The sequence below is a fragment of the Panthera leo genome, chromosome C1, assembly GCF_018350215.1.
Source record: "Panthera leo isolate Ple1 chromosome C1, P.leo_Ple1_pat1.1, whole genome shotgun sequence".
Lineage (NCBI taxonomy): Eukaryota > Metazoa > Chordata > Mammalia > Carnivora > Felidae > Panthera > Panthera leo.
Window position 1 is genome coordinate 37,121,099 of NC_056686.1, and position 144,179 is coordinate 37,265,277.

General features: G+C 40.1%; 2 protein-coding genes across 8 annotated transcripts; one reads left to right on the forward strand and one right to left on the reverse strand.

The window, feature by feature from the left end:
* Positions 1 to 5,734: 5,734 nt before the first annotated feature.
* On the reverse strand, positions 5,735 to 82,816 carry STIL (STIL centriolar assembly protein). Of its 7 annotated transcripts, none has more exons than XM_042951062.1 (20): positions 69,026 to 69,181; positions 68,708 to 68,832; positions 68,488 to 68,617; positions 67,482 to 67,694; positions 66,560 to 66,646; positions 62,156 to 62,263; positions 59,693 to 59,805; positions 59,188 to 59,375; positions 57,582 to 57,829; positions 54,705 to 54,788; positions 53,316 to 53,402; positions 49,614 to 49,764; positions 46,407 to 46,516; positions 42,075 to 42,177; positions 38,875 to 39,813; positions 33,401 to 33,566; positions 30,045 to 30,276; positions 17,458 to 17,671; positions 15,723 to 15,973; positions 5,735 to 7,235 (listed from the first exon to the last, which is right to left on the reverse strand). In XM_042951062.1, the coding sequence occupies exons 5-20, from the start codon at positions 66,601 to 66,603 to the stop codon at positions 6,449 to 6,451; spliced, it is 3,825 nt and encodes a 1,274-aa protein (XP_042806996.1). In that variant the 5' UTR covers positions 66,604 to 66,646; positions 67,482 to 67,694; positions 68,488 to 68,617; positions 68,708 to 68,832; positions 69,026 to 69,181; the 3' UTR covers positions 5,735 to 6,448. The 7 variants fall into 7 exon arrangements, with proteins under 7 accessions (XP_042806996.1, XP_042806995.1, XP_042806989.1 ...); XM_042951061.1 differs by having other exon boundaries at positions 17,458 to 17,668; positions 42,063 to 42,177; positions 69,026 to 69,180; XM_042951055.1 differs by having other exon boundaries at positions 42,063 to 42,177; positions 69,026 to 69,180.
* CMPK1 (cytidine/uridine monophosphate kinase 1) lies at positions 82,596 to 116,709 on the forward strand. The gene is made up of 6 exons (XM_042951063.1): positions 82,596 to 82,856; positions 108,770 to 108,916; positions 113,955 to 114,107; positions 115,343 to 115,419; positions 115,664 to 115,760; positions 116,512 to 116,709. Exons 1-6 carry the CDS (start codon positions 82,686 to 82,688, stop codon positions 116,551 to 116,553), a joined length of 687 nt encoding a protein of 228 aa, XP_042806997.1. The 5' UTR covers positions 82,596 to 82,685; the 3' UTR covers positions 116,554 to 116,709.
* Positions 116,710 to 144,179: the final 27,470 nt, after the last annotated feature.

Genomic DNA, 144,179 nt, shown 5'->3' on the forward strand with positions numbered 1-144,179 from the left:
ACCAGCATCTTATCAAGGTAGGAACTGAGCTTTATGAAACTGACACACATGCTTACTTCAAGCCCCTGCTGCTGCCGAGGGGAAAGGAGGAGGAGAAAAAGAAGAAGGAAAGGATAACATGGGCTCCGAAGCCAGACAGGCCTGAGTTCAAATCCTGACTTCACCTGTGTGACCTTGGGCACATCACTTTACCATGGAGTCTCCATTTCCTCTCAGGGGGAATCCTGACATAATGCTCAGGTTAAGAGCAATGGCTCTGGAGCCAGACTGTCCAGATTTGAATCCTTGTTCTTCCTAGTGGCTGTGTGACCTCAGGGAAAGTTACTTAACCTCTCTGTTCCTACTTTCTAGCCCATAATGGGGGTAATAAAAGTATCCACCTCTTAACATTTGTTGTGAAGAATAAATTAACAAATGTTAGAATAGGCTTAGAACAGAGCAGGTGTGCTCACTGAACTATTGTTATTACTTCACTGAGAACTTCTATGAGTGTTTGCAGGTGAACCCGCATGTTTGCTTCTGTCACTTCACAGGGCTATTGTGAAGTCTAAAGGAGGTCCGAGTAGGACTTGGATAAATATGGGCGAATATGATTTTGCACATGTGTGTCTGTGCACACGCAAGTGCATTTCTACAACAGCAGGGCCTAACGGTGCCTTTTCTTCCTCTGTTATGCTCCCCAGGGTCTAGCACAAGATATAGCAGGGACGTTCGGCAAACCTTGTGCTTGTGACTCTTCACTGGACGAGGGGATCGTACATGGTCCCTGACTTCAAGGAGTTCCCAGCCATGGGTACACATAACCAACACACAAGTTGGCTGTAATAAATCTGGAAGAGGACAAAAAGAGAACCGGAGGGAGGATTATGTAAAGTCAAAGGAGAAAAATGTCGCTTCCACAACAGGATTCTGGGAAGGTTTTCTGCAGGATGGGGAGGGGATGTGGGACAGAGTAGACTTTAAGCTGGGTTTTGAAGGATACACACAGGGTTTGAACTCATGGCGGGTTTAGAGGCAAATGAGCTGGGAAGTATGTGTGTACGCACAGACACTGCCTTTTTTTTTTCTTCTTCATAGTATAAGGAGAAAAGGAAGGGCCTAGGTTATTGCTTGATACCTAACTTACTCAGATACCATGGCCTATGATAGAACAGTCTAGAGTCCTGAATTCCAGTCCCAGCTCTGTGCTTACTGAGCTGTGTGGACTTGAACAATCCCCTTCTCTTCTTGGGGTCCCAATGTCCTCATTTGTACATTGAGGACCCAGTGATTTCTGAGGACCCTGAAGCTCTGACACCCTCGAATACCTTATGTCATCTTTTCCATTGTGTTTCTAATTAGTCCCTCTCATCCTTCTGGTCCCAGACCACCCACAAAGAGGCAGGACACAGGGCTCTCCCTAAATCCATCCTTTTCCTGGAGTTCAGCCTCTGACCAGGAAGTGGAAAACAGGATTTCCTCTGAGGATGTTCTCTGTGACCGACAGTTCCGGTTTGGGGAATGGAGAGGAGATAGGGAACATCACCTATGCTTCCAAACTCTAAAAACCCCTTTTCATGGGTTTGAGGTTTCTTTCCACACTGGACTTTGAGCTCCTTCAAAACAGGGAATGTATAACTCAGAGCTGGAGAAAGACGTGTTGCTTTGGGTTCGAACAGATATTCCTCAACATTTTGGTGGGGGAAAACTGAATTCTCTTTTTCTTTTTAATTCTTTTTACTTTTATTTTTTATTTTTTTTAATGTTTATCTTTGACAGAGAGAGAAAGAGATAGAGAGAGAGAGAGAGAGAGAGAGCATGAGCAGGGGAGGGGCAGAGAGAGAAGGAGACACAGAACCGGAAGCAGGCTCCAGGCTCTGAGCTATCAGCACAGAGCCCGACGTGGGGCTCGAACCCACAGACCGCGAGATCGTGACCTGAGCTGAAGTCAGACGTTCAACCGACTGAGCCACCCAGGCGCCCCTTTTTAATTCTTTTTAATGTTTATTTATTTTTAGAAAGAGACAGAGACGGAATGTGAGCGGGGGAGGGGCAGAGAGAGACACACAGAATCCGAAGCAGGCTCCAGGCTTGCTCTGAGCTGTCAGCACAGAGCCGGACGTGGAGCTTGAACCCACAAACTGTGAGATCATGACCTGAGCTGAAGTCTGATGCTTAACCAAGTGAGCCATCCAGGTGCCCCCCTTTTTTTTAAGTTGTGAAATACATTAAGCATTATAAAAAGTGGGGAAATTTCTTTTTTCTCACCTGTGACTGTGGCAATCCTTCAAAACCCTTCACGGCCCAACTCCAGTGTTCTCTCTTGCAGAAGCCTCTCCTTCCTCCGGATTTACAAACCACTCCTCACACCCCGTATTTCTGCATCACTGCTTCATAATCACAGCATGCCGGAGATCAACAGGCTAGCCCTTCACTTCAAAAATGGGGAAACTAAAGCCTAGTGACAAGAGGTGACTTGCCCAAAGGGAGAGAATTCGGGGCAGAGCAATAAGAGGAACCCAACAGTTGCTCCCTCAGGGTTCTTTCTAGCATATTTTCTCCCTATCTTTGGTTTCCTGCCTCCAACTCCATCCTCCAATGCTGCGCCTCTTCATTTCTCCTTGCTTTCCAACAAGCCGTTCCCACTGCTGGAAATGGCACTTCTTCCCCTTCCCTATTCTATATAGTTCTACTACGAGGGCTGGCCTCACTGTCCTGCTAATGTTTGCATGTCTCTCCCCCGTTAGATTGAGATCCGACAGGGCATTTGTCCCATGAATCACCTTATGCTCAGCATCTAGAATGCCCAGCAGAATCAACAAGGGATACCTGTTGAATGATCAGGAGGAAAACAGGTGCTGGCGAGGAGAGGAAGAAAGGGGAAGAGGCCTCTGCTGGGGCTAGATGCTATGGAAAAACACAAGGTTGATGTCCTGGTTGTTAACTATAGATGTGTGGCCTTGGCCCAGTTGTACCTTATCTGTCTTTCTCATTATGTGTTAAGAGGGGGTTACTGATGCCTGCCACACATACTTCAGTCTGGTCCGGGATGGGAGGATTACATGAGGAAGTAGTTGGAAAGCACTTGGACAAGTGTGAAGCAGTCTGCTAACCTAAAACACTGCCAATAAGTTTATTTTGCAAGCTTAAAGCCCTCTCGGTTAATCTAGGAGGCTAGGAAAGTTTCTGCCCACCCCCCCACCCCCCCCTTAGTAACATCTAGAAAACAAAGGCACAGAAACTTTTGTTCTTCTAATTGCCTGGAGCTCTTCCAGTAGACTCAGTTGAAGATTCCCAGGATGTAAAATCATTGAAGTGAGCTCTTTAACATTAACAGAGCTGGGGCTGCCTACTTTAGGACACGAGTGAAAAGGGTAACTTCTGGTGTTGGCTAAAGGGCGAGCGGACTCCTTCTTTGGCACAAATAAGGCACGGCCCCTTGGAGGACAGCACCTACTCGAAACCGCACTGACTACAGTATTCGGAATCATTCATTCAGCTCAAGATGTTTGTTGTAGGAAGCTCTTCCAGGATTCCTCAGGCCTCAAGAGGAGTTGTATTTCTCGGTGGGCTTAATAAGAGCTTGGGCTCTGGAATTCTACTTGAGCTTGCACCTCTGCTAGCAATTTGCTTGGGTACATTATTCCCCTCAGGCTGTCCCCTCATCTAAGAGAATGACAATCACCAACCAGCTCGGGTCAGCAAGGAGGCTTAAATGAACCGCTGCATGTGAAGTGAGCACCGGCACGTGCTAAAATGATGGAAGCAATCAGGATTATGCTTCTGTGGCTCCTTGCAGTCTGGATCACTCCTTTTGACTTTTCAACTGTCTCATACTGTGGTTTCCAGGGTGTATCTGTTTTCCTTAGAGTCTCTGCAGCTGGCAAAGGCAAGGTTTAGGTCTAACTTGCCCACATCCACTTCCGTGCCCCTTAGCACAGTAAGGTAAGGCAGAGGACAAGTGAGCACAGACTAGCCAGCAAGGGGTTCAGAGGCTGAAAGAGGGGACATTTGGTGAAGGCAGGGGTGCCAACTGGCCAGGACCTAGACGAATGGGTTTGTTTCCCAGAAGCTGGGTAATGGAAGCTCCATCGTTTCCTTATTCCATTTGAAGAAGCACCCGTGTATCTATAAATGGTATGCCGTGGGACTGGATGAAAGGGAAAACTTCAGGCAAATGTCACTTGAGAGGCAATCATATCCAGAGTCTTTTAACCCAATTTTCCCAGTACTCATGCTTTCCCCAAAGATGCCTGAAAGCTACCTTAGCAACTAATTTACCAAATAACTTCCCACAGTAAAACGTTCTTAGACAACTTCCCAGAGGAGGCTTCAGTGATGGCCCCTCTTCTCTAGACATGCGTTTAGTAGAAAGAGACATGTTTGGTTGAATTAGTCTGCAGTCTAAATTCAGTTTCCAAAACTGCTTAAGTGTCTTATCAGAGGCCTTAAATTAGATGTGGTAACAGAGGGGACGGAATTAGATTTTGCCTAAAAAGCCTCAGGTTCAGTTTTTATTGTTCAGACAGAGAGCTTCTTGTTTGGTGTGAAAATTACAGGGTTCCCAGTGATAATGGTATAGTTAATGAGGCTGTCAGTTAATTCACTAGCATTCTCAGTTTTTTCAGTAATGTGCAATCTAAATTATACCCACACTCGCTTCTTGGGTGAGACATTGCAGGCTAATGTTAAACGGAGCACACTTGAAGTAGCACTGACAATTCCGTTCCTTAAAAGTTGACTCTAGTGAAGACTTTAAGTGGGTTTTTAGGCTATTTATTAAAATAACTAAAGTCCCAAATATAGCCTATGGAAACAAAGGGAAACACAGAATCATTATGGCCATTTCTACATCTTGATTTTAACCCCAAATAGCAGCACTGCAGGGAAACAGACACCAACCGGTCCTGGCTCCAGTGGGGAAGAGCACAGAGCAACCAGGCTGCTAACTAACTAAAAACTGTTTTTATCAGATTATTACCTCAGAAGGCCCCAAACGAGCTGGAAAGTATTTAGAGATACAAAGTCCCCTTCTTTCCAGCTTCCATATCAAACTTTGATAGAAGAAAGTGACATCTAAGTTAACCTCAGCAGAAGAGCTTGATCTCTCAAGTGAATGAGGGCTTTTTCCTTTTAGATTTAGAAATACGAATTTTAAACTTAATTTTTAAGAAGGTGGGAGAAAAAAAGAAGCAACCCTAACAACTTGGATGGATCTCAAGGACATTAAGCTGAGTGAAGACTTATTTCATCAAGTTACACACCGTGATGCCACATTTATATTAACATCCTCAAAATGACAACACTGGAGTGATGGAGAATAGACCACTGGTTGTCAAGGATTTGGGCTGGAGGCGGGTATATTTTAAAAGCATAGCACTATGGAGTTTCTTTGCTGTGATGAATCAGTTTTGTATGCTGATTGTGGTGGTGCTGAATCAAATCTATAACAAGTGACACAATTTCATAGAGTTATACACCAAAAAGTAAATAAATGAGTGCGTGTAGAAACCTGTGCAACCCAAAAGGTCTGTGGTTTAGTTACTAATATTGTACCCAATGTCAATTTCTTGGTTTTGATCATTTGCTATGGTTATGTAAGATACTATCATTGGGGGGGGGGGGGTGGTCACTGGCTAAAGGGTACACCAGAACTCTCTGCTATTATTTTTATAATTTTGGGGGAGTCTAAAAAGTTTTTTTTTTTTTTAACAAGTGTAGAAAGAAGGATACGTTATAGCAGAGTACAAAGGAAAACAGTAAATCTGAACATTTTTATTAAGTTCTACTAAAAAATATTAAAACACGTGAAATACTCAAAGTCTGTAAAACACACTCATACTCAGTAATTTTCTTATTTTGTGATAGCTAGTGCTATAATGTTGAAAATGTTACATAACATCAACCTACCAGACTGCAAGAGTTTTACTTCCACAGAATTCGACAAATATGCATCCTAATTAAGAGAACATATATACTTGTTGTGTAAAAGATCTTCAGGTTATTTTTAAAAATAAAACTTTCCCTTAAATTCAATAAGGGTGGGTTTAGTTAATTTAGTGAGGGTCATGATAAGTCTATCTCATGTTCTTTTAGGTGATAGTGGGTAGATGCAGAGATGCAACATGCTAGGAAAATAGACTTACTTTTCACAAAGAACAGTTCAGATTTAGAGCTGGATACTAACTGTGTACGTAAATTTGTTTAAATGACTGGTCTCGGGATTTTTTTTAAAAAGTCGCAGTGATGCTGAACGGCTCTATTTGAACAGAGAACCTCACCTCCCACCAGTCAGCCATCTCCCAGACCATCAGGTTGCTTGTTCGGCTTTTGGCCATCAGCTGCTGCCAAGAAACAGAGCGGCCCTGAGAATGCTTAGGGATCCCCAAACCACCAAGTGGCTCTGGCTTCCCTAAGTCTCTTTGGGAGACACCCCATCCTCACATCAGGAGGGTGGTGAGTTTAAGGTTCAAAATAGTTTTGGCAACTGTCTGAGCCGCTTTACATCTAAGAAGGTGCCTACTGAATTCATACTGTTCATCTGCTTTAAAGTTTCAGGTTTTAAACTTTCGGGAAGAATTGGAGAGTCCCTTTCATTTTCTTTCTCAGGATGTTGGGTAAACTCTGCTTTTCCAGTTCGGAAGTTCACTGCAGGACTTGGTTTAAAGTTTTTTAATAAGAAAGCTGGGTTTTCATTCAATTGCTGCATTGCTTTTGGCCGCACAACTTCATTTGTAATATTTCTCAGTACTGGCATATCTGTGTGGGTGCTCACGGGTTCACAGTTGTGACAATTAATTATTTCACAGGTGTTCCTAGAGGGCTCTTTCTGACAGTCTAGTTGCTCAGGTGTGGATGTAAGGTTTTGATTCAGTAAATGTTCACTCTTGCCCTCTGTATTGTTTGGAGGCTCCTCTTCATCTTCACTGTTGTCACTGCTTTGAATGAGTCCGTATCTCTTCATATATTTTTTGGTTGCAAATGACATGTTGTTTGGTGAAATTAAACTAAGCCCCACTGTGCTTCTGTCTGTATTAATATGTAGAAGACTAAAAGATGAGTCACAGTTATTTTGGTTTGATCGACTGAGGGATAGTTGTGACAGCTGATTTTCATTTAAATATTTCAGAGCTATAGCATTCGCCTCCATGCTCAAATCCACGCCGTTGGGGCTTAAGCCACTCATACCAGCATTAGCAAATGACATGTAGTTTAATCCAGAAATCACTGCTTCGGGGCTGATGCATGCCAACACACTGAAAGACACAATGGAGCAGGCCATCATTTATCTCATTTTGAGTACTAAATGCTGTTATTCTAAATGTGTTCCATTCTAAGAAAGCAACAAAAGGTTTCCAGCTTCAGGATTCACGGTGCTTTTTGATCTGAGTGTGCAAACATCTAAGTCTTAATGATCCAGGTACATTCAAGAGATAAATATGGTACACTAGAAGGTAATCCATGATTCAAAGACTAAAAGTGGAACACAAACTAGTTCTCCTAAATTTATACATCAGTCATGATTTTAAGAACAAATACAATGCCCCCAAATGTAAAAGCCATTCAATTTTGGTAAAAATAAATAAATAAATAAATAATAAATAAATAAAATCAAACAGAGCAAATATCTGATAATGTAACATTTACAAGCTTTGGTGAGTAGCTCAGAATATGAAATTGTCTGTAGTTGAAGAGACTCCATTTGTAATGAGTGAAAAACATCAACCAGTCTCTGGATATGGGCTACTGTATGTATCTCTGTATACACTAATTTTCTTTCATTAGATATAATCCTCAACTTACTTTTGGTTGGTGTCATCTCATTAATATTAACTAACTGACTTTCCTTTTTCCTTTATATCATAAATACAATAATAATAGCTGCTAATTTTTACTGATGCCTGATTATGTGCCAGGCACACTCAGTATCTCATTTAATCCTCACAGAAACCTTTCTCAGAGGTATCTTGCGTTTCAAATATTCCAACCTCATTCTACACTCTATACAACAGTTCACATTTACATCATTTATTGGCAGTCCATATATTTAACTCACATTTCTTTTTTTTCTCTTAACTTTTTAATGTTTATTTGAGAGCGCACAAGCATGAGCGGGTGAGAGGCAGAGAGAGGCAGAGAATCGGAAGCAGTCTGTGCTATCAGTGCAAAGCCTGACGCGGGGCTTGAACTCATGAACTGAGATCATGACCTGAGCTGAAGTTGGTCACTCGACCAACTGAGCCACCCAGGTGCCCCTCTTTTTTTTTTTTTTTTTAAATGTTTATTTTTGGGAGAGAAAGAGATAACACGAGAGGGAGAGGTGCAGAGGTGGGTGGGGCACAGAGGATCTGAAGTGGGCTCTGCACTGACAGCAGAGAGCCCAATGAGGGGCTTGAACTCACGAACTGTGAGATCATGTCCTGAGCTGACCTGGACGTTCAATGGACTGAGCCACCCAGGCGCCCCTAATTCACATTTCTTATTTATCATCTAGCTCCTTCATGAAAACCCATGAGGGCAGGTATGTTTAAATCCACCACCTCATGTCAATATCCTTGGTGCCTAAACAGTGTCTGGCACATAGTAGGCACTTACTGAATATTTACTGTATGAATTAAAGAAATAAGTACTATTACCTTTATTTTATAGCTGAAAACACTAAGGAATAGGGATTTTTTTTTTTTTTTTACTAATTTGCCTAAGCTGAACAGCTAAGAATTGAAAAGCTGAGCCCAGGTCGCCTTATTCTCTAGGGCTCTACCACCCCTGTGTTTCACTATTATTTTGGTATCAGTTTTTCTGTTCCCTAAAAATTAGAGTCTTTTGTGTACTGTTTGTTGTGGTAAACATTATATTCTACTCAAATACACTGTAATTTTGCATATCACCCGATGAAGAAATTCAGTTGTTTTATATGTGCCAGCCACTGTCTTCATCCCTACCCCCATAAAACCCAAATAATGAGCAGGTATTTTCATTCTGAGAAGTATCTGAAATTTTGAAGAAGCTATTTTCAACCATTAATATTACTGAAACCAATGATATCATCATCAAACAATGAAACAGTGTGCTCAATAATGTTGGTCTTTAAAACCACCTTATAATTTTCCCTTAATCTTCTTGGTACTTAGGTACTTAATATGATGGAAGAGACACCAATATATCTAGACATTATTCTTTTATGAAATGTTCACAGTGATAATATTTTCTAAATATAAAATCTTTTCTACTTTCTTTGCCTATTTCTTCAAAATTATAAGCAATTTGCATATTAAATCAGAAGACCTGTACATGTTAAAAAATATATATCTCTAGAGATAATATTAATGTAAATAAATTAAAACTTCTAATTCAAAATGCTAAATATTTACAAAAAGTAGGTCTAATTTGAATTACATCTTCTTTTATTATAGAATAGCTAAAGAATCTATATACATCCATAAACCAGTCACTATCAGTTTAGAAGGTTCTTCAAGTTTCGTTGTGTAACACAGCTAGCTAATTTCAATTAGGGGTTAGGGGAAACAACACTACTTTGAAAACAAAACAGATCAATAAGGCTCAAAACGAATGCATATAAACACTAGGGTAATTAAAGATGAGAAACAACAGGAGGCCACTCACTAATCAAATCCTAACAGCCTTGAGCACAAATATACTATGTTAGCATCTCATTAGATGGACAGTCTCAAAAGGATGATGAGAGTCCATTTATGCTCCTATAGGAGAGTCCCAGGCCAACAACTATTCCAAAATTACAAAAATTACTCCAACTTAAAGATGAAAACTAACTTTGACTTTATTGTTCTGTTTGAATACCAATTAGTAAACTCCTACTTATCCTACACTGGGTTTTCAACTAATAAGTAGAAAGGAAGGAAGCGACTAAAGAGACTGCTTAAGATCTGTTTTGAATTTGAAAGGAATTGGAAATATGCCTGTAGAGGCTGCTGCCAGACCTCAAACCACAATCTCCATCTTCCCTACAATTTCTAGGGGTTGTTTAGCACCTTCTTTCATTGCTCTCCTGCCTTTGGACCCTCCTAATCTCTGCAGTTCTGAACCTGGAAAGCAGAAAGGAAATCTTCCTTCCCTTGTCTCAGTTACTCATCTGGTGGGAGGATCTGCTTCCGAAGTCTGTACATGAAATGAGTTCTCACATAGGTACAATGACAAAGAATAGGTGGTTTATAAACTAGGGGAACAGTGTAGATTGTAAGAATTATAAAGAGTACTTTCCTGGATTACTAAACTACAATTTGTAACACTATTTCCATAGGAAAATGTACCTTAAATTCTAAACGCCTGCCTTATGAACTTTTAAGCATACCAGTGATATTATACTCATAGATGTTAAAAGGTAACAAGGCCACAAATACGGACATTAAGTACCACAGAGGTGCTAAAAATAAAGCATTCACTGTATGCTTCAATGATGACCCAAACAGATGGGATTTCACAAATTCAGCAAATGACTCATGGAAGGCCCACCAAGTGTGATAGAAGCAATGAAGATTCAGAGATATATACTACTCATGATCTTGCTGGAAAACCTATCACAAGAATAGGCTATAGAATAGGCTATATTAGGAACAAGTAGTCTGAGTAAAAACATCAATATTCTGGTGAGGGGCCCAGGAAAGCTTGACAAAGGAGCTGCCATCTGAGTTCAGCCTTGAAGGATAAGAGGATTCTGGCAGGCAGAAAGGTGAAAAAGAATATCCCAGGTGAAAGTAACAGTGAGGAACCTTGCAAATCCCAATGGTGGGTAAGCTGGAAGGCTGGCAGACAGTGGTAGGAGATTATACTAAAAAAAATAAGTTTGGGGCACCTGGGTGGCTCAGTCGGTTAAGCGTCCTTCGGTTTAGGTCATGATCTCATGGTTCAGGAGTTCGAGCCCCAAGTCAGGCTCTATACTGACAGCTGGGAACCTGCAGCCTGCTTCAGATTCTGTGTCTCCCTCTCTCTCTGCCCCTCCCCTACTTGTGCTCTCTGTCTCTCAAAAATAAACATTAAACAACAACAAAGTTGTTAAAAAACAGAACAGCTTAAGACAAAAAACAATATGAATTAATTAATTAGGCTTTAGATTCTTTCAGCCTAAGATTAATGACAAACAAAATCTCACTTCTTTGTGTTGGAGAAACAGTTTCAGTGTGGTTTCATGTTTAATCATAATAATATGCAGAAGCCATTAATAATCAATAAAACATAAATTAAATAGTTTAGGGGCGCCTGGGTGGCTCAGTTGGTTAAGCGTCCGACTTCGACTCAGGTCACGATCTCACGGTTCGTGAGTTCGAGCCCCGCGTTGGGCTCTGGGCTGATGGCTCGGAGCCTGGAGCCTGCTTCCAATTCTGTGTCTCCCTCTCTCTCTGCCCCTCCCCCGTTCATGGTCTGTCTCTCTCTGTCTCAAAAATAAATAAACGTTAAAAAAAAAAAAAAAGAATAGTTTAATATATTTTTGGTCTAAATTAGCACACATGTTCAAAAGGACAATTTTAATATAGTGTAATTATAATACAGTATGAAAATACTGCTAATGTTAGGTACCTCTCCTATGTGTTTCTACAACATACTATATATATCCTTCCTTTTCATAGGCGGTAACAGAATATATCATAGTTGACTATGTGTCTTTTCCACTGCACAATGGGCTCTGTGAGGGCAAAGATGTCTTCAACAGGTTATCTTGTATACCATGATGTCTCTCAGAGCTGGCTCAAAATAGAAGCTCAATACGTATTTATTGAAGTAAAATGAATGAAAGTATTGGCGAAATAATACATATAGCTGGTAAGACTATAAAACCTTCTCTTTCAGAAAGCAATGTCACAACAGCTTTAAAATTTTCCTACCCTTTTGACTTAGTCTTTCCATTTCTGAGACTGTAAGGCAATAATCCTAAACTAAAAAAAAAAAAATGCAATCTTTGCAACAAGATGTTCATTACAGCAACATTTCAAAAGGGGCACCTGGGTGGCTCAGTCGGTTAAGCGCCTGACTTTGACTCAGGTCATGATCTCACCGTTTGTGAGTTTGAGCCCTGCACTGGGCTCTCAGGCTCTCTGCTGAGCAGGAGCTCACTTAGGATCCTCTGTCTTCCTTTCTCTGCCCCTCCCTGAGCTCTCTCTCCCTCTCTCTCTCAAAAAATAAATAAACATTAAAAAATTAAGTAGTAAGAAATTGGGGCGCCTGACTGGCTAGCTGGAAGAGCTTGTGACTTTTCATCTCAGGGTTGTAAATTCAAGCCTCACGTCAGGTGTCAAGGTTACTTAAAAATCTTTTTTTCGCCTAATGTCTGATTATTTTTCAGAGAGACAGCGCAAGCAGGGGAGAGGTATAGACAGGGGAAGATAGAAGATCCGAAGTGGGCTCTGCGCTGACAGCGAAGAGCCCGATGTGGGGCTCAAACCCATGAACCACGAGATCATGACCTGAGCCAAAGTTGGACACTCAACCGACTCAGCCACCCAGGCACCCCCCAAATAAAAATCTTTTTTTTTTTTAATTAAAATTAAAAAAAATAAATAAATTGAAGCCAACTTGACAAGTTCTTTTCTGTTCTGACAAAAGGGAAGGGTTAGGTAAACAAATGCTATATATCCCACTTAATAGATTAGGATATATCCCCATTACAGATGATGGTTGGTAAGAGTTACAACAATTTGGAAAACATGCTTATTTCCCAGTGTAAAGCCAAAAAGAATTTGGTTTTTTTTTTGGTAGACACAACACGGTCAAAACACAAAGTAGCAAACTATACACCACCATCAGACCTCACCAAAAAATTAAATAAGCAAGAGAGCAAAACAGTAATAAAACAAAACAAAAAACAAACTATGGACTTTGGAATTAGAGAGAGTAGGTCTAAAATCACAGGTATGGGGGCCTTGATCAAATTGGTACTTAATTTCCTTATCTATAAAACAGGAATAATAATAGTGTCTACTATATAGATTACTAAGGGTTAAATGAAAAATACTGCATAAAAATTCAGCACAATTCCTCACACACTATGAACGCTCAATAAATGGTTGCTGTTGAAAATTATTTTAGAGGGGGGAAAAATTAGAGTGGTACCTCAGTCAGTTGAGCGTCCAACTTCGGCTCAGGTCATGATGTCACAGTTCATGAGTTCAAGCCCTGCATCGGGCTCTGTCCTGACAGCATGGAGCCCACTTCAGATTCTATCTCCCTCTCTCTCTGCCCCTCCCCAGCTTACACTCTCTCTCTCTCTCTCAAAAATAAGTAACATTTTTAAAAAATTAAAAAAAAAAGAAATTCTCCAGAATTAAAAAATTATTTTAGAAAAAGAAAAGGAAATACAAAAGCAAAGTTTTAATAATAAATGAGTTTGATTGGGATGAATATGGTTTTTCTACATTTTACAAAATAAGTTTATATTACTTTGACAATGAAAACAAATATCAAGTTCTATTTCCAAAGTTCTACAATATTTTATACAACTTATACCATATAATAAAATCTAAAAGATTTTTTTCATATAAAGATATAACTATGTTACTTACCCCTCTATGGAAATACCTAATTTAACATATTGCTTTGAACCGAAAAACAATTTTTTTCATATTGGCTTTCACTTCCTTGGAAAATTATCTTATATGAAATTAAAATCCTATCTATGAACATATATCTATGAGTTTTTCAACTGCTAATCAAATTTTTTAAATGGGCATAGCCCACAATATTAAAATTCATAAAGAAAAATGTTAAAATTGTATATATAGTAAAATTGCAACTGTTCCTTTTTTTAATTTAATTTTTATTTATTTTTGTTAACGTTGGAATCATACTGAAAATGCTTTATTTATTTATTTATTTATTTATTTATTTTTCAATACATGAAATTTATTGTCAAATTGGTTTCCATACAACACCCAGTGCTCATCCCGAAAGGTGCCCTCCTCAATACCCATCACCCACCTTCCCCTCCCTCCCAGCCCCCTAATTTTTATTTTTTGAGAAAGAGAGTAAGTGAGTGCAAGTAGGGGAGGAACAGAAGGAGAGGGAGGGAGAGAATCTAAAGCAGGCTCCATGCTCAGCATGGAGCCCAATACGGGGCTTGACCTTCCGAACCCTGGGATCATGACCTGAGCTGAAATCAAGAGTCAGACACTCAACCAGCTGGGCCACCCAGGTGCCCCTGCAACTGTTTCTTAAAAAACTGATTTTCTTTGGATGTTATTAGTTCAAATGACATTCTCTTCATTTCCTAAAATGCCAACCCTGAGCACATATAATTTTCATAGTAGAGATTTACAATGTAAATTGTTATGTAAATAAAGAACAGAACAATCTTGATAAAACAATGACTACCCCACAATGGTAAATCAAAAGGCTCTACTTTCCATTTCATTCTAAGCATCTAAAAAACAAATCAAGTTTCATTATATGCTGAAAATTTATTAATTCCACTGTTTTACTGTAAAGACATTAAAACTGGGTAACTACTACGAAGAAATAATTACCTAAAAACTACTCCCCAAAGGCACCACACCAAAACACAGTGTTCCACAGATGGCAGGATAATTTGTATATTCCAACAGACGTTATACAGCCTCTGTCTTACAGTATTGAGATAAAACCTTCAAAAATGCTAGCCTTACTCTCTTATACTGTTGGTAGGAACATAAACTGGTACACTCATTTGGTGGGCAATGGCAACAACTACCAAAACTTTAAATGCATATATCCTCTGATCCTGCCTACTTCTAAGAGTTGATCCTACAAAGATATTTGTATCAGCTCCTGTAGAAAGATGTTTACTTAGCATTGTTTGAGATAAGAAATAAGAGATTCAGTCTAAGTCCATTAACAGAGGTCAGGTTCACTATATTCTGTGTACAACAGAGTATTATGCAGCTGTTTAAATGCATGAGAAAGAACTACATATACCTATAAAGAAAAGTATCTAAGACATAATGTTAAGCAAACAAAACAAAAACAGATTGCAACACTCTTCACACACATATACACCTGAATATGCACAACATTTTTACAGAACACAAAAGAAACAGTTAAGAGGAGTCAAACTGAGGAATTTGGGGAGTGGGAGCTTTTGCATTTTATCTGATATTCTTTGTATTATTTAATCTTTTCTCTTTTTTATTTAATATTTTCTTAAAACATGAGACCATGCTACTTTTGCAACTATGAAACAAAAATAATTAACAGAAAACAGGCTAACCTTAATAATATAATTTTCAGATTTTATCCTTTTAAAAATAAGTATGTGATAAAGATCATCTTTGATGAAGAAGAATCTGAACAGAAAAACATGGCCAATTGTAATAGGTAAGCAATAAGTAAAGTTTGTATGACTAGACTGTTGAAAACCCATTTCTAGGGAAAGGAATGTTTTTGCCTTTTAGTCGACACAACTGCATAACCGAACGTCCAATAGGTGGTGCAGACCGTAGCACCTCCAGGAAGGCCTTCTAGACACCAACAATGAGTAAAGTCCATTTCTTTCTCCAAGCCTTCCAGAGCATTTTGTTGGCATCTTCCCCCAGGAGGGATTTATGTATATAAAACCTACTCTCCTACTAAAATGAAGACCCTAAAGGGTAGAGATGATCTCTTAGTCATCACACACATAGTAGGCCCTGAATTCATGATGCATCAATTGAATGGAGTGGCGAGCTTATACTTTTTCTCATGAGACCGCTGCAATACATCTACAATTTTTTTTGATCTTTTAAAACAAATTTTAAAGTTACCTGGCATGATCCACTTTATGTGCATTTTTATTCACTTTAGTGGGAGAATCAATTTTTACTCCAAGGTTTCTTAGTTGTTTAAGGGTTGCATTAAGAACACAATCTTTGTCTGCTGGCCCTGAATCACGTTTTTTTTTCTTTGTATGGTAAACATTTTGTGTTCTGGTACATTCATGGCTGATAATTACTGCTTTGGTGGACGGCTGCTCAGCTTCTTTGGAGGAGCTATTCAGTAGGTGGTTCACTTGACTCTGATGAAAAAAAATGTATTTGAAAAATCACTATTAACAATCTTAGGAAACAAAAGTGTAAATAGCAGCATAAGCAAGGCCAGGGAAAAGCGAAATAATATCTTGCCAAATTCTATAAAGAAGCAAATATATTTGGAAATTTTTTATACTATAGGGTTTTTATAAAGGCAGCCCATCTTAACAAATGATTTCATCAGGCTCTGAGGAAATTTAGAACGTCTGTTCAGAACTTGTTCATTTTAAAACCAAATTTAGAATCATTTCAGTAATATTTCAAGTGTTTTCAAGGGTTTATAGTAGCTATAAATTAAAGTTCTAAATCATGCTTTCGTTTGAAAAATGGTAATGTTTCGGGCACCTGGATGGTTCAGCTGGTTAAACATCTGATTTTGGCTCAGGTCATGATCTCACGGTTTGTGAGTTCAAGTCCTGCATTGGGTGAGCTCAAGCCCCACTTCGGGTGAACACGAGCCCCACTTCGGGTGAGCCCTGCTTCTCTCTCCCCCCCACTCTCTATGCCCCTCGCTCACTTGTGCACACACAGTCTCTCTCTCTCAAGAAAGGAAAATGGTAATGTTTCAGAGTTATAAATTAGATCTTTATGTTCAGAATCTGACTCTTCTCCTTTCTCCCTTTGAATGAGAATGACCTGTGATACTATCTCTGCCTTCCTGGCATTAGAGTACATTTCATTCACTGAGCCACAGCTGCTAGCACCAGTATAGGACCCCACAAGCAAATAACAATTATGTGTTCATTGATGGGTACTTAGGGCCCTATGAAGCATGGAGACATCCAGTGTTCCAAAGTCTACAGTTTGGATGGAAGTGACAGCCAGGGTCATTCAACCTTCAAGTCTCAGTTTATATTCCAACTTTTCCAAGACGACTAGGTGACTATTTCCTCCAACCAGAATTATCCCTTTTTAGTCCATGCTGCCTTTGTTTATAGCACTTCTCGGCCTGTCCTATAATTGCTTGCTACTATTATCCATGTGCTATTTCCCCTAGATTCTCACGAGCAGAGACTACCATATTCATCTTTATATTATTCCCTTTACTTAGTTTATTTCTTAGACTAAGCTAAATAGTCTATAAAAATCTGCTTACCTGAACTCAGTAAATATTATCATAAATATTCTCCTACTTTTCAACTTTCAAACTTCCTGCAAATTGTTGCTTGTTTTTTCTGGTACTAGCTTAGTTTGAATTTGGCATAATATCAACACTTCTGTTTTAAAATCAGGTTCCACTCCCCCCCCCCCCCACCTATCTAAGTATCTGATGACTGGCATGCTTATACTAAATTACTGAATTTAGGTTATCATAATCATGAAAAGCTAAAGGAAATAAATTATGTATCATTAATTTGGGGAAATCTTTTATATCAAAGTCCCAATCAGTTTAAAGACAGGAGAGGCTTAACTAGTCTACTTTAAACTAAATAATCATCTCAGAAAAAATGAAATGCATTACATTTCTTACCAATAAATCCTGGTATATTTTCTGCCTATCTGATGGTTGAGGAGGCAAGGGTTGTATCGCTTGCTCAGTTTTGGGTTCGCCTGATGTTACAGGGTTGTTACTAGCACCCTCTGTTGGTCCACTCTGTAAGCACATGCTTATACTCTCTGCTGGCACAGAATTTGCAAGGAACACGGGCACATCAGGTTCTTTTCTCACACCTGGAGAAGAGCTGCTTGGAAGGATATATAAATAATGTAAGTGTTAGTTATCAAGACACCTTTAACATATATTTGAAGTGCAGTAACTTTGAAAGAAAGGGATAAGACTCAAGCAGCATTCTGGCTTGTATTTTCAGATCTCATCTTGATAAGGCTGTATATAAGCCAGACCATGACACCTTTTTAAGTCATGTTATTTATATTTAGACAATTTTTTTTTAAAAGGCAAACAACCTGCTGATTTCTCCTGAACTTGATACAAAGGAAATTTTCAGAGTATCTAAAAATTATAAATGTATCATTTCTTCACTTCAAGTTTTAAAATATAGTTAAGGGGTGCCTGGGTGACTCAATAGGTCAAGAGTCTGACTTTGGCTCAGGTCATGATCTCATGGTTTGTGAGTCTGAGCCCTGCGTCAGGCTCTGTGCTGACAGCTAGAAGCCTGGAGCCTGCTTCAGATCCTGTGTCTCCCTCTCTCTGCCCATCCCCTGTTCGTGCTGTCTCTCAAAAATAAAACAAACGTTAAAAAAAGAATTAAAATATAGTTAAGTTCCTGGCAAATGGAGAGTTCATAAGCTGCCATTTATAATCACATTATATATTTGGTAGTACTTCTTTTCTTCTTTATGCTGTTCTATATTTTTCAAATTTTCTACAATAAGCATTTATTACTTTCAAACTTAGCATATAAACACATATCTTTACATTTATTATGGAACACAATATTAAAAAAACATTTCTTGTAAGAACAATAATCTGTGGCTAAAGTAGAGAAATAATAAAATATCAGCTAGCAGAAAGCTTACTGTAGGCCAGGCACTGTTTCAAGTGCATTATCTTGTAAAATACTTACCATATACCAAAAACACATATAAGATAGTTACTACATATTATGCCCATTTGAAAGATGAGGAAATTAAGGCAGAGAGGTTAGATACTGCCCAAAGTTATACCAAATATGAAGAAAATAAAACTCATACATAGTTTAATGCCTAGAGATAACCACATTTTAGAGTACTTCCATTTATATATATATATATATTTTTACAAGTAGTATTTTCTCTGAAAAACTGTACCATACCAAAGGTAGTTTGGAGGCAGCTTGTTAAAACCTAACATTAGGGGCGCCTGGGTGGCTCAGTCAGCTAAGTGTCCAACTTTGGCTTGGGTCATGATCTCGCAGTCTATGAGGTGGAGCCCCTCATCGGGCTCTGTGCTGACAGCTCAGAGCCTGGATCCCACTTTGGATTCTGTGTTTCCCTCTCTCTCTGCCCCTCCCCTGATATTGCTCACACGCTCCCAATCTCTCTCTCTCACAAAAATAAACATTAAAAAAAAAATTAAAACTTAACAAAATATCACAAGTATCTTTTCATTTCACTAAATATTCTTGAAAACAAGCTTTGTTACACAGTATTTTATTTTAGAGGTATAGTATAATTCTTCTAACCATAAGTCTTCTTTAAAACTCAGCTTATTTCCAATTTTCCCCATATTACTTAATTTTAACTTGATATGAAGTGCCTAGTACTCGTTTGGTACTTGATAAGCTCAGTAAATATTAGCTGAAATGAATATTTGTAAAATACCAGTTAAGTCATAATTCTAAGGAAAAAAATCCATAAATTTGACTACATGAAATAAAAATTTTTACATGGCAAAAAACATCAAACAAAATCAAAAGACAACTGACAAACTGGAAGAAAACATGCACAACATATACTACAAAGAGCACAACATATACTACAAAGAGCTAACATCACTAATGTAGAAGAACACTTAAAAAGTAAAGGGTGAAGGACCTGAGATTCTAGCAGAAATATGTGAGAGACGTAAACTTACAATTCACAAAGTTATCAAAATAAATCTTGACATGAAGAAGTGATCCAACTCATTCATAATTTTTAAAATGAAAATTAAAACTCCACCAATATACCATTTATCACCTATCAGACTGGCAAAAAGTTTGTTTTAAATATGCCAACATTTTGTTGGCACAGCTCTGGGAAAATAGGTAGTCTCATACACTGCTGTTGAGACCACAAACTGGTACAATTTTCTGCAGGGAAACATGGTAATATTTAACAAAATTACATATGCACTTAACTGTGGATGCAGAAATCCCACTTCTAAAACAATTCAAAAATGCACATACCACGAGGTAATCACTATAGCAATACTTATAACTAAAAATTACTGGAAACAGTCAAAATGTTCATAAGTAGATGTTTATTAAACTATGGTACATCCACATAGTGGAGTACTATATAGTTATATAAAAAAAGAAGATCACTAGGACTGATTTGTAGTAATTTCCAGTATATACTGTTAAGAGGAAAAAAAGCTCAAAAAATACCTATGGTATGCTACTTTTCTACACTTCACATAAAAAAGAAGTATAATAAGAAAATAAAGACACAGGGAAGCCTTGGGTGGCTTAGCTGGTTAAGCATCTGACTCTTGGTTTTGGCTCAGGTCATGAGATCAAGTCCCATATTGGGCTCTGCACTGAGCATGGAGCCTGCCTGCATAAGATTCTCTCTCTCCCTCTCCCTCTGTCCCTCCCCTGCTCACACACACGCTCTCTCTCTTTGAAAAAAGTAAAAAGAGAAAAAGAAAACATAGATATATATGCTCGTTTGTGCAAAAGAAATACAGGAAACCTGGGTGGCTCAGACGGTTGGTTAAGTGTCTGACTTAGGCTCAGGTCATGACCTCACAATTTGTGAGTTCGAGGCCCACGTCGGGCTCTGTGCTGACAGCTCAGAGCCTAGAGCCTGCTTCAGATTCTGTGTCTCCCCCACTCTCTCTCTGCCCCTCCCCTGCTTGCTCTCTGTCTCTTTATGTCTCTCAAAAATAAATAAACGTTTAAAAACCACAAATAAAATCAACCAGAATACGGAGGGACCCCCAAGTGGAACAAACAGTAACGAATCAACCTAATGATATTACAAACAAATAACCACATAAGGAAGTGTGGAAGAAAATAACCTACCTAAATAGCTATGGAAAGAGGTATTTCATTGGATACTGTACGGTTAAAGGTAAAAAGAATTATAAAGAAATATACTCTAGTAAATCCATTTCAGAATTCTTAAGCAATTCCAAAACTACTTTATGTGTACACTAGAACTAAACAAATAAGTATAGTGTACATGAAAGCCAGGTTTCTCACTGTTAGGAAAAGAAGGTATAAATAAGAAAAAGGGATGTGTTGGACTGGAATCAGAGGATTGGTATGAAGTCAAGGATTTTCAAATATAGATAGATACATATAGAAATAAATATGGGGGGGGGGGGTGTATCCTAGATAGGAGGGCCTAGAAGCACAGATACAAAGTAGCAATGAGTACACCTAGTGCCCAGATCTTGACTTCTAAATATGTTCTCTGGTACTACTGCTCCTGGTTTCTGTGTTTGAATCCAGGGTTGGGGCAGGGAAAATACAAGGTGGGCCTGGAACATCCTGTGGTGCCAAAAAATAAGAACACACGTGAAAGAGGATGGGGGCTTTTCCAGAGGTAACAGAAGCCAATCTAAAAGAATTTCCAAAGACCAGGGCGCCTGGGTGTCTCAGTCGGTTGAGCATCTGACTCTTGATTTCAGTTCAGGTCATGATTTCCCACGGTTTGTTGAGATCAAGCCCCATATCAGGCTCTGTGCTATAGCACAGAGCCTGCTTGGGATTCCCTCTCCCTCTCTCTCTGCCCCTTCCCTGCTTGTGCCATGCATGCTCACTCTCCCTCTCAAAATTAATAAAATAAACACTTTAAAAAAACATCTAAAAGAGTTTCCAAAAACCTAAACTGGAACAATTTGAGCAAATAAAAATAAATAATAATACTTTGAATTATAACTCTTAGAATAAAAGTAATGCCCAGGAGTACACACTGACACAAACAAATGAATAAACACATAAGAAGAAAAGGAAAACAGCTTTTCCTTACAGAAGAAATCCAATTTACAAATGTAGAAGGAATGGGGCGCCTGGGTGGCTCGTTTGGTTGGGCTTCCAGCTTTGGCTCAGGTCATGATCTCAAGGTCCTTGAGTTCAAGCCCCGCCTCGGGCTCTGTGCTGACAGCCCGGAGCCCGGAGCCCGGAGCCCGGAGCCCGCTTTGGATTCTGTGTCTCCCTCTCTCTCTGCCCCTCCCCCGCTCGCACTCTGCCTCTCTGTCAAAAATGAATAAACGTTAAAAAACATTTTTTTTTTTAAATTTTTTTTTTCAACGTTTTTTATTTTTTTATTTTTGGGACAGAGAGAGACAGAGCATGAAGGGGGAGGGGCAGAGAGAGAGGGAGACACAGAATCGGAAACAGGCTCCAGGCTCCGAGCCATCAGCCCAGAGCCTGACGCGGGGCTCGAACTCACGGACCGCGAGATCGTGACCTGGCTGAAGTCGGACGCTTAACCGACTGCGCCACCCAGGCGCCCCAACGTTAAAAAACATTAAAAAAAAATGTAGATGGAATGAGGAAAATACAAAATCATCAGTAATTAATATTGGGTATTAATTACACCTCTGTCTCTGTCTCAAAAATAAATAAATGTTAAAAAAAAATTAAAAAAAAAAAGATACAATTCTACATTTGGTTTGTTTTTCTCAAATATAATTTGATTAAGAAGTCTGAGATCCTAAAGAAGGAATAATACAATAAAAATACAAGGCACAAATTTTTTTTTTTTTAATATTAGAGATTATTTTTTTATAGGTTTTTTTTTTTTTTTTTTAACGTTTATTTACTTTTGAGACAGAGAGACAGAGCATGAACAGGGGAGGGTCAGAGAGAGGGAGACACAGAATCTGAAACAGGCTCCAGGCTCTGAGCTGTCAGTACAGAGCCCGACGCGGGGCTCGAACTCACAGACCGCGAGATCATGACCTGAGCCGAAGTCAGCCGCTTAACCAACTGAGCCACCCAGGCGCCCCACAAGGCACAAATATTTTAACAAATAATAAAATTTACAAATAGAGATTATTATAATCACCATTTGGCTTCTCAGACACAAAGACACACTGTTCTTAAAACCAGAAAGGAGCTCTCCAAGTCACCCACTCCATCCCTTCCTCAAGATAAAAGTACATTTAAACCAGTAAAGACACCAGTGAATTTATCCTAAACTTAAAAGAACTTCGGTGTAATTATGTTGTATAATTTCCTTTAGTATTCAAATCTGGTGTAATTAATTAATTAAATACCGAGAATTAAATCTTAAAAAAAAAATTTTTTTTTAGTATAGTTGACACACAATGTTATATTAGTCTCATGTATTATTAGTTTCAGTATATTAGTTTCAGGTAAATCTTATACACAGAAAAAAAGCACATGTTTAAAAACCTTAAGTGGGAGAACTATTTGCAAATTATGCATCTGATGAGGGGTTCATATCTAAAATACATAAAGAACTCTAACTCAACAACAAAAAATCAACCGAATTAAAATGGGCAAAGGGCATTTCTCCTCAAAGATGATATAAAATGGCCTACAGGTATATGAAGAGATGCTCAACATCAGTAATCATGAGAGAAAAGTGCAAGTCAAAAACAATAAGATATTACCTCACACCCATTAAGACTACCACTATCAAAAAAAACTCCAGAAAATAACAAGTGCAAGTGTTGGCCAACAAAACCCTTCGCACTGTTGACAGTTCTGTAAAATGGTTGCATCCACAATGAAAAACAGTATGGAGGTTCCTCAAAAAATTAAAAGTACAACTACCTTGTGATCCTACAATCTCACTTTTGGGAATATATCCAGGTGGATCGAAAACAGGGTCTCAAAGAGATATTTGTATACCTATGTTCACAACAGCATTATTCACAATAGCCAAAAGGTAGAAGTAACCCAAATGTTCATCGATGTGTGAATGGATAAACACAATGTGGTATATACATACAATAGAATATCACTCAGTTTTAGAAAGAAGGAAATCCTGTCACATGCTACAACATAAGTGAAACTTGAGGACATTATGCGAAGTCAAATAAGGCACTCATAAAAAGACAGATGCTGTATGATTCCACCTATACAAGGAATCTAAAGTAGTCAAATTCAGAGAAATAGAAAGTAGAATGATGATGACTACCAGGGGCTGAGGCGGGAGGAGAAAGGGGAGTTGTTCTTTAACGGATATAGAGTTTTGGCTTTACAAGACGAAAAAGGTCTGGAGATCTGTCTTACAACAATGTAAACATACGTAATACTACCCAAGTGTACCTTTAAACATTAAGATGGTAAATTTTATGTAAACGTATTTTTTAGCAAAACAACAAATACCTTAAATGATTTCTTAAAACAAATACAATTTCTTATTCTGCCAATCAAAGCTCTCCAAAATTTGGTAGCCAATTTGGCTTTTCAGCCAATTTCTCACAATGTCCCGTTTTACTTCTAAACAAAATGGATAACTAATAATACTCTAAATTCAGCCCATATATTTTAAGTCCCCAGCGCAGTAGTTCTCAATCTTGGCAACACAACAATATTACTTGTATTAAGTAATAAATAAGTAAGTTTTTAAAAAACACAACTGTTTGGCCCGCACCCTTCAGAGACGCTGAACTGGTGAAGGGCCCAGATATCTATCTGCACTTTCAAATGCCACGGCCTCAAGAATTATTGCTTGAATGCATCTATGTTGGCACACTCTTGTCAAACCCTTATCTGCTCTTGAAGGGTCATCTTAAAAGTCTGCTTCCTCTAAAACCCTAACTGGATATGTTCTCTTGCTTCTTTTAGCCACCATTAGCACTTCCTTTTATCTTTTATGTCACATATATTCTCATTTATGATACAGTCATCTGTGTGTTCATCATACTTTGGGCAAATTTTTTAATCCGGGCCTCGGTTTCCTCATCCATGAAAAGGGAAAAATGATATCCACTTCCCTGGGTTGAAAAAAATGACACAGGATTAAAGGAGATACAAAGTGCCTAGCACAGTACCAGACAATCATAGTGGGCGAATCATAAGTGTTAGTTCTCTTTATCTCTTGTTGCTTTCCCCTTATTCCCCAAACATCAGATTGAACCTTTTTCTTCAACCATGTTAACTAATTTCACTTTAGTGAAAACACCAAACCTCTTAAATGTAGAAGCAGAAATCTAGTCTTTATAGAGATTTTATGGCTTTTTGGGAAATTACTTGTTCTGAGCAGGATTTTTATCATCCAAACAGTTGCAAAGCACTTTATTTTTATGGAGAGTCCATGTCAGTTACTGAGTTTGCCTTACTCCATCTTTAGCTAGATGATAAAAGTAATTAGGCACTAAGGCACTGTTCTAAGTGCTTTACATATATTAACTTATTTAATCCTTACAACAACCCTATGAGATAGGTGTTTTTATTCTCTCCATTTACAGATGAGAAAACTGAGTCATCCATAAATTATGAAACCTGCCTACAGTCACACTGCTGTGATTCAAATCCAGGCAGTCTGACACCTGACCCCATGATCTTAATCATAATCACTCTTCCAAACTGCATTTTCAAGAATCTTAAAATATCTGTTTAGGGGCACCTGGGTGGCTCAGTCGGTTGAACATCGGACTCTTGATTTCAGCTCAGGTCATGATCCCAGGGTCATGGGATCAAGCCCTGTGTTGGGCTCCACACTGAGCCTGCTTGAGATTCATATTCTCTCTCTCTCTCTCTCTCTCTCTCTCCCCCCCTCTGCCCTTCTCCTTCATTCATCCTCTCCCTAAAATTAAAAAAAAAAAAAAAAAAGACCTACATATGCGTATCTGTCTTAGTGTTTAACATAGCAAGCAAAAACAAAAGAAAAAGAAAAGAACCAAAACATTAAAGATTTTAACCTCAAAAGATTTAAGATTAAAACAAAATTTTATTTTATCTTTTTTTTTTTTTAAGGTTTTATTTTTGGGGCACCTGGGTGGCTCAGTCAGTTAAGCAGCCGACTTGATTTGAACTCAAGTCATGATCACATGGTTCATGAGTTCAAGCCCCACCTTGGGTTCTGTGCTGACAGTGTAGAGCCTGCTTGGGATTCTCTCTCCCTCTCTCTCTGTTTTTCCTCCACTTGTGCCCTTTCTCTCTCTCAAAGTAAAGAAACTAAAAAATTAAAAATAAAGATTAAAAAAATTTTTTTTTAATTTTAAGAGAGAGAGAGAGCACTCATGCACAAGTTGGGGAGAGGGGCAAAGGCAGAGGGAGAGAGAAAGCAGGAGAGAGGAGCAAAGAGAGAGGGTGAGAGAGTCTTAAGCAGGCTCCATGCTCAGTATGGTGCCCAACTCCAGGCTTGATCCCATAACCCTGGGCTCAATCCCTCAACCCTCCCTCAACCCTGGGATCATGACCTGAGCTGAAATCAAGAGTTGGAGGCTCAACTGACTGAGCCCTCCAGGCACCCCTAAAAGATTTTATTTTTAAGTAATCTCTATACCCAAAGTGGGGCTTCAACTTACAACCCCGAGATCAAGATCACATGCTCTACCGACTGAGATAGCGAGGCACCTCAAATCAAAATTTTACAAGATGACTCTAGGGCACCTGAGTGGCTCAGGCATTAAGCATCTGACTTCAGCTCAGGTCACGATCTCACAGTTCATGAGCTTGAGCCCCACATCGGGTGACCTCAAGCCCTGCTTCAGGTGAGCACAAGCCCCACTTCTGGTAAAAACACAAGCCCCAGGTTTAGGGAAAAAAAAAAGGAGCACCTGGGTGGCTCAGTCGGTTAAGCATCTGACTTCAGCTTAGGTCATGACCTCATGGTTTATGGGTTTGAAACCTGCATCAGGCTCTGTGCTGACAGCTCAGAGCCTGGAGCCTGCTTCAGATTCTGTGTCTCCTCCTCTCTCTGCCCCTCCCATGCTCATGCTCTGTCTCTCTCTGCCTCTAATAAATAAACGTTAAAAAACAAAAAACAAAAAACAACACAAGCTCCAGGTGAGCCCCGTTTCTCTCCCTCTCTCTCTCTCTCTCTCTGCCCCTTGCTCACTTTTGTCCTCTCTCCAAAACACAAAAATAAAAATAAAAATAAAAATAAAAGATGAGTCTAATAATACAGCAAGTGGTATACCCAAAGAATTTTTAAAAATGTTCTATTTATTTTTGAGAGGGTACGAGTGGGGCAGGGGCAGAGAGAGGGGGACAGAACATCCGAGGTGGGCTCTGCACTGACAGCACAGAGCCTGATGTGAGGGTCAAACTCACAAACCGCGAGATTACAACCTGAGCTGCAGATGGACGCGCCACTGACTGAGTCACTCAGGTGCCCCCAAAGTATAACTTCTAAAAGAAAAATAAGGATTGTTTCACATGAAAGTCTATAAATACCACTACTCTTCAGCGGCAAAAAGCTTTTAATTACCAACTTTCCTTCAAGGCAAATAAATTTATCCCTCATAGACTGCTTTAACATCAGAAAGAGAGATCCAGGAAGACATCCAAGGGGGACAGGGAACCCGGATGGCTAGGTGCCATGTATGAACATTTAGCAGTGGGAAGCACATCATGAATCAGACCACATGTTTGGGAAGAATCCTACAGAAGCACCAAAGCCACTATGGACAACAATGGAGACAGTATTTAATCCAAATCAATACATTATGCTGAACAAAGATCAGATTTATATCTAGCTATGTGTTGGAATCAATAGAGCTGATTAACTGCTCTGAAAAAGCAATTAACTAACATTCTACTAATTAACTGAGATATGTTTCAAAAGTTAAAAACCACATTGGATTGGAGATGTTTAAAGTTTTGACTTAGAAACTATTTCAGGGGGAAGACACCCATAATGCTAGAAAGAAGTCTGCAGTTTACAGAAGTCCAGAAGGAGAAATAAGGATAACCATAGTTCATTCCTTTGTTCTGTTTCTATAATTAGTCCAAATAAAATGTGGATTTATCTCGGGGCTCACCTTAAATTGCTCTTTCTATCACAGAACTCATATAAGTAGGTAACATGGGGAACCATACACTAGGTCGAGTTCTAAAGACACAGAATATGGTAATCAGAATAATTAAAAATGTCAAATATTATCACAAGGCTTATAATTTAAAAAAATAACCAACTGTCCGCCCCACGCCATCCCACCACCAAATTCACCTCTTTTAACTGCTGTTGCATGTGGTGTGTTACACCTACATCATTCCTCTACTGTCAAGATGCACTCTATGTATTCTACACCTGATCCCTTCCGGCACTTCCACAAGTCCAAGTGCCTTCACCTCCTCTGGCCTTGACTATACTAATTGGTTTCCCTACTTCCATTCTAAACCCCTTTAGTTCATTTGACACAAAACAGCTATTTAAAAAACGAAAAATCAGGGGTGCCTGGGTGGCTCAGTCGGTTAAGCGTCTGACTTTGGCTCAGGTCATGATCTTGCAGTTTGTGGGTTCAAGTCCTGCATGGGGCTCTGTGCTGACAGCTCAGAGCCTGGAGCCTGCTTCAGATTCTGTGTCCCTCTCTCTCTCTGCCCCTCTCCTGCTCAAGTTCTGTCCCTCTGTTTCTCAAAAATAAATAAACAGTAAAAAAAAAAAAAAAAAAAAAAATCAGATCACACTACTCTATTGTCTAAAATACACCCAGGCTTTAATAAGCATGGAGTAAATTCAAAGCTCCTTTCTACATAATGCAAAGCCCCCACATAATTTGGTTCCTGCCTGTATCTCTGACCACAGTTCCTAAGCTCTCTCTCCCTCGGTCACCATATCTGCTGATGAGAGAAACAAAGGCAAGAGAAATGTAACATAAGTTAAATCTCTTTACAGCTTGCAGCCCCCTGATAGACACCTGAAACCTGCAGAGTGTGACCTTCCTCAAGCAACTCATGGCTGCCTTACTTCCTTAATGTTTTTGTGTTATTAAAGACTAAAAATAAGAGTAGCCTTGTCTTAACAGTAGCTAGCCCCTCAAGGTCCTGAAAGCCTTGGTTTCAAATTCCTTAGAAACTACGCTATCCCTAACCCCACTAACTTAAAAGTATATAATCAGTCACTCCTCACAACCCCAGTGCAGCTCTTTCTGCCCACAGGTTCTGTCCTGCTGCTGTAATTAAATCACCCCTTTGCACCAAAGAGGCCTCAAGAATTCTTTCTTAGCCGTTTGCTCAAGAACCCCATCATAGCCACAACGGCTTTCCTAATTGTTTCTTGAACAGTCAAGCTCATGCATACCTCAAGGTCTACACTTGCTATTTCCTCCACCTGGAACACTCTTCAGATGTTCTCATGGCTGGCTCCTTCTCATCATATTAGGCACTGTTCAGATGTTATCCCTCAGCAAAGGCTTCCTTCACCATGCCCTACTTAATATATCCCTCGCTCCCATGCCACCATCCCAGTCACACTCCACTTAATAACCCTGGTTCTTTTTTTCTTTTTAATGTTTATTTATTTATTTTGAGAGAGAGAGAGAGAGCATGTGCATGAGCAGGGGGAGGGGCAGAGAGAGAGGGGAGAGAGAATCCTAAGTAAGCTCTGCTCTGTCAGCACAAAGGCTGATGCAGGGCTTGATCTCATGAACTGTGAGATCATGAGTTGAGCAGAAAACAGGAGTCAGACGCTCAACCAACTGAGCCACCCAGGCGCCTCCCTGGTTTATTCTCTTCAGAGCAGTAATCATTATATGACATTAAATTATGTGTTACTTATATGGTTATTGTTTGTCTCTTTTAAGTCATGAAAATTCCATTAAGTTAGCAGCTTTTCCTGACCTACTGCTCATCTCTAGGGCTTCATTCTATGGCAGCACATATCAGAAGCTCAAAGATATTTGAATTTGTTTCCTAATTTCCTGAGGATCTTAAGTTACTTTGAAATCCTTGTTTAATAAAAAAAAAAAAAATTCATAATGAAAAATTTCAAACACAAGAGAATAGTATAACAAACTATTATACACAGTTTTGTATCTTGCAACTTGCAACTTTTGTATATTTGCTACTTGCAACCAATCTTATTCCAATTATCCCCTTAGCCATTTCATCTCCCACCAGATTATTTTGAAGTAAATCTCAGATAACATTTCATATATAAACACCCAGTCTGTATCTTACAAAAATAAATTCATAGATATATAAATTTTTGCAATATGCAGAATCTTTAAAAATTCACAAAATTCAGGGCCCATCTCCATCTGGGATCTAGCTATCAGAATCTACAGTGAGGCCTAGGCATATGTATTCCTGAAATTTTCTTCAGATGTTCTGATTCAGCTAGATTGTAACACAACCAAAGATTGACATCTGGGAATGGTTCTAGAAGAGTCAGAATTGTCGATTACATAAGAACCATCTAAGGAGAGCCACTACAGCTGAAAATACCATTTACAAAACAAAGTTTCTGAGTTAGAACACCAAAAGAATATTAGAATTTAAAAAGAAAAACAGGAGGATGAATACTGAATCGAAGACACCTTACCTGGATACAGAAAGTGGCTGATTAAATTCTTCTTCCGCAGCAATGTTGCTCTCTTCAAAGCTGGGAATATCAACTGCTTTTAATGAAGATGCACTACCTGGAGGACTTGTGACTCCATTATTAATATCAACAGAAAAATTCATGTCCTCACTGGAAATCTTTGTATCATCTTGCCTCAGCTGAGATTCAGGCTCTTGACCATCGCCTGCTGCATTCCAAAACAAGCTGGCACCTAGAGGTTAAATGATGAGCCAGATACTGAAACAAATATTCTACTATAAAAATAAACCTCTGACAAACCTCTAAGACTAACTCTATTATTTTAACACTATTACCTAGAAATGTCTTCAGATTATATTTTTTTCAGAAATGCCATAAAGAGGTTAGGTGAAAAGACAGAAAACTGGTGCACAAAGGTAAAGGGGACATTCTGGGCCCTCTCTTCAAGATGTGTGGCTCTCAAATGATGTGTTTTACATATTAAGGTTCTGAATATGATTTGGGGTGTACGTATGTGTACTGAAAACTGCTGTTATGAAAAACAAGGGAAAATAATATAAATACAAATTCCTAGGCTCTGTGATTTTTATCCTTAAACACGGTTATTTATGAGACTACTCAGGGGCATATCAGGCAAGTATTAAGAATCAAATGTTTCCCAAACTTTATGGAGCATTTGCACAATTATTTGCAGAACTATTTACATTTACTCTTATTGGCTTACTGTTTTTCTTTAAATCAACTCACTTTATTTTTACCTAGCTTCACCATTTCTGTGAAACCACAGATTTGATGTGCTGTATTTTTCCACTACTCTTAAGAATAAATGTATTTACAAAATATAAAACATTCATCTTTAAACCATCCCAAATTATCTTTTGAATCTGAGTGGTATGCATTCCACAACTTGGGAAATACTGCTATGCATAATGACTTAAAGAAATAGTTAAAATCAAAAAGTACATCCAAGTCAAAATGGTTTCTACTTTGAGGGTCAACCTGGGCGATTAAAAAAAAAAAATTAATAAATGAATGATTTAATTTTGTATTCATAAAACATTAAAACCTGTCTTAAGAAAGGACAATTATAAAAAAGTTACATGAGTGCTGCTACTCTTCTGGAATATTTATCAATATATACCTTCAGGAAACTAAGTATCATTGTAGAAGAAACATGTTTCTAAAAGTCACTTATTCTAATGATTATTAATAACGCATTTTTCTGCATATAAGTAATAACCACCCTAGATCATCCAAGCTGAATTACTGAATATGAATCTATGCAGTTTGAAAATAATTTCAGAATGTAAGTTTAAACATGTAAATTACTTCATTCAATGATCTCTTATTCAGCACACATGATTCAGGCATCATGTTAACTAATGAGATACAATAGTGAATAAGGTAGTGTTTCAGATCCCCAAAGCTTATGGATGAGAAGCAACTGTAATATAGTAAGTAGAGAGTTTTATAGGAGCAAACATAGATGTTTGCTATCTATGTACGTTTGGTTAGCTCACGATACCCGCAGCTCCTTGTCCACCACCCCTCTACATTACACACACACACACACTTTCTCTGGGGACTACCACCCCTGCAATTAACAAAGGTAGGACTCCAAAAGACATGTTCCTATTATGTGCTTCTCACCCCCCTTACCGCTGAACCAGGGATTAAACCCTAATCCAAACTAGGCCATTCAGGTTCTCTGCAATTTGAAACAAGACTGAAGACAGTAACCTGGTTTGTGTAACACATACCCTTTGGAGCTTTGGGTGAGCTGTATTTTAAGATGCAAAGCAGTGAAGAAAGAATGAGTAAATCAGCCACACACAATAGTTGAACAGTCCTAATGGTATTCCAGTTTCCAGTTCTAGTTTTTTCCTGAAGTCCAGCCCCATTCTTGGCCTTGGTTTTCATGAAACATCCTCATATCCTTCCAGTAAATTCCCCTTCCTTGCTTAAATTATTTCAAAGTGGTTTATATTACTTGCAGCCAAAGAATCTTGACTAATATTCAGTAATAACTGACTTACTGTACATGAGGTTCTTGCTCCCCTCCCTCCGTGCTCCCCTCCACGTGGATAGTTAACAAATGAGTTCAGAAATAGAATACAGAAATCTGCCTTCTTTCTTTTTTCTCCCTCTCAAATCTTTACTTTCCAGCTCAAATCTCCACCTGCTACTTTTCCAAGTCTTAGGTCATCAGCCCACCTCCACTCTTCTGATGTTTGAGTATCACCATCTTCATTTCCAAAAGCAGCTCAAATGCAACAGATATTTACACTGAACTCATCCTCTCTTCCCTGCTTCCCTAGGTCATCTAGGCTGAAAATCCTAGGATAACTTTTATTTTCATCTTTAATAAACTTTCAATATTAGAATAGGTCTAGATTGATAGAGATGATAATACAGAGTTCCTGTACACTCTCCTCACCCAGTTTCCCCTGTGCCATCTTATGGCACATTTTTCAAAATCAAGAAACCAACGTTGGTGCATGACAAAAATCTCCAGATTTTATTTGAATTTCACCAATTTTTCCACTAATGTCCTTTTTCTGTTCCAGGATCCAAACCAGGGTATTACACTGCAATTAGCAGGAGTACTTTTGAATCCTACACCTCCTCCACTGCCACATCCAATTAGTTACCAAATCTTATTAACACCCTGCACAACTCTTTCTCTTCATTATTGTCACCATCACTCTATGTACTAATAGGCATCTTGCTAGATCTTGGGGACACTCTTGAAGACATTCTTAAAGATCTCAAAGGGTCTGGTGATGAGCAAACATGCAAGCAAAGAAATATACATCATTTACATTATTAATTGATTTTTTAAAAAGACCTTCAATGATGCATACCAAATAAAGGAGACTTTCCTTTTTAAAAGATGTAATAAAGGCTCTCCATAAAATATTACAGTACTAGACAATTCAGAGCCTGTGTTTTCTCACTGTGCCCATACTATTTTCTCTACCCACCCTATTCCGCCATCTCTCAATTCCACCTACTAAAATCCTACATACCCTTCAAGGCCCAGAGTCAGTAACACCGCATAGATGAAAAAAACTTTCCCTGATCCCTCAAACCACAGATGATTTTTCTTACAAGAATTGGGTCCAGCCTAGGAATGTATCAAATACTATGTATGATGTCATGTGGTTTCACATTTGTTTTCAAATACAGTTCTCTTTCATGAAGAGTAAAATTACACAAAGACTTAAATAAGTGATAACTCTCATCACCCTGGTTTTGGTTCTATTTGTACCATGCACCAATTTCAACATCAAAATTTTAAAAGTAGATATGAAAAGCATTTTTTAAAATTCCTTCCAAATAAAAAAAACAATTACCTGTGCTCACAGCAATGCTCACACTTTTCCTCATGTGCAAGCCAGGAGAAGACTGTGCTTCCATGGAAACCAGCTCCATCTGTCTTGCTGCTTGTGCCGTGTTTTCAACAGAGGTTGTCTTAGGGGAACAGGGCTGCAGAGACTGTGCCTCCAATAAACGCTGAATCTGTATCAATTAACAACACATTTTAAACTGGCCATGGAAGTAATCACCAAATTGCAGTGGAGTTTAAAAATGAATTACAAAGTGTCCCAATTACAAATAAGTGGCTTTTAACTAGATTTTTTTCACATTTCAGTTAGATCATACCATAAAACTTATTCAATGCAGAAATCACTATCCTTCATTATTAAGACCCACTTAAGTGGGCTAAATGTAAATTTTATTTTATTTTACTATTTATTTATTTATTTTAGTTTTTGAGAGTGAGCGTGAGCAAGCAGGGCAGGGGCAGAAGGAACAGGAGAGAATCTTAAGCAGGCTCCACTCCTAGCGAGGAGCCCAACATGGGGCTCGATCTCATGACCGTGAGGATCATGCCTTGACCCAAAATCAAGGGTTGGACACTCAACCCACTGAGCCACTCAGGCACACTTTTATTATTTCTTTTAAAGTAAACTCCAGGCCCAACGTGGGGCTTAAACTTATAACCCCAAGATCAAGAGTTGCATGCTCTACTGACTGAGCCAGCCAGGTGTCCCATGGCTAAGCATAAATTTAAAAGTGAAACACAGGGGCACCTGGCTGGCTCAGTCGGAAGAGCATGTGTCTCTTGATCTCGGGGTTGTGAGTTCAAGCCCCATGCTGGGTGCAGAGATTACTTAAAAAAAAAAAAAAAAAAAAAATTAATAAACCAAAAAAAGTAAAAACATGAAGGTATTTAGATTGACATTCATAACTTTAAACTTGTGTAAAAAAGCCTAAATGTTAGGACTTCAAATAAATATTTCAAGAGTGCCTGGTTCGCTTAGTCAATTGAGGGTCCAGCTTCGGCTCAGGTCGTGATCTCATGGTTCATGAGTTCAAGTCCTGCATCAGGCTCTGTGCTGACAGCTTGGAGCCTGGAGCCTGCTTCGGATTCTGGGTCTCCCTCTCTCTCTGCCCCTTCCCACTCTTTCACTGTCTCAAAAATAAACATTTAAATAAATAAATAATAAAAATTTCATTCCTATTCCACCTACAAATCAAAAGTAAGATAAGAGCTACACTTAACCAAATATTCAACATTTTTACACAAGGTTCTTCTTATAAAGGTTAACCAGAATAGCCCATGTTTGGCTGTGCTAAACTGGAATTATTAGTTTTTTTTAATGTTTATTTATTTTTGAGAGAGTGCAAGGGGGAAGAGGCAGAAAGAGAGGGGACAGAGGATCCAAAGCAGGCTGTGCAGTGCCAACAGCAAGCCCAACGCGGGGCTCGAAGCCACGAACTGCGAGACCACGACCTGAGCCAAAGTTGGATGCTTAACAGACAGCCACTCAGGCACCTCACAACTGAAATTATTAATAACAGTAGTGAATACTTACTGTTTCCTGTTTACAAGATACTGTATTAAGAGTGTTTATGTAAGATTAATACAACCATCCCATGAAGAATGTACTACTATTTTTTAAATGACATTTTTTTTTTAAGTTTATTTATTTTGAGAGAGAGAGTGCTCACATGAGAAGGGGAAGGGCAGAGAGAAAAGGAGAAAGAGAATCCCAAGCAGGCTCCACACTGTCAGCACAGAACCCAACACAGGGCTCGAATTCATGAACCATGAGATCATGACTTGAGCTGAAACCAAGAGTTGGACACTTAACTGACTGAGCCACCCAGGTGCCCCAAGAACGTACTACTATTTTAAGTTTACTTATTTTGAGAGAGACAAAGCAGCACAAGTGGGGGAGAGGCAGAGAGACAAGCCTGACACAGGGCTCAAACCCACAAAACTGTGAGATCACAACCTGGGCCGAAACCAAGAGTCGGATGCTTAACTGAGCCACCCATGCATCTCAAGAATGTGCTACTATTAAACACACTTTACAGATAAAAAACTTGAGAAATTAAAAATAAAGTCACTTGCTCAGAACATGTAACTAATAAGTAGCAATGCTAAGGTTCAAACACCAAGTTTTCTTTACTCCTTTTAAAACTGAAATAGAATTCACATACCATTTAAAACTCATCCCTTTAAAGTATACAATTCAGTATTTTTTAGTAAAGCCACCACAAGTTTGCAACCATCACCACCATCTAATTCTAGAACATTTTCATCAATCCCCTGAAAAAACTCTGTAACCATTAGCAGTCACTCTCTATTGCCCATCCCTAGCCTCTGGCAACCACTAATTTACTTTCTGTCTCCACATATTTGCCTATTCTAAACATCTGATATAAATGAAACCACATAATATGTGGCCTTGTATTTTGCTTCTTTTACTTAGTATAACATTTTCAAAGTTCATCCATGTTGTTGTATCTACCAATACCTTGTGGCTGAATAATATTCTGTGTGTGGATATGTCACAGTGTGTTTATCCATTCATCAGTTGATGGGCATTGAGCTGCTTTCACTTTTAGCTATTATAATGTTACTACGAACATTTGTCTGTAAGATTTTATGTGCTCATATTTTTTCATTTCTCTTGGGTATATACTTAGGAGTGGAAGAGCCTCACTTTTTAAACACTGTGATTTTCTACTTCCCTGTAAATTACACTAATGTGTTTAATTCGTCTCACTTATTTCAGCAAATTAACTTTACTAATATAAGAAAATATAACTTATCCACAAATTATCAAGATAGGTAGAAATACAGCCTGCATTAATAATACAAAATAGCCTATGTACTTATAGTGGTTTGTAGCATAGACTTTGGTGTCATGATGTAAGTTTAAATCCTACTCTGCTACCTTTTGGATAAGCTTTTTAACCACTATGAGCTTCAATATCACCTAAAGCTAAAGTAGTCGTAAGGATTAAGAGACAAATAAAATAGTTTTAACTTTTTGACTGCTGACTGCAGTTAGGTCCTACACTAACCACTTGATACACGTACATACACACACACACATAAACTCATTTAACCATCAAATCTACATGTAATAGCAATCACTGCTCCCAATTCACAGATGAGAAGAGTGAGGTTTAGAGAAATCACACAAGAATCACAAGAATCACACAAGCTTGATAATAAAGCTATAGTAATTAACTAAATAGTACTCATGCTGGAATAGACAGGCAAATCAATGGAGAATATGGTACAGAAATAGATACAAATACATGGTACTTCTATTATAAAAAAATACATCTCCAATCATTAACAAAAGATCCATTATTCAATAAATATATGAGGCCAGTTATCTGATTATTAAAAAGGGAAAAATCTCTTATCTCACATATCAAAATAAAGCAAAAAATATAATTCTGAAGGGGGAGAGAAGATGAAGAATGTATTTTTTACAATCTGGAAGAGAAAAGGGCTTTCTAAACATAATTAACACCCAAAAAGAAAATGATAAATCTAATTATATCTAAACTGGAATATTCTGTACAAACAAATGGTTAAAACACAAAACATTTAACACAAACTGTAAGAAATGCTTACCACATACATATGATAAAAAAATCAATTTCCTCAATATACAATGAGCTCTTAAAAATTTAATTAGAAAAAAACCTAAAATGGGTAAATGACAGACTTTATACAAAGAAAAAATAGCCAATAAATAATAAAATGATCAATCTTGATTATAATAATATAGTGCAAATTAAAACAATTTCTACTTATGACTGATACTCATTTTTTATTTAAGAGAGAGCGTGCGAGCAGGGGAAAGGGGTGAAAAGAGAGAAAGAAAGAGAGAAAGGGAGAATCTCAAGCTGAAACATTTAGCTACATTAAAATTTCTGCCAAATATCTGTAAGGATTTATAAAAATCAAGCTTATATTTTACAATTTCAGAGAATTTACCTAGGTTTAAAAACCAGCAAAACTACATTTTTCTCAAGTGTCTCATCTATACCATTTTTAAGCAGCATTTTTATTTATTTGTATTTTATTTATTTTAAAAAGTTTACTTTGAGAGAGAGAGAGCACATGCACAAGCATGCAAGGGGGGGAAAGGACAGAGAGAGAGAGAGAGAGAGAGAGAGAGAGAGAGGAAACCCCAAGCAGGCCCCACACTGCCAGAATGGAACCCAACACAGGGTTTGGCCTCAGAAATGAAAGATCATGAACTGAGCCAAAATCAAGAGTCTTTTAACCAGCTCAGCCACCCAGACACCCCTATTTATATATTTATTTTTAAGTTTACTTATCTAAGTAATCTCTACACCCAATGTGGGGCATGAACTCATGACCCTGAAATCAAGAGTCCCATGCTCTTCTGACTGAGCTAGCCAGGTATCTTTAAGCAGAATTTTTTATATATCATTACCTTTTTTTGTTTTTGCAAAATGCAAAACAACTTTACAAAACAAAGATGTTAAAAAATCATACATGCATATAATGCCGATTATACATATATTTGCATAGTTATAGGATGATGGAAGAAGTATAGAAGAATATATTTCAGGTTGTTTTCATTCATACTCATGGGAACGGGAAGGAAGATGGTAGGGGATTTGGGGTACATACGTGGAGGAAAGGTGCCAGTAAGGAAAGGGAAAAAAAAAAAACAACGGCACAAAACTGAATGGTGTAATATAATTAAAAGACTAAAAACTGCCATAAATGCCTGAAGAAAGGAAGCATTTCATAATATAATGAATGAAATCCATCTAGTATAGATACACAGAAGATGTTCCAGAACTACTCTTGAAAGGTACACTGGCTGAAACTTATTAAACATACTACAGGGTTGACAAGTTAGAGACGCATCAGAATCCATTGTGCAGGCTTTATATCTAGTGGTATACCAAGGTCTAGTAAATTACATAGACTTTCTGTTAGAGGCAACAAATGAAAAGAAAAATGCAGTTATATTGTAGGTTAGGATACACACCAGGCAGAGAAGAAAAGGCCTGCTTTCTACTCCTGGTTCTACTCCTAACTAGCAATGTGTCATTGTCTAAAGTATACTCTCTCTAATCCCTTTTGCATTTATCTGTAAAACAACAGGAACTAGAATCCACTTTCCAAGTTTCCTTCTAGTTCTGATATTCTACAATTTTTTTTAATGTTTATTTATTTTGAAAGACAGAGAGAGCAAGCAGGGGAGGGGCAAAGAGAGAGAAGAAAGAGAATTTCAAGCAGGCTCTGAGCCATCAGCACAGACCCCAATGGGGGGGCTCTAAGTTACTTACGAATCAGGAGACTGACCTGAGCAGAAATCAAGAGTCAGACACTCAACCAATGGAGCCACCTGGGCACCCCTGATATTCTACAGTTTTACTCCATAAAATGTAATTACTGAAGAATTGCCAGTTATTTTTAAGTAATCATATTAATACCAAGAACTTAGAAGAAGTAAGAAAGCTTGCAAACCTGTGCCTGAAGCAGTCTCAGCTGTCTGTCCTGTTCTGTGAGGAACCTATATGCATCCGGAGACAGTCCCATCATTCCATTATCTGGCCCGGTCTTGGGTGTGTGTGTGCACACTGCACAGGGCCGTGGGTTACATGCGTCCACGTGTGAAGGCAGTCTTGCCACAGGCGATGGTTCCACAGTGCTGTGGGGAGGGCAACCACCCGTGCTTCCCTGGGGTCTCAAGGCTATAGGACTACTTGAAGCACAGAATGCATTAGAGTACAGAGCTGGACATCCACCTGGGTGAAATAACGAATGTTTGTGAAGGGCTTCAGACTGGAGGTCTTGAATGGACCCCACTGTATTCATTCCTTGCCAAGAATTTACTGGACTATACTGAATATGGCCATGATGCTGACAACAACTGCAGACATTTGTAGAATAGTAAGATGGTGGTGGTGGAGTAGGTATCTGAAGTTCCATTGGTCTTCCTGAATTACAGGATGAAAAAACAAAATTGTGTGGGTGGGTCTGTGAGGCAAGAGAAGACTGCTTGGAATTAAATGTGGAGGATCCTATAAGATATTCTTCTTTGTGTAAATTTGTATCAGGAGATGGCCCATTAAGAGAAGATGGTTTACCACTGTTCCTGTTATGGGGGTTCCCTTTTTTACAGGTAGATGATTGTCTTACTTCGCCATGTCTTAAAGGAACAGTGCTCTGGGTTAACTGATTTGGTAACCCTCTCAAGGAAGGCTCTCCAGCTTTAGCTTCTAGGTTGTGTTCGTCATCATAAAGCTGGGGTTGCAATGGATCCAAGTGTTCAGAGAGGTTAATCAACAAAGAAGGGTTTTCATTATTCACCATTTCCAATGGCTTAGGAAGAGGATTTGATTCTAAGAAATTGCCATCCAACACAAGCGAAAGTTCAGGAACTGATGGTTGGATCTTAGAAACCTATAAATGGGAAATAAATGAAAGAGGGAAAGTATTTTTTAGGATGCCTCACTTTCTTCACACTAATATTTTCCAAATTATATCCAGTTACTTATTAAAAAGTGTTTATTCTTGGGGCGCCTGGGTGGCGCAGTCGGTTAAGCGTCCGACTTCAGCCAGGTCACGATCTCACGGTCCGTGAGTTCGAGCCCCGCGTCAGGCTCTGGGCTGATGGCTCGGAGCCTGGAGCCTGTTTCCGATTCTGTGTCTCCCTCTCTCTCTGCCCCTCCCCGTCCATGCTCTGTCTCTCTCTGTCCCAAAAAAATAAATAAAAAACGTTGAAAAAAAAAAAAAAAAAAAAGTGTTTATTCTTTATTTAGACAGTTGACACATATTTTCTGGGCATCTTCTACGTGCCAGCACTAGGAATGTAACTGTGAGGAAAATAAACAAGGTCCCTGCCCTAACAAACTTACTTAACAATGGAATTCCTTTTATTGGAACACTGATTATTGTTGCTTAAATCACATAACACAATATGGGAAACTGTTTTATAATAGACTTTTTTTTTACCCTCTCCCCATAAAAAAAATTATCGCTGGCAGAATGCTTTAATAGATCTAGTAGCAAATAATGTTTCTGTATCTTAGGTGATAAAAGATCTTTCAATAAATATTTCAGAATATTTTTCTACTAAGTAAAATTATTCACTGTTCTTTTTATCAATACCAACTAGTAATTGGAAGAGCAGAAAAAAGTAAACAATACTCGCTGTGGTAAATTTGGTTATAATTTGATAGTAATTTTTAAAAATCTTTCCCATTCCTGGGGCACCTGGATGGCTGTTGGTTAAGTGTACAACTCTTTCTCTCTTTTTTTAATGTTTTAATGTTTATTTATTTATTTATTATTATTTTTTTTTAATGATTTTTTTTTAACGTTTATTTATTTTTGAGACAGAGACAGAGCATGAACGGGGGAGGGTCAGAGAGAGGGAGACACAGAATCTGAAACAGGCTCCAGGCTCTGAGCTGTCAGGACAGAGCCCAACACGGGGCTTGAACTCACGGACCATGAGATCATGACTTAAGCCGAAGTCGGCCGCTTAACCAACTGAGCCACCCAGGCGCCCCTATTTATTATTCTCAAAATCATGTTCATTTATTTGTTCTTGAGAGAAAGAGACAGAGTGCACAAAGTGGGGGGGGGGGGGGGTCAGAGAGAGAGGGAGACACAGAATGTGAAGCAGGCTCCAGGCTCCAACCTGTCAGTGCAGAGCCTGATGCGGGGCTCGAGCCCACAAACCATGAGATCATGATCCGAGCCAAAGTCAGATGTTTAACTGACTGAGACACCCAGGCGCCCCTAACGTTTATTTATTTTTTATAAAGAGAGAGAGGGAGAGAGAGAGAGAGAGAGAGAGAAAGCGCACGCATGGGCAGGGGAGGGCAGGGAGAGAGGGAGACACAGAATCCAAAGCAGGCTCCAGGTTCTGAGCTGTCCACACAGAGTCCCACATGGGGCTTGAACTAACGAACCATGAGATCATAACCTGAGCCGAAGTCAGTGTCTTAACTGACTAAGCCCACCCTGGCGCCCCCGACTTTTTTTCGCCTCAGGTCAAGATCACAGAGTTCATGCAATCCAGCCCTATGCCGGGCTCTGCACTGATAGTGCAGGGCCTGCTTGGGATTCTCTCTCTCCCTTTCTTTCTGTCCCTCACCTACTTTCCTCTAATAAGTAATTAGTCCAATTAAGGCACAACAATTCTACAATCAAAAAATTATGACAGATTAGCAATCTCCAAAATCAAGTATCATGTTTTCTCAGATTTGGTTAATAAGAATCACTGTCAAGTTCTGGTGGTAGTACAGAATGTTGAGCCTACATGGGTTTTTTAAAAGCACCAGGTTCTGAAACCAAACCTCCTGAACTACTAGCTTTACTGAATTCCAATTTTACTACTTACTAGTTGTTTAATACTGGGCAGGTACTTAATCAATCTGTGCCTCAGTATTCTCTGGAAGTAGTAATAAAAGGTACTTATTACAATATGTACACACATATGTATATATATCGCATACAATAATTACACATACTTGTGAGAAATATCTGTATCTATATATATAGATATAGCCACATTGATATATAGCTAGATACATCTTAGAATAAAAATTAAATAAGTTTCAGGTAATATTATTGAATGCTTTAACATGAAGAGATTTTCGGTTTCTAAACAATAGGTGGGCTCTTTATAAGATCAGTGATACCTTCTGACTCACAGGATGAGGACTAGGAATTGGTCTTGGAGAAAAATCTTCATCTTCAACACCAGAGTCATGATCATTTATTGGCATCTTCCCTGGAGATAACTTTTGGGAAGACCTAAAAAATAGAAGGGAATAAAGAAAAGTCTTCAGTAATCTTATTTGTTCATTTGTTCTTTCTTTTTGAAAGTGAATAAAGTCCTTTAATAAACCATAGTAGTATCTGGATCATTTAATTTAGTATTTGACAACCACAAATTATTTTTTTTCGGGCCAGTGTTAGCTGCCTAGGAAAGCTGGTGCAGTCAGATTCATGCTTAATAAACTACTTCTCTTTGCCTGATCGCGGGAAGTTTACAAAATATCAGGGGCACCTGGGTGGCTCAGTCAGTTACGCATCTGTCTTCAGCTCAGGTCATAATCTTACAGTTCGTGGGTTTGAGCCCTGCGTCAGGCTCTGTGCGGACAGCTCAGAGCCTGGAGCCTGCTTTGGATTCTGTGTCTCCCTCTCTCTCTGCCCCTCCCCTGCTGGCGCTCTGTCTCTCTCAAAAATAAATAAACATTAAAAAAATTTTAAAAATATATATGTATCAACAGTTACTGAGCATCTTCCGATTAACACTTTGAGGAATGTAGTTATAAATAAGGCATAGGGCTTGCCATAGCAAAACTTTAGGGGCGCCTGGGTGGCTCCATTGGTTGAGCATCTGATTCTTGGTTTTGATTCAGGTCATGATCTCAGGGTCGTGGGACTGAGCCCCTTGTCAGGCTCGGTGCTGAGTGTGGCACCTGCTTGAAATTCTTTGTCCTTCCCCTGCGCACGTGTGCACAGTCTCTCTCTCAAATTAAAAAAAGAATTATAATCTGGTGACAGAGCTGTACACTCACTGCATTAAACACTGTGTTAAAAAGGGAACTTAAGAGAGAACTACTACACTTTCCTGCGTACTGATAGCTGTGATGGGAGAGCTTGGAGGAGGTGCCTCCTCCTACTGAGTCAGTTGTAGTCATTGGGTCACAGCCGCCTGCCCCAATAGAACACAGACACGATTTTGAGTACTGAGTTTCAAAAGCCAAAATTAGAGTTTAAAATAAAATCTGGAAGACTATATGCATCAGATTTTTTTGCATCCTAGATAAAGTCTCAATAGGATGAGTTCAGGGAAGAGAAAAGCCAGAAGGAAGCTAAAAGAGCACAGACATTGATGGAATCCCTAGAAAGTGTCCTACATCCTGTCTCTCTGGTCAGGGAGCACAAAGAAGCCCCCAGGTAGGAGGTCTGACAGCAGAAGAGACCTTTGCCTAAACCCTGGTGGTCTGGAGAAGCAAACACAGAGTTCTTTCTGCACCAAGGTGCTGCAATGAAACAATCCGAATGTCTGCATGGTGTGTTTAAGCAGCAGGGTCTGCACTCAGTCCCATAAAGTTCTCCCCCTACACCCAAGAATGACGTGGAGAATATTATTGTATCCCCTGTGCCTCAGGGTAGCACAGACATGACAGAGAACCAACGACCTGACTAGAGTAAGGAGGTCACAGCAGAAGCCTGCACAAACCTACTGCCAAAGACCAGACGCAAATGAAAACATCTCAGCAGATGGCAGCTTGGATGGATGATAATCATGTCACCCCACGACACTACTACTGGCACAGCATTAATTCCTCCAAATTGCATATAACCTCAGAGGAAAGAAGACAAACAGAATTTGAATTACTGAAATTTGGTTTCTATAACCAATTGGGTGGTCAAATTAGAAATTAAGTTCAATTACTTTTAAAAAGAAAAAAGTTAACATTTTTGAAAACCTGAGTTTGTGGCAAGGAATTAATATTTGCTACATATTTACTTGTGGTAACACAAACGTGTAAACACACATAAAATTTCTGACATTGAGCAATAAAATCCATTTCTGAGCTTTTGTAGGACCCAAGGCAAAAAGAAAAAACTTTATGTTGTATAACTATATCATCAGTTCTTTAGGTGAGATGAACATTTTCCTAAAATCTAAAAATGATCATTCCTAAAGCTCTGATCAGAGTTGAAAACTGGCAAAGTTTTCAAAAACAATGTTAAAGAAATTGGGGCACTGGGGTGGCTCAGTCTGTTAAGTGTCCGACTTCAGCTCCAGTCACGATCTCATGGTTTGTGAATTTGAGCCCTGCATGGGGCTCTGCTCCGACAGCTCAGACCCTGAAGCCTGCTTCAGATTCTGTCTCCCCTTTTCTGTGTGTCCCTCCCCAACTTATGCTCTCAATCTCTCTTTCAAAAGTAAGTAAATAACTTTAAGAAAAAAATGAAGAAAAAAAAAGAAATTATAAGTGTCTCCTAAATTTGGCTTTTTCTTCCATAAATAATCCATAAAATCTTGAATAAAGACTTAAAAAGACAGTGACAGTATTCCTGAAAACCTGTAAGAACATAGGTTTCTGGTGATCTAACCTATTCCCAGGATAAGTTAAAATGCCCAAAGATGGAGAGAGCACACCTCAGGTATGTCTAATCTTCAAAACCTGTAACTATGTTTACCGCACTTGGGAAAAGGAAGTTTGCAGATGTGATTAAGTTAAGGATCTTGAGATATGAAGATTATCCTAGATTACCCAGGTAGGCTCAATGTAATCACAAGGGCCCTTATACAATGGAGGCAAATGGGTCAGAGTCAGAGAAGAAGATGTGAGGATAGAAGAAGTCAGAGAGAGATCTGAAGATGTTATACTGCTAACTTTGAAGACAGAGTAAGGGGCCACCAGACAAGTGATGCGCATGGCCTCTAGAAGGTGGAAAAGGGAATAAGATGGATTCTCTACTAAAGCTTCCAGAAGGAATGCAGCCCTCTCACCACTTTGACTTTAGCCTCAAAGACCATCTCAGACTTCTGACCTTCCAAACTGGAAAATAATAAATCTGTATTGTTTTTAAGTTGGCAAGTTTGTGGTAATTTCTTAGAGCAGCAACCAGAAACTAATACAGATTCAGTCATAATTGCCATTTTACAGATGGAATAATGATGTATAGAACCAGGATTTGAATGCAGATATCTTACACCATAAACTGAGCTCACAACTATTATGTTGTGACCTCTATAAATAATTGGTATAGTTGGCAATTATTTTAAAATTGTATCATAGTTAATTTCCACCTACAGAATCAAGTGATGAATGAATCGTATAAAAAAAGTCAAGCCATTTTCTCAATCACCGCAATAACCTATAATGAACCTTACACCTCCTGTTTTGCATGCAAGATACTAAACAGTATTATAAAGGGGCCCAAAGACAGGTTAAGGTTATATTCAAAACGTTGAGAAAAGGACAAATTAACCACTAGGGCAAGTTAAAATAACATTTGTAGGGGTATCTGGCTGGCTCAGTCAGTAGAGCATGTGACTCCAGTAATATGGAGAACATTCAACACTTCATCACTGGACTATAAATTTCACGAGGGAAGAAATCTGTATGTTTTTAATACCACCATATCTCCAGTCTTTAGCACATTACCTGGCATACAGGAGAATACATGAGAAAGGTGGGATAGGGATATGAAGGGTTAATTTTATGTGTCAACTTGGCTAGGCCACAATAACCAGATATTTGGTCAATCGTTATTATAGATGTTTGTATGAAGGTATTTTTAGACGAGATTAACATTAAAGTCACTAGACTCCAAGTAAAGCAAATGATCCTCCAAAATGTAGACAGGCCTCATCCAGTCAGCTGATGGCTTTAATAGAACAAAGAACGACCCCCTGCAAGAAGAGGGAATTCTGCTAGCAGACATTTGGACTCTAAATGCAACTCTTCTCAGCCTCCGTAACTGCAGGAACCAATTCCATAAAACAAAGCTTTCTCTCTCTCTCTCCCTCTCTCTCCTTCTCTCTCTCTCCATCCTGTTGGTTTTGTTTTTCTGGAGAACCCTAATACAATGGAGTATCTTTTTTTTTACCAGGAAAAGTATATACTGACCCAAAAAATCACAGCCAGTATTCACTTAATACTCCCCAAGAGCATTTTCTTTTTTAGGTAGAGAAGTTTTTTTACCACAGTTTCTCGGATAGGCCCAAGTTTAAAACTACAAGTCAGAGAAGAACACACAGAAGGCAAACTAAACAAAAACAGGAGCTTCTTCCTAAGCAAGATAATTTGACACTTCCTGCCCCTATGTAATAAAGCAACTCAAATGACGACTACATTAAAGTTGTCACTTCATCCGAGTATGAAGTAATGCATGGACATCTTATGATATAAGATAATACAATCAGTTTCATCAGATTAGGGAGTTACTTTCATTACTCATTAAAGCTAATGAATATAATAAAAAAAAGTACACATGAAAATAGTATCTTTTACCTTTTAATTGAAAGATTCTTGGAAACTTTGTTGAAAAACTCTGTTTCTGCATTTTGGCTTTCAGCAGTCAGTTCAAAATGGATTGACTTTTTATCAGAAGGTTCAACATTCTGAAATAAAGAAGGGCATACTTTGAGAGCTGACTTAAATAGAAACAACAGAGAATTCTATTTAGATGAAAAGTAGCTCTGAGGGGCACCTGGGTGGCTGTCGCCTCTGACTTGATTTCAGCTCAGGTCACGGTTCGTGGGTTCAAGCCCTGAGTCAGGCTCTGTGCTGATGGCGCAGAGCCTGCTTGGGATTCTCTCTCTCTCTCTTTCTCTCTGCCCCTCCCCCACTCCTACTCTTATGCTCACTTGCTCTCTCAAAATGAATGAATGAATGAATGAAAAGTAGCTCTGAAACAATGGGAGGTAGGAGACTTATTTCTATTACTGTAACCTTTTAAAAAAAATTGTTTTTAAAATTGAGATATAACAGACACATCACATTAGTTTCAGGCATACAACATAATGATTTGATATTTGCATATATTGCAAAATGCTCACAATAAGTCTAGTTAACATCCATTACCGTACAAAGTTATAATTCTTTTTCCTTGTGCTGAGAACTTTCTTTTTTTTAAGTGTTTATTTTTGAGAGAGAGAGAAACAAAGAGTGTGTGCAAGGGGCAGAGAGGGAGACAAAGGATCTGAAGCAGGCTCTGTGCTGACAGCACAGAGTCTAGTGCAGGGTTCAAACTCACAAACTGTGAGATCATGACCTGAGCCAAAGTCGGACGCTTAACCAACTGAGCCACCCAGGTGCCCCGCCTTTTGTTGAGAACTTTTAAGATCTACTGTCTTAGCAACTCTCAAATATATACTATTAAATATAGTCAACATGCTGTATGTTAGATCCTCATGTCTTATTTTAGAACTGAAAGTTTGTACCTTTTTTTTTTAATTTTTTTTTTTTTAACTTTTTAAATTTATTTTTGAGACAGAGAGAGACAGAACATGAACAGGGGAGGGGCAGAGAGAGAGGGAGACACAGAATCTGAAACAGGCTCCAGGCTCTGAGCGGTTAGCACAGAGCCCGACGCAGGGCTCGAACTCACGGACTGTGAGATCATGACCTGAGCCGAAGTTGGGACGCTTAACCGACCAAGCCACCCAGGCGCCCTGAAAGTTTGTACCTTTTGACTCTCTTCACCCATTCTGCCCACCCCAAACCATACTGCAACAATATGTTTTCTGTATCTATGAGTACAGTTTGATCATTTTTTTTTCACTTAGCATAATACCATGTTGTCACAAATGACAGTATTTCTTTTTTATGGCTGAATAACATTCCACCGTGTGTGTGTGTGTGTATGTGTGTGTGTGTACACACATTTTCTTTATCCATTCATCCATCAATGGATACGGATACTTAGGTTGCTTCCATGTCTTGGCTACTGTAAAATAGTATTGCACTGAATATGGGGGTGCAAATACCTTTTCAAGTTTGTGTTTTCATTTCCTTTGGATAAATATCCAGAAGTGTAATTCCTTAAACATGTTAGTTCTATTTTTATGTAACCTTTTTAAACTGTCCATTTCCCTGCTACATAAATGAAAGCGAGAACTTAATTACCTGTATTATGTAACTTACTCAATAATCAATAATAATCAGTTACCAATAACTGAACTGAGGATATAACATAAAGAATGAGTAAATGATATTTGTCTCTAAAATGGAAGTAAATTATTAGACCTCACTTAAAATAATTATATTTATAATTAAAATACAAAAACTTGATTCATGAACTGATAGCCTATAAATAAATTAAAGAAGGCACAAAGGGTGCCTGGGTGACTCAGTCAGTTAAGCATCTGACTCTTGATTTTGGCTCAGGTCATGATCTCATGGTTTGTGGGTTCTGCACTGACAGCAGAGAGCCTGCTTGGATTCTCTGTCTCCTCCTCTCTAACCCTCCCTCTCTCAAAAATAAATAAATACACATTTAAAAAAATAAATAAGGCACAAAATAAGATCAGAGCGAAAACACGATTATTTAAATATATTCAATATTTTTGTAATAAAATACAGAATTAAAAAAAAAGTTTTATTTAAATAATCTCTACACCCAACATGGGGCTTGAGCTCACAACCCCAAGATCAAGAGTTGCATGCTCTTCTGACTAAGCCAGACAGGCGCGCCCAGAATTTTTTTTATTATTGGTTTGAGACCTAGGACGATCAATCATTTTACTGAAAAGTGGTCTTTGAATGTTTTTACATCATGACACTTATGGTTTCAAAGATCTACTTTTTCTGTGACAATCACCTAGATGTATTTTTATGTGTTTTATGAGCTATAGCAACAATCTATTCTGATTCCTAGGATTATATATAAACACTGACTTTCTTTAATTTTAGAGACAGAGAGAGGAAGACAGAAAGCGACAGCACACAAGTCGGGGAGAGGGGCAGAGGGAGGGGGAGAGAGAATCTTAAGCAGGCTCCATACTCCGTGCAGAGCCCAGTGTGGGGGTCAATCCCACGACCCTGGGATCATGACCTGAGCTGAAACCAAGAGTTGGATGCTCAAATGACTGAGCTACTCAGGTGGCCCTAAACACTGACTTTCAAATGTGAGAAACCATTTGTTATATCTACACATTTAAAAAATAACAGGGCACACAAAATGCAAAGATCACAAACTAACTCTCAATATCATAAAATGATATATAAATTTCTTGATACTCTTCAAAGGTTTCAGAAAAAATTGGGTAAGTTATTCTGCGGAAAAGCTCTGATCCTGTATTACGGTTTGGTTCTGGAGACATGGTCTAAAATTTATAAAACGATATTAACCATAAATGAAGTTAATATTTAATAAGAATAATTATAAACAAAGCCTCATAGTCTGAGTTACTATTTATTTTAAAGGGTAAAAATCATTGGGTTTAAACTGCCAACAGGCAACCCTAACTAGTGATTACATGTTAGGAATCAGGGGCACCTGGGTGGCTCAGTTGGTTAAGTGTCCAACTCTTGGTTTCAGTTCAGGTCATGATCTCACAGTTTGTGCGATTGAGCCCCGCGTCAGGCTCCGCATTTACAGCACAGAGCCTGCTTGGGATTCTCTCTCTCTCTGCCCTTCCCCCGCTTGCTGTTTCTCACTCTCTCCAAAAAAAAAAAAAAAAAAAAAAAAAAGTGCTAGGTAATCAAATCACTTACTTTGAAAAGATGTAATGTTTCCTTGCTGGTTAGTAGCTGGAACTGAAGGTCAGATGACCTGCCATCACAGGGGAGGCATTCATAAAACTCAGGATCCTTATGTGTCACAGAATAGAGAACTATAATGAAATTTCCAGATTCTGAAAAAACCCTGGACAAAAAAATGCCATTAAATTAAAATTTACTGAGGATAATGAAAGTACACTTTTAAGAACTCCTACAAGAGTCTCTGAACCTAATTAATAAACTACTTAAACAGTCCAATGTTGGGAAGAAAACTGGGGAGCAAATTTATGCTTACTTTTTTAGTGTTACTGATTTTTAATTTTTAAAATACACTTTATTATAAAGTACATATTCCTTGTAAAAACTGTAAGCAAAATAGGGATATATAAAATAGAAAACCAACTCACTTTATGGTTTAATATATATCATTTTCTCCCAGGCATGCGAAAACATCTTATACAATCTAACAAAAATAGAACATACCATACATACTACAGTTGACCCTTGAACATAAGTTTGAACTGCACAGACCCACTTAAATATGAATTTTTGCCAATATAGCACAGTACTATAAATGTATTTACTCTTATGATTTTCTTAAGAACTTTCCTCCAGATTGCTGTATTGAAACATACTTGTAATATTGTCAGAACACGTAAAGTATATAATACATAGAACACAAAAAAATATGTGATAACTAACTAGGTTATCTATAAAGCTTCTGGTCAACGGTGAGCTAGCTATTAGTATAAGTTTCTGGGGAATCAAGTTTTGTGCAGTTTTTTTTTGTTGTTGTTTTTTTTAAGTAGGCTTCACACCCAGCGCAGAGCCCAATGCAGGGCTTGAACTCACGACCCTGAGATCAAGACCTAAGCTGAAATCAAAAGTCAGAGGTTTAACCGACTAAGCCACCTAGGTGCCCCCAGTTTTGTTTTTTTGTTTTTTGTTTTCTTTTTTTAAATAAACTCTACACCTAATGTGGGGCTTGAACTTATGACCCAGAAATCCAGAGTCACATGCTCTACTGACTGAGCCAGCCAGGCGCCCCTATATGCAGATCTTTGAACCTGCATTGTTCAAAGGTCAATTGTATTTGCAATTGCTATTTTTAAAACTTTTTTTTTAGTGTTTATTTATTTTTGAGAGACAGAGCACAAGTGGGGGAGGGACAGAGAGAAGAGGCACAGAACCTGAAGCAGGCTCCAGGCTCTGAGCTGTCCGCACAGAACCTGACACAGTGCTCGAACCTGTGAACCACGAGATCGTGACCTGAGCCGAAGTCGGTCACTTAACAGACTGAGCCATCCAGGCACCCCTGCAATTGCTATTTTTTTATTTGACTATCTTGGATTTCTTCCCATGTCACTATTCTATATTATACCTCAGACCTCTTTATTCTTTTTTAGTGACTAGCCAGTATTACAATTTATAGTTGTATCATTTTTAACTTCTAAGTGGGTGTTTTAATTATTTAAACATTTCATGATTATAAACACTTGATAAAAAACATTCATTTTATTATTCACTATATGACTCAACAAAAATATTTATGAAGTCATCACGAATCCTTAAAACCAGTGCAGATATCCCCTCTTTTCAAAAGTTCACATTAGGCCACTTCACTTTTATAGGAGACTACATTAGGAGAACCTGTTTTTACTAACCAAAAGAAATCTGAAGATTTTTGCTTTTACAATACAAAGGCAAAACCGAAAATAACGTGCAGCATCTGTTTTGCATGAGCCATTACAGAGACAGCACACACTGCATGAGAGGGGCCCCACCAGGCTCCTTCCCCAGGAACCACACTCAGTAGCTCAGTATCGAGCAGTCATAGCTTTGAACTCTATCTGTGAGTGTTGTGTTTTATCTCAATTTATTTTGTGCATCCATTAGCAAGACATGACCTAAGGTGTCAAAAAAGCCAGAGAGGTTATTTATTTTCTAGGTCTGGGAACGCTAAAAAATTTTCCCATATATATTAATGGTAATCTTTGCTTTACATCATTTCAACTTAAGCAAGGTTTCATAGAACACTCTGCTCTTTCAAATGGTGGGGGGTGGGAGGGTGGGAATGGGATGACAGCCTGCAGTTAAAAATACTTTTAGAAGGGGCACCTGGGTGGCTCAGTCGATTAAGCGACCCACTTCGGCTCGGGTCATGATCTCACGGTGCGTGAGTTCGAGCCCCGCGTCGGGCTCTGTGCTGACAGCTCGGAGCCTGGAGCCTGCCTCAGATTCTGTGTCTCTCTCTCTCTCTCTCTGCCCCTCCACTGCTCATGCTCTGTGTCTCTCTGTCTCTCAATAATAAATAAACGTTAAAAAATTAATAAAAAAAAAAATACTTTTAGAAAATAATAAACGAATAAAAACACTTTTAAGTAGTTGTCTCTCCTTGGTAAAACACTGAATGAAAAATAAGTGGGGATACATTACACCCTTAAAAACAAGAAGTGAGTGCTGTAGAGGCAGAATGTGTATTCTGCTCAATTCCTCTCTCTTGGGTCAGACAAGACCACTGTTCAGAATGTTGTAAAGTACCAACCTAAGCTATGCTAAGCAGTGCTAACTCTTCTCTGGTTCAAAGGGCTGGCAGAAATTAAGGAGTTCAGGTATCAAAGAAACTTCCTGGGGCGCCTGGGTGGCTCAGATGGTTAAGCACCTGACTCTTGGACCCTTGATTTCAGCTCAGGTCATGATCTCATGATTTGGGAGTTCAAGCCCCGTGTTGGGCTTTGCGCCGTGTCAGCTTGGAGCCTGCTTGGAATTCTCTCTCCCTCTCTCTCTACCCCTACCCCACTCATGCTCTCTCTCTTTCTCTCTCAAAAAAAAGAAATAAAATATTTTTAAAAGTATATTATAGCTACCCAAGGTAGACACAAACCGACCTGGAAATTTTTAATAGACGAGAAAGCTAAGAGGCAAATGTGGTATCACATACAAAATAAAAAATTAAATGAGGAATTGAGGGGCGCCTGGGTGGCTCATTTGGTTGAGTGTCTGACCATGATCTCATGGTTTGTGAGTTCGAGCCCTACATTGGGCTTGGTGCTCTCAGCGAGGAGCCTGCTTTGGATCCTCTGTCCCCCTCTCTCTTTCTGCCCCTCCCCAACTTGCACTCTCTCAAAAATAAATAAAAAAAACATTAAAAAATTAAATGAGGAGTTGAGGTTAGAAAATTTCTTTGTTAGCTCCAATGCTTGTGCTTCAGCTCCAGAAGAAAACTAAACATTTCATCTCAAATATTTCTTAGGGTACCAGTAGTAGCACTGTGTAATTTAATAAAACACAATAAGGCAACAAACTCAAACTCATTTTCAATCATTTAATTGAAAATTGATCTCTCTATTTTTAAAATAAGATGCTAGAAGAGATGATTTCTAGGGTTTTTTTCCCCACACCTAAAAAATGTATCGTCTATGTTACAGTCCTGTGGTTAGACAAGTGAATTCCTTCACATTTCTAAGTATCCTGCAACCTCACCTTTTTTGGTCTGGTTTTATTCCCATTTCATGTAAGATTTGTTTTTTTTAGTGTGCTTTCTTAGTCTTACAGTTTTTAAGTATTATAAAAATCTTCTGGTATGTAAATGTTATAAAAGTATTAAGGCACTGCATGAATTTTAAATGAGACCAGTAAAATATGAACAGGGGAGAAGGTCAAAATAAAATAACTACAAAATAAAATATCACTTGCCTTTCTTGAATAGAAGAACTGAACATGTATCGTAAGCAGCAAGCCCACACCTGAGGACTATAAATATGTATAATTCCAGACAGCCAACTAAAAGAAAAAATAGAAATTAAAAGCTTAGTAACTTCCAAATTAACACTTAGTGTGCTTTAGATTACCTTCTTCTCAAGGTAATAATATGGCAGAAATTCTTGGTATTCAGCAGCAATACATTTAATGGCTCATAAATATGAAATCTATAAACACCAGATCTCACTAATAATTAAAAGGAATACAGAGATATAGATATAGGTATAGGTATAGATATAGACGTAGACATAGATATAGACACAGACAAAGAGAGTTTCCTCTCTGCCCTATTCTCTCTGAGAGGACAAGAAAATGGTGGGAGACAAAATGGTTAACAATAGAAACTAGGAATCAATTAGAATCAATTAGCCTGGACTAGAAAGAATGGGGTGAATTAGGGAAGAATGAAGTGAGCAGGAGAATATAGTTAGCAAACTATAGGTATTGAGAGGATTAAATGCTGTAACATATATAAGCTGCCCAATACAAGGCTCTTATAGGCATTCACTTGGTATCAATAATCCATAACAAACACTGTACATTTCGTAGTCTACAGAACATTTGTGCCTTCTCATTTTTTAACTCTGCTCATACCAACAGTCCTCCCTTCTATTATCCAAACTCTTCAAGGTCCAGCTCAAATTTGCCTTCTTTAAGAAAATGTCCCTGTCATCTCTCTAATAAATACTAATAACACGCACTGTCTAGATTGCTCATCTCATAATAAATCATATACTTCCTTATTATTTTTCTATTTCTATTTGTATATTTTATTGCCTCACCTTTATTATGAAATTCCTTGGAGAGCTTTAAATCCCAACATAGTACTAATAGTACTATGCATAGGGTAAGCACTCAATAAATACTCAAAGAACATACATTTCTGACTGAATCATCTGTCTAAATGTTATTAACCACAAACTCTAAAGAAAACGCCATTCATACTAAAGGGAATTTCTGCAAAAACTGCCTGGCAGTGGATTTTAAAGTGTTATTCTGAGCCCTGGGTTCTTCAAGGTGCCTTGAAGGAAAGGGGGTAGTAATGAAGATTAAAGAAGCGGAGTTCGAAGGCTTCAACTTCAACCAATAGAATTTGACTTTATGTGTTTTATTTATTGGAGTTCTTCCTAAGATTGGGCAAAATATGGTTTTAACTGATTCTGCTATGAAAATAAGAAAACTTAAGAATCATTGGCCTCTGTGGCTTTACAAGGTGACTTAAGTATTAAGTTTATATTCATAGTACAACAGATGAACATGCTTATCATATACATTTGAATACATATGTGGCTAAAAAGGCTGTCATAATAATACAACACTTACATTCCCACTAATGGTAGAGAACAAATCTTGGGATCTGATTCCAGCAAAAGTAATAATTTGCGTGTTTCATCCATGGTAAGATATCTAAACAGAAGAAATTCATGTAAAAACAATTAAGAGTTTGTACTTTCTACCTAAAAGAGATAACCTAAGTACTTGAAGAAGCATATTTTAGGCAGAGAAGATGATTCAAATGAATGTCCCCCCCCCCAGAGAAAATAGTTCAAAATGTAGAAAAAAGAATTCAGTAATAGAGATTAAAGAGATTTAACATCTTAAATTTCTATTCAAATGATCATTAAGATCACACATCTTTTAAAAAATTATGCTCTAAAAGTGTCTGCTCTTTTTAAAAAATTGTGCTCTAAAAGCGTCCGCTTATTTTAATTGGGAATAGTAAAATCAAGGCTGACAATTTCAGATTCAAAGAGGTTTCCCAAAGAGAAGTGGATTTCCTACTACTAGAAGTGTTCAAGCATCCAGGTGACTTCACAAGAATGCAGCAGATGTGACTTCTCACTGAAGGTAGCTGAATTAGATGAGTTATGCTCAACCTTCCATGCACTACATTCCTCCAACCATTATCAGAAAACATTAGAACCAACATGACAGAACCTCAAAATTCACTTTTTCCTAAAAGGACATTATACCACATTTATACTCTGTTATTGTTTTATTATTTACAGTAAGGTGGTGTTTTTTTTTTTTTTTTACAGTAATCTCTACACCCAATGTGGGGCTTGAACTCAAGACCCCGAGATCTAAAGTCACATGCTCCAACAACCAAGCCAGCCAGGTGCTCCTATTACTGACAGTAAGTTTTAAGGGCATGAATAACGATAGAATTGTCAAGAATTAATTTTATCGTTATGGTTTTTTTTTTTAAATTTGAGAGACAGAGCGAGCACGAATGTGTGTACGTTCAAGCCGGGGAAAGGGGCAGAGGCAGAGAGAAAAGAATCTTAAGCAGGCTCCAAGCTCAGTGCAGAGCCCAACGCGGGGCTCAATCCCAGGACCCTGGGATCATGAGCCGAAATCACGAGTTGGACGCTCAACCAACCGAGCCACCCAGGTACCCCTATCATTATGGCTTTAAAACACAAAAATAAAAATACCATTAGTCTTGGTAATACCACTGAGGACATATTTTATTGCTACAATAACCTTAAAACACAAAGATAATGAGTTTTATCGGGCCATGTGACAAGATGATTAAGCCTGAGTTGGCAGGGAGATTTATGGATCAATAATGACACTTAGGGGTGCCTGGCTGGCACAGTCAGTGGAGCATGTGACTCTCGATCTTGGGGTTGTAGGTGCAAGCCCCATGCTGGGCCAAGAGATTATTTAAAAATAAAATCTTAACTACAAAAATGACACTTAAACCTGCTTTGAAAGCTCTTCTGCCTTCACCATCTGATAAATTTCTATTCTTTAGTTTGGACACACATTCCTGCTTTCCCTGCACTATATATAAGCCCCTATTATGTTTACCTGCATCGTGTTTACGCAAGAATATACTTAACAGACAATAAATATGGTTTTTACCTATTTAATTCTAGTGTCTAACACAATACTTATTCCATAATGGATCCTAATAAATATCAGGGTAAATAAATGAATGTGGTCAAGGGAAAGGACAAACGTCACAAATTAAATAAATCTAAGTAGGAAGGGGCTAAGGGAACTAGGTGATTAGACAGAATAGTGAATATCCTGGGTTACTACTAGCATGCCAAGGGGTCACAGAAAGAAAATTCAAAGAAACAGAAATTCATGCTTCACTAGTAGATGGTCATGGGGACTATGAAAAACAAGTTCATTTTTCTGGCTAATTTTAGCACAAATTCCCATATCCCAACTGAGAAGCACTTTATTATCCCAAGAGAATCAAATGTTTCACTAAATTCATACACCTTTTATCACTATCACCTCTGACCATACCATCACTTTGGAACACACACTTTTTCCTTTGTACCGCTCCAGCCAGAAAGGCACTCTGGTCAGCCTTTGGGACTCAAAAATAGGACTTTTCTTGCTATTCCAGGGACCCTCTGAAAAGAAAACCCTCTCTTTTTCTTTTCCTCTTTTGAAGAGGCATTTTTAGATTGGACTTAGAGTGGAGTGTATCTTGGCAAACACTTTTGGCTCTAGAGACCTAACAGGAACTAGGGTGGAGTCACTGGCAAAGGAAGCCAGAAGCGAACTGCTTAGACTTTAAAGCAGAGGGTGCTTACATTGTCTAACCTAACTCAGGAAACAACGGATAAAGAAAGTGGATGAGGATCCAGGGAAGTATCCCTGCTGAGGGTCAGAAAGCATGCAATTTGGCTTTCCGTCCCTCAAATAGGAAGCTGGAGAGAATGCTGCTCTAGCTCTGTGGGGAAACTTCACCCTCCAGTGGCTGACAATTTGGCAAGCAAGAGTACTACGAAGTTTGATTTAGCAATCTCCTTTCTCTCTCTGCAGTGCTCACTATTATTCACAATACTGCAAGTTATTAAAAAAAAAAAAAATTCAGCCTCTATTAGGCTCATAGTCAGATTATAGCTTAAAAAAGAAAAAGACAAAGACAAAAAGATGATAACCCAAAACTCGGCAAAATACAAAGGGTAAAATGACATGGAGGATAATCTCTCCTATTTTCAAATTACAAAATACAACCAATTTTTAATATAAATTTTACCGGTAATTTTTCTTGGGGTGATAGGCACAACTCTGAACTACATTCAACAAAACTTAACATCACATTTTAACCTTCTTTGGTTATTTATCTAGCCACGACAGATCTCTGACATGTAAACTGAATGCACAAATATTTCACATGAAAATATACTAATGTGACCAATATTTAAAATTAATTTCTCTCTTACTTACCCATATTTATAGGTACCTTGAACTTGAGAAATATTCAGATTACTGCTCAAGTTTCTTGCCAGGGCTGTTGGAATAATGGGGATGGGCTTCACAGGTGTGCATTTAAAAGTATGCGCTAGAGTTACTGCTGCCCAATGCAAGTCCAAATCCACATTGTCCAAACTTTCCCTGGAACTGATATGAGCTCTTAGGGAAAGCAGTTTACCACAATCCAAGGAATCTTTGCTACATACATGGTGCTGCAGAGCCTGAAGAATCAATATTATACAATTATTTTAAAACTGTGAGGGGAGGGAAATAAAAAATAAAACTTTTTTTTTTTAAGTAGGCTCCACACCCAGTATGGAGCCCAACACAGGGCTTGAACTCACCACCTTGACATCAAGACCTGAGCTGAGATCAAGAGTTGGACACTTAACCAACTAAGCCACCCAAGTGCTCCATTAAAAAATAAAACTTTGAGGAGCACCTGGGGAGCTCAGTTGGCTAAGCATCTCACTTCAGGTCAAGTCATGATCTCGTGGTTCGTGAGTTCGAGCCCCATGTCTGGCTCGCTGAGGAGAGCACAGAGCCCACTTCAGATCCTCTATCTCCCTCTCTCTGCCCCTCCCCAACTCACACTCTCTCAAAAATAAACATTAAAAAAACTTTTTTTGATATAAAAAAATAAAAAAATGAAACTTTGAAATTTGTCCATATCTCTAAAGGCTTTGTTTCATACTGGTGCATATATATACATATATACCTTGGATTAACAAAATTAAACAATTTCTGATTTGTGATATTTCAATTCTCTCATTTCTTCCATGTGACCAAAAAGTTACATGCATAATTATGTCAAAGCAAGTAAGAATTACTGTACCAAGCTCCATCATCTATTGCCAGATGTGCCAGCAGCATTTCAAATTCTTATCAGAGAATGTCACTTCCAATAAACATTCATCACATGAAAAAAATGAATGTTAAACTAACTCTGACTCAATTCAGAAAACCTAAAGTCCATTCTTTGATTATTTTCTTATTGCCCTAAAGTGTCAGGTCAGTTCTTCCTGCATAGTTGCTCATGCCCACTGTGTCCTTCCTAGACTCGGCCACCACTCTAGAAGCTAATTACACCCTAATACACATCTGACTGTTGCAATGGCTTACCTACTCTCTCTGACTTCAGTCAGGCTGCCATATCAAATAAACTATCCTTGATTTCATATTATCTCCTCTTTTCAGAAACTTTCAATGACTCTTCATGGCCCATATAACAAACATCAAATTCCTCAGCCTGGCAGATAAGGCTCTCTATAATCTGGCCAAGCTCATAGTCCAATCTGATTGCCCACAAACACAGCAAAAATCTACATCCTTAATATGACCCTGAGCACATCCTGCACTTTGTTATCTTGGCCATATTGCTTCCCCTTCTGGAATGCTACCCATATTACCTCCCCAGAATTTCTACCCTCAGAAACCACATTTAACTGTATTTTAACAACATTCAATCAGAAATTATTATGAATACTTGTTAAATATGGGTTTATTGAAATACAACACAGGACACATAATTTGATACTTGTGTTGAACTAAGAATAATCAAGTTATCAACAAATCCCACCTTAAAAGCTGAACTGAAGTCATCTGCATCATGAACTATTACTTCTTTTGAACAAAGTCCATGGGTATAAATTTTGCAAGGAATCACAAAGTCCCCAGGAAGAGCAGCAGTAGGGGTTCTTTCTAAGCATTCAGGTACTTCTCGACCAGGATCAAAACGATCTACTGTCAATGTCACACTTTCTTCATCTGAAGAACAAAAATAGCAGTTATTATTATAGCATGACAATAAAAATTTGAAATCAACCAAGCCAGCCTACAACTACAGCAAAGCATTTTGTTCATAGCAATAGTACACTAAACTCTTATTTTAAAAAATGACTTGCATATACATTCTTCCATGTTAGCAGACTATGAAGTCTGTGATGGGTAGTGTCGAGTTTTACTTACCTTTGTAACCTTGGTATACAGCAAAGAAAATAAGCACGAAGAATATTACAATAATTGGATGAATCCAAAAGACAAATTCTATTATAGTTATAAAAATATTTTTTTAAATATATTACCTTCATCTACTATGAGAGAACCAAGTAAAAAGCATGGCAGGTTTTTTTTATTCTGCTTAGCATGACGATAAGCAAGTCGGATGGTCTTTTCAGTTACCACAAGCTTTGGATTTCTGAAAAATAACAGAAGTCTTTTATGAATGTGATAGATCTGATATCCTAGAAAACCCTCCTGCCATGATAATGCCTAAAATATAACACACATCTTTTAATATGTACAGAAAAATCATTGTTGGGGTGCCTGGGTGGATCAGTCAGTTAAGCATCCAATTCTTGATTTCTGCTCAGGTCACGATCTCACTGTGAGATTGGGTCCTATATGGGGCTCTATGCTTCAGCACAGAGCTTGTTTGGCATTCTCTCTTTCCCTCTCTCTCTCAAAATACATAAACTTAAAAAAAAAAAAGAAAAAGAAAAATCATTGTTGAGAAATCCTAGGATCAAAAATGGGCAGGAGGTGGGGAATGGGTAGAGAGAGCTGCCTGGAAACCAGGATTGTAACAAACAGACACTGAAGATATCGTTGTTCTCTGAGTCTTTGCTTAATTTTATGAACCAGAGCAAGGATCAAGAAACTATGAGGCCAGGCTCCTGTTTTTAGAAATAAGGTTTGATTAAAATATCACATCCATTTGTTTACATATTGTCTATGGACTTCAGATACTAGCATTATTGAATCCAAAATATACAAAAATACAATTCAAATGTGTAAAAGCATATAAAAGGGACTCTAAAATACGGTCAAGGAAGAAGATACTATCAAAAAAGACTAGGCAGGGGCACCTGGATGGCTCAATTGGTTAAGCTTTCAAATTTTAGCTCAAGTCTTGATCTCAGGGTCTTGAGTTCAAGCCCCATATTGGGATCTATGGTCATAAAGCCTACTCAAAAACAAACAAACAAAACTAGGCAAACTTATAAAAAGAACCACAAAGGACCTGCAGAAATAAAAACATAATCAATTAAAGACTCAATATAATGAACTGGGGATAGGTACATGAATTTTTATTATTATTTTATAAACTCTGCATAAGTATTATAAACAATCATGTATATAGTATACTTCCACATTTAAAAAACAGGTTTTTTAATGAACAGGTTAAATGGTAACAAAGTACACTTAAAGAGAAAATTAGCAGCTGAAGAAAAAAACATTGTAGCAAAGACAAATAACAACAAAAAATATAAAAGATAGGTCAAAAGACATTAAGAATGAACAAGTCTAAGAAATATTTAATTGAACTTTCACAAGATTGTTTTTTATCAATGATACTATCCTTCTGTGCCATCTGGTCTAGAACTTAAATACTTTGTGACTTGTATCTCTCCTTTATTCGACTGAATCCATCATCAAATGCTACAAGCTATTTTCTCAAAATACCGGTTTCATTCTTTCCTTTTGATCTCAGTACTGCTACCCTGCTCTAAACCCTTATAATAGCTCCCGTTTATTGAATACTTCCTATGTTCCAGGCACCATGCCAACTGCTGCTTTACAGAGTCTGTCTCATTTAATCCTTACAAGAGTGCTATGAAACAGGTATCATTATTCCCATTTTATAAATAAGGAAACTGATCCTTGCCTACTTTACTGAGGTTGCATACATAAGTGGTAGAATCAGGATTTGACCCTCTAGGCAGTCTGACTCCAGTTATGGCACCTTAAACAAGCCACTGTGGCATAAATCTATGTTGCTTAGATTACAAAAAATCATCTCACAGCCAGGCTAACTCTAGGCTCTCCCCACTATGACCCATCCTTCTTAGAATTCTGCTATTAACAAATAACTCCCTTACATACAAAATCGCAGTGAATCTCTATCTTCTATTAGTTTAAGTCTAAGCTGTTATGTCTTTCTTTCAAGATCCTGGTTATAACCATATTTTACAGTCCTTCTAACATGATCTATCCACTCAAAATCAGTTCAATCTTCTCAATGCTCTACAAAGGTATCATATTTTGTCTTTTGAATTCCTATAAGACTTAGAACTTTAGATCTGCGAGTATTTTAACTGTGAAATTAATATTACTCCTCAAAAGCATAAGAAATAGATTTAGGGACCCTGGGTGGCTCAGTGGGTTAAGAAACAAACTTTGGCTCTGGTCATGATCTTGTGATTCATGAGTCCGAGCCCCGCGTTGGGCTCTGTGCTGACAACTCAGAGCCTGGAGCCTACTTCAGATTCTGTGTCTCCCTCACTCTCTGCCCCTCCCCTGCTCACGCTATCTCAATCTCTCTCAATCTCTCTCTCTCAAAGAATGAACCAACATTAAAAAAAAAATTTTTTTTTTAAAGAAAAGAAACGGATTTAAGAAGTAGCAGAAGGGATAATTTGTTTGAGAGGAGCTTCTGAATGGAAAAGTTAAAAAAAATGAATTAGTCATAGTAATCAACTTCACCTTACACATCCTTTCGACTCCTGTTTATACTGGTTTGATCTGAAAAGAGACACATCTTATACCTGTAGTAATTGAGGTGTAAACAGATGAAATCTCCTATTGGCATTGGGTTCCAAAGTGCACATTTTGATGGAGGAAAGTAGAAAGGTACCATTCTGCTTGTAGGAAACCTTTAAAAAGAAATTTAAATCAAAGCACAATGAAAAGCAAACTTGTCAGAAATTTTATAAGAAAGAGTTTAAAGTTAAATGATGAGGGGGCACCTGGGTTAAGTGTCTGACTCCTGATTCTGGGTAGGTCATGATCTCATGGTCGTGAGATCAAGCCTCATATTGCACTCTGTGCTGAGCATGGGGCCTGCTTGGGATTCTCTCTCTCTGACTCTCCCCTGCTCACCCAGTGTGCTCATATGCACTCACTCTCTCAAAATAAATAAACACTAAAAAAAAAAAAAAAAAACAGAGTTAAATGATGAGGCTTATCAAACTACTTTTGTAATTTAAATTTTGTTTAATGTGTATTTATTTTTGAGACAGACAGAGACAGAGTATGAATGGGGGGAGGGCAGAGAGAGAGAGGCAGACACAGAATCCGAAGCAAGCTCCAGGCTCCGAGCTCCAAGCTGTCAGCACAGAGCACAGCACAGAGGGGCTTGAACTCGCAGACCGTGAGACCATGACCCGAGCCAAAGTCGGATGCTTAACCGACTGAGCCACCCAGGTGACCATTTTCATAATTTTAAAAGAGCTTAAAAATATTTTTTAAAAGTTAAAAAAAAAAAAAAAGTAACTTTATTTCAAGAGAATAAGTATTCAAAATTTAGGTATAGCTTTTCCCTATCCTTTTTTTCCTATGCATACAGAAATTTATGTACACATGTTTAAAAAAAAAAAAAAAAACCAGGAGGGGTGCCTGGCTGGTTGTCAGTAGAGCATGCAACTCTTGATCTCAGTGTCAGAGTTCAAGCCCCACATTGGGCATGGTGCCTACTTAAAAAAAAAAAAAAAAAAGCAATTGGTAGCATCCATTCTATATATCCTTTTTAAATAACAGAGAAATAAGTATAAACCATGAATTTACATTTAAATTTAAAATTAGAGGCACCTGGGTGGCTCAGTCAGTTGGGCGTCCAACTTTGGCTCAGGTGATGATCTCACAGCTCGTGGGTTAGTGCCCTGAGTCAGGCTCTGTGCTGACAGCTTAGAGCCTGGAGCCTACTTCGGATTCTGTGTCTCCCTCACTCTCTCTGTCCCTCCCCTGCTTGTGCCCTGTCTCTCTCTCTCTCTCTCAAAAATAAATAAACATTAAAAAAAATTAAATTTAAAATTAAAATGCTATCCTTCTGAATTAATTTCTAGATAGTATCTAATAAAATTATGAAAAGCACAAAAACTTAATACAGTCTTTATTTTTCAGTGGTTCCAAACTTGGTATCTTGGGTCCTATCACTTAAGTTTAATTACTGAAGCATCAAAAGGACATCATTATAATTCCTTAGCAAAGACTCTAGAGGCAGTGTAAAGCAAGGCTTCAATGTTAAATCATACAGAGTGCCATCACAAAGTTTATTTTACATAAGTGAGTGACATGAGAACACCACAATAAGAAAAAACAATGGAAAGAAAGGACTGGGGAAAAAATAGCTGGTCACACATAATTAAAGCAAGAAAGGGACGCTTGCCAGGCTCAGTCAGAAGAGCATGTGATTCTTGATCTTGGAGTCATAAGTTCAAGCCCCACATAGGTGTAGAGATTACTTAAAAATAAAATCTTTAAGGGGCACCGGGGCGGCTCAGTCAGTGAGGCATCTGACTCGACTTCGACTCAGGTCATGGTTTCAGTTCTGAGACTGAGCCCCACGTTGGTATCCATGCCCAGCATGGAGCCTGCTTAAGGTTAGTTTTCTCCCTCCCTCCCTCCCTCCCTCCCTCCCTCTCCCTCTCTCCCCCCCACCCTGCCCCTTTCCCACCCAAGTGCACTCTCTCAAAAAAATTTTTTTGTTTTATTTAAAAAATTAATAAAATCTTTAAAAAGAAGTAAAAAAAAATCAGGAAAGTTCTGACAGTGTATCATGTATTAAGGATACCTTATTCTAGACTCTAGACCTTACTTTTACATTATCAACTGATGAAGCTTCTCAACTAAAATACTAGCCTCATTTTACTGATTACCTACTACTGAGCACTTTACGTACACAGGCATCCTACTGAGCACTTTACGTACACAGTATGTCTCACTAAAACTATTCTAGAAACACTTTATTATCCATTTTATAGATAAAAAACTGTAACTTTCCTAACTTCATACAACAATTAAGTAGCAAAGCTGGGATCTTAATCTAAGTGTGGCTAATTTGGAGTTTATACTTCTAAAAGCTGAATGGTATAGTGCATTAGAACCTGGGTTCAAATTCTCGCTCTACCACATTGCTAGCTGTATGTTTTCAAATCCACGTCTAATTTGAATTCATAATATCTATGAGAAGGATTTTTAATCTCCTTTTTTTGAAATGAGGCCATAGTCTGAAATTGAGAAATCTGTTCAAGGTCACAAAGCTAGTAAGTAACAAACAGTTTATCTATGTTTCTATATCTAATATATTTATCACTTATCAATTGAGAGGCAGTATGATGTGGTGGGCGAAAGCAAAATGTGGTGGAAGTCAATTGTTTAGGTCTGAAAACTTGTTCCAAAATCTGTTAGCTGTGTGACCTTGATCACATTACTTATGTCTCTGTGCCTCAGTTTCCTCATCTGCTGAACAGAATAATACTGGTATCTCCTGGTAGTTACACTGAATATTAAATGAGTCAATATATGTAAAGGTTTAGAGTAGAAGTCACATAAGGTTTAAATCCTGGCTATAACACTTACCACCTGTATAACTTTGGGTTGGTTAATCTCTCTACACTATAGTTTCCTCATTTAAAAAAAAAGGCGGGGGGGGGGGGGGGGGACTGGATAATAACAGTACCTATACCTCATAGATTTGTTGTGAGGATTAAATAAGAATAGTGCAGGTAATGTGCTTAGCACAGTACCTGGCACATAGCAAAATTTCAAGAAATGCTGCTATTAGTCCTTTTCTTAATCTAAGGTATGCAGGTAGACTTTAGAGGCACAAACAAAATTTTTGATAACAAAATTTTGTGGTACAACATTTTACATGTATGCATATAAGAGTTTTTTCTTAGGGAAGGGGATTCATGTTATCAGATATTCAAAGGAGTCTGTAACCCCAAATTAACTCAGAACTGCTGCTCTAAAGCCCAGAGATTACTGAAAATCAGAGGTCATTAAGTTAAAAAAAACAAGAGTTGAGTATTTTAGGAATAATCAGTTTATTTTTAATTTTTTTTTAAGTAATCCCTACACTATGTGTGGGGCTCAAACTCATGACCCCAAAATCAAGAGTTGCATAACCTACAGATTGAGCCAGCCAGGTGCCCCAGGCAAAATATGTAGTTACCTAGAATGTAAGGCATGAATCTGACTCAATAATATTATCTTACCTGGAATATAAGAAATGAATTTGACTCAATAATAAATAAAAAAGAGAACGTATTGACTTGTTGCAAGCACAACAAGTTCTTCCAAAGAACAGAAGTTGACAGATTTTCAAATAACAGGTGGCAGTAGGATAAAACAGAAGGGTCAAAATTAAGCAAAAGGATTATGATAGCCTCTTTGGGTTATGTTTCCCATTGTCTTCAAAAACACCTGGCACAAAAGAAAAATACTGAGAATGAAGGTAACTCATGGATGTAGTTATAGTTTAGAAGAAAAAAATTCACATGTCACCGTTAATTGTTCCTCCCTGGGGGAAAAAAAGAATAATGAATGATCAAACAGCCGCATAACACAAGCCAATTTGCCTTGTCCCCATAGTATTGACAGACTGCGAAAATTAGGGGACAGGTGGCAAGCTCCTCCTTCCTATTCCACATGAGTGGGGAAAGGCTTAGGGACATTTAAAGAAACTTGGTACATCCAATGTGCAATTTTTCCCATCAAGGATTAGGGTTTAAACAAGGGAAGGAACCTAACCACTTTCTCATTTGTCTAGGATGTAAATAAGTATGTACGTGATTTTTAGCCCCAAGAAATCAGGTTCTGTTTCCCATCAATAAAGATGCTCTGTGAAACCAAAAAAAAAGGAGGTAGGAATGAAACTGATATTTACTAAGTGCCTACTATGTACCAGACCCTTTATTTTAGTGTTCTTATTTAATACTTCACAATAATCTTCTGTTACATAGAGATTACTATCCCCCATTTACAGATGAGGAAATTGAGGCTTAGAGAATTAATTAACTTGATCAAGGTCACCCACCTACCAAGTGGTAGAGCTAGGATATGGAACCAGATTTTCCCAATTGGAAAGTTTGGTTTTTTTCCTATTCCAACCTATCTTTCCAACTTATGAGAAGTAGTTAAAAAAACATTTTGTGAAACGATTTCTATACCTGGTATTCATCTGGGGCCCTGTAAGAGGATATCTAGGCTCCATGATAGTTGGTGAATGATGTATTCAATATCAAATGCTCAGTATCCTAAAGAAGTAAAGAGAATGTTACTAATGAGTGACAAAAAAAAAAAAAAAAAAGAAATACGATTTAACCACATATTAACAGAAGTGTAGGCAAAATTAGGTAACTTATATTAAGTACTTTCATTTATAGAATAGTAAGATAAAATGCTCATGGATTCTGAACATTTTCATACTTTCTAGTCATTTTGCCTATAAATTAATATTAACATTTATTCTAGGCAGCAATACCTACCAATGTATCTATTCATTAAGGAAAGCACAGATTCTGGGTTACCTGGGTGGCTCAGTCAGTTAAGTGCTCAACTTCAGCTCAGGTCATGATCTCAAGGTCTGTGAGTTCAAGCCCTGCATCAGGCTCTCTGCTGTCAGTGCAGAGCCTGCTTCAGATCCTCTGTCCCCTCGGCACCCCCCCCCCGCCCCTTTCCCACTCACATTCTCTCAATGATACATAAACATTATAAAAAAATAAAGAAAAGCACAGATTCTTAAAAAAAAGAAGAAAAAAGAATGAAAGAAAAGCACAGATTCTGTTCACAAGATCCTCATAACCATTTAGTAAGCTAGGTATAGTAGGGCAGGCAATACTTAATACATGAAATTTTGACCAAAAGTGTCATAATATTCAGAAAACCACAAAACAGGACATAGGGACAACTTGAACTAGATATTTACTGGATCTGTAATGAGGTTAACAAATGTTAAATCTCATGGAGATGGAAGACAAATATTACATCCCCACAAACTGACTTGTTCCCGTGAAAAATCAGTGGTCTTTGTTTGGCTGCACATGCCCTCTCTGGGTACTTCTTTTCCACTGCCATTGCTTCCACACCCACCTGTACATAGCAAACTTTCAGCTTCCATCTCTCTTCTAAGTTTCAAAACCGTATTTCTAATTGCCCGCTGGGTATCTTCATTTAAATATTATCAAAGCAAAATACAGGGCTAGTCCTTTCTTTACAGTTCAGTATTTCCTATACTCTTTTATTAGGTCTTAGAGTTCTTTAGGCTCTGTACATTTCACTTCAATTTTAGCAAGAAGGAATCGTCTGAAGCAAGATAAGAGAGGAGAGTTACAAATGCAGGTGCAGAAGAGATTTTTCAGACAAAGCCAGAGGCTGAAATTATTTACTATAATAAAATCTTATTGAAAGTGCTCTTGTAAGGTTGATAAAAAGTCCCTCTTGGAGACATCTGGACTTCATGCATCTTCTATAGAATGAAGGCTTTAAACTTGAAAGCCCTTCTACACCACTTGGCTGTTACGGATAACAGTATTCAGATTGATAACTAACTGTAGGTAATATATAAAGTGCCATCTTTCTTCAATAAACAAGAATCTTAAACTTGTCTCTTCTTCCTTTATGTATTAGGATAAAAAAATAATGTTGACCTATTTCTCATATTTAAACAATACATGAGTTTATTTTTACAGTATCACGTAAGCAGTGAAAGCTAGTGAAACTGAACCCACACAACACCTATACCTAGCAAAATATATTCCCCTCGGATAATGGCATGCATCATGGTTTATCAAAATGGAAACCCTGAAGGCATCCTTACCTCTTCTTCCTCCCTCTTTCCCACATAAATTCTGTCTTTCCATCTCTACCACGGTAGTTCCTGACTACATCAACTCTCACCAGATTTACTGAAAAGTCCCCACAGTGCTCCTAGAAGGGTATTTATGCATATCTGACCAAATTACTGCCCCTGCTTTAAAAGCTGATGGCTCTTGTTTAAATACAGAACAAAACACCTCCACGATCTGGCCCCACTCTACTATTCCAACCTTATCCCTCATCCACTCATCCTACATTCCAATCAAATTGAACTACTTACAATCCCCCGAGTTTGGGTGTCTTTTGCACAGGCTGTCCCTTTAACTTGAAACGTCTTGGTAAATCCCCCTCATCCTTCACAATCCAAATCGAATGTCACTTCCTCTGGAAAACCATCTCCTAAACACCGCCTGTGTTCACACACATAACATTTTCACACTTTATTGTTCACACATTACTCCCAGTAGACCGCGAACTGCAAACACTAACTGATCCCTTACCAAGAAGCCATCTGAATTAGATGTGAGAAACACAGGAGCGAACATGCAGGGCTTCAGTCCACAAATTTTCATAGTAAAAACACCTTTAAATGGCACGTTATCGACCGCAAACCTCTTTCACATACCTAAGGACAAAGGATTCATAGGAAATTCACGGTCCGCTTAGTTTATTTCTTCCACTAGTTCCCCTTCACGTCATCAGCCCCAGGCTCCAGGAGCACTGAGAAGCCACCACAAGGCCCTGAATGTAGCCCACCGTCCTTCTCCGTGCTCCGCTGCCGCCCTTCGGGAGAATCCGCGACACAACGCCCTACTCACCGCCACCGCCGCCCAGCGGGGTCTGTTTGTTGGGCCGGAACAGAGGTCGGCTCCAAGGAGCGCCGCTGCCGCCTCCGCCCCGCCTCTAGGACGTTGGGGTCGCGGGAACCAAGGCGGCAAACACAAGCTCGGTAAACCGAAGTCCGCGCCGCGCCTACTGACTGGTCAGAAACCCAACCCTTCAGGGACAGGGGCGGGGCTAGAGGCAACGCGCACGGTCGCCGAGGCGTGCTAGTACGCTAACCAATCAGCTCTCTGCGCCGTTCCGGTGCTTGACCAATCCCAAGCCTCACTGGAGAAATAGGGGCGCCATCGGCTCTCCACGATCAGGATCCGGAGGATTTAAACACTTCATTTTGGTCAACGGTTAAGTTCCGGGCAGGGGAGGACATTGCGCAGGCGCAATGAAGAACTTAAGCCGATGTAGTGAGGGTGGCAGAGGAAGCCGGAAGTGCTTGTTGTGCTGATTGTTGGTGGGAGGTTAGAAGCGAATCAAACCGTTTGCTTGAAGGAACAAAAGAGAGGAGTTGGATTTCTTTTAGTTTCTTTCCTCTTTTTTTTTTAAATGTTTATTTTATTTTGAGAGAGCGTGCTTGCGAGTGGGGGAGGAGGGTAAAGAGACAGGGAGAGAGAGTCCCGAGCAGGCTCTGCACTGTTAGCACGGAGCCCGGGCTCCATCTCCTGAATCGTGAGATCGTGACCTGAGCCGAAGTCAGGAGTCAGATGCTCAAATGACTGAGCCACCTAGGCGCCCCTCTAGTTTCTTTCCTAAGAAGAATCCTCTCTGAATAACAACAAAAATTTTCTTTTAAATGTCTTACCGTTGAGGGGCTCCTGGATGGCTCAGTTGATTGATTGAGTGTCCAATTGTTGATTTCGGCTCAGGTCATGATCTCAGATATTGAGGTGGAACCCCTTGTCGGGCTCTGTCCTGAGTGTGGAGCCTGCTTAAGGTTCTGTCCCTCCCTCTCCCTCTGCTTCTCCCTCAAACATGTGCCTGTGCCTGTGTGCATCGTCTCCCCCTCTCCCCCCACCCCCGCCAATAAATAAATAAATTCCTTACTATTGAGGAAAAAAATAACGTGGCTTAAATTTATAAACCATTTATATTTAGTGTCTACAACTAATGTTGGTAATTGGGCCTTTTCTGTCATTTTTTATATGGTTGTCCTGCAACAACCGAAGTAGGTATTAGTATCCCTATTCAACAAACGAAGAAATGTAAAAGATGACACAGCTAATTAGTGCAGAGTCAGGATTCCAAATGCCACTTAACTTTCTTCTACATTCCATTTCTGTTAGTTTCCTGAGCAATATGGGAGCGTCAAAGTCGAGATGTGTTTGTAAGCTGTATTGTTCTGAAGGAGCTCACCCTTTTGAGGGAGTGAAGACACTCTCCTGAAAAATGTATCAAACTAGCCAAGAAATATATGCTATATAGAATGTCATTCTCTGCTTTCCTGGAAAAATTCCTAGAATCTAAGGCATACATTTTAAGAGAAACGATGGTGAGTTCCTCAGTGTGAGAGTAGGAAGAGCCAGTGATGCCTGTCTGACAAAGTGTTGGCAAACCCAATAGGGAACTTTGGAGCAAAGATTGTCCATTAGAGGAGCCCCACATTAGGCATAAATGGCTAGAATCCTTGCTGCGTTCAGTCATTGCCTGGGCCTTCCCAGAAAAAGCAAGCACTAAGGCAGATTCAGAAGGGCACAGCAAGAGGCTGACAGCTAAGTATATACTCTGCATGTGATTGGCATGCTCTTTCTGGAGAGAAATCCAAGTGACATGCCTTGATGGCTGTCATGAGTTATGTTAAGTGCAAAGTCCCTGGGGTGGGATCTTCCTGGCATCTTTCAAGGAAGGCCAAGTAGGCTAGTATGTCCTTAGCAAAGTGACTGAGGAGAAGAATATTAAGGGTTGAAGGGGGAGACGGTGTTGGTAAACCACACAGGGCCTTAGAGGCCATGATAAGGATTTGGCTGCACTTTTGAGTTAGATAGGAAGCCCCTGGAGTATTTTGTTTTATTTTTTAAAGTTTATTTATTTTGAGAAAGAAAAGGGGGAGGGGCAGAGAGAGGGCAAGAGAGAATCCCAAGCAGGCTCAGCAGTGTCAGCGCAGAACCTGACGCAGGGCTCGATCCCATGAACCATGAGATCATGACCTGAGCCTAGATCAAGAGTTGGGCACTTAACTGACTGAACCACCCAGGTACCCCTACTGGAATATTTTAGAAAGGGGGCTGACATGATCTGATTTTAGGTTTTGGAAGGACTACTGTGGTTGCTACTTTGAGAATAAACTGTAGGGAGCAAGGGGAAGCAAGGAGACCAGTTAGAAAGCTGTTGGAATGACCAAGGGGAGACAATGATGGTGGCTTGAACCAAAATGGTAGCATTGGCGGTGGTGAGAGGTTGTTGGATTCTGGATATGGTTTGAAGGTAAAATCAACAGGATTTGATTACAGATGGAATTTAGGATGTAAAAGAAAGGGACTTTGTGTGGGGCCCTCATGATCTATGATTTTCTTTAGAACTACTTTAAGATATCTGAAAGAGAAATGTAAGATGAGCTGATATGAATCAGACAAAAAGGAAAGGATGAGTGTAACACATAATTCCCTACTCCTTAGGTGTGTGCTTGGCATAGTGAAATCCTTCCAAAGTGTACAATATAGAAAGGATGGAAGGAAAGAGTAACTTTACAGTGGGTAAACAACCAAAGCTACTTCAGCCAGGTGACTAACGCCAACATTAATCGTCATACGTCATGTTGATAGTATGTCCACTGGATACGCTGTGTTGAAAACAGCTCTTTACCTTTGTGGTCCTCCTTTCAGTAACCTATAGACCCAGTTATATTCTGAGAAAAACACTGGACAAATTCTAATTGTGGGGAATCCTATAAAATACCTGACCTGTACTTTTCAAAACCATCAAGGTTGTCAAAAATAGGGAAAGTCTGAGAAACCAGCCAAGAGGAGCCTAAAGAGATATGACAACTAAATGTAATGTAGTCTCATGGATGGAATCGTGGAACAGAAAAATGACACTAAGTTAAAAACTATGAAAATCTGGATGAAATGTGGACTTTAATTCATAATAATGTACCAATATTGATTCATTAATTGTAACAAATGTACCATACTAAATATAAGATGTTAATAATAAGGGGAAACTGTGTGTGGCGTATATGAGAACTCTGTACTATATTCTTAATTTTTCTGTAAATCTAAAACTGTTCTAGGAAATAAAGTCTACTAAAAAGAAAAAAGGAAGGGACACGTGGGTGGCTCAGTCGGTTAAGCATCTGACTCTTGATCTTGGCTCAGGTCGTGATCTTGCAGTTTGTGAGTTTGAGCCCCACATCGGGCTCTGCGCTGACAGTGCAGGGCCTGCTTGGGATTCTCTCTCTCCCCCTCTCTCTGCCCCTCCCCTGCTCTCTCTCTCTCTCAAAATAAAGAAATAAACTTTAAAAAAATTAAAAGAAAAATATAAAAGGAAGGGGCAATAGGAGAGTTGAAGCATATGCTAATTTTTTGAGCAACAACAATAAAATAAAAAGTATTTTTTGCTTAATAACTCAAATACTAATAAAACTTCAATTAAACATTTTATTACCATTGGATTTTTAAGCAGGATATACATTTAATGATATACATAAAATAGATATTTTTCAAATTAAATGATGAGAAAAGTAATTATTTATTTTAAGATTGGAATGACTCAGCCTTATATTTAGGACAGCTTAGAGGTGCCTGCCTAAAGGACCTACTGCCCCAGATATTAAAAAAAATTTTTTGAGTTTTGTTATAATGTAACAAGCACTGGCTTTGGGGATCTGGCCTCAATTCTGCCATTTAATCTCTCTAAGATTGACTTTCCTCATTTGCACATTGTACATCATCATAAAAAAGAGTTAATGAGTGTGAAAGTTAATTAAAGTTAATTAAAAGAATACCTATATATTATTATTTGTCCAGTTATATTCACCACGGACAGTGTTAATAAATGAGCAACACATTCATAGAGATTAAGGGAATTGATTTGTATTTGTAACTTAAAGAATTACAAATTTGTAATTGTAAATTAGAGAATAAGCTGAGGGAAATAAAATCTACAAATGCCATTCCAAGGATCTACTATGCAATGACATAGGGAATTGGAAGGATATGACAAACATAGAACAAGGAAGGCACAATTCTATTTTTGTTAATGTTTATTTATTTTTGAGAGAGAGTGAGAGAGAGAGAGAGCAAGCAGGGGATGGGCAGAGAGAGAGGGAGACAGAGGATCCAAAGCTGGCTCTATCCTGACAATGGAGAGCCCGACATGGGGCTTGAACTCATGAATCATGAGATGATGACCCGAGCCAAAGTTGGACGCTTAACCAACTGAGCCACAAAGGCCCCCCAAGGAAGGCACAATTTTAAAGGTGGGGTAATAAGAGGTAATTATCCAAAGCAAATATAAATTATTATTAGATTTCAGGCCAGTTTGAATAGACTGAATATATACTATGCTATTCTTTAATCCCCATTTTTATATATTTATGCCATTTCAAGACTGTATGGAATTGCTCTGGTTATAGGTCCCCACAGAGAAAAGCTACAGGCCATAATTTTCAAATTTGCAAGTGCTTTAATTTGCTTCACAGAGAATCATTTCTAGTATGTCATACTTTTTAAAAAAATATATGAGTTTGTTGACAATGCTAAAACAGGAAAAAAAATTGTAAAGGGCAAAGTTCATCCAAAATTCTACATCCTAACACATCAGTTGTTTTTACTTTACCTTATTCCCTTTCAGTCACTGTCCACATGACATAGTCTTTATGATTATATTGGGTACATATTCAGTGTCATAAACCCTGGTGTGCCTGCTAGAAGTCTGAGAGAAGAGCAATTGTTATCACCAGGAACAGGGAAGTTGGAATCAGTTATCAGTTCTGTTACTCAATTTCTCCAAACACCAATTTTCCCTTTCGCTATTTACACTTCTGAGCCAAACTAGACTACTGCTCTTTAAAAATAACTATAGCTTTGCTTTTTTTTTTTTTTTTTAATGTGCAGCGTGGAGCCCAATGCCAGGCTTGTCTCATGATCTTGAGATCAAGACCCAAGTTGACTTATTTTACTTATTTTTTAAAAAATAGGGGCACCTAGGGGCGCCTGGGTGGCGCAGTCGGTTAAGCGTCCGACTTCAGCCAGGTCACGATCTCGCGGTCCGTGAGTTCGAGCCCCGCGTCGGGCTCTGGGCTGATGGCTCGGAGCCTGGAGCCTGTTTCCGATTCTGTGTCTCCCTCTCTCTCTGCCCCTCCCCCGTTCATGCTCTGTCTCTCTCTGTCCCAAAAATAAATAAAAAACGTTGAAAAAAAAATTAAAAAAAAAAAAAAATAGGGGCACCTGGGTGGCTCAGTCGGTTGAGTGTCCGACTTCAGCTCAGGTCATGATCACGTGGTCTGTGAGTTCAAGCCCCTCGTCAGGGCTCTGTGCTGACAGCTCAGAGCCTGGAGCCTGCTCTGGATTCTGTCTCCCCCTCTCGCTGCCCCTCCCCCACTCATGCTCTGTTCTGTCTCTCAAAATGAATAAACGTTAATTTTTTTTAATTTAAAAAATAAATAAAAATAAAAAATAATCTTTGTGTGGGGCATCTGGGTGGCTCAGTTGATTGAGTGTCCACCTTTGGCTCAGGTTATGATCACACGGCTCATGAGTTCGAGTCCCGCATCATGCTCTGTGCTGACAGCTGGGAGCCTGGAGTCTGCTTTGGATTCTGTGTGTCCCTCTTTCTCTGCCCCTACCCAATTCATGCACTGTCTTTCTCACTCAAATATAAATAAAACATTTAAAAATTTATAAAAAAATAATAATCTCTACACTCAACTTGGGGCTCGAACTAGTGACCCCGAGATCAGCAGTCACATGTTCTGCTGACTGAGCCAGCCAAGTGCACCTTATTTTACTTTTTTTTTTTTTAACTTGGATTGCTTGGAATGAAGACAGAAATGATCAAACAACACACACAGTTAACTTCTCTAAAATTATTTGCTTAACTGAGTCAATGTAAAATCATCCTGATTTCACAGGCAAGGAAACTATAGGTGTAATCACCCTACCTATAGTTTCAGAGTTAATTAGACACTGTAGGACCTGCCAAGACAATCTCCCTTCACTGCTCAGCCTGCCATTTTACAGTATAGACCTGACTGAGCTCAGCTGACACACTCCTGAGAGGTTAGGCATATTGTCTGTTGTTAGGTTTGACACATCAGCTTTTTAAAGGCCATATTTCCTTTAACTAATGTTCTCAGAATCTTTGATAAAAAGGTCCTTTGAGAAAGCATTATAGCAAGAACCATATCTGCAAAAAATGCAAATCTAAGTAACAGGAATCTTCATTTTAGAAACTCCATGAAGCATCGGGTTATGTAACACACTAAGTGTCTGCCAGGAAATAGATTACAATATAATAGGTGGCAATGAAGGCCTGAATGCAAAACATATGGCCTGTCATTCACCCTTCTATGCCTCCACACACCAGGTCTTTGTTTCATCACCCAGCCAGTTCCTACATATAGGCAAGAAAGGTGTTTTTGGAATTACAGGGAAGTAGCTGCCAAAGGTCATCACAAGTAGAACTTGAGTGGCAGCAACCAAATTAGTCAAAATCTTCCAAGGACCTCGGAGTAGTACCCTTAAGAGAGTGAATCATATTGTAAAAAGAGCAGGTTGTCATGCTGTACAAAGAGTAATCAGACATGGTCTCTTCCTTCCAGGAGTTTTGGGTTTTTTTAATGTTTATTTTTTTTGAGAGAGAGAGAGAGAGAGAGCATGAGTGGGGGAGGGACAGAGAGAGGGAACACAGAATCTGAAGCAGGCTCCAAGCTGCCAGCACAGAGCCTGATGTAGGGCTCGAACTCACAGACTGTGAGATCATGACCCGAGCCAAGGTCAGACGCTTAACTGACTGAGCCACCCAGGTGCCCCTCCTTCCAGGAGTTTTAAATCTAGTATGGAGATACACAATATACTACAACAGAAGTAAAGGAGGGAAGGAATAGGTGTGTATGGGTGCTGCTGGTGGTGGTGTGTGTAGAAGCACAAAAGGGGGGCACCCAACCCAGTCTTGGGAATTTGGAGAGCTTCCTGGAGGAAATAAAATCTGAGGTGAATCCTGAAAAATGAATGGTACGTACCAGCAAAGAGGCATGGTCAAGAATGGGAAAACAAAAGTGTGGGAATAGATGATTTCTCTCTAAAGGGCAATTATGATAAATAGGACAGATATATGGTGACAAGACTCTATTTCTTAAGATCCTATAGAATTCCCTAGAACATAGCCATACCCTGGAAATAGTGGGCATGCACTGAATATATGCCCAAAAGACCTAATGTACTTGATAAATAAACACATATGGGTTGGAGTTAGTTTTGAGGACACCTCTTATTACACATTTTTCTGAGATCAGTCTTCTCATCTGTAATGAGAACTAAGTTGGAAGGGATTTTATGAGTATGGAACTTTTTATCTTATAAAGGGGTTTCTACTGTATAGAAAGAATGCAGATTTAAAGCCATCCACACGGAGTTTGTATTTAACTTTGCTATCTACTTCTTACGTGGTCTTGAACAAACTACTTCCACTTCCTGGCTGTTTCTCCAGCTGCAAAATGACAGTGCTAATGTCACAGCATTATGATGATTCTACAAGGCAAGGCTGATATGTAACCAACACACAACTGGTAAGACCGTATTGGTGGTTAAAATAGTGCATTATTTTCATATGAGTTGGTATATAACTACTCCCCTGAGCACTTTGAGAGCCCTCCATCCCTCTCCTGGAACACCAAGGACCTCCCCATGATCCAGCAATTAGAGGGCTGATGCCTAGCAGAGCAATCTTGGCACAAAAATACCTACAGATATCCTGATTGTACTGATCATTAAAAGTTTGAATATCGGGGCACCTGGGTGGCTTGGTCGGTTAAGCGTCCGACTTCTGTTCGGGTCATGATCTCACGGTCCCTGAGTTCGAGCCCCGCGTCTGGCTCTGTGCTGACAGCTCAGAGCCTGGGGCCTGTTTCAGATTCTGTGTCTCCTTCTCTCTCTGACCCTCCCCCGTTCATGCTCTGTCTCTCTCTGTCTCAAAAAATAAATAAACGTTAAAAAAAAAATTAAAAAAAAAAGTTTGAATATCATCCAAAAAATAGGCAATGTAAGTCAAATGCCTGGTACTTAGTGGATATTCAATAGATATTCATCAAATTTATTTAATCTATGAGTTCAATCTATGTGTTTAGCTAGGAAATGACCCTCTACTGGGTGACATCCTTTTATTCACTATATAATTACTAAGGCATATTTTCATTGACTATCTGGTTGTTTGCATGTAGGTGGAATTCATTCTTTTCTCTGCCACCTCCAAGGAGTGGGAACACTGATCTAAGGCTAAAAAAAAAAAAAAAAAGATTTCTTTGGGGACAAATTAGGACCAAGGTGCTAAGAGTTAGACCTTTCACAGTGAGCAAGTAGAAGGGTTAAATGTTAAATTGTTAGAGTAGCATGGTGTCTTTTATGAATCCTTGGCTTGGCTCCATGGGACTGCCTGGTGTGGTAACATCCATGTTTGGAAAAACTCCTCCATGTTTGTCTTCTTTCTACTCATAGCACTACTCACACTGAACACTCCAGGTCAACGATGTGGGGGAAAGAGGGAAAGGGAGAAGACAGGGCTGGGTTCCCACACTAAGCATTTTACGTTGTGAGCCATTAAGTTTTGGGGTAGGTTTGTTATGTAGCAATAGATAACCAGAACAGGCCTAAAGTGCCAACAAATAAGAAATTGTTCTTCGGCCTAGGCTTGTTCTTCCTGAAAATAATTCCCTGGAAAACCCTTGGCAGAGATAGGTATATGGGTTTCACTTTTTTATTTATTTCCACACCAGTATTTTCCTTACTTGCCTTGCATGGTTGGCATAAAGAACTGGGCAAGGTACAAGACAATAAGTACTCAATCTATGGTGGTTATAGTTCTCCAGGGTGACTTAGAAAGAAAAGTCACCACATCTTGCTATATATAGGTATTCAATGACATTTTGGACCCAAACTCCTGTGTGGATTCCTTATTCTGGTGGACTCTCTCTTGGAATCAAGAAAGGCTACTTTTTTGTCTATGGCCTAATGCCTTCACTAAAAGCTTGTGAATAGCTTCCTAATCCCCTTTCCCACAGACCCCATATCTTGAACATCTTTCAACTTTAATTGCCAGGAGAGATACAGAAAAGACACTTAAGAGAACACGCACCAAGGAAAAGAATGCACATTTGCTTACAGTATGGCCCTTTTTGTACTCCTACTCTCAGTGTTATGACCAAGTGTTCTTATTTTCAGCGGACTTATCTCTTAGCTCCTCTTCCCCAGGGGGTGGAGGGGCTCAGACAAACAAAAAAAGGAATATTGTGAAGGGATAGGAGTAAGCTATTAATCATAACGTTTCTTTAGCTGTGATAATCTGAGATATCCCATTCCCTCTTCCATGGTGGGAAGTAAAAGGTAGAAATGATGGCAAGGTGGGAATGCAAGCTGGTGCAGCCACTCTGGAAAACAGTATGGAGGTTCCTCAAAAAACTAAAAATAGAACTACCCTACGACCCAGCAATTGCACTACCAGGTATTTATCCAAGGGATACAGGTATACTGTTTCGAAGGGACACATGGACCCCAATGTTTATAGCAGCACTACCAACAATCACCAAAGTATGGAAAGAGCCCAAACGTTCATCGATGGATGAATGGATAAAGAAGATGTGGTATATATATATATATATATATATATATATATATATATATATATACACACACACACATATAATGGAGTACTACTCGGCAATCAAAAAGAATGAAATCTTGCCATTTGCAACTATGTGGATGGAACTGGAGGGTATTATGCTAAGTGAAATTAGTCAGTCAGAGAAAGCCAAAAATCATATGACTTCACTCATATGAGGACTTTAAGAGACCAAACAGATGAACATAAGGGAAGGGAAACAAAAATAATATAAAAACAAGGAGGGGGACAAAACATAAGAGACTCTTAAATATGGAGAACAAACTGAGGCTTACGGGAGGGGGTGTGGGAGGAGGATGGGCTAAATGGGTAAGGGGCACTAAGGAATCTACTCCTGAAATCAGTGTTGTACTATATGCTAAATAATTTGGATGTAAATGTAAAAAATAGTAATAATAAAATTAAAAATTAAAACAAAAAGAAATCATGGCAAAGAAGGAAGTAGGAACCAAAAGGAGATGGGATCAGAGAGCAAAAGAAAAAGAATAGGGTGGGGAGAAGGACAGAAAAACAGAAATAATTGGGGAGAATGGTAGGAAATTAGAAATGGGGAAAGAAGGGGAAGAAAGATAGGAATAAGTTAAATAAAAAAGGTGAGAGAGGAGGGAGTGAAGGTAGAATGAGATGGGGAAGAGGCTGGAAATACTGGGTGAGGGAAGGGGAAAGGAGCAGTAGAGAGGAAAGAGGCTGGGGGGCAGCCAAACAGAGGCTATACCACCTTCTTTCCCTCCTGTTTGCTATCATTTTCCAACCCTCTGGTCATTCTGTCTTCAACAACTTAGTTCCTCTTTCATAGTTTCTCTGTTTACTCTAATGCTAATTCATGCAGACTGCTTGGATGACAAATCTAACACTTTGGCCACCCAGTTCTAACCACAGGGCATGCTTTCTGCTCCAGCCTTCCATTCTCATGGTCTCACCTTGTTTGGGCTCATCCTGGATTTCAAAATCATCAAAAACTTACAATTTCCAATCCAAATATCAACTTGGCCAATTCCAAATATCCCACTCAGACCACCAGCATCTGTACTGCCAGTTCACTTGCTCAAGTACCCCACTGCAGCCATTCTTCAACATCAGTGCTTCTAATGCCTTGGCCCCTCTCCTCACTCCCCTCCACGTCCCCACTAGCAGCCCTAATATGCCATAATTGGCTTTCTATATGTTTTTGTTTCCATATACATCATCACAAACATTCTCTTGAAAATACCATCTTGGTCCTCTCTCCCTCTGTTGTACTTGCTTGGCAAAAATCCAACCCTGGATGACCTCAAGAATCTGTCTTCTCTCTGCCTGCACCTGAACAAACACCTTCAATGATTTAAAATCCATGATCTCGGGGCGCCTGGGTGGCTCAGTCAGTTAAGTGCCTGACTCTCAGTTTCTGCTCAGGTTGTGATCTCATGGTTTGTGGGTTTCGAGCCCCGTGTCAGGCTCCGCACTAACAGTGCGGAGCCTGCTTGGGATGCTCTCTCTTTCTCTCTGTCTCTTTTTCAAAATAAATAAATAAACCAGGGCCTCTGGGTGGCTCAGTCTGTTAAGCATCTGACTTCAGCTCAGGTCATAATCTCATAGCTCGTGGGTTTGAGCCCTACATCAGGCTCTGTGCTGACAGCTCAGAGCCTGGAGCCTGCTTCAGATTCTGTGTCTCCCTCTCACGCTGCCCCTACCCACTCATGCTCTGTGTGTGTGTCTCTCTCTCAAAAATAAATAAACTTAAAAAAATAATAAAATCCATGATCTCAAATACCAAGTGAGCTTTTAATATCGCTCAGAAGTCATACTGATTGGTTTTCTAAAGAAAACCAACTTTTCCATTCTCAAAAAAGTGTCTATTTCATATCTTCTCTCCTCAAACATCCTACTTCAAAATCTTTACCTTCATCTAATGTTGCCTTTTCTTTACTGAGAAAATAAAATTTTCAGACAGGAACTCTTCCTACCTTCAAACTTTCCTGAAACTGTGCCCTTCTTGCAATTCCTATTGCCAATTTATGTGTTTGTTTCTTAAGATCTTCTAAGTCATCTAAGGCCCTCCATGTGCCCCTTGGAACCCATACGATTTTTCTTCTCAAGGGGTTACCTCTCTCCCTTTCTATCAAATCATTCCCAGGAACTTAAATACAAGGTCTAGTATAGCACTGCCCAATAGAACCTTTTTTTCTTTTGAAGTTTATTTATTTTAATTTTTTAAAATGTTTATTTATTTTTGAGAGAGCCAGAGCACGTGCAGGGGAGGGACAGAGGAAGAGGGAGACAAAGAATCTGAAGCAGGTTCCAGATTCTGAGCTGTCAACACAGAGCCCGATATGGGGCTTGAACTCATGAACCATGAGATCATGACCTGAGCCAAAGTCGGATGCTTAACCAACTGAGCCCCCAGGCGTCCCTATTATATATTTAAATGTTTTATTTAATTTTTTGACGGGGTGGCAAAGAGAGAGAGAGGTGACAGCAGTGAGTCCGGTGTGGGGCTCGAACTCACAAAATGTGAGATCATAAACTGAGCCTAAGTCCGAAGTCGGACACTCAACCAACAGAGGCACCCACGTGCCCCTTATTTACTTTGGAGAGACAGAGGAGAGAGAGACAGAGAGAGAGAGAGAGAGAGAGAGAGAGAGAGAGAGAGAGAGAGAACAAAGGAGGGCAGAGACAGAGAGGGAGAGAATCCCAAGCAGGCTCCACATTGTTGGCGCAGAGCCAGATGAAGCGCTCCAACTCACCAACTGTGAGATCGTGACCTGAACTGAAATCAAGAGTCAGGCATTTGACAGACTGAGCCACCCAGGCACCCCTAGAACCTTTTGTAGTGGCTACATTCTGTATGTTCACTGTCCAATTCAATTGCCACTACCCCATGTGACCTTTGAGCACTTGAAATTTAGTGTGAACGAAAAACTGAATTTTGTTTTTAATATAATTAATTTAAATCGCCACATGTGGTTCATTCCTTGGACGCCTTTTCTTCTCCCTTAAGGTTTTTCTCTCACGCAAGCAGGCGAGAACTGGAGTTACAATTAAAGGGCTTCCCACTGCAGTTGGAATATAACCCCAACTCCTTTCCATAACCAAAGGGCCTGAACGACCTGCCTGGGCCTGACCCCCCCACTTTCCATCCTGTGCCTCATTCCTACAACTCAGGTCTCTCTGGCTTTTTCCAACACAAGCCATTTTAGGGTTTTTTGCACATGTTCTTCTTCTTGTGGGACCTATCCCAGTCTTTACCTGCTTTCGCTCTTTCCTATGCCCTATGTCTTGGCTTAAATGTTACCCCACTACCGCCTCCAAATTGTATCCATCCTTTGTTATTCTTCCGCTTTTTTCCTTCAAAGCCTGTATCGCTGTTTCTTTCTCCCTTCTTTTCTGTCATCTATCTATTCTTCCCTTGGCTTGTTCAGGTCGGCTGCCTCCCCACTGCAACTTAAACTCCTCGCAAACAGACAATAGGTTTTCTCTGTCGTGTGTCGCGTCGCACACTCTAGCACAGGCCTGTCAGACAAGGCGCGCGATGGGGACCTGCGCACTGCACGAACTGCCTGCGGAGGGATGAATGAGCCGGCTGAGGGGCGGGGACTAGTAGGGGCGCGGGCCCACACGGGCGGCGCCGGAGCGCAGCCGCCTAGAACGCAGCAGAGGCACCGCCCCTTCCGGCCGCGGCGCGGACGCCTCGGCAGCCACGGCGGCGGGGCCGCGGCGGGCGCCGACTCGGCCCGCCCCCTTCCCCCCGCCCCGCCCCGCGCCGCCGCCGCCGGCCCGGCCGCTGTCAGCTCCCTCAGCGACCAAGACGGCCAAGACGCGGCTGAGACGCGGTGTATGCTGAGTCGCTGCGGCCGGAGGCTGCTGCACGTCCTGGGCCTTAGCTTCCCGCTACTGACCTGCCGGCCGCTTTTCCTCTGGCCTCACCGCCTCATGAAACCGCTGGTCGTGTTCGTCCTCGGCGGTCCCGGGGCCGGCAAGGGGACCCAGTGCGCCCGCATCGTCGAGGTGAGGCCCGGGTAGCTGGCGCGCTCCCTGGGCTTGACCGGACGCCGGGTCGGCTTGTCCCGCAGCGTCGGGCGGTCCGCGCGCCTTCCCCCCCCCCCCCCCCCCCCCGTCAGCCGCGGACTCAGCGGACTACTAGTCCCGGCGACCATCGCGTCGTCCGCGTGGCGGTGATCGAGGGTTCTGCGGTGCGCTGCCTGTCGGGACTCGTAGTCCACGTCCCCTCGCCGCGGGGGGGGGGGGGGGGGGGTGCCCAGAAGGGAGGGGGACCGCTTGGGGTCGCTTTGTTCCTGCACCCCTCTCTCCTTAACGTTTTGGGGACCAATTTCATCCGGAGAGTGGGCTGGGAGGGGATCCGGGAGGATCAGCCTTCGGGGACCTCCGGCGCGCCGAGTTCAGTGTGTCACCGGTTATGGGGTGGGTGAAGGCGGCGGGAGCGTGGATTTAGGTTAGAGGCGGTGTGCGCTCGCAGCTGTGTGGAAGGGAGACCGGTTTGTCTGCTTGGCTCCTTCCCGCAAGCCCTCTAGAAACGCCAACATCTCAACTAACCTTACCGTGGTCTTAACCCTGGAAAGGAACCTCGGGGGACAGGGTGTTGCTTGAGGTAATAATCTGTGATCTGCCGGGAGCACTTTCCCGCTCTGTCAATGGCAGTACCGGCTCTGAGGCTCAGCCCAGATTCGTGTGGTCGGAAAAGCCGAGGAGCCGAGTCTGAGTTCAAGCTTCAACCTCTGGTCTCGCTGCCAACTCAGGCTTTGTCCTTGGCCAAGTCACTTCCTCTCTCCGAGTCTCAGTTGCGCTCTAGACCATAGGAGGCTGTGCACCCAGATTTAAACTCAATGTAAAATACCTCCCAACTCTAAAATTCTGTTACTTTTTTGTTGTTGCTTCACGGCGTGTTAAGGTTACCGGTTCAGTTCTGTTAATTTTCGAATAGATAACGTGGTTAGTGACACTGTGAGGAGTAAGGCTTATTGAAGAATCTGGGGAATGATGTTGGGAGTGAAGAAAAACAGAGGGTATCTAGAAACAAGAGACGACCGGCAGAGCTGTAAAACACCCAAACAATCCCTGTGAAACTCGGTGACCACACAAGTTTTGACCCAGAACTTCTAAAATATTTCCCTCCTCTTTTCCAGAATATGGCTTATATTAGCTTTGGGCGTTCACTTCTCTCCTCTGTGTTCATACAATCCACTCCTGTCCTATATTTTATTCTCTAAAGAACATCTCTAAAGAAGATCGAATGGTAACATCTACTTCATTATGTTTTACAGCTGTCTTTATAATTATTGATCATTTTTAGAAATAAAGGTGGAACTATTTCAACCAAAAACATATTTTCTCCTTTTTTTTTAAGATTTTTTTTTGAGAGGGAGAGAAAACACGTGAGTGGGGGAGGGGCAGAGAGAGACTTCCAAGCAGTTTTGGTGCTGTGAGCACAGAGCCTCAGGCAGTGCCTGATCCCACAAATCATGAAATCATGACCTGAGCTGAAATCCTGTTCCATGCTTAATGGACTGAGCCACCTAAGTGCTCCCTCCCTATTTTTGTTGGTTCTTTCAACTTTTTAAGACTAGTGGCGATTGGATGATTTCAGGTTTGGGTTTTTTGTTTTTTAAATATATGAAATGACTCTTACATGTATATAGCACGATAGGGGAAGGAGAAAAGACTTCAGAACCAGACACATATGGTTTCAAACCCTTTGTCATTTACTATTTCTTCTCTTTCAAGATTTTTAAGTAATGTCTACACCCCACGCGGAACTCGAACTCTCACAACCCAGAGATCAGGAGTTGCCTGCTCTGTCTGCTTTACCAACTGAGCCAGCAGCCAGGTGTCCCCCCTCCCCCCTCCCCCCGGAAGTTGTTACTTTTGGTTGGCCCTCCTCTGTGAAGAGAGAGGAATAATACATATCTGGTATGGTATTTCCAGATATTAAATGAGGTAAAATATCTGGCACACATAGATGCAAATAATTTTTTTCTACATTTTGACTTCCCGTTTGTAATTTATGAGATTGGTTATTTTTACTTTGAAATAGTATTACTTTAAAAATTGGCTTATGGCTGCTATATTTGAATGCGTTTAAATATTTTGTTTCTGAATCATAACGTGGCTTTAAACATCCACATCCAAGCTAATAATAGTCAAATTACTCCACTGCTTTAAAAATAATCTACACATTCTGTAACTGGTATTTATTCTTTACTCTGTTCAGTTATGGCTAATAATATTTTAAACCTATTAATTATCAACTATAAATTTCCATAATTAAATATGTTTCATAATATATTATTTTTTAATATTTTGGCAATTATATGAGCTTAAATTGTTTTAAACTGTCATCTTCTTTCATGAAAATAGTTGCCATTGATTCCAATTGCCGTAAACAAGTTGATTTCTGCAAATTCCAAATAGTTTATAATTTAGCAATTGCTGTCTCCTAGCTGACTAAATTAAACAGTGGAATGTCTAATGAGCAATTAAGGCAGAGGGCTTTTCTTTTCTTCTTTGTCTTTTGTATTTTGACCCAATATTTTATTTCATAGGCAAACATAAGCTGAATCCTAAACAATTGTAATTTTGGGGACTAAGTTTTTTCTGTAAGGAAAGATTATACAAGTCAAGGTTAAATTCTCTATCTGTGATGCCAGTGCTAATTTAGCTCACAGGGTACCTGAAATGTGGCTGAAATACAATTTGAGGGGGTGAGTAATTATGTTGATTTCCAACTCAGGCTGCCAGAAGTACCTTTTTAGGTCTGGCTGCAGAATCAGAATATCTGGCCCTCCAGTGTCCTGGGGCATCGCAGTTAGTGATGAAGGCTGTAACTGGAGGGAAGCTGGTATATATGTAGGTATGTATGTATAATTTATCTATTACCTATCTGTCTCTTTCTTTTCTACCTCCTTTCCTCCCCCTCTTCCTTTCTTCTCTCCTTCCTTTTTTCCAAACTTCCTTCCTTCTTGCCTTGAGGTGAATTCTATCTCTACTACTTATGCTCCCAGACCTTGAGGGAAGAAAAGGCAAATCTGATATAGTATCATCTGAAAGTGTTCTCAACTGAGAAGGAATGATCTGAGGGAGATTTAGGGGTTGACTTTGCCCATTTACTTGTACTGGTCTTTGTCAGTTTTATTTATTTATTTGTTTGTTTGTTTTTTATTTAAGTTTATTTATTTATTTTTGAGAGAGAGAGAGAGAGAGCGCGAGCATGTGTGACTAGGGGAGGGGCAGGGAGAGAGAGAGAATCCCAAGCAGGTTTTGTGTTGTGCTGACACTTAACTGACTGAGCCATCCAGGCACCCCTGTTTGATTTTCTAATTGTTTCTAACTCTTGTGTCCTCTTGTACTCTATTTGTTTTTGAAAATTGGCTGTTTTCTAAATCATGCAATCCTTTCAGGGATACTTCTCCTTTTTTAATTTTTAAAATTAAGCTTTACTTATATTGCTTTGACCCAAGAAAAATTATGATGCCATAACCTAAATTTGTCTTTCAAAATAACCCCAATTTTGCATGTGTTAGCCGGAAGGGATATTTTAACCTCTCTTTTAAAGGTGGTGGACATTTTGCTTACATAATGCTAAAGCATTACATTACTTTAGCATGTACATTGCTTACATTATGCTAAAGCTTATCTCCATGCCAAATTGCTTTCTCTAGTACCCTAAAAGGATTCTTATCATTTTCTGTTTTATAACTTTCTCCTGACCTGTATGGGGGAACTTATACTTTGTATGGTCCTCCTACCTACTATACTTAGAAATTTGGGGACGGTATTAAATTTAAACATGTAGAAATCAGAAAGTCGATTTTATTTATCTTTGTGTTTCCAGTGTGGAACATTGTGCTTGGCACTTAGTAAGGGCTTAATAAGTATTTGGTGGGGGGCGGGGGGAATGTTTTTTGAATCAGTTTTAGAGGACACTAATTTGTCCTAAGATGTAAAAAGTTTTAAGAATTTGGTCTTTAGGGGGCGCCCAAGTAGCAGTTAGCTCTCCCAATTTCAGGTCAAAAGTGTTTGAGTGAGACCTAACCCTGTCATATAAATATTTCTTATGTAACACTTCTGCTTACTCTCAGTGAATAAATGGTATGGTTGTGAAAATCTGCTGAGTATTCTAAAATATCCAAGCTCCTAATTCCAAATCCCCAAAGATTACCTCTCATAGAAGAATGATGATAGGATGATCCACTGGACATTAAGCTTGTTTAAGAATAGGCCTTTCTCTCCTTTTGGTGGGATAGGGTAGAGTAAGAGATAGGTTTTTTGTTTTTCTGGTTTTTTTTTTAAAGAAAGTTTAAATTATCTATAAAAGACATAGTCCACAGTATTCTTGACTCTTCTGAAATACCACCTTTTTATTAAAGGTGGTTGTAACTTAGAATTTTTTTTTTTTTTAATAAGAACTTGGAGGAGGGGAGAATATATTGAGATATTACTGTCATTACTTTTCGAAACTTCCTTTTTTCCTCCTGCTTTGGTTTTCAGTTATAAAAGCAATACTTACTTGGATGGGAAGAGTTAAATCTCCTCTAATTCTGATGTCACTCATTAGCTGTCTAGTATTAACTGCTTCCCCATCTCTCTCAATATTCTTAGAAATAAAAATACCAATATACGTTTTTTACCTCTAGATGGGATTTTTCTATTTTCTGCTGAATGTATCATGGATACATTTCAGGTCTTTACATACCTTTCAGGTCTTTACATATAGATTTAACCCATTCTTATTAGTAGCTGTAGAATATTCCATAAAATACATGTTTTATAGCATAATTGTACCATTCCCCTATTGATGGACATTCAGGATAGTCTGAAGGAATTGTTTTACTATTGCAAACAGTACTTCAGAAAACTTCCTTGTAAAAACAACAGCAAAAACAAACTTCCTTGTAAATATAACATTGCATATGGATACTATTATTTTTGTAAGTTAGGTCCCTAAAAGGATTGCTGAGTCAGAGGATATATGCATTTTTAATTTTAATCGATAATTCATTATCAGAATTCTTTTCAAAAACATATTTATTACAATTCCATTAGCAGTGTATGATTCTTTATTAGCACTGGGTAGTTATCAATTTAATTTTTGCAAATTTGTAAATCTCCTTTCTAAAGTTTTTCTGAGTAAATTCCTTATTTTTTTCAAGATGTCCATAAAGAAGAAAAGGCATAATTTGAAAAATTTCCCCTGTCATTCATTCCAAAAACAGTTTTTTGGTTTTTTTTTTTTTGTTTGTTTTTTTTGAGAGGTAGGTACTCTCATTGTTGCTGAAATGAATAAGGCTTAGATCCTGCTGTTGAGGGAAGTTTACAGTTTAGAGTGGAGTCAAGGAAGTTAATTGGTGACTACTACAGAATAGAGTGGTAAGTCCTATGATAGAAATAAACTAAATATACCATTAAATAAGGGACATTTCAATTTCAGTCCAGTGACTTCCCAGTGGGTCAGGGAAGTCTTCCCAGGAGAGGTGATAGCTCTGAACTCAATTTTTTTTTTTTTTTGAAATTTATTGTCAAATTGGTTTCCATTCTGAACTCAATTCTGAAGGGCCATAGGAAAGAAGCAGCTAGGAGATGTGGGGGAGTAGAGAGTACTTAAAGCCCTTGAATAAGGTAATTTGAGGTTTCATTTTTGAGAAAAGCCTAAGGAGAGTAAACCTATATGAGACTGACCCAGAATACATTTCCTGAATGTAGACTGTGTGTTCTGTCTATGGGGATATAGGCTTCTAGGGGCTTTCAATTTAGTGGAGATAGACACACACTAACAGAATTTTATGAGAAAAGATATGAAAAACTTTTGCAGATATTAAAGTTTAACATTAAATTGTTTTAAAATTGTCTATCTTTTAGTTTTACCTTAACTGTATTGTAATGTTTTAAACAGTGGGGACCTGGTCTTTTACTCCTCCTGCAAGGCGTTTGAAATGCCTGCTTATCCTTCAGATCTTAGCTTATACAGAGATTCCCAGATGTCCTCAGTTCATGGTGCCCTTAGTGTCTCAGTAATTTTTTCAAACCTAACCTGGTCCAAAAGAAATATCTAATAGTTGTATTTGTTAAGTAATTAGATCCAAACAATACTCAGGTATTTTCTAACAATTTGTGGTCCGTAGTTCCTGACTTACGGCTCCCACAAACCCTTGGAATTTCCTAAGTGTTGAGCATTACAGAAATGTTTCTTGTTGTGTTAATGAAGTGACTTTTGGACCCCACCTAAGGGCTGGAGCTGGTTGCCAGGAAAACCAACCAAGTCATCAGAGGGTTGGAACGTTTCAGTCTCGCCCCTCCCTCTCCTCTCCAGGGAGAGGAGTGAGCCTGGATGTTTAATCACTTGCCAGTCACCAGTGATTTAATCAAACATGGCTATGCAAGAGGCTTCCAAAAAAACCCCAAGGTCTGGTTTTAGAGAGCTTCTGGGTTGGTGAACACGTGGAGATCCAGGGGGAGACATTCACCTGGAGAGGGCAGGGAAGCTCTATGCCCTTGTGCTGCATCTCTCTGGCTGTTCCTGAGTTGCTCCCTCTACAGTGAACTGATGATCTAGTAAGTAAAGTGTTTCTCTGAGTTTTGTGAGTTATTCTAGCAAATTAATCAAGCCCAAAGAGGGGACCGTGGGCCCTCTAATTTATAGTCAGTTGGTCAGGAGTACAGGCAATACCTTTGACTGCAGCTGGTGTCTGAAGTGGTGGTTGGGGGGGCAACCCCCTCGGACTGACCCTTTAACCTGTGGAAGATGACAATATCTCTGGGTAGATAGTGCCATAATTGAGAATTGAGAACACTCTGCTGGTGTTGTTTGTTGTGTAAGGGAACCTACTCCTTAAGTTAGAATTGGGTCCAGGAACCCCACAGACTCCCCCATTAGACCATTAAACTCCATAAGGGTGAGAGCCCTGACTTTCTGATTTATTCTCATATCTTTAGTGCCCAGCACAACATCTGGCACAAATTGAACATGTAAGTAAATCTTGAAGCCATTCAGACCTGGGTTCCTGCCCCTTGGTGAGTTACTTAAATTTTTGGCTTTTTAAAAAGTTTCTTCCACTGAAAAATGGGATGTTAATCTACTTTTCAGGGTGATTGTGGAGATTAACCAAAAGAACCTGTGTAATGTCTGGCAGACTGCCTAATACGTATTATTACTTCATATATGTTAGCACCCCTCCCTCCTTGCCTATTCTGTATCCATAAATAGTCAATGAAGCAAATGTCTTGAGCAGTGTAAGTAGCAACATTTTGGGAGGCATTCTTAGTCATTTAGACTGAAGAAAAATTTAATTGAAAGGATATGAATAAGTATCAAAGTGATGATCTCAAGGTTCCTGAGATCGAGCCCTGCATCGGGCTCTGTGCTGACAGCTCAGAGCCTGAAGCCTGCTTCAGATTCTGTGTCTGCCTCTCTTTCTGCCTCTCCCCTGCTAGTGCTGGCACTGTCTCTGTGTGTGTGTGTGTCTGTGTCTCTGTTTCTGTCTTTCTCAAAAATAGATAAACATTAAAAATATATATATCAAAGTGTCATACCTATGAAGTATGTAGAGCTTAGATTCTAGAGTCAGACTGCCCGGGTTTGATTTTCAGCTAACACCTACTGTGTGTGTGACCTCAGCCAAGTCATTTAATATCTCTATGCTTAAATTTCCTCATCTGTAAAATGGGAATAATGATACATAGTGTCTACCTCATAGGGGTGTTGTGGAGGTAATGAGCTAATATATGTAAAGTTCTTAGAGCAGTGCCTGGCACATGGTAAATCATATATGAATGTTAGCTGTTTGTACTATCATCTTTTTATGTGTTAATTTTTACCTGTCTGCCTCCCCCCATCTACTTTCTTGAACTTGATTGAGATCCTGCCTCCTGCCCCATTTATTCCCTCCTACTTTTGTAGCTATACAGTCTGTTTTTAGTGTTTGCCCTAGAAACTTTAAGCATACATGTTATTTAACTTAAGTCTAATATTAATATTTTTACTCTCCTCCCTCTAAACAATAGAAATACCTTAGAATACATAACTCTATTTTCCATCCTCTTCTGTTTTCCAGGATTCAAATTGTATATTGATTTTTTTAATCCCTACAAATGACTTGTTAACATTTTATAGCAATGATGTAATGTTTGTGTAGAATAACTCACATGTATACCAGCTTCTCTATTCACCAATTATTTTTGTACCTCAGAACTTCCTTCAGAGATAATTTTCCTTTATAAAGTATATCCTTTAAAAGTTTCTTTATATGAGCTTATGGTTAGGAATTTTTGCTGTTTTCTCTGCATAGTGGGTTCTCTTTTCTAGTTCAGCCACTGAGGGTGTCATCCTTTAGGACATTCCTTACATGGAGCTCTTTGATCTGATCTCCAGTCCTATTTAGGCCTCAGTCTCTGTCTCTGTTCACCAGTTTGTGGGCCTTTAAATCCCATTGTGTCTGGCAGACACAACTCCAGCACTGGATTTGTGCTTTCTTGATTTTTCTAAATCTGAGTTACTCCTTTAATTTTCTGCCAGCTCAGTTATGCATTAAAAAAGAATTTGTGGGGCATCTGGGTGGCTTAGTCTTGGTTAAGTGTCTGACTTTGGCTCAGGTCATGATCTTGAGGTTCATGAGTTCGAGCTCTGCGTGGGACTTTGGGCTGACAGCTCAGAGCCTGGAGCCTGCTTTGGATTCTGTGTCTCCTTCTCTCTCTGCCCCTCTTCTGGTCATGCTCTTTCTCTCTCTCTCTCAAAAATAAATAAACATTAAAAAAAGAATATATGAATGATGCTTGGCTGGCTTAGTTGGTAGAGGATGCAACTCTTGACCTTGAGGTCGTGAGTTCGAGCCCCATGTTGGGTGTAGAGATTATTTAAGAAAATAAAGGAAAAATGTTATTAAAAAATACTCCATTTGGGATGTTTGGCTGGCTTAATTGGTGGAGCATGGGCTCTTGATCTCAGGGTTATGAATTTGAGGCGCATGTTGGGTATAGAGATTACTTAAAAATAAAATCTTAAAAATAAAAGAATATATATACATATATATACGTTTATATACCCATGTAGTTGGATATATATACATATATGGGTGTGTATATATATATAAATGTATTATATGTATGCCCAACTAGTTGGATATATATGTGTGTGTGTGTGTGTGTGTGTGTGTGTGTGTGTGTGTGTGTGTACACATGGGTTTTCTATGCAGGAGGGGATTTCTCTGAATGTATGTATATAGTCCACCCCCACAAAAATTAGATTCCTCTACCTAAGTCTTAACTCAAAGCGTCTCTTCAGTATCAGTTCTTTCCCTTATCCTTACTCTTTTAAAGTCTGCTTGATGTGTATGTACCCTTTGGGTTAAAGTGTCAGTGACAATAATGGGTTAATCTAAACACCACGTTTCAGTTAAGACACCAATGGGGAGAGGACTGTAGTCCCCGAAGACCTCTCGGTCACAATTTCAACAGTTATCCTTCTGAATTTAAATTCAGAGAGTTTCAGAGAAGTTGCTCCAGTAGTGGGAGTTTTATTTATTTATTTTTAATTTTTTAACGTTTATTTGTGTGTATGAGAGAGAGAGAGAGACAGAGTGTCAGTGGGGGAGGGGCAGAGAGAGAGGGAGACACAGAATGTGAAGCAGGCTCCAGGCTCTGAGCTGTCAGCACAGAGCCCCATGCGGTTCGAACTCAGGAACTATGAGATCAAGACCTGAGCCGAAGTCAGACACTTAACTGACTGAGCCACCCAGGTGCCCCTAGTCGTGGGAGTTTTAGATCAGGTAAGAGAGAAAGGGTGGAGATGGGGGATAACTGTCTCATTCTTTGTGTCATGTTGGCCTGATCACGCTGACTCTTGTTAACCTTAAAGCTAATACTTTTAGCCCAGTTGCCTATGAAAATGTATTTACTCTGACATTTCTATTGCTTTAACCTGGCAAATCAAGAACATTTTTACAGACTAAACATGTGATAAGAGCACTTAGAATTTAATAGAGAACAGGTGTGATTGTACATACTGTTTGCTGACATTTTTTATGCTGCCTGGTAAATCTAACAAAACATTACTTTGGTAAAGGAAAAAGCACCAGTTGTTACCTACCATTGTCAGAAACTTTCATTTTGAGGGACTGGGTCCTATGAATCATGTTCCATGCCTGGTTTCCATCAGTCTTCTCCAGAAGACCCATGAGTTGGTTTTATTCATCATTAGAACATATGTTATATCAACAAACAAATATGCTTAACTTGGGGCTATACAAAATACTGCTTCCCTGCCCACTTTCTGTTTGGAACTTCCCTAGTGTGTTTGTCATGGGTGTATGCCATTAGTTTACCCTACAAGATTTACCTTTATAATTATGTATGATTTAGGTAGATAATAACATGAATTAATATCTTCTTGGTATCTACAGGGAGTAAAGAGACAGCCCAGATGTTTGGATTATGTGATTGGGAACTGACTTATTAGCTAATTTAGGTTTTTAAATAGTTGAAAATTGTATCTGGCACTTAGTGATTATTGGGTGAGGCAAGTGGAAAGTGGAAACGGTAATGGTGTCAGAGTGGTAGTGGGATCATAAAGACAAGAATGAAGCAAATGAAGGAAAGATGGTTGGAATCTGGCTGGATGGTAGGTCAGACATGCCTGGCTGGTATGGATGAAGTTCTGATCTCATCTCCGTGCTAGGATACAACAAAATTATAAAGTACATCAACTTTGAGTTTCCTTTTTAATTTCTGCCAGCAGATTCTGTTATTTAAAGGCTGTAAGTACCTTCAAGGCAAAAGACTGTCTCTGTGTCTGTCACCTAGGAATTGCCTCAGATGCCCACTGTGGATTGATAGGAGACTTGGGTTCAAGTGCCAGTTTCCTCTCCACTAACTGGCAAGTCTGTTTATCTCAGTTTTCCCTCCTGTGAAAGGAGGAGTGTAGAAGTAGGCAGTTTTGCCAACCCTAAAACAAATCTGTATCCTGAGACTTCAGTGTTAGCATGTAATCCAGTATAGTACAATCAGAGGCAAATTATCCAGTCACTAAATATGTATACCTTCTTTGCTATTCTGTGCTTTATGAATGTGAGCACCAAGGAATTGTATTTAATAAATTCCTGCTGGATTTCATGTTTACATAGAGCTTCAGACTGGTAACGAAGAATGTGTGAAGTTGGGAAAAAGAATAGCTTTCTGAAATAGAATTTTGTATGCATTTTTAAAATTAAAAATATGTAAGAAATGGGATATTAGGACTAACTTTCTTACACTCTAGCATACTATTAGAAAGAATGTACACTTTGAGGTCAGGTGTTAGTTTGAATCCCAGCCTACCACCTACAGCTACATTCGCTAACTTTTCTGATTCTGTATCTTCATTTGTAAAGCCATGATAATGCCAACTTAACTGGGTTGTTACAAAGATGAAATGATGCTTCTACAGTATTTAGCACAGTACATGACAATGTGTAAATGGTAACATTATTTTAAAAAAGATGTTTAGGAAAGAGATCAAAGAGTAATTTGGATAAAAGTTTGGGGAAGCATTATATTCTCATTGTTTACTCTAACGTAGGGAATGATTATACTAATCAGTTTATAGATTTTAGGAAATCTGATATGGTAGTTTAGAGTCTATTGAATATGAACTATTTTTGTACTTAGAGAAAATATTTAGAGTTAGCTTACATTGAAAAATCCTAGAAAGGGCACATAGATTTAAGGAAGTTTACAGCATAAATGCTGTTTATATTCAAAATAGGATATTAGTTGCCAAATGGAGCAAATGTCCTAATGATGGGTTAAGTATTGTAAGCTAATACTGTATATATATACTTTAACTGTCTTATTAAGGATGAGCACACTTTTTATTTTGATTACCTTTTTTTTTCTGGATACTTTTTTATTATACAAGTAGTATAGACACATTACACAAAATTTAGAAAATACAGGTATATAAAAAGAAGAGTATAAAAATTACCAGTAATCTTACCATCCAGAGAAAGCTACCATCAATCAATATTTTGGGGCGTATTCTTCCAGACTTTTTTTTTTTTAAGTAGGCTCATGCTGTCTGGAAACCGGCATTTCACTTGTCCTATCACAAACATATTTCCATCTTAATGAATGTACTTTTACCATATAACCTATATAATTATATCATACTGTATAGATTAGATACATTACATAATTAATTAATTCCCTGTTTTGGAAATTTTGTGATTTTTCAGAAATTCTGTGTTTTTTAAAAAATAACTTCATTGAGATATAATTTACATGCCAAACAATTCACCCATTTAAAGTGTATAATTCAATGGTTTTGGTAATTACATTGTTAATTTTTTTTAATTGTGGTAAAATATAAACTAAAATTTCTCATTTTAGCCATTTAAAATGTATAATTGAGTGGCATTAATTGCATTTGCAATGTCGTGGAGCCGTCACCACTTTTCTAAAACTTTTTTGATACACCGAACAGATACTGTACCACTTAGTCGTAATTCCCCATTCCTCCCTTTACCTCTAATCCGCTTTCTCCTCCCTTTATGAATTTCCCTATTTTAGGTTCTTCATACAAGAGGAATCATATTATTTGTCATTTTGTGTCTGGCTTTTTCACTTATCATAATGTTTTCAAGGTTCGTCCATATTAGCATGTGTCAGAATTTTATTCCTTTTTATGGCTAATGTTTCATAGTATGTATATGTCACATTTTATTTATCCATTTAGCTATTGTGGGACAAGGGCTGCTTCCGACTTTTGGTCCTTGTGAATAATGCTGCAGTGAACATTGGCATACAAACATCTGTTTGAGTCTCTGTTTTTAGTTTTTTTGGGCATATAGTTAGGAGTGTAATTGCTGGGTCATATGATAATTCTGTTTAACTTGTTGAGGAACTGCCAAACTGTTTTCCCCAGTGGCTGTACCATTTTATATTCCCATTAGCAATGTATAAGGGTTCTAGTTTCTTTATACCCTTACCAACACTTAATCATTTTTTGTTTGTTTAATTATAACTATCATACTGGTGTGAAGTGGTATCTCATTGTGGTTTTGATTTGCATTTCCCTAATGACTAACGTGGGCATCTTTCATGGACTTTTTGGTTATTTGTATATTTTTGGAGAAATGTCTATTCAAGTCCTTGACCCATTTTTAGTTAATTTTATTTTTTTTAAGTTTATTTATTTATTGAAATTTTTTTTTTTTTTTTTTTTTTTTTAGAAAGAGAGCGCATGAGCAGGGGAGAGGGGCAGAGAGAGGGGGAGAGAGAGAGAGAGAGAGAATGAATCCCAAGCAGGCTCCACACCCGGAGCGGAGACTGACTTGGGGCTCAATCCCACGACCCTGGGATCATGACCTGAGCCGAAATCACCAGTTGGAAACTAAACTGACTGAGCCATCCAGGCACCCAAAAAGTTTATTTTATTATTTTGAGAGAGAGAAAGAGAGTGTGCATTTAAGGTGCAGGTAGGGGCAGAGAGAGGGAGAGAGAATCTTAAGCTGGCTCCATGCTCATCATGGGGCTTGATACCACGGCCCTGGTATCACAACCTGTGCCCAAATCAAGAGTCGGGTACTCAGCCAGCTGAGCCACCCAGGTGCCCCATCTTTTTATTATTGAGTTATAAAGTTGCTTATGCATTTTAGATAGAAATCCCTTACCCAGATAAATGATTTGCAGATATTTCTCCCATCCTATGGGTTGTCTTTTAATTTTCTTGATAGTATCCTTGGAAGCACAGTAGTTCTTAATTTTGATGAGGCCTTACACCCTGCACATTAGAACATACAGTCTGCTTTCTATTGCCTATGATGCAGAGATCAAAAGACTGATAAGTAAGTTAAAAACTAAAAAAGAAGATAACTGGTAAGTGTATGTCTTGTACCTGGGACTGAGAGTTGGGAATGAAGGAGAAGAAGGGATAGTGGTGGATGGAAAAGAAGAGTGGGAATAACAGATTGTTATTACTTCTTTGACTGATTCTAGGCATGATTGTGTCCAAGTTAAGTCAGACTAGTGGGGTGGGTGAGAGAAGTTGCTCATTCTATAGAATGGTTTCCAGCTTTCTTCCTGTTGTATAGTGATGGCAGGAAAGAAAATTTGCCATAAAATTTCCCATAGGCTTACTACTGTTCCCCTTCTATGAAGAAGTTAGTCTCTGATCAAGGACGGAGGGTCTTTTATATTCTGCTCTATATTATAAAATGGATACAGGTATCTGTGGCCAGCATTAAATTCCAGGCTGGGCTAAGATTTGATGGCTATGCCATAAAAAATGTGTATTCTTAGGGGTGCCTGGGTGGCTCAGTCAGTTAAGTGTCTGACTCTTGATTTCGGCTCATGTCATGATCTCAGGGTTCTTGAGTTTGAGCACTGATAGTGCGGAGCCTGCTTGGGATTCTCTCTCTCTCTCTCTCTCTCTCTCTCTCTCTCTCTCTCTCTCTCTCCCCCCCCCCCCTCCCACCTGTGCACGTGCGCCCTCTCTTTGTCTTAAAATAAATAAACTAAAAAAAGTATATTCTTAGACTGACTTTTATTGATTAATTGATTGATTGTTGGTGCACAATGATGTTACATTAGTTTCAGGTGTCCAGCATAGTGATTCAGCATCTATAGGTTATGCTATGCTCACCACAAGTATAGCCACCATCTGTCACTATTCAGTGCTATTACAATATCATTGACTGTGTTCCCTATGCTTTATCTTTTATTCTCATAACTTATTTGTTCCATAACTGGAAGCCTGTATCTCCTACTTCCCTTCACCCATTTTGCCCATCCTCCTTCCCTCAGGCAGTCATCAGTTTATTCTCTGTATCTGGAGATCAGATTCTTCTTTTGCTTTGTTTATTCATTTGTTTTGCTGACTTTAATTTAATATTGAGCAAAATGTAATAAACTGAACTTTATACCCCCGAATTTTAAAAACATGCACTACCTTTTCAAGCCTAATAGTGGTTTTGCTTGCACTTTCTTCTATTAACACAGATTGGTATATCAAAATGAAGATGGTTCTTTGTTGTCTAAGCAAGATTAATTATGTATAAGGAATGAATTGAGAGAGATTGCTTGGCACAATAACAGTCTGAAAGTGCCCTGGAGACTAGAAGTAGTGTGAGTATGTTGTCTTTGCCATGAAGGTGTCCTTCCCAGAACAACTTGCTTATAGTTTTGAACCCTAGTGTCTAAAGTAGGGCTTCATTAAAATGTTTCCTTTTAAACCTTTGCTGATGTGCTTTTTGGATTCTTAACTGAGTGTTGTCTCTAAATTTCCATCTGTTTCTAGGCTATAAAACTGGACTGTTTTCTGTCTCCTATAACTCTTGACTTCATGCCCATGCAGTACGTTTTTGTGTTGCTATATTATACTTTTGTTTCTCCTTTGTTTAAGAAATGGGTCCCTTTCCAGGGAAATTTTTGTTCAAACATTTGAATTGATTTTTGCTATTCTCTACAATGATTTAGTTTTAAATTTTAAGTAAGTTTTTGATTGCACAAGTCCTGTTTCTCTTTTTTCTTGAAATTAGATGTTTTTTTTTTTTTTAACATAGGGATTTTTATCTTTAATGTGAGGCTACTTTGAATTTCATTTTGCTGTTTTGTTAGGATTTTATATTAATAAACATTTAAGTTATGAATTTTTCTTTGTGGTATTTGCCATTTAGAAATGGGTGGTTAGTATATATACTTTATGTAAAAGCATATGTGTATATATATTAAATTAAAACTTTAAAAAGTTTATACATATATATGTACATTATAAAATTATGAGTCAAACATTTGAAAGTACGTAAAGTAAAAGTGAAAGTTCTCCTTAACCTCAGATTATGTAATCACATCAATTTTTTTGTGTGTGCCTTTCTTTTCCTTTTTTGATGTATCTATACACAGATACAATGCATGTGCACATACGTGCACACACATTGCCTATTGTTTTTGACTTGCATTTTTTTCCCTAACAGTGTATCTTGGATAGCTTTCCATATCAGAACTTATAGATAGCTCTACTTCATTCATAATATATACAGTGGTATATTTAGTGGTATATTCATATATTGGTGAACATTTTGATTTTCTGTTTACAGATGATGCTTATGTGAACATTCATTTATGTAATGTCTTTGTGTACATGTACAACTATTTCAGTAGCACAACTCCTAGAAATGGACCAGAGGGTATGCAGACTTAAATTTTGATAGATTCTGCTAAATTGCTCTCAAAAAAACCTGAACTAGTTTACACTTCTGCAAAGTATGGTTCCCCCCCACCCCCACCTCCATTCTTGCAAAAGCCAGATATAACAGCCTTTTTATTTTAACCAATCTGATGGGTGGAAAATGAATCACATTGTTTTAATTTAAATTTTCGTGATTACCAGTGAGGTTGAACATCTGTTCTTTTCTTCTTTTCTGTGAATTGTTTATTCTTATCCTTTGCCCATTCCTGTATTTTTTTCTTTATTTGTTAGTGTGATTTTTTAAAGTTTATTTATTTATTTTGAGAGAGACACATGTGTGCATGTGCGCGAGTTAGGGAGGGGCAGAGAAAGGGAGAGAGAGAATCCCAAGCAGGCTCCACGCTGTCAGGACACCCTGACTTGGGGCTCAATCTCACAATCCATGAGATCATGACCTGAGCCGAAATCAAGATTCAGATACTTAACTGACTGAGCCACCCAGGTGCCTGAGTATGATCTCTTTATGTACAGTATATATTACCCTGTCACCTTTGTATGGTGAAAACATTTTCTTCCATGCTCTAGCCTGTTATTTGATTATATTTATGATATCTTTCTTTGTTCATTAAGTGTTTATTATTTATGTTGTCAAACATAAACCTTAACTGGCTTGGTTCTTGTTTTAGAATGCCTTTTTCTATCTCAGGATTATTTTCCTCCAGTACTGTCATAGAGTTTTTTTGCTTGTGTTGTTTTAATTTTGCATATGGTATGATGTGGGTATCTAATTTAATTTTTTCCCAGGGTACCTAGTTGCACAAGTATCATTTATTAAATAGTTCTTTTCTGTGTTGAGTTTTACTCTATGCCAATATGGGGCTCAAACTCACAGCCCCAAGATCAAGAGTTGCACACTGTACCAACTGAGCCAGCCAGGCGCCCCCGCTCCTTGAATTTTAGGTGCTAAGTCTGTCATTTATTGAATATCCATTTATACTTACTTGGCTCTGTTTCTGGACTGTTCACTTTCATTTTTCTGTTTGCCTATTTTTATACTAGTATACTGTTTTAATTACTGTAGTTTTATAATATTTTATGCCACGTGGTGGGACAAGTCCCACTTGTAGTTGTTAAAATTATTTTCAGTTTTGGCCATTCTCTTCTCACATTTACTCTGATAAACTTGAGAATCCGTTCATTAGGTTTCATTAAAAAATCAATTCCAGTTGAATTTTGATTGAGGTTGCAATAAATTCATAGATTAATTTGTGGAATTTTAAAATACTTACAGTATTGCATCTTTTTGTTCAGGAACACAGAAGCAAAGAATGCCTTGTTTGTTTATTTATTTATTAAAAAGATTTTTAAGTCAGTTTTTTGCCCAACATGAGGCTCAAACTCACAACCCCAAGATCAAAGGTCACATGCTCTTTCTTCTGGCTGAGCCAGCGAGGCAGCGCCCCATACCATCTTTTGATAATAATAGTTTCAAGGGTTTCTAATTTCTTTATATAATTTTTACACATTAGTTGTAGGCTTAATCCTAAATTTATGTTTCTATTGCTGTTTTGAATAGGATCTTTTTTAAAATGTGTATTTTCTAATTAGTCATTGCTAGTGGGTTTGAAATTGATCTGTTTGTTTATAAGAAGATAGTAAGCAAGATAAATTCTTGTTGGTTCTCATACATTTTTAAATGTACTCAAATATATCACTGTTGCCATTTGTTGGAGACTGTATTTGAGGCTATTTGCATAGTGGATTGGACTGTCATTTATCATACTATACTTGTTCTATACTTAGTTGTTATTATTATTGCTTTTGTTCCTTTCCTGTGTACATTTCGTATGCTGTTGAGCCAGTTTGGTAGTACTTTTCCTTTGTTGGTATGTAATTTGTTAGGGTAGCCACTGATTATTGTGGACTTTGGAATAACTGGAATGGGATCTGGGAGTTTGCGCTCTCATAGTAGGTCTTGAATCTAGCAATGTTTTTAGGAGTATGTTCTTTAGGAGACACCTCTAGTTGTAATAGCTAATGATACTATGCTGCAGCTGATAGTGTAGTGTAGGTATTATTTCTGGTAATATAAATAATAATTCTGTTTCACAGATGAAGAAACTGAGCTCTAAGGTTACATAAATTTTCCAGTGTCACACAGGGTTGTGAGCGTTTAATTTTAAGACTTGATCCCTTAACTTTCAGTTCGGTGTTCTGAGTACGTGACTTCATGCAAGGTTCTTTTCTTGTGGTTGTTGCTGGATTCTGTATTTCTGTAGCTGCATTTTGCCATTAGTATGGTAATTTTGCAGATGCCCAAATGCTATGTTTGCATATATTATTGAATTCAGAGTTTGTTATCCTTTGCACATTTTACTCAAGTTGATTCGTAAATCCAGATAAATTCTAGCCCTTAAGGAGAACCTGAGCTATTAAAATGTGGTTATTTAAAAACTTTTTTTAATGTTATTTGTTTATTTATTTTTAATTTTTTAATGTTTATTTACTTTTGAGAGAGTGAGAGACAGAGTGCAAGGTGGAGAGGAGCAGAGAGAGAGGGAGGCACAGAATCTGGAGCTGGCTCTAGGCTCTGAGCTGTCAACACAGAGCCCGATGCAGGGCGATGCAGGGCTCAAACTCTCAAATTGCAAGATCATGACCTGAGCTGAAGTCAGATGCTTAACCGACTGAGTCACTCAGGTGCCCCATAATGTTTTTTATTTATTTTTGAGAGAGAGAGACACAGAGTGTCAGCCGGGGAGGGGCAGAGAGAGAGAGAGAGAGACACAGAATCTGAAGTAGGCTCCAGGCTCTGAGCTGTCAGCACAGAGCCCAACGTGGGGCTCAAACTCATGAGCCATGAGATCATGACCTGAGCTGAAGTTGGACGCTTAACCATCTGAGCACTCAGGCACCCCAAAATGTTGTGGTTATTTTGAGTCTTTTTACAAATTGCATTCTCAAGTATCTCTTAGGGTGGCTTTATTACTTTTGGTATTCCCCAGGTAAATGATATTCTGATTTTAATGTTATTTATTTTTTAAAAATAAGAAATACAATTAGGCCTGCTTAATATTTTAAAAACTCTCTTTCCTAAGGTGAAATAGAGAGGCAAGGGCTTCATGTAAGTGGTTTCATTTATGTCCTCCAAGTGTTCTCACAGGAAATGAATTAACTGAACTCTAGGCTCTTAGGCCACCTGCAACAATATTTGGGTTTTAGTGATATGAGTGTGTAGCTTGTAGGCTCTACAGTGACTATAAGAATTGATCATTCAGTTAATAAGATCAGAGAGTGTTTTTTTTTTTTTTAATTTTTCTTCTTAAGGTTTATTTATTTTTGAGACAATGTGGGAGACAGAGTGCAAGCAGCAGAGGGGCAGACAGAGGGAGACACAGAATCCAAAGTGGGCTCCAGGCTCTAAGCTGTCAGCCCAGAGCCTGATGCGGGGCTCGAACTCACGAACTGTGAGATCATGACCTGGGCCGAAGTCGGACGCTCAACCGACTGACCCACCCAGGCGCCCCCAGAGAGTGTTTTCTAAGATTAACAAGACATCTGTACCTATCCATTAATGTTGGAAGTTTTCAAATTACTGCCCCTGAGCTCCTGGAATCCCATGAGGTTTCTGGGCCTGGTCTTCATCTTTGACCATTTTCCATGCCCTTCTAATATAGGGAAGACAGATTGATTCAGAATGAATGAGATGAATAAAAGAAAAATACTGGAAATGACCAACTGGAATGAAATTGGAGTGTGAAAATTCCAATTCACAGTTGCTATAGGGACCATTTGGTATATAAATCAGGTACCCAAATCCTCAGTTATCTGAGGATTTTTGGAAACTGTTAGAGGAATATGCAGGCTTACAGAAATGGGGAAACAGTGTTGGGTGGCTTCACCTTTTTTAATTTATTTTTGGGACAGAGAGAGACAGAGCATGAACGGGGGAGAGGCAGAGAGAGAGGGAGACACAGAATCGGAAACAGGCTCCAGGCTCCGAGCCATCAGCCCAGAGCCCGACGCGGGGCTCGAACTCACAGACCGCGAGATCGTGACCTGGCTGAAGTCAGACGCTTAACTGACTGCGCCACCCAGGCGCCCCAAGTGTTGGGTGGCTTCTAACTCACCTTTGCTCTGAGTTTTGTTTATTGTTCTGTCTTCTTGCACTGCCTCTGAAGAATCAACTTCTTCCCCCAGCAGACAGTGCTGGTAAAGACTGAATTCCTTAGGAAAAGCTATGCAAGATGAAGAATTGTCTTACTGGTTAATCGTACAGCTCAAGTCACTTTAATGTACAAGTCACTATTGCATCCTATTTACTTCCCCTGAAATCAGCACATTGCCTGGCACTTCATAGGCACTCAATAAATATTTATGGATTTAAATTAAGTTCCAAGTATTGCCTGAATTAAGGTTGTCTTCTAGGAAGAGCAAAACATTGAGGAAAATGAATAGTGTTGTAATTGTGTGCAGTTGAATGGATTATATCCCTCTTTTCAGGGTATAAGCTTTTAAAATATCACTCTTTAATTAGAAAAAGAACTATGCTTCATGTTAATTTAAAATCTGTCTGCTAAAGCTTTTTGTTTAAGAAAAGATTTAGCTCAGTTTATAATTTCTGTAGTTTATAGTTAATATGTAGATTTGCAATTAAATAGGCATGGTGAAGTGCAATTCATGCATTTGGAAATACAGCAAGGGCAGACTAAAAATGAGATTGGAAATCTACTAGCAATTTAAATCAACTATTATGCTCAGCATTTCTTGCATGGAACAGTTGTTTTTTTTCCTTTCTTTTAATGCTAACCTTTCTTTAATGGTGATTATCGGAAAGACCCTTTCTCTAACCCTCTATAGGTAAAACTGGAAGGAACCTTAAACATTTGACCAGTTTTAAGCATCTGGGCACTGTGCAGCAGTTTTTACATTCCAAGTAAAGTAAGTTCCCCAAGACTGGCAGATTCTGTTCTTGGAAGGTCCTTATCAGACATCTCATTTAGAGTAATTGGAAAAAGTTCTATTGGAAATGCCTTTGAAATAAATGAGAGCCTTACATAAAGTGTTGCTGGGAGGCTGTAGGCTCTAAAGCTATTGTTTGCAGCAGGCACCAGACTAGTGAGTCTGGATGGCTTGGGATAGTCCTTGAAGCATTTCTGGGTGTGCTGCTGAAGGTACATTGTTGACAGTACAGAACCAAAATTTAGATTTTAAGGGTCACTAATCTTGTAAGGAATGCAAAGTAAACTTAGTCTTAAATGCTTTAAAGATGCATCCACTATTTAAAGGATACCCAGTAATTTTAACTCACACAGTTGCATTAAAAATATATTTGTAGCAGGGCACCTGGGTGGCTCAGTTGGTTGAGCGTCCGACTTCGACTCAGGTCATGATCTCACAGTGCTGACCGCTTGCTTGGAGCCTGGAGCCTGCTTCAGATTCTGTGTCTCCTTCTCTCTGCCCCTCCCCTGCTCACGCTTTGTCTCACTCTGTTTCTCAAAAATAAATATTAAAAAAAATTAAAAATACTAAAAAAAATTAAAAAGATGTGTATGTATATATATACATGTATATGTATATATATACATGTATATATATCCGTATATGTATATTTGTAGCTAATATATCTGCTATGTTCCCTCTCTTGTGAGGCTCAGTCACAGTCTGTGGTACTTTCTAATTGCCACACTAACAGGAGGAGGTGTCTGGCATCTGGATCTCTTCTTGCCTCCAAGGACTTGCCATTTATGCATCATTTTTACCTTGAACTCTTTTTTTTGTTGTGGTTTTGTTTTTTATTGTTTTTTTCGTTGTCTTTGTTCACATAACACCATATTACCTAAATTTAGAAAGAAGGAAAGATGATTGCTAAGAAGGGAGAGAAGTCCATCAAGATGATTGGAGATTTGATACCATAAATTGTCAACCTTCACCTAGTTATAATTACACAGAGTGCCATTCTGTCCTTCTTGAGAACATGGTGCTTTTTTTTTCCCTCCTTCCAAGTCTTAGTATATGGTTTATAAAAATTTATTGAGTTTTCAGTTTCTTAAAGGAGAAAATGAAAGTAAAAAATTTAGACCGTTACTCTAAATGAATTGAGTTTATATATTTGTCACTAGAAAACTATTTTTAGTTGAATAGTAGCTTGTAATTGTATTTATTGTAGTTTATAGTATTTATAACCTGCTGTGGTTTTGAATGTTGTTCTTAAGACTGCAGTTAGTGACCCACTAGGTTTTAATTGCTAGGAAATTCAGAAAATGTGAAAGAGTTTTGGTTAAGCCTGAGAAAAAGCCATTCTTGCTTTCCTCAGAATTGGCATCAGTGACTACTTAATGACAACAGAATGCTTTAAAAACATGCTCTTTAAAGTCTAGCTGTTATTAAAATACCATAATAGCTAGTATGTAAGTGATAGTTGCTTTTTGTTGTAGAAACTCTGTGGTAAGAGGAAAGCTTCAGCAAAATCCTTAAGAAAAATATAGTATAAAAAAGTGGTAAATAGAGGATTTTTAAAGATGGAATGTGAATGAACAGTAGGAAGACACATGTATAGATTTGACATCGTTCTAATTTAAATTCCTTGTTTCCTTAGACTTTGCAGATAAGGTTTTCTCTCTTTTTGACCAACTGTGTGTGATTTTTTTTTTTTTAAATATCATTTGTATACTTCAGTTTACAACTAGTTTCTCTTTTAAAAAAGTGATATGCCAAAACCTACTTTAATGCAATATAGAGCTTGCAAATTTGAGTGCTCCAGTGTCAGGAAATAAACACTGTATATACTAATTTCTAAATTGCTAGCTGGGCTTCTAAATGTATGTTGTTCATGCAGCAGAGGCAATCTGTACAGACCGATCTGTGTGGTTTGTGTTTCACTAAGCATTTGCCATTGTTTAGTACTGTTTGTCTCTGCATTTATTCAATATTACCATATGCTATAATCTCTAGGCCAGATGAGAACATCCAGCAAGCATAGACTTCCAAGCAGAAAACAAAGTAAACTGTAGGAAATGGGACTGCTATAAAATTTTATGGACACTAGTTGCAAACTGCTTTTTGAAAATTGTAATAGTGAGTGGGAAAGTGGGTCACGCCTCATTTTTTTTATAAGGCCTTTTCTACAACACCCATTTTCAGAAGTTTGCTTATGCTTGGTGATCAAAATAGGCATTTAAAAATGGTGTGTGGAAATAATTTTAAAATAACAGTTTAAATAAACATTTTGTATTTCCATTTTCTGTAAACGATGGGAGGGTTTTTTTTTCTTTAAACCCTATTATAACAACTAAATACACTTTTGATTATTCTAATGGTAGGGACTGTGTGACTAAGAGACATGAGTGACACTGCAGTTTTGTTTATTCTCCTCCAACTTTATGCCCAATTTTAGTCAGCAAATAAACTATTTAGAGTTTGTTTTCCTTTGCTGACTACCTTACTGCTAGCTTAGAACTAGTTCGGCAAGAGTAAGTTTAGCCAACAATGTTTGGAAATAGAAAAGGGGTAAAGAATGTAAGCCTTCTGTAATCCAAAAAAAGAAGACTCACCATAACCTGGGTAATTGAGAGAGTTTTTATGAGTGCAATTGAAACATTGTACTTTATTTATTTTTTATTTTTTTTAATGTTTATTTATTATTGAGAGATAGAGACAGAGCATGAGCATGGGAGGGGCAGAGAGAGGAGGAGACACAGAATCTGAAGGAGGCTCCAGGCTCTGAGGTGTTAGCACAGAGCCCGACACGGGGCTCGAGCTCACAAACCCAGCGAGATCATGACCTGAGCTGAAGTCAGACCTTAACCGACTGAGCCACCTAGGTGCCCCGAAACATTGTACTTTAAAAGTAGGAGGTGGGATTGTAGGCTTCCTCAAATCTTAATGTTGGAATTAAAGATAAATTTAAGATCTTAAACGTTTATTGCACACTTAAGTATGCATGAGATAAAGTCTCATTTAGGGAGTCTTAAGAATTTGGGGAGAGATGATTTTTGTAACCAAAAATTGAATATAGTTCTGAATGCCCTGATATTTGAGAGTAAAAACGTTGTAAAAATAGATTTTAGGGGTACCTGGGTGGCCCAGTAAGCGTCCCGACTCTTGATTTCTGCTCAGGTTATGATCTCATGGGTTTGTGGGATGGAGCTCCGTGTTGGGCTCTGCGCTGACTGTGGAGCCTGCTTGGGATTCTCTCTCTCCTCCTCTCTCTGCCCCTCCTTACACTCACATGGTCTCTCTCTCTCTCAAAATAAATAAATAAAAACTAAAAAAAAAAAAAAAAAAGATTCTGTAGTTCTTTTGACTTAATAAAAGGGAATGTATATGTTCATGTAGAGGAAGAAGCTTTTCATTATTCAGAATGGTCTCTTAGATCAGCATTGTTTTCTCATTCCAGTCATAGGGAAATGGCAGAGCAATACCGTAGCTTTTTTGTTGTTGTTTTTTGGTTTTTTTGTTTATTTATTTTGAGAGACAGAGCAGAGGAGAGGCAGAGAGAGAATCCCAGGCAGTCTCCGTGCTGTTAGGGCAGAGCCTGAAGCCTGATGCGGGGCTTGAACTCATGAACTGTGAGGTCATGACCTGACCTGAGCTGAAAGCAAGAGTCGGACACTTAACCGACTGAACCGCCCAGGCGCCCACAATACTGTAGCATTTTATATGACTTAATTCAACTACTACCCTGTACCCTGCACCTAGTGCATCATTTATAAGTCCTACATAATAATGATCGTCACAGTCATAATTATACTACTGACTTTTCGTTGGCTAGTCATAGCTATTACCTCAGTTAAGCTTCTTGATTGGTCTTTCTATAAAAACCATCAAAATGAGTACATATGCATGTGTGGGTGTTTGTGTACACACATATAAAATGGTGTACATATAATATAAAAAATGCTTCTAGCTTATTTAAGATAAGTATCTTCATAATAGCAATGAAGTAATTGGTGACTTTTATCCCCTGCTATGTGCAGGCTTTTTGGTAGGCAATGTATATACATTATCTTATTTAGCCATAACTTATAAAATAGCTATGTGTATTCCCAATTTACAGATGAGACCTCTAGTTGCAACTAGAGGAGGAAGAGGCAGTGGACTTTGAAGAAAGGTAAGGAAGGTACTGGTCTAGGTAGAGAGACAGTGATACAGTGATAGGTAGAGAAGGCTCTATTTGATTAATGTGACCACTCTCGAAGCTAATTTTGTGTAGGAGGTAGGACTTGTGCTATTTACTGAGAAAGGGAACAGACCAGAAGAATGGGGTTAGTGTAAATGCTGATGAGTTCAGTTTAGGTGTGTTGAGTTTAAGGAACGGAAGTAGAGATTTTGTAGAAGGTGGATACAGCCAACACTGGTAGGATTTTTTATTTTTATTTTTTTTGCCTTGAATTGTATAGGTTTTTGTTATGCATTTTTGAACATTATTAATGACATTTAAACTTTGTGTTTTGTGAGGGATTATAATAAAATGTTAATGCCTTGAATAGTTACACAAATTCCTGGATGATTTTGTGGTGTGTGAACATTGTAGCCACCATGCCCTACCAGGTTAAGAGTATTTTTTAAGCAAATTTGATTGTATGAAATCTCTTTAAATGTTTAACAATTATTTGTTTAATGTACAAGCAAAGCTTATTTATTGTAGAAAAATTAGAATATAGAAATTAACATGAAGGAAAAAAATTGATAGTCCTGTCATTGGGTTGAATATATTCTAATTTTTTTCCCTATGTGTTGTTCCTTTCAGAAATATGGCTACACACACCTTTCTGCAGGAGAACTCCTTCGTGATGAAAGGAAGAACCCAGATTCACAGTATGGTGAACTCATTGAAAAGTACATTAAAGATGGAAAGATTGTGCCAGTTGAGATAACCATCAGTTTGTTAAAGAGGGTAAGGAGTGAATGCCAACCAGTTCAAACCAGCAAGGAAATGAGAAAGTAAATCTACCTTTCCTTTGAGTAATGAAAAAAAATGAGAGTACTAAATTTCTTGCTTGTGGTAGGTGGTCACGGTGTTTGAGAATGGCAGAACTAGAAATTCTACTTTTCACCTGGGAAGAAATTGGACAGTAGCAAGCATTCTCTGCCTAGAACTAGGATCAGCTACAGCTGAACATCCATATGTGTGTACTTGATCCTTCCCCAACGTGCAGAAATTGTCTCACTTCCATTTCTGTCTTCTTCCTTTCTTCCTTCCCCTCCTCTTCTTCCTTCCCCACGTCCTTTCCCTTTTCTGTTTTCTTGTAAGCCTTCTTTCTTCCTTCCTTCATTCTCCCCCTTCCTTTTTTTCCTGCTTCCCATGACCCTCTCATTGTTGCCGGTCTCTCAATTTCGATGTTTCCTTTTCTGGTGAATGTGTCACCATCTTCAGTGTGAAATGCCAAGATTAATAGCTATGAAATTATAATATGTCCCATCTTAAAAACAGAGATCTTGGATTTACATGGTAACTCTCCACTATAGCTTGCTTGCTTTCTTTCTTTCTTTCTTTCTTTCTTTCTTTCTTTCTTTTTTAATATATGAAATTTACTGTCAAATTGGTTTCCATACAACACCCAGTGCTCATCCCAAAAGGTGCCCTCCTCAATACCCATCACCCACCCTCCCCTCCCTCCCACCACCCATCAACCCTCAGTTTGTTCTCAGTTTTTAACAGTCTCTTATGCTTTGGCTCTCTCCCACTCTAACCTCTTTTTTTTTTTTTTTTTTTCCTTCCCCTCCCCCATGGGTTTCTGTTACGTTTCTCAGGATCCACATAGGAGTGAAACCATATGGTATCTGTCTTTCTCTGTATGGCTTATTTCACTTAGCATCACACTCTCCAGTTCCATCCACGTTGCTACAAAAGGCCATATTTCATTTTTTCTCATTGCCACATAGTATTCCATTGTGTATATAAACCACAATTTCTTTATCCATTCATCAGTTGATGGACATTTAGGCTCTTTCCGTAATTTGGCTATTGTTGAGAGTGCTGCTGTAAACATTGGGGTACAAGTGCCCCTATGCATCAGTACTCCTGTATCCCTTGGATAAATTCCTAGCAGTGCTATTGCTGGGTCATAGGGTAGGTCTATTTTTAATTTTCTGAGGAACCTCCACACTGCTTTCCAGAGCGGCTGCACCAATTTGCATTCCCACCAACAGTGCAAGAGGGTTCCCGTTTCTCCACATCCTCTCCAGCATCTATAGTCTCCTGATTTGTTCATTTTGGCCACTCTGACTGGCGTGAGGTGATATCTGAGTGTGGTTTTGATTTGTATTTCCCTGATAAGGAGCGACGTTGAACATCTTTTCATGTTCCACTATAGATTTCTAAGACTATTTATTAACAGGTTTTTTCATATATAAGAAATAGTGAAGGAGAAATGCAAGAGTGAGAACAGTAAGAAATAGTTGAAGCCCAATGGAAAAGAGATATCTGAGCACCAGGACAGAACCACAGAACCTTGAGGATGAGGAGTAGTGGCTCATTTACACACATTCTTACCTTTTGTTTCAGAGATGGGAGTAACCTGCTTCCACTCCAGAGTGTATCCTCCCCTATTCTCTGGATTTAATGCCTTTTTCTCCACTTTATCACTAAGCACTGTAAAAAAGTGGTCTGCATTTTTCACTTTTTTACTTCCTACTCTTCAACCCTTTGGAGTCAGGTACTGTTTCCATCTTCACTGAAACGATTCTTGCTGTTGTTACCAATGTTCTTCCTTATCAAATCTAGGGGATATTTGTAGTCGTTTTTCTCATAGCAATTAACTCTATTCATATCTTCTCAAACCTTCTTTGTTCTCTGTGATACCATTTTTTTTTATTCTTTCCTACTTCAGTGGCTGTTGTTTCTTTTTTTTTTTTTAATTTTTTTTTTTTCAACGTTTTTTATTTATTTTTGGGACAGAGAGAGACAGAGCATGAACGGGGGAGGGGCAGAAAGAGAGGGAGACACAGAATCGGAAACAGGCTCCAGGCTCCGAGCCATCAGCCCAGAGCCTGACGCGGGGCTCGAACTCACGGACCGCGAGATGGTGACCTGGCTGAAGTCGGACGCTTAACCGACTGCGCCACCCAGGCGCCCCCAGTGGCTGTTGTTTCTTATGTTTCCTTTGATAGCTCATCTTCTGCAAGTTTCTAAACCATGATGCTTCTCAGGGTTTTATCCTTGGTTCTCCTATCCTTTTATATATTTCGTGATGGATGGTTTTAGCCATGCCCAAGGCTGTCACTGTGCTAATAAATGCTAAAACCTACAGCACTGGCACACATCTTTTTTTCTGAACTCCAGACCTATATTTCTGACTACTAGACATCCATCTGAATATTTGACAAGTATCTCAGCGTTATCAGCATAACCTCTAGAATGTGATCACCTTTTATTTCTTGTCCTGGTCAATGGTTCTGCCATCTGTGCAGCTGCCCAAGCCAGAAACCTGGGGCCATCCTGTATTTTCCACCTCTTCTTCACTTTCCCAAATCCATTCAGTGAGCACATCTTCCAGTGACTTTCCTTTTTTTAAGTTTATTTATTTATTTTGAGAGAGCAAGAGAGAGTGCAAGTGGTGAAGGAGCTGAGATAGGGAGATACAGAATCCCAAACAGGCTCCATGCTGCACCGTCAGTGCAGGGCCTGATGCGGGACTTGAACTCATGAACCGTAATCATGACTTGAGCCGAAACCAAGAGTCAGATGCTTAACTGACTGAGCCATCCAGGCACCCCGATTATCTTCCTCTTAACCCTCTTTGACTTAGTCTGTTTTCTCTATTACTACTGTCACCTTAGTTCAGATCCTCTTTTTCTTACCTGGACCATTATTGGAGCCTCCTCATGAGTCTTTGCCTTTAATCCATGCTTGTCCCCTTCTAGCTTGTCCTTCATGGTACAGTCAAGGTGATTTTTTTCCAGAAGGTGATGTAAGCATATTCTTTTGCTTAAAAGTCCTTAGTGGTCCTCTGTTGCTTCCAGGATAAAAACCAGTTCCTTAGTGTGACATAATAAGTTCTTCATTAATCTTGCCCCTACCTACTTTCTAGTCCTATCTCCCACTACTCTCTACATGTGTCCTAATATTCAACTGTCTCAGCTTACTTCAGATTCATCAAAGCTTTTATGCTTTCTCATTTCTGAGCCTTTATCTATCCAGTTTACACTCTTTGGAGTACCTTGATCCCTGTCTGCTTGCCACTTCATTATTTAGGACTCCATGGCCACCTACCTGGTAAAGCTCTCTCTAGCAGTTTCCCAGGTAGTTTGTGCTTAATTTCTTTGTTTTATCATAGCATCCTTTCATACCTCATCATAGGACTTAGCACATTTACTTACACACACCTGCTGAACTATGAGCCCCCAGGAGCCATGAGTTTGCTCTTCATGTTCCCTGGTTATAGGCCTTGAGTAAATGTATGTGATGGTGGAATATTGATGCACCTCTTCAGGTATCTTCCACTACCATAATTGGGGTAGAAATGATATAGCAGGGGCCCAAAAACATTCTGTGATAGTTTTGTATTATTGGAGAATATTGGAAAAGCTAGATGATGGGACAAAGCCAACCCTCAGACAAAGAAAGGAATTAGGGGGCCTGACAGCCCTCGCTCTTTTTTAAGAACTAGGAAACAGTTTGAGCACTGAGGGGACTAGATGTTGGTGTCTGGAATAGAGGCTGCTCTGGAGTTGGTCAAAGTCATGTGTCAGCGTGTACCCAATGGGGGCTGGCAGTGGTGAGGATTTGGAGACTAGAGATCTGCATCTCCTGTCACATATTGTTACATTGTGCCCAAATTCACACTGGCACAGGATGGTGAAACGTGCTGCTCTTGCTATCTTTCTTGAGTCTGTTCTTTCCTCTGCTACCTGTGTTTTGGGTAGCTTAATTAGCTTTAGTTGAAAAAACTATTAACTTTATACTAATAATTAATGCTGGCAATCTCTTTATATTTGTCCAAGGATTTTTTGCAATTGGACTTGAATTATTGCAGAGAATCTTAATTCCTGAAGAAGTAGCATTCTTCTTAGCACAGCAAAAATGACTTGGGAGAGAGGAGAGGAAGGAATAGGGTCTCTGGTGGCTAGAGCAAAGATACTGGTTAATGCCTATTTTCTTTTTGCTGTTTATAACTTTGTGAATCTATATGTGAAAGTAATATATGCTTACTGTAGAAAATTCAGAAACTGCACGAAAAAGAAACTGTGTGTATGTCTATTAATACGTATAAATGGGGAAGGGGTATATACCATAACTCCACCAACTTGAGGTGACCGTGTTACTACACTGGATCATCTTTTTTTTTTTTTTTTTTTTTTTTTTAATTTATAACCTAAAAAAATTAAAGAAAAAATTTTTTAACACTTCATTTATTTTTGAGAGAGAGAGAGACAGCGTGAGCGGGGGAAGGTCAGAGAGAGAGGGAGACACAGAATGCAAAGCACACTCCAGGCTCTGAGCTGTCAGCACAGAGCCCGACGCGGGGTTCAAACCCCCGATGCGGGGCTCGAACCCACAAGCTGTGAGATCATGACCTGAGCTGAAATCGGATGCTTAACTGACGGAGCCACCCAGGCGCCACCCCCGCTTCCAAAATTTTTTTAATGTTTATTTATTTTTGAGAGAAAGAATGAAAGTGGGGAAGGGGCAGAGAGTGAGGGAGACAGAATCCGAGCTGTCAGCACAGAGCCCAATGCAGGGCTCAAACTCATGAACTGCCAGATTATGACTGGAGCCAAAGTCGGACGCTTCACCAACTGAGCCACCCAGGAGCCCTGCCTGATCATCTCCTTTAAGTCTTGTTGTTGTTTTTTTCCCCCATGCGCCCTCCACTCTACTCATGATTTGAAGAATAATAATAACAAAGCAAACACTCATATATCCCCCCCCTTCCTTAAGAAGTTGTATTTTGTTAATGTTATATTGAACCTAAATCTTCCTTTTCTTTTAGGAAATGGATAAGACAATGGCTGCCAATGCTCAGAAGAATAAATTCTTGATTGATGGGTTTCCAAGAAATCAAGACAACCTTCAAGGTTGGAATAAGACCATGGATGGGAAGGCAGATGTGTCTTTTGTTCTGTTTTTTGACTGTAATAATGAGGTAATGAAGACCTTCATCTGCCCACATGGGGTTTAACCAACTGATGGTCAACTATTAAAAAAAAACAAAGTGATTTTTTACTTATATTTTATATCAGCAGCAGTATTGCTTTGAACTGGTAAATTGGTTGGATGGAACAGCACTGTATTGCTGTTGGACTATTAGAAACTATTTGGCATCAGCAACCTGTGGACCTAAAATTTGCTTTATTTTCAAAATAGCAGTACTGTGTTTTAAGAATTGACTTGTACAATAATGTTAGGTAATGAAACTGCAGTGTTACCTCGTAGGTATGCACTCTTATCAGAGAGTATCTTGCCTTAGGACGTTAGGACAACATTTTTGGGAAGTTGGGAAAACTTTCTATTTTTAAAGAAACATACAAGATAGCTTGATTTGTCTTCTAAGAGTGAAATGATCTTGCAAAAAGCAGGAAAGCGTTCTTTTTCTTTCTGGCACTTCTAATAACATACCCAGACATACCTTTGAATAACCAAATTTCTCAGAGTCATTTAATTAAAAGGCCTGACTGTTTAACAGCTGCAGTAGAACTTCATTAAATTAATGCCAACAGCCTGGAAGAATAAGAATCTAAAGAACTGCCTTGAAGGAAGTTGGCTATTCTTGGGCTGAATTGCAAATGTGCCTCTGGTGGAGAGGCTTGCTGCAGCCTTTGAGTTGTTTTAAAATGTAACTCTCTTTTTCCAACCCCCAAAAATATGTTTTCACTTATTCTTCAAAGTTGACTTTAGAATGTTACCACAGCTTTATAACTAAGGAATGTTTATTCACGATTAACAAGGGATACTTTATTCAAATGCAAATATGTTGACTCTTAAATATTTGGATATTTATGGAATTATCAAAAAGTAAGCAAAATGGAACAAAGTTTGAGGCATGTAATTGATACCTAATAAGTTAATAATATATCCTGGATGGAAGCATACACATACAGATCTTCTTTTTATTGCGGTTTAAAAAAAAGTACACAGGAAAAACTGAGTCATGAATGAATTCTTATTATGCTCTGTGCTTATTTAACCTAGTTTATATAAATTGAACCACATGTTTAAATTTAAAAGGACTTTGCATGTTGATTAATGAATTAGACAAATTAGTTTTAATGTAGGGTTTTTTTGTGATCTCTTCAAACTTTGTTCTCATTCAGGTTAAAAGAATGGCAAATGTGAAATTCACATCTTTTTTTTTTTTGTACTATTTATTTCTCTTTCTAGATCTGTATTGAACGGTGTCTTGAGAGGGGAAAGAGTAGTGGTAGAAGTGATGACAACAGAGAGAGCTTGGAAAAGAGGTACTTTGCAGACTTTACACATCACCACCTTGGGCTCATTTTGGAACTTGAGTCACAGATTAAATACCTGCCTCATTTTGGTCCAGAAAAAGAAACTGGCATGCTTAAATATGTAAATTGTGTGGTCTAAGGAGATGGTAAGGGAGTCGGTTGGGTTGGGTCTGGGTTGTGCTCTGAGCTGTTCCGTAACGTGGGGGAGAGTGGGTGGATGCTTAGAACCTTGCAATATGTGCTGCTTTTGCAGAATTCAGACCTATCTTCAGTCAACAAAGCCAATTATTGACTTATATGAAGAAATGGGGAAAGTCAAGAAAATAGATGCCTCTAAGTCTGTTGATGAAGTGAGTATCCCTAGCTTGCCTTAAAAGAAAAGTCCAGTAAAAATGTGATTTGGGGGACAAGGGATAGGTAGGCAGGAGAAAAAGAAGTATGACAGATTAGTTTGTTTGCTTTTCAAGACCTGGGAGACTAAGTGAAAAATGAGATTTTTTTTCTCCTTTTTTGAATAGAGTCTAAAATAGATTTTACAACTTCAGACTTGTTCTTCCTAAGAAGTGGGTGGTTTATTAATTCCAAACCTCTTTTCTCAAGCACTGGAAAATTGGCATTTTGAGAACTGTGATTTGGACCACATTCATCTTTTAAAATCTCTAATGTGAATGGCGAGTCCTCTAGAGCAAGGGCCCCAGGCAGCTTCCATCTCTTCGTCACAGAGCACAGAGCCCCAGGGGCGCAGGGCTTCCGCGCCCAGCCCTTCCCTCCCACTCTGTAAAAATCCTGATCTCTAAACTGCTGTGCAAGCCCTCAGTGCCCAGCAGCTCTTTTCTAGTGTCTCTCTCTCTCTATTTTTTTATTTTTTTATTTTTTAAATGTTTTTTTATTTTTGAGAGAGAGAGAGAGAGACAGACAGACAGACAAAGCACGAGCTGGGGAGAGGTCCAAAGGAAAATAGATGAAACCAAGGAATTAATGTATTTTTTTAAATGATACATCTTGAAAATTAATAAAAAAAAGGACTTCTAAACAGGAACTTAGCCATATAGTATTTTAATAATACTTCCTTTTTAAATTACTACTCTTTGTCCTTTACAGGTTTTTGATGAAGTTGTGAAGATTTTTGACAAAGAAGGCTAACTCTAAACCTGAAAGCATCCTTGAAATCATGCTTGAATATTGCTTTGATAGCTGCTATTACAACCCCTTTTTAAGGCAATTTTAATCTTTCATAATTACATCTCAATGAATGGCTGGAAAGTATGTAGTAAGACAGATTAAATTTTTTATCTTCAATTTTTCTGGTTACAGGAGTAGACAGTGAATTCGGGTCTAACTTCATCTTAGCTATGGTGCTCACAAAACAAAGAAGGATATCAGCTAGTTCTTTGTTTTTCCTCAAAAAGCATATCCCTTTTATAGTGTGTGCCTTCTGTGAGCAAAACTCTGTAGTCTGTGTGTATATCCCTTTAGTAATTACAACATGTTAAGATTAGGGATTCCCCACTTCCTTGTTTTCTTGTAGGTTTTACATTTCCAACCTGTTAAGCGAATTTGTGGACCAAATTCCAAAGGAACTTTTTGTGTAGTCAGTTCTTGCAAAATGTGTTTGGTAAACAAACTCATAAAATGAATTCCTAGAAGTGTTTTAGTATTTATCAAATAACTGACCATTTCCTACAGAAAGATAAGAAAACTTAAGGCTTTGTTTTATTACAACTTATACAAAGTTGTATGACAAGGCATCTTCTTTGCTTCCAGGGATTGGGATGGGGTCGCTGGGGGTTCAGAGCCTGGGAAAATTGTCAGCTTTATTCTGACATAAATCTGAGGGTAAGGGGCAGGATCACATCAAATGACATGTGTTCCTGTGCTCTATTATATAGTGTTATTATTATTAATGATTAAACTGATCTTAACAAAATTCCTAGCAGGGGAACCTTGAAATGCATGTACTGGGTTTATGGTAAAATGATTTGGTTAGCATTTTAATAACATTTCATTCAGAGTTTTTTGTTTTTATTTGTTTTCTAGATTAAATGTAGGGTTGGTATGAAGTAAAAAAAAATCTAATGGCTAAATTTCCCATTTGTGTTTATTTTCTTGAATACTTTTTTTTTTCAGTTATTTAAGGACATTTAAAAATCATTGCACTTTGGTCAGAAAAATAATAAATATATCTTATAAATGTTTGATTTCCTTCCTGGCTACTTTTATTTAGTAAATTCTTTTTTGGCATCATGTTGAAGCATTGAAAGGTACAGAATTTTAAAAAGGCTATTTTAAAAAGGCTATCGAGTCCAAAGGAATTTTCCCTTAAATCCATTCTTCCTTTAAAAAATCTCTGAGAAATTTGTGTTCCCCTTTCTTATCTTTTTCTGCCATTACTAATGAAGAGTTATTTCCAAGGTTCTTCATGTGAGATTTATTAAAATGTTTCTCATTTTTAGCACTTATACTGTTTGGTATACAGGGTTAAATAGGGTAAGGAATTTTGTTTTTGTTTAATTAGATTTTATATTTAAAGTCATTGGGAATAGGAGCGCCTGGCTGACTCAGTGGTGTAAAGTATGTGATTTTTGATCTCATGGTTTGAGTTCAAGCCCCACATTGGGCGTAGAGTTTACTTAAAAAAGAAGAAGAAGAATTAGAAGTATAAAGTCATTGGGAATAGTGAGGACAACTTGTGGATGTTCTTACATTATAATAGGTTCATTTATTTCTATGTGTGTTATGAAATTCACTTATTAATGATATATTTTTCAACATACTTGCCATTAGGAAACAAAATATAAGGGATGGATCATATTAGCCACCAAAATTTGTATTGAGATTATCTTGGTTTCCTGGAAGAGACTATAACAAATTCTTGTGTGGTGATTTAGTTCAGCAGATACAGAGGGATTTTGCTGGTGGTTTAATCAAAAAGCTGCAGTATGAAGCAAGAGTAAAGACTATAAGGTTTTGAGAGCATTCCTGCTCAAATAAGTGAAGAAATTCATCAGATGGGGGAATCTAAATGTTTATACTGATTTTGGGAAGCAAACGTGAGGTTTTTAAGAAGACTGCTGAGACGAGGCACTTTGCTTCCTTTCATCACACAGCCTTTTGTGGCATTTGAGAACACAAATCAAGAAACATCGTAATTACGAAATTATGAGCCTTTGCTAGTTTGCTTTTGAGTAGAAAAACATGTTGGCAATATTGTGTTTAGGATTTGACTGAGATACATCGGACTTCATTAGTTTAGTCATTCCGTTTGTTAAAGTCACCAAGGAGGTTTTCAGTTTTGAAAGACCTTAGTGGAAGCTTTGCTTTTTTTTGCTTTTCTTTCATTCTTTTTTTTTAAAATTAACTGACATTTCCTGATGTTGGATGTATATGAAATTACTTGGTAAATAATCCTAATAAATTTTGTGCTATGGTGTTTGCTGTTTCAGATTTCCATTCTCTCAAGCATATTGAAGACTGAGAAGTATCCTGTATTTAACATGTGGGTTTACAGCAAAAGCAGAGTTCAGGATCCAGGAGAATTTTCTGCTCTGTATTATGTTTGCACATCTTGAATTAAGTAGAAAGCATGACTTTATCCCATTCCTTCAAGAAGTAATCTGGATCGAGGCACAAGTATAGCCTATTTCATTACCTACCTACAGCAGCAATTGCTTGTCTCTTTGAGGGGGAAATTGGCATCAGGCTGTGTCTCAAGATGCCTCAAGGCAATGTCTCAAGATGCCTTGGGGGGCTTGTGTCTTTGTCATGTAATTAAGTAGTTGCCTGACACTCTGGAGATAATAGTGACTGAAAGTATTGGCCAGAGTAGGTCAGCTTTTTTTTTCCCCTGGAGGTTTGGTCCTTCTTCAAACTCATAATAATTGCACAAGCTGTAGGTGCTACAAACACATACTCTGCCTTCCAAGCGTTTTCTATCTGAAACTAACACCCTGATGTGGGTAGACCTTCACATGTCTTTTGATGGGTAATGATCATTATTATATAGCTTATTTCACTTCTCCCTAGCCTGCCCGCATGTTTCAACTAAATTAAGTACTCCTTAATCCTAAGCATTTTTCTTTTAATGAAGAAAGTAAGCTCATTTGTTATGTACCAAGGAAAAAGGTAAAAATGGTCCTAAAGGTCCTAAAGGACGAAGTTGAATTTCTGGCTATCAGGCTTTATACCCTTTGTCAGCCCTGCCACCTCCAGGCCATCACCAGGGCTCAGATTTTTGTGAGATCCCTGCTGTCCCTGCTCATCAGAGCAGAACCTGGTTTTCTGGAGTCCGTCTTCTTCAAAAAGGCTCTTTCATGATTTTGTCTTCCTAAGACCTAGCCATAAGAGAAGAGGGCTTAATTATTTTGGCCTATTCAGGGAGAGATGAGGGTAATAAATCAACATTTCTCTAAGTGAGGTTCTTTCAGCCACAGAAAGTGGTTTTTTATTTATGATACATTTTGAAGTAACGCACAAAGTGTTACCTTCTTGACACTGGCCTTCAATGCCCTAACCAACCAAAGGAAAAGTATCTGTAGAGGTAGGTTACCTCATCCCAGCCCTGATGTAGATAATCCAGACAAACTTTGAAAATTGTCTTCTACACTGTAGAATCGAGCAGTTGAGCAGTTAAGCAGCATTTTGCATAAATAGCAGATGCATTCTCATTTGGTTGAGTAACCACATCTAAAAAGAGAAAATAAAATTCAAAAAATATGTATGTGAGCTTTGGGAATATTTGTATTCTACCCTTTAGAAGGCTTCCTGGAAGAAGTATATTCTTGGTAACTGCTTCTCTGAAATTAAGGGGGAAAACTGATACAGTGGACTCAAGATGGACTTCCAAGAAACCCCCTGAATTGGCTGAGATTCATTGCCGGTTTGTAAATGCTTGCGGCCCTCTGAGGACTCGGGGTAGAACTGGCCCTCTTACAACCACCTGGTTCCAAAGGCTTCCAGAACCAGAGGGAGAAGACATTGAATTGGCTCAGCAGTTAGTACTTAAGAGCACAAAGCTGTTGTGCATGGCTCACCCCAGGTTGGTTGGTCCTTAGTTTTACAGAGAAGCATTCTCACAAGTGGTTCCAAACCAGCTGCCAGAATTTGGCCAGAGTATGATTGTGACAAGGCTGCATCAAAATAGCCTTGTCAAAATGGAAACCTTTTTTTCCTTTTAATTACCAGGTAGAGCACAATAGGCACTACCATTATCCTGTCCTGGATTGGGGTGGTGGTTTAGACCACCATAGACACGTCATTTACATGATTTGGGGGAGAAATGCTAAAGTTTAATGGTCAACTTTCATGTTGGGTCAAAATAGTCACATCAAAATGACCAGTTTAAAACAGCTACATCAAAATCCCCCTGATGTCAAGGACTGTGTCAGAATGTCCTTGTCACATCCAATATCAAACATGATTGAGCAGAGACCATTCCTCTGCCTAGGGCCTTTCCTGCTTAGGTCTGGCTAAGTGCTCTTTAGAGAAGGTAGGTGCACTACTGGACTTGAGGCTGCTGCTGTTGTGCTAATGGAAGAGTCAGAAATGGAGAGGATGGATGGGATGGGATGAGGGCAGGGAGAGTAAAACCATTTGTGTAGAGAAGCAGGAGTTGGTTCATTCCAGTTCTTTGGCCATGATGGTCCTTGTAGGAGACTTACTCTACCCATAATCACTCCTACCAAACACCATTTCTTAATCTGTCCAGTCTTCATGATCATAGACCACATTCCCACTACTCTCCAGGATTATTTTGTTGATGAAAATGGGCTTCAAGAATGAGACTTCCTTGATACTATCTATCTTCATTTATCCTTAACTTATGGTTTCAGTAGTTTTATGGATATTTGTAAGTTTAGCTTGTGTATATGACTTTAAGTATTTATAGTCAGCTAAATCGTTGTTTCATATGACAATACTCAGACTGGCCAGTTGCTGAAATAATAACTAGATTGATACAGGAGGCATCATTACAGTCTGTAATCACATTCATGGATCTGCCATCTTAATTGAGCTAACTGGTGTTAGCAAGCTGCCTGGCAGAGATACTAGCTTTTAGGATTGAGATCAGAGAATTTGTTACAGGTAATCTACATCTTCCTTAATTAGGCAATGTGTCTGTCATCAGACCAGGAGATGATGAGCACTAAAATGGTGACATTACAAGGAGTTTGGTGGCAGGACGCCTGGGTGGCTCTGTCAGTAAGTGTCCAACTTTGGCTCAGGTCGTGATCTCATGGTTCATGGGTTCAAGCCCTGCATCAGACTCTGCGCTGACAGCACATAGCCTGGAGCCTACTTTGGGTTCTGTGTCTCCCTCTCTCTTTGTCCCTCTGCTGTTCACACACTGTCTGTCTCTCAAAAATAAGTAAATATTTTAAAAAACGTTGGCTGACCATTCATTCAAAATATGTTTGAGACACATTTATTAAGGATACCACAAGCAGTAATACGTAGTCCCTGCCTTCAACAGGCTCACAAGTTAAGCTCAAGTCTAGCAGTTTCTTAACTGTATTGTTTTTGTATAGTGCTTTAATGCAAGCACACTTTTACCTCTGTTCTCATCTTGTTTTCCCAACCATTCAGGTTGGGATGACGGTTTTCCTGTTTTGTGAATGATTAAACTGAAGCTGAAGGAGCCCAAGTCAATTGCCCAACAATATTTACAGCTAGATAGTTGTGAGTCTGGAATTGGACCCCAGACCTTTGGGTCTTACCAGATCTGCCTCCTGTCTTCCAGTAGCCCATGTTGCCTACTTGTAATAAAGCCTGATTTTGAAGTGTAACCGCTAATATGCCATCGTGCTTCCTCATCACTATCCTGTTACTGTTGTTTATTTTAATGTTTGTTTATTTTTGAGAGAGCAGGAGCAGGGGAGGGGCGGAGAGAGAGGGAAACACAGAATCCAAAGCAGGCTCCAGGCTCTGAGCTGTTAGCACAGACCCTGATGCAGGGCTTGAACTCATGAACTGTGAGATGATCTTAGCTGAAGTCAGATGCTTAACCAACCGAGCCACCCAGGCACCCCACCCTCGTTTATTTTATATATTTTTTTAAGTTTGTTTATTTTGAGAGCAGGGGAGGGGTAGAAAGGGGGAGAGAGAGAATCCCAAGCAGCCTCTGCACTGTCAGCCCAAAGCCAGATGCGGGGCTCAAAGTCACAAACCATGAGATCTTGACCTGAGCTGAAATCAAGAGTCAGATGCTTAACTGACTGAGCCACCCAGGCGCCCCTCATTTGTTTTCACTATTGCACGTATCTGCAATTTGTGAAGTTACTTTGTTTACTTATTGGCGACTCCCCTGCTAGATTGTGTCAGGAGAGCAAAAATATGTTTTCATCTGTTTCCTAGTGTCTGCACATAGTAGGCACCCAGTAAATACTTCTTGAAAAAGCAAAATGAGAAAGTTATTTTTGACTCGCTATAGCTGCCAGTTGCATCACTGAACTTTGGATCCTAACTGGGTCCACCTGCAGTTTCCTTAGGATTCTATTTTCAACTCTCCCAGAGCCTGGAATCGGATAACCATGGAGTACAGGGGATAGGAGGGGAAATGAATCTTTCACCTCATCAGCCTCCCTCTACTTGTAGCTCACAGCTCAGAGAAGACCATGTGATTGGCTGTCTTGGAAGGAAAACCAGGAGAGACTAGGGCCAGAAAATAATAGTTTTGGCGAAAATCTCACCCACCCACTCATAATTCATTCTAGTTGATAGACTTTTGACTTATTATACCTCCATTGTCATGTTACTGTGTTATGACTTAGAAAATTTTTTGCTTTATGAAGACTTGATAGTTTCCAGTTCCTGTTCCTGATCTGAAAGTCTTTAGTATAAATTTCTGCTTGAAGCCTTGTAAGACTACAGTGTCTCCTCAGTGCTTTCACTGACCATATTTACTGGATTGGGAAAGAACAGAATGAGGTTTCCACCTACTTTCTCCTCAGTGGGTAATGCATTGTAGTTCTTGATGCATGGTGTCTTTGGGAAGGAGATTTTAGAGGTCTTTAGCTGTATTTCTGTATTCTCTTCGTGACCTGGCACAGAGTCAATTCTTAATATATTTTTTTTTTAATTTTTTTTTTAACGTTTATTTTTTTTTGAGACAGAGAGAGACAGAGCATGAACGGGGGAGGGTCAGAGAGAGAGGGAGACACAGAATGTGAAACAGGCTCCAGGCTCTGAGCAGTCAGCACAGAGCCCGACGCGGGGCTCGAACCCACAGACCGCGAGATCGTGACCTGAGCCGAAGTTGGACGCTTAACCGACTGAGCCACCCAGGCACCCCAATACATTTTATTTTTTTTAACGTTTATTTATTTTGAGAGTGCAGGCATGAGTGGGGGAAGGGCAGAGAGCAAGAGAACCCCAACCAGCATGGAACCCGACATGGGGCTTCATCTCATGAACCCTGAAATCATGACCTGAACCAAAATGAAGAGTCAGACACTTAACCAACTGGGCCACCCAGGCACCCCCTACACATTATTCTTAAGATATTCTTAATACATTCTCTTGAATATTGAAAGATGTGTCTTCCTCAAAGCCCTCCAGATAGTAGCAGAACTAAGCCTAGAACCCAGGTCCCCTTTTTCCCAGCCCTCATTCCTTAACACCAACATGCTTTAATCCACCGTCATTCCTAACAAAAACCTGGAAAGGCAAAGTTATAACTTATGATGCTCGAGAGTCACTTCTATTTAATAGGATTTCATTCAGTGTGCCAAACATTTGTTGAATGTCCTTTAAACCATTTTTTTTTTTTTTTTCTTTAGGGGCACCTGGGTGCCTCAGTTGGTTAAGCGTCCGACTTCAGCTTAGGTCATGATCTCGCGGTTCTGTGGGTTCGAGCCCCGCGTGGGACTCTGCTGACACCATGAAGCCTGGAGCCTGCTTTGGATTCTGTGTCTCCCTCTCTCTCTGCCCCTCCCCCACTCATGCTCGCTCATTCTCTATCTCTAAAATTAAAAAAACAAACCATGTTTTTAAACCAATGTCTCAGGCATCACTCCCAGAAATTCTAATTTCATTTTATTTTTTATTTTTTTTTTAATTTTTTTTTCAACGTTTTTTATTTATTTTTGGGACAGAGAGAGACAGAGCGTGAACGGGGGAGGGGCAGAGAGAGAGGGAGACACAGAATCGGAAACAGGCTCCAGGCTCCGAGCCATCAGCCCAGAGCCCGACGCGGGGCTCGAACTCACGGACCGCGAGATCGTGACCTGGCTGAAGTCAGACGCTTAACCGACTACGCCACCCAGGCGCCCCTCTAATTTCATTTTAAAGACGCCCTAGGTGAATCTAAACCAATGATTCTGAAACTTTCAAGTGTATCAGAATCATTTGAAGGGCTTGTTAAACCCAGTCTAGGGGGCCCACCTCAGTAGATATGGGGTGGGGTCCACAAATTTGCATTTCTTATAAAATTCCAGGTGATAGTGATATTTTGAGAACCAGTGTACTAAATAGGAACCAGAGCTGATATTGGAAACTCCTAGCCTTGCATCTTTGTGGACAAGGGACCAGCTTCTTGGTCTTTATGTCCACAGTGCCTAACATAGAGGAGGTACTTAGTGCTGGATAAATGACAAATTGATAACCCTGGTTGAGAGCTCACAAATCAAACAGTTCCCTAGTCTACCATCCCTGAAGTTCCTGGGTTGAGGAGGGGAGGGGTAGAAGGACTAGGAGAAGATCACAAATGTTCTCTCTCTAAAGAAGTTGTCAGATGGGTACTAACTTGACATAGTAGGGTGGCTTTCAGCTCACTTCACAACTGCCATTGTCATAAAAGGTGAGGAGAGCCCTGGGGCCGCTGTCACTGTCCAGACTTCTGAGGGGAGATGGGTTTGAGGGCAGAGCTAGGGCCCTGGAAGCAACTGAAGTTGCCACACGAGGGGCAGAGGGGCAGAGGGGCAGTCTTAAGCAGGCTCCATGCCCAGTGCTGAGCCCAACTAGGGGCTCGATCTTAGGACTGAGATCAAGACCTGAACCAAAATCAAGAGTCTGAAGCTTAACTGCCTGAGCCACCCGGGCGCCCCTAAAGAAGACCTTGTAAAGTTAGAGCCACCCAGCACTGAATTGGGATAATTTAGGACATGAATTCCCCATCACTGGAAGTGTGTAACCAGCAGGATGTTTTAGAATCTTCCAGCTCTTAGGTTCCATGGTCACATCCTGTTCAAGTTGTAGCTATCTAAGTCTGAGGTCCATCTGGAACCCCAGCCACATTCTTTGGGCCCTCCTGAAACTCGGGATGCAGAACAGCTCCCTGTCCATACGGGCAGGGAGGAAAGGCTAAGGAACATCATGGGAGTCTGTGCCTTCCCATAGGAACCCAAATATTGAGAAACTTCCTTAAGCTTCTGTTTCTACTTCCTGGGTGCCCTCCGCCATGCCTGGGATAGGTATTCAGCAAAGTTTGCTGATGGTAATGCTGCTGGTGGTCAGGAGGTGCCTGCTTTGCCTCAGGGGAGAGGAACAGCATATTCTGGGAGAGAAACCGTGCTAGCAAAAGCATGACAGCCAGGATGGGTGGCTGGACAGGGTGGGGGTCCATGTGCCAAACAATAGGAGATAGGGGCATGCAAAGACAAGGCAGGGAAATGTAATGGACAAACCATAAAGGTGGGTAGAAGAATGTGGGCTTACCCTGTGTCTGTCTAGCTGAGTCCAGACGAGAATGCCGGGTAACTGCTAGGCTGGACGGGGAAGTTTGACAAAATCCTCTCAGATTTTGGAGGCTGCTCCACTCCTCAACCCCTCCTCTTTTTCTACTCTTTCTCCTCCTTGCTGTAAGCTGTCCCTTGAGTTCTATTCTGAACCCTTAATGGTTTTCCCATCTCACTAGGGACAGTTTGCAAACCCTCCCTGGCTTGGCCTGGGTTAGGGCTGGGCCCAGGGCCGGCCTGCCTGAGCCGGGGAGAGGAGGCGGCTCCTAGCAATAAGCAACCCACAGAATTGTGTCTGTTATTTAAGAAAAGTTTCTGGGTTTTCGGCTAATTGCAAAAATACATAATGGATGCTTTTCGCATCTGCTAGTTATTCTGGAACAGGCCTGCATCCAAGAGCAAACTTTAAACAAACAATAAGATTATGGAGCTTAACTATTTCAATGTGTAACAGAAAAGAAAGCCAAGGCCCCAAAAGTTACATTAACACACATCCACTCAGACACAAGCAGTCTTACCAACAGATACACATACATACAAACATACAGATGCACATCCTGGCTCCAGTGCTCACAGGGCTTGCACACTAACACGTACACACGTGCACACACAACCTGCACATACGCCCGATCACTTGCACTGATACACGTACTCAGACACATACACGAATAAGCATGCCTAAATTCATATCAGGCACGCTCCTACCCAACACAGGCACACAGACGCACTGCTCCGGGTACAGATGCATTCACACAAACCGTTTTTATTGCAGCGTGTGGTCCTCTTTTGTAGGTCAGTGGGCCCTTCTAGCCCTGAGGTAAGTCAGTCAGTTGGGCACTGGCTGTGTCTGGGTGGTATCAGGTGTAGTTATTCAGTGTGGCCACCGAGGGGCACCCGTCAGCCATCGTGCATCCACCTTCCGCTCCTGCCAACCCGTCAATTGTTTCTGTACCCACAAACCTGCACCTTCCTGTTCCGGCTCCCTGCACACAGCTGGGAGGCTCCTTGCCTCCAGCCCCAACCTTCTAGGATCCACTGTACTCATTCTCACCTTTTCCCTCTTCCAAACCACTGAAACAGCCACAACCCCTCCTCTGCTTCCTCCTAGCTGAACACACACCATACTTCAGAGCCCCCTGCTCAGTCCTGAGATTGCTCCTTGGGGGCTGGATCTGTCAGGTCTTTTTTTTTTTTTAATGTTTATTTATTTTTGAGAGAGACAGAGACAGAATGCGAGTGGGTTAGGGGCAGAGAGAGAGGAAGACACAGAATCCGAAGCAGGCTCCAGGCTCTGAGCTGTCAGCACAGAGCCCGATGCGGGGCTTGAAACCAAAAGCTGTGAGATCATGACCTGAGCTGAAGTCAGACGCTCAACCAACTGAGCCACCCAGGCGCCCCTGGATCTGTCAGGTCTTAATCATAATGTGGCCTCTACCAAAAGCTTCTCCCCCAGAAGCAATTGTCAAAATCTCATCTCTTTTTCAAGGTGTGAGATAGCATCTCCCAGTGCAGGACTGCCAAAAGTTAACAGTGCATGGTAAAATAATTGAACGAGTTAATGCCCAACTCAACTTCCCCATCTGCCCTGGCTGAAGAGGTCTTCCACTCTCAGCACCTGCCTCTCGCAACCCCCACCCCTCCACCCCTTGTGGTTCTATGAAACAAATACTGGCTTCAAAACATAAGCTAGGGTAGAAAGACCCAATATGTCCTGAAGTTTATCTCTTTCAGCATCCCTGACAGGTGGCTACCCTAGTAACAGATTACTCACCCCAACCTGAACAGTTGTCCTCACTGGGTAGTTCACACTTCTCGAAAGTGTCTCTACGTTCTTTCTCCACAAACATTCCCAGAGCTCTGCCTTCATGACGGGCTGTGGCAGGTTCTGAACAGACAGGATTTCTGCCCTTCCAGAAACTAATAGTCTGGGAAGGGCATTTGACCAGCACAGCATGAGACCTGCAGTAGTGCAGCAAGTACAAAGTGCAGGGGAGTGTGGGGTGAACTTACCAGAGGAGCGAGGCGGGAGTCAGGGAACATTTACAGAGGGGGTGAGAGCCGAACAGAGACAGAGTGAATAAGAACAATGGTTACGGTTCTGTTTGTTGAATGTTTACTGTGTTTGTGACTGCTAGTCCTCAGGAAAAATTCTAAGCCAGGTCAGCCTGTCTGCAGTCTGAGAGTTTAACCACTCAACCCAAAACATCTCTTGTAACAAAATAAGTGTTTGGGGGCAGACATCCCAGGTAGATTAGTTCTCTATGACTCCGTAACAAATCATCACAAACTTGGCAATTTGAAGCAACGCTCCCCTGTTCCCTCACAGTTGCTCAGAAGTCTGGGTTCTCTGCTCACAGTATCACAAAGCTGAGATCAAGAAACCAGCTGGGCAGGCCTCTCATCTGGAGGCTCAGGAAAGAATCTACGTCCAAGCTTATACTCACTGTTGGCAGAATCCAGTTCCTTGCGGTTGTAAGACTGAGGTGCCTGTTTCCTTGCTGACTGTTGGTCATGGGGCGCTCCTGGCACTAGAGGCAAGCCTCAGGTCTCTTCCACTCGCCCCTTCCATTTTCCAGACAACAAAGGCAGATGGAATCTTTGTCATGCTTCACATCTCTGATTTCCTCTTCTGTCGCCAGCTGGGCAATCAAGGCTTTCACGCTTTGTTTATAGATGCATCCCAAACTGCGAAGTTAAGACACTGTCTTTCGTGTAGCTGTGTTAATATCACATTCACTGCAGACCCGGTGGTTACCAGGTTGCATTTTATTTCTTACACCACTTTTTCCTTTCCTCTTTTCCTAATGGCCTTTATCTTTCCCTCATGTTTCCCCAGTCTCTCTTTCTCCTCGGAGACCTTTCAGGGCCCCCATTCTCGCACTCCAGTCTGGTCTGCGAGTGTCCAAACCTGTTGGACATCCATCAGTCTCACTTCCTTTCCTAGCTTTCTGCACGAGGCCAGTCTTTTCTGGAGCTCAGTCTTCTTTCATGGCTTATTTCCATGTTTGGAGAAAACCCTCCAAGTAATCACCTAAGGGTACATAGGACATAAATGTTCTGACTCCATATATGTCTCTATATGTCTTTATTACAGCCCAATAATGGACGGTTCAGCCTAGCTAGAGCTCTAGATTGAAAACTCTGTTCTCCCAGCATTTGGAAGCATTTCTCCATTGACTGCTAGCATCCCATGTTGCCGCTGAGAATTCTGAGATCATTCTGATTATTGTTCCTTTGTGACCTTTTTTTTTCTTTATTTTCATTTTGCTCCCCTCTGAAAGCTCTTAGATCTCTCTCATCCCTGTTAAAAAATGTCAGGATATCGGACTTGAGTGTGGGTCACTTTGTCCTTCATTTTGGGGGCACATATTGAGCTCTTTTAATGTAGAGACTTTATGACTTTTGTATATGGGACATTTTCTTATGTAACTTTTATTTATTTTTGTTTTTTAATATGAAATTTATTGTCAAATTGGTTTCCATACAACACCCAGTGCTCATCCCAACAGGTGCCCTCCTCAATGCCCATCACCCACTTTTCCCTCTCCCCAACCCCATCAACCCTCAGTTTATTCTCAGTTTTTAAGAGTCTCTTATGGTTTGCCTCCCTCCCTCTCTAACTCTTTTTCCCTTCCCCTCCTCCATGGTCTTCTGTTAAGTTTCTTAGGATCCACATAAGAGTGAAAACATATGGTATCTGTCTTTCTCTGTATGACTTATTTCACTTAGCATAACACTCTCCAGTTCCATCCATGTTGCTACAAAAGGCCATATTTCATTCTTTCTCATTGCCAAGTAGTATTCCATTGTGTATATAAACCACAATTTTTTTTCAATATATGAAATTTATTGTCAAATTGGTTTCCATACAACACCCAGTGCTCATCCCAAAAGGTGCCCTCCTCAATACCCATATCACAATTTCTTTATCCATTCATCAGTTGATGGACATTTAGGCTCTTTCCATAATTTGGCAATTGTTGAAAGTGCTGCTATAAACATTGGGGTACAAGTGCCCCTATGCATCAGCACTCCTGCATCCCTTGGGTAAATTCCCAGCAGTGCTATTGCTGGGTCATAGGGTAGATCTATTTTTAATTTTCTGAGGAAGCTCCACACTGCTTTCTAGAGTGGCTGCACCAGTTTGCATTCCCACCAACAGTGCAAGAGGGTTCCCATTTCTCCACATCCTCTCCAGCACCTATAGTCTCCTGATTTTTCATTTTGGCCACTCTGACTAGCGTGAGGTGGTATCTCAGTGTGGTTTTGATTTGTATTTCCCTGATGGGGAGTGACGTTGAGCATCTTTTCATGTGCCTGTTGGCCATCTGAGTATCTTCTTTGGAAAAGTATCCATTCGTGACTTCTGCCTGTTTCTTCACTGGATTATTTATTTTTCGGGTGTGGAGTTTGGTGAGTTCTTTATAGATTTTGGATACCAGCCCTTTGTCTGATATGTCATTTGCAAATATCTTTTTCCATCTTATGTAACTTTTAAATGATTCCTCTTCTCCATTTGTATCTGTGCTAGAATTCCCCATTTGTTGGATTTTTAACTTCTTGGATTGATCCTTTATGTTGCTTATATTTTCTCTCATATTTTCTTCTTTTTTTTAAGGTTCATTTATTTTTCTTAGTAATCTCTATATCCAGTGTGGGGCTTGAACTCACAACCCCAAGATCGAGAGTCCCATGCTCCTCTGACTGAGCCAGCCAGGCTCCCCATTCTCTCATATTTTCTACCTCCTCATCTTTTTGTTTCACTCTCTGAAAAATGTCCTTTGTCTATTCGCATTATATATATTTATATTATATACACATTACATATATAACTTAATTTACATGATATTATATAAGTTATTTATATAATTAACATATACATAAATATAATATTTTTTTTCAAAAGTTCTCTTTGGTTCTTTTTCCTTCATACCATCCAGTTTTTATTTTATGGGTACAACATGTCCTTGAATCTATGTGAGGATCTGAATAGAGTGTAAACTTTTTTTTTAGTTCTCTTTTCCTTGCATTATTTCCATTTCCTCTGAGGTCATTTTATGTGTTTGTCTTGTGCTCAGTTTGGAGGTTTTCCTCAAATGTGTGGTAATCTTTGGCTGTCCATTCATATTTAAGAATGAAGAACTGAAAAGCTTGCTGATTAGCTGGCGTGTCTTAGTTGACTAGGCAGCCAAGTCAGTCAGTCACTACAGCAGAGCACTTCCTCCCCCCATTCCCACCCCAATCCCAGAATTTGAGGGTCCTTCATCTGGGGACATTAGATGTCTCCAGAAACTGCCCGCTCCCACTTGGAGAGTAGACCCTGACCTCTTGGTGGTCTGTGCCCAGGTGTGGGGAGGCACTGTCCAGTGTACAGATTTTCATTTAATCTGCTGATTTAAGCTCTGTGTTTTGCTGGGGCTGCCAAGAGGCTGGTGCTGCCTCTTTCCATGGCTGTATCTTCTTCTCTGCATGCTCTGTGCCAAGGCTTTCTCTGCCCTACTGCATTAGTTACCACCCTTCCATCTGCTTTCTGTTGTCCTGACATTTGTTGAATATCTCCCCTACTGATGATGCCTCACCCATTATTTTTATTGTTGTGGGTTTATATCCTTTTTATTTCTTAACAATCATTTTAGAAGGCTCTCAAGAGAAAGGGGAATAAAACAAGTCATCAATTTAACATCTCCAGTGACATGTCAGCTCAAGGTCTTATTTTATGGGTACAACATTATTTTATGGGATTATCTTATTACCACACTGGCCCAATTGTGAGGTCCTCGAGGTGTGTTTGAGGACTCCTGTGCTCACTCCCTCATCTCCAAGCTTCAGACACCTCTTCTTCACCTTTCCAGGCTCTTTCCTCCACCGGAAAGGACTGTAGACATCTTTACTCTGAGTGTGCATGTCAGGTGAGAGCTTCTGGGAACATAGTTCTTATTGGTTCTCACCTAACAAATGAAGAGTGAATGGTGGTATTTCAGTTCTAGAACTTGCTTTGGGAAAGCTGTATCTCAGGCATAAGCACAGTTTTTATAGGTCTTGAGCCCCTAAAATGATCTCATATTTCTCCCTGGTGATGACAGCATAAGTGTGAATGTCCCAAAGGGCTGAGACAGGCTGACTGTGGCTGCAGAGAGGTTGCTGCTACTCCATACTACACCCTCTGTCTCCAGACCTGGAAGTGCACTTTGTGGTCATGGAGGGCCATTGCTGTCCCTGACCTATAAGGCTGGTTGCCTGGAGGTGGCTCTGCATCCTGGGTCTCCATGGGACAGACTATTTGGCCAGGATGTTATCCCTTATACTGGGACACAGGACTCCCTGAGTCCCAGAAGCTTCCACCTAGATGATCCCCTGCAAACAGGATCCCACCAGCCATCCTGGTTTGCCCTGTACTGAAGGGCCTCTCAGGATGTCAAAGGTCCAGTGCTAAAACCAGAAAGTCCTGGACAAACTAGTTAAAATTGGTCACCCTACCTGCAGAGGACTGTTTCCTGTCCCAACCTCAGACTTCCATAGAGAAAGGTTTGGGGCCTACAGACCGCTATAAGCAATTGTTTGGGGATCCCAGCTAGTGTCTTCTCACCAGCTCCCTAATTACAGACCACTCCCACCTCTTCCCCATCACTGAGCTGCACAGGACAGTCCAGCTTCTCCCAGGCCAGGAGCCCCTCCTTGGTCTGCCTCACAGGGCCCCACAGCTCTGCTTTTGCCCCCAGACATGGAAGGGTCACAGCCAGAGGCAGCCATGGCCGCCAGAAAATGCTTTCCTGATACTTCCCCCTCAGTGGTCTCAGCAACAACATTCGGAACCACACAAAACCAAGCGGGTTACTTTTCTGCCTCTCAATGAATAATTTGATAAAATAGTCATGATTAAAGACCACTTATTCTGTGGTCTCATGCTAAGCTCTTACTATGTATCATATCATTGAGTTCTCAGAATGGCCTTAGAGGCAAATGCTATTATTCCTATTTTACAGATGAGGAAGTTGAAGCTCGGAGAGGTTAACTTGCTCAGACTCACACAGCTAGTAGTAATTGCAGAAATAGAACTCAAACCTCGGAGTATCTGATACCAAAGAGTAAGAACTTGAGATGGTCTTAAAATATCCAGTTTAAGTCCATCTTCTCTTAGGAAGTCTTCCCTGGTCATGTTTGCCTCCTGCTCCACATTTGGACAGAAAATCCAGCTCACGATGGCTTAAACTTTTAGGACATTATTTGTTTACTTGAGAAGTACAGAAACGGTACTGGGCTGGCACAGTGGCTTATAGGTAACAAGTACCATAACTCTTTCCAGCTAACCACATCATGGTCTTCAGGGTGTGGGGATGGTAGACTGCATTTTCCAAAGATGGACAGGGCAGTATCTCCCATACTGCCTGCTTTTCTGCAATGTCACCTTGTCATTCGCTCACCTAGAGATAGAGTCTAGTTCTCTTCTCCCTTGAATCTAAGCTGGCCTTAATAATGCGCATAACCTGGGGCACCTGGGTGGCTCAGTTGGTTGAGCATCCAAATTTGGCTCAGGTCATGATCTCACGGTTCATGGGTTCGAGCCCTGCATCGGGCTCTGTGCTGACAGCTCAGAGCCTGAAGCCCACTTCGGATTCTGTGTCTCCCTCTCTCTCTGCCCCTCCCCAGCTCATGCTCTATCTCTCAAAAATGAATAAACATTAAAAAAATTATTTAAAAAAATTTGCTTAACCAATAGAACATAGTGGAAATAACATTTTGAACTTTCAAGGTTACATCATAAGCCTTGCAGCATCTGTCTGAGCCTCTTAAAATGATTAGTGCTTGAACACTTGCCCTCAGAAACCAGCAAGCAGCCTGGGGCGCCTGGGTGGCTCAGTCAGTTAAGTATTGGCATCAGCTCAAGTCATGATCTCGTGGTCTGTGAGTTTGAACCCCATGTTGGGCTCTGTGCTGACAGCTTGGAGCCTGGAGCCTGCTTCAGATTCTGTGTCTTCCTCTCTCCCTGCCCTTCCCCTACTCATGCTCGTGCTCTCTCTCTCTTTTTCAAAAATAATAAACATTAAAAATTTTTAAAAAAAGAAACCAACAGCCATGGTGTGGGACACCCAAGCCACATGGAGAATCTCTGTGCAGGTGTCCTGGTCAACAGCCCTAGCTAAGCTCCCACTGGACATCCAGCGCCAACTGCCAGCTATGTGAGTGAGCCACCAGGACATCCAACCCCACCTGTATCAGACTGCAACCACATAAGAGACCTCAAGTAAGAGCCATCTAGTTGAGTCCAGTCAACATATAAAATGGTGAAAGATAATAATGGATTGATCCTTTAAGATACTGAATTTTGGGGTGATTTGTTATGCAGCAGTAGATGACTGGAGCAGTTAGGTTTCTTCTTCTAGTTTGTTGCCTCAAGTTACAAGATGGTTGCCTCAGCTCCAAACATTGCTACAAACACCCACAGCTAAAAGCAGAAGTGAGGGAGTAAGTATGGAGCAAAGGCATTCTTAAGTGACTTGAAGGCGTAAGAAAATCTACCAGAAGTCCCCCAGCAAAATCCCCCACTTATCCCATCAGCCAGAACTGGGTCATGTAGTCTCTCCTAACTACTAGAGAGGTTTGCAAAGCCTCGTTAGTGGGAGGTAGGTGAAGGAAAAGGAGGCTGGGAATGACTGTTGGGTGGACACCAACAGTGTCTGCCATACTTGTTGACACGGTGTTTGTTCAAAGAGAAAGAAGAGTCAGGTGGAAAAAGTGAGCCCATGCTAAAGAAGGAGCCTTCACTGCTCCTTCTAGAAGCAAAGCTGCCAGTGGGAACAGGTTTACTAAAAATGCTTTCTTCAGATGGAAAGCCTGGTGTAATGGCTAGAGTTTTACTCTGGAAGGCAGAACCTGGCTCTACTGCTTGCTAGTGGTGCAGGATTGGTGGGTTGGTTCCCCATTCTGTGCCTCAGTTTCCTCATCTATACAATGCAAGGTTTCCCTCCAACTCCTTCCGACTAGGAGAAGAAGCCAGGCCAGAAGGGAAGTGTTGGATGCTTCACGTGTGTGGAGGCTAACGCGCTGCCGAAGCCAAGCTCAGCAGAGCCTGCCTCTGGCCACAGATGTTGGGATTTGCCAAACAAACCCTAATCACTTAATGAGAAACGAAAATGGTGCCTGGTTCCTCCACTTAATTGCCCCTTTGAAAACAACACACGGGAGATTTATAGTAATCACCATAATCGCCTCATAAAAACCCGAGAATTTAAAGACTGACACGCCTCATTTCTGGGAGGAATTAGAGGCAAAAATTAAGGCAAGGAATTCCTGGCCTGCCTTGGCCTCAGCTCGCTGGGAATCCAGGACTCTGCCCATAGAGAGCCTGCCACTCTGGACAGCCTCCTGGTTCCAGCCAAACATCACTCCAAACGCTCTGCTGCCAGTGTCTCCTGCAGCCTCAGCTGTCACTTGTACCACCCAAGGCAGGAACCACATGTACCCGGAAGGCTCGACAGCCCCGAGGGTCAGATGAAGGTCCTGGAGGAGGAGACAGGACCCTTGCTGCACCCACTTGCAGCTAGAGCTAGAGGACAGGAGCTGAGGGACACATAGGCTGTCCCTCACCCATGAAAGCCACAGCTTCTAGTTCTCCTGAGGCCACCGGGCCCGACTTGCATATCTCCCGTGACAAGGCATTCTTATGACCTCCTGGGACATTTACTAAGATACCCTGCCAGAAGGAAGGTTCACACTCTGCTAAGTGGATATTTGTTCCCTTTCACGTTTTTGTAACTGGGCTCAGAAGCACTGAGCGTCAAGGTTAGAAGTGTCCTCTGGGTTTGCCTCTCCAGCTTCTTCCTTTGATAGCAATTCTTTCTTTCTTCCTTCTCACTCTCTGCTCAATCAAAAATACCTATTTGATCCCTGAGGGGCCTTGAAACTATCAGTTCTTACCAAGGTAGCCAGAGTGGTCCTTTTAAATATATTTTTTAATGTTTATTTATTTATTTTTAGAGGGAGGGCAAGAGAGAGAGAGAATCCCAGGCAGGCTCCCCACCGTCAGCAAAGAGCCCAATGTAGGGCCTGAACTCACAAACCACAAGATCATGACCTGAGATGTAATCAAGAGTCGATGCTTAATCGACTGAGCCACCCAGGCGCCCCCACAGTTGTCCTTTTAAAACCTAAGTCAGATCAACTGACTTGTCTGTCACTCTCCAGTGGCTTCCCAACTCAAAGGGAAGGGGAAGACTTTATGGTATCTGCACTGCTCTCATGCCCTGCCCTTGGCCACTTTGCTCCAGCCTTGCTGTTGTTGTTCCTGGAAAACGCCAGGGACCCCACCCGACCGCACCTCAGCACTTTGGTAACTTGCTGTTCCCACTGTCTGGAATGCCCTTCCCTCATATATTCAAAGGGCTCTGTCCTTACCTCCTTCCAGGCCCTTCCTCCCCTCCCTACATAAAATTGCACCCCTACTCTTTCTATTACCCCCGCTATTTTATTTCTGTCCATCATGCTTAATACCTTCTAAGACGGAATACACTATAAGATTTGCTGATTGTCTATGCTTGGAGGGAAGTTCCAAAAGGCAGGGAACTTTATCTTTTTTTTTTTTTTTTCACTATTGAATCCCAAACACCTAGTACAATGGCTGTCACAGAATGGTGCTCAATAGATTCTTGTTGAGTGAGTAACAAATGGGGATAGAGCGGTGACAAAGAGAAAGCTCCTCCCCTCGTGAAACTTATAGCCCCATGGCAGAGGCAGACAACAGGAACACCGTCACCCACAGGACTCGATGCTGGAAAGAAAGGGGCAGCTGTGACGAGGGTAATCTGACTGTGGCCCAGCGCGGCCAGGCTACGGACGTCTGGAGAGCCGTTTGCGAGAGTCGAACGCGAAGGGGGCTGAGGGTTTAAGGCCATGAAGCTTTGGGAGGAAAGGGTGCTGCTCCTACACCCTCTAACAGCAATGGGACTCCATGATGACAGGGTGGCATCTGCCAGCTGAGTTCATGTCCCCCCTGGGCCGTGCCCCAGTCCTTCACCCTGGGGCAAGCAGCTTCAGTGCCCGGATACTTGCCACGGAGAAGGGGTAATAGCTCCCGGGCTTGTCGCGAGGAACAGATGAAATATGTGTCAGAGCCGGAACCTGCAGGTACAGAGTGCTCGCTTACGTCCTGCTCCTTTCCTCTTTGCCAAGCCTTTAACAGCCAGTCTCTTCATCTGGCCGTGCCAATCTCGCTCCCGGCCCCTCGTGAGCCTTGGGGTGTATCAGCCTGGATGTAAAACTACAGATTAACAGAGATCAGCCAGATCTTTGCGGAGCATCATTTGACAGAAGATTTGACTGATCTCTACTGTGCCCCAGGCCCTCCTGGGCTCCAGGCCAAACTGGGTTGGCTTTGGAGCTATTGACTATATAGCCCATCAGCCTCCGGGCCTGATGCCTGTTGGCCCATAGGACCATGTGACTAGAATGAAGAGTAGGGGTCAGGGGTGGCCGACACAGCTGGGCCTGTAAAGCTGCCAACTGCTTTGCTCTTGGGGGAGCCCTCCTCGACTCACAACCTAGAGAGCTCCCGGCACATACCCGTGCACGCACATACCTGTGCAGTACAGTGCTATCCATACACAGCTCCCAACTCCTCAGCTCCCTGTGTGAGGACAGACTCTCTACCCCCTCAAACTCTGCTCTCCCTCCTGATCAGTAAGTGGGGGAGGGAGGCTGGTAAGGAGGCAGCAAACACATCACTTCTTCCTGTGCTTAGTATGGACAGTGGATATGTAGAGGTGTTTAGCAAATTCTTCCCATTGTGAGCCAGCCCCAGCATTGGGCAACAGAGAAGCAATGAATCCGATCTGAGTTCCTGGCCTCAGGGTTCACGTTCTAGTAGGGACAGCAGATACTTGCACAGATCAGTATAATAGAAACTACACAGTAGAGGGTCCAAGTGAGAACCCATAGAAAGAGAGCCTGGATTTCACTTTGGGGGTTTGGGGATGGTGACAGGACAAGCTCTTTGGATAAGGAGGACTTGGAGGTGCACTGAGGTTTGATAAAGGGCTTCTCGGCTACTCTACCTACAGAAATGGAGGCACAGAGGTGGGAGAGTGAGGGGCAGGGCAGGAAATGGTGAACTGACTGATGTCATGCTAGATAGAGCCCGGGGTGGGGGGTAGAATTGCTTTCACTGCAATGATTTGGTTTGTAACCAGCCCTTAGAAGTGCTTAATGCTTCCCAATCCCTCTCTCCACCTGTCTAGTAGTACCTTGGATGGCTTTGGATGGTTCCTGGGGAGCAGAAGACCACCATCTTTCTTGTTTACTACTTTACCTCCCTGCTTGGCCACACACTCAATTCCTTCAAATCAGCCTCCCTTTTATCACCTCGAGTGCCCCCTGGGAAGCACTCCACCTCTTCTCTCCCTGCTTACACGACTCTCATCCTTCAAGGACAGAGGAGTCCTGCTTGCTCCAGGGACACCCTCTGACCACTCCAGCCCACAGTGGCCTCCTCGTCAGACCACTTAAAATGACTGAGGTAACCCTGCAGCTTCATGCAATGACCCCCTTTCCAGTAAACGCTTTGCCACATGCTATATTAGGATGCTATTTTTACAACAAGAAATCCACTTGACTCTAGGATGGGGAATTGATTGCAGGGAACTTGGAATCTCAAGCAACCTGATGCAGGAAAGGACTTGATCTGGCTCAGCAATCCAGGGGGTGGCATCTCCCTGCTTCTGTCTCTGCCTCTGTTCTGTTCTCTTCCCAGACTGGCCTTCTCTGCCTTCTATCGGATGGGCGGGGGCGGCAACGTGACTGCTCACAGCACCTGACAGGTCCAGCCATGTGAAAAGAATCTCCAAATTCCCAAGAGAAGGTGATTGGCCCAAATGAAGCAGGTGTCTCACACTGGCCCAGTTGGCTTTGGGAAGGGGAATGGGGTCACACAGTAGCTGCCAGGCTACTCCTTTGGGAGTCATTCCCCATAGTCATCAGGCCCTGGGCTGTTCTGAGAGAAGGAAAATTGTCATGAGCAGGGAAAATACCCCAAAGATGTCTATTACTTATCTGTAATGTAATGTGACTAAATGCTCATGAGTTCCTATTCCAGACTATTCTATTGACCTCCTTTGTGACTTGAGGCAAGTCCTTCCCCTCTTGGGCTGTAGTTTTCACTGTGCATGGGGAAGGGTGGGGCTAAGTGTTCTGTTGGGCTCCTAAAGTCTCTGGGACTTTGGGCCAATTACTTACTTTCTCCGAACCTCTGCTTTTTCATCTGGGAGCAAAACAGCAGCAACAATATCCATCTCACAGAGTAACTGGAAGACAGTACGCATAAGATTATCTAACATAGGCTGGTACTGAGATGCTCCAGAAATGCTAGTGCCTCTAGTAGATATAAATTGGGGTGGCCTCCAAGCTCACAGTGATTTCCCCTGGTGGTCCTGGCCATGACACCCCATGTGTTTGGGAGAACTGTTTCTTCTCTAGCTGGGAGCTGCCACCCTCCAACAGTGATTTGACAAGGGGACAGCACGTCCCAAATCGGATCCCTTGGAATGCTTCTCTGGGGGTCTCTTTTCCAACTGCAGCTCTTCTGTCCCCATTTGCAAAATTCTAAGGACGGGACTATAAAGCTGCCAACAGCCAGGCCCCCAAACTCATGGAGAAAGTGGTCTGCGAAACGGAAGCCAGTATGAAGAGGATGTTTGAGTTCTCGGTTCCGAACATCTCAAAATCCTGTTTCACCCTTACCATAATTTATGAGAGGGTACATGCTCCTCATTTATCTAAAGTCGGTTTCAGTTGGTATTCTGTTACTTGCAAGCAACGACCCCTGATAATACATCTCCCTCCCTGTCCAAGCCTCAGAAGCCTTACCTATAAGATGCTGGGGCCACAGCCTGCCTCTTCATCTGTGATGTTCTACCACTGCATTCATCAATTCCTTCATTTCATCCATTACTTATCTGTAATGTAATGTAATGTCAGTCAGTCAGCATCTGTAATGTCAGTCAGTCGGCATCCGTGCTGCAACTGTTCTGTCCGTGGCCCCATGTTGGATGCTAGGAGTCACTCTAGAGGAATAATTCACACCGCCAGTTCCCCAGACTCACAGAGTTAGGGGGAGCTGAGCAAGCATTCAGTACTGAGTATGGTAACGGCTGTGATGGAGGAAGCATGGGCATTGTGGGGAAGTCAGAGAAGGAGTCACAGGTCCATTTGGAATGCTTCCTGGAGGAGGTGGCATGAGCTGAGTTTTCCAGATGGGGGTGGGAGCAGAGAGAGGAGGAAGGGCATTCCAGGCAGAAGAAGCTAACTCTGTAAGGGCCCAAAGGGGAATGAGGGAAAGCAGCAGCCTGGGGCTGGAGGGAAGGGACACAAGCGATGAATGGATTTGTATTTTCCACCCATGCAACTTCTGGGGGAAAAAACAATAACTAAGCCTCCATTTTTGAAGCTTGGAAAGTCCCCAGGGTGGAGTCTTTGAACAGGGATGAGAAGAAGTGACTCTTGACCACAGTAAAGCACTGGAGCAAATGATCCTTTCTCCAGCAGGCTGCCGCACTGGACCTTGGTCTCCCCAGGACAGCCCTGCTCGCAGCTGCATCCAGCAGCCCATGCTAGGCTGTTGTTGGATCCACCTAAAAATAGGAAGGCAGGGAGCCTCACGCCAAGCAGACGGCAGGAGAGCAGCCCAGGCGGGCCAGGGAGGAGCGCAAACATCCCCCCCTCCTAGGAAACATACTCATTACATTCTGAGCAAAGGCGGTTCACAATGCATCCTGGGGAAAATATGCAGTTATTGCCCCCAAACATGCCAAAGCTCGACTAATGACTGCACGCCTGCTCCAAAGGCTTAAACTATTCCAGATGCTGCTTCTTGCCTCTGGGAGACTGCTTCTTTCTCCCAGCCTGAGGTTCTGGACTCTTCCTTGGGTTCTAGTCCTCTGGGAGACACACAGTTGGCTGAGGGTCTTGGGGTAAGTGATTGCCCTCTCTGGGACTCCTAGGGGCAATCTACAGGATCTTTGCCTTAACCGACTGTTGTGGAGACTATGCCTACCTGCCTTGGGGCGGTGGGGGAGGGTGCCAGGTGGGAAGCCCGGAGCAAGGGCTCTAGGCGATTTGGGGTGAGGCGAGGGGTTCTGAACTTGAGTGTGTTCAGTTTCTGCATCTATCAAATGGTAATAATCCGTAGGGAAGCAGTAATTAGAAGACTCAAATCTCCAAGCACACTCAGGGATGGCTACCACCGGACAGCACCGAAGCTTGGACCTGTCTTCTGGCTGAGTGACCCCGGGGAGTTCCCTCCCCCTCTGTGAGCCTCCCTTCCGTCATCTGTGAACTGGGGATGTCTTCTGGTTAAATAACTCATGCATGCTTATTGTCTATTTTTTTAAAATTTAATCAACCCATTTGAGCAGATGACACACTCACGTGATTCCAAGTTCAAAAGATGCAAATGGCACAGAGTTAGTCTCCCTCTCACTCCTGCTCCATAACTACACCGTTTTCTTCCACTGAGGCAGCCACTGCTATTGGTTTCTGGTGTATTAAATATGGATAAATTAAAAGGATTTTTATTGCAGTATTCACACACACACACACACACGCAGCCAAGTGACCGTCTCAAAAACACAATTTAGTGAATAATGATCATAGTTCTAATTCTCAAAAAGAAAAAAGGAAAAATCACCTGAGACTCATCACCTAAAGATAAAATTGTTGATATTTTGGTGTATTTTCATCCTGTTCCTTTTCTATGTGTGTATATACATACACATTGGAACCATGCCATGTAACTTCTGTACCCTGGTTTGTCGTTGTTGTTGTTTTGTTTTTGTTTTTTTAGAGAGAGAGAGAAAGCATGAGCGGGGGGTGGGCGGGGAAGGTCAGAGGGAGAGAGAGGCAATCTTAAGCAGGCTCCACGCTCAGCACAGAGCCTGATGCGGGGCTCTCGGATGCTCAACCGACTGAGCCACCCAGGCACCCCATACCCTGTTTCATGTATTTAACACATGTCATGAACACTTCTTCAGGTCACTAAAAATTCCTCAAAATTGGTCTTTCAATGTTTGCCTAATGTTTCAAGGAATGGACCCTACTTTTTACTGTAGAACATCAGGTTCAATTTCCCGTATTACAAATGACAGTCATGAGCACCCTTGAGCATGCATGGTGCAGCACATTCCTCTGGATGAACTCCTAGCAGGGGAATCACTGAGTCAAACAGTATGAACTATAGCACTATAGCTCAGGAGAAAGTGTGCAGGGTTGGCCCGATGCACAGAACTGCTGTGCTAGAGGTGTTCTGTAAGGCTCTGGCCTTGTGCTGGGCACAGACACGGGGCTCCATGGTGAACCAAGTGGCTGCATAGAAAGAACAGGTAAATGCTTGCTCCTCCTCTCCCTAGAGCTCTACGCTCTAGGCCCTCCCTCCCTGGGGTCGTCTTCTTCTTTTTTAAATTTTTTTTAATGTTTATTTATTTTTGAGAAAGAGAGCGGGAGAGAAAGCGTGAGCAGGGCAGGGACAGACAGAGGGAGACACAGAATCTGACGCAGGCTACAGGCTCCGAGCTGTCAGCACAGAGCCCGACGTGGGGCTCGAACTCACAAACCGAGAGATTGTGACCTGAGCCAGAGTTGGACGCTTAACCGACTGAGCCACCCAGGCGCCATCCCCACTTTTTTTTTTTTTTTTTTTTTACAAAATTTTTAATTTTATTTATTTTGGGGGGGAGGGGCAGAGAGAGATGGAGTCTTCTGACAGCCACAAAAAAGGGGCTCTGTCTAATCTGAGCTTTATCATTCTAATCACTGGAGACTTGTCAAGTGAATGTTTAACAGCTGGCTTTCTGGGGGAGGGAGGTGGCAGTAGGTTCTGATTGGTAGCACTGGCCCATTTCCATGGTGTAAAACCTCCCACTGTGACCATTGTCAAACTGCCAACATGTCATCGAAAGCAGTGTTGGGATGAGATGCACCTAATCTCATAGGCTGTCTGGAGCTGACTTGTCCTTCCATCTGTCCAAGTTGCCCTCTTGCCCCTCTTCTTCCTCCTCCCCATTCATCCCCCAACCTGAGGATCATCCAGAGTGATAGGGATTGAATATTTTTTGGGGGGAGGTGGGTGTTGCTAAAGAATGAGAACATCCTGAAGAAGGAGACTTCAGGAGGTCCAGATGATTGTCCCAGGGCACCCAGCCAGATGATGTTTCACAGGGTGTCAGTCCCTGCTCCGTGCTTGGGACACTTCTCAGATGGGAGCCCATGCTTCCCACTGCAGAAATATACTGCCTTTTCTAACACTCCTCTTCCTCTTTGGTGACTCTGGCACTGGATCCACAAGAGTATGAGTCCCAAGCTTTGCCCTTCAGGAGCTGAGAGCCAAGTGGGGAGGCAGAGACACATGGGAGGTTTATGCAAGGCAGGGGGTGAGTGCCTTACAGGAGCTCCCCTGTTCAATTGACTCCAGTCTGGGCTTCCCTTCTTCTCTCTTCTCCCCTTGTAACAGACATTGTTGAGGGCTCCAATTCCTCCTTCCTGAGGGAACCCAGTTTTTCTGTATCTACTCTCATGCAGCAGCCCGTTTTGTGGGCAAGTGACCCATCCTCAGTTCTGGGAGTGGATAAGGTTCTGATTAGTCTTGATCAAACCTGTAATTTATTTTTCCTTGCCAGAGATTGTTTAGGAATGGGAGGTGATCCAATTCTGGCCAATGAGAGCTGAGGAGACACAGCCTGGGTGGTGCGACAACCTCTCTTCTTCTGGATACTTGGAACTCAGTGTTGTAGTTTGGGTGTTGTAATTGCCTTGTCACCAGGCTGAAGATGAAGCCAACCCATGAGGGACAGCAGAGCCAGGAGAATTATAGGAAAGGGGAGCCAGAGCCCTAACTGCAGCCTGCCTCTGACCTTCTTGTTAGGGAAAAAAAAAAAAAAAAAAAAAAAAAAAAAAAAAAAAAAAAAAAAAAAAAAAAAAAAAAAAAAAATATATATATATATATATATATATATATATATATATATATATATATATATATATATTTCCTTCCAGCCTAAATCATTTTGAGTTGATGTTTTCTGTTACTTGAAGCCAAAAACATCCTAAATGATAAAACAC

Bases quoted from the DNA above. Each gene is read 5' to 3' on its own strand.
- STIL (XM_042951059.1), bottom strand. From the start codon at position 66,603: ATGGAGCCTAGATATCCTCTTACAGGGCCCCAGATGAATACCAG. The intron at 62,264-66,559 runs GTATAGAAATCG...TTCTTTTTAAAG, and splicing joins GGGCCCCAGATGAATACCAG to GTTTCCTACAAGCAGAATGG. The intron at 17,672-30,044 runs GTAAGGTGTCTT...TATCCTTCCAAG, and splicing joins CAGCCACTTTCTGTATCCAG to CAGCTCTTCTCCAGGTGTGA.
- CMPK1 (XM_042951063.1), top strand. From the start codon at position 82,686: ATGCTGAGTCGCTGCGGCCGGAGGCTGCTGCACGTCCTGGGCCTTAGC. The intron at 108,917-113,954 runs GTAAGGAGTGAA...CTTTTCTTTTAG, and splicing joins CCATCAGTTTGTTAAAGAGG to GAAATGGATAAGACAATGGC. The intron at 115,761-116,511 runs GTGAGTATCCCT...TGTCCTTTACAG, and splicing joins CCTCTAAGTCTGTTGATGAA to GTTTTTGATGAAGTTGTGAA.